The 144,179-nt window shown below is 39.2% G+C and overlaps 2 protein-coding genes and 1 long non-coding RNA gene across 4 annotated transcripts; 2 read left to right on the top strand and 1 right to left on the bottom strand.

Moving 5' to 3' along the window:
* Nucleotides 1–78,266: 78,266 nt before the first annotated feature.
* LOC135612555 (uncharacterized) lies at nucleotides 78,267–109,586 on the top strand. Its single transcript, XM_065108986.1, has 18 exons — nucleotides 78,267–78,548; nucleotides 79,329–79,432; nucleotides 79,912–79,998; nucleotides 80,151–80,226; nucleotides 80,320–80,394; nucleotides 80,507–80,560; nucleotides 81,016–81,075; nucleotides 81,521–81,637; nucleotides 83,156–83,250; nucleotides 83,359–83,564; nucleotides 96,616–96,713; nucleotides 97,024–97,127; nucleotides 97,198–97,363; nucleotides 97,448–97,570; nucleotides 106,806–106,888; nucleotides 107,140–107,281; nucleotides 108,448–108,518; nucleotides 108,599–109,586. The coding sequence occupies exons 1-18, from the start codon at nucleotides 78,510–78,512 to the stop codon at nucleotides 109,344–109,346; spliced, it is 2,448 nt and encodes an 815-aa protein (XP_064965058.1). The 5' UTR covers nucleotides 78,267–78,509; the 3' UTR covers nucleotides 109,347–109,586.
* LOC135612556 (uncharacterized) lies at nucleotides 108,950–113,837 on the bottom strand. The gene is made up of 2 exons (XR_010486997.1): nucleotides 110,665–113,837; nucleotides 108,950–110,387 (listed from the first exon to the last, which is right to left on the bottom strand). It is a non-coding gene; the product is annotated as an uncharacterized LOC135612556 (long non-coding RNA).
* Nucleotides 109,787–140,298, top strand: LOC135581792 (GCN5-related N-acetyltransferase 4, chloroplastic-like). 2 transcript variants are annotated; one of them, XM_065108988.1, is made up of 4 exons: nucleotides 109,787–110,195; nucleotides 138,820–139,023; nucleotides 139,120–139,210; nucleotides 139,787–140,298. In XM_065108988.1, exons 1-4 carry the CDS (start codon nucleotides 110,039–110,041, stop codon nucleotides 140,073–140,075), a joined length of 741 nt encoding a protein of 246 aa, XP_064965060.1. In that variant the 5' UTR covers nucleotides 109,787–110,038; the 3' UTR covers nucleotides 140,076–140,298. The 2 variants fall into 2 exon arrangements, with proteins under 2 accessions (XP_064965060.1, XP_064965059.1); XM_065108987.1 differs by having other exon boundaries at nucleotides 109,788–110,195; nucleotides 138,820–139,210.
* Nucleotides 140,299–144,179: the final 3,881 nt, after the last annotated feature.

Here is a 144,179-nt window from a genome sequence, read left to right as displayed (position 1 = left end):
GGCAAAGGCCAACCACCCTTTTACAGTTTCACTCCTTTTGATGGGCTTAGGAGACAACCCTTACAGAATTTTCTCTCCTCTCTTTAAAGATCAAAACTTGGAAGAAAAGAGGGAGAAGAACTTTTGGCCTTTATAATAATTTTGAGCTCTAAAAATCACAGAATAAGATCAGGATTTCGGTGTCTTTTTGGTGCTCTTTCAGTGCTGAAAGGGTGGGGTATTTATAGGCCTCAACCCAGTTTGAATTTTGAGCTCAAAACTGTCAATTCCCGGAATTCTTGGATCTGGCGGTTGCACTTCCTGACTGAGGCCATTGCACTGCCTGGCAGAGCTCGAAGACTAAGCCTCTAGGCGGTGCCACCTCCTGTCAGGGGCGTTTGCACCTCCTGCCAGAGCTCGAAGACCGAGCTCAAGCAGTGGCAAATCAGGGTCCAAATGGGTTGATCCATTCGGCCCAATTTGGGTTTTTCAAGGGCCCAATTGCCCCAAGATTAAGTTAATGGGATCACCTCCCATTTCCAACTTAATCATTGTGCTAACTATGATATTTCCTAAGACATTTACTGCAACTTGCTCTGGTGCGTCAATCGCATCTTCCGGCGAGCTTCTAGCGAATTTCCGTCGATCATCCGATGAACCCTCGGTGATGCTCCTGCGGACTTCCGGCAAACTCCTGGACTTGCGACGATCCACTTGGCGAGTTCCGACGAGGTTCTTTGGCAAGCTCATGGACTTCTCGGATTTGTTCCCGTAGAACCTCCGACAACTGTCCGAACTTCCGTCGAACTCTCGAACTCCCAACGTGATCATTGTCTTGATTCCGGCGCAACTCCTGCTGCATATCTTACTTTCATCATAGTTAATCCTGCACACTTATCTCAACATATACATTAGATAACAAATGACAATTGACTTCATCATCAAAATCCGAGATTCAATAGGAGGAACTCTCCTAATAACTTATCCTAGACCCTCTGCTCTCACCTATTGATAGATAGGACCTCTAGGGGCTAATGGGGTATTTGATAGACAGGACCTCTAGGGGTTAAGTGTGCATCTGAGTAGTGCATCAGAGTGCGTCTGAGTAGTATCTTAGCAATTGAGATATTAAGGTTTTTCTCTCAATCTCCCTCTCCCCTAATCCCCTAATCCATCAATTTAGGTGGTCCTGTGAAAAGATAGGAAGAGAGGAGAAGGATCTAGTTTTCCTTGCAGATCCTTGCAGATTGATATTTCAGATCCGAAGATGAAGCGCTTGAAGATCAGATAATATTGATTTTTCTGAACAACAAGAAAAGGTACGCATCGTAATATTGTTAGATCTAATTTATTTGATTTCCATCTTGGCATAAAAGTTTTTCCGCATTACAGACAGCATGATTACAGATTTTTTAAGCTAACATTTGTAAGATGAAGCTAGATTTTCATCACAACATATAAGCACAAAAGCATAGTAAGATTCTTAAGTTCAATTATGGTAATTCAACACTTGCTTCTTGTGCAAGATTGCACTTTGCTTTTCTTTGCATGTTCTAACTAGCAAAAGCTTTCTCCACTTTGTTTTTGTCGAAAAGAAGGGAAAGAGTACAAGCTAGCCAGCATTTGCCTTGAGCTAGCAATCTTTCTCCCCCTATGTCATTGTCGAAAAGAAGGAGAGGAACCAATGATTTATACTTTTACATAAATTATGAATTTGCATCAATCAATATTTCAATCATCACATGATACATACAAGACAAAAATGCGAAAAAATCATGTCATGAAAGACATCAATTGTCATTAAAAAATTTAATGCAATGCTTTTTGCTTTTAAGGATATCAACCTATTTTTGATACAAAGCATGGCAAGAGCAATTATATTGCAAGTTTTCTAAGTTTTGCATTTTTTGCTTCTTTCGAGATAGCAATTCTTTGCTTCTCTACAAGCTAGCAACTTTTACGGTATGCAAGTTTTGCTACATATAAGCTAGCAAATTTAAAGATGTGCAAGTTGGCATATTTGCTTTTCTTTGCAATGTGCATGATAGTATTTCTTTGTAATGTTCAAGATAGCAAATTGTACATCATGCTAGCTAGCAAATTAAAGATGTTCAAGAAAGCAAGCTCTTTCTTCTCTTTTGAGAAGTGTCATTTTTGCTTCCTTAGCAAAATACCAAACTAGCAAGGGACCATGTTTTACATGAGGCAAGCAAACAATTTGGCAAGTGTTACATTTGTATCTTTTCTTTAGATGTGCAAGAAAGTAAGCAAGTTTCTGCATTTTCTTGACTTGTGCAAGGTAGCTAATTTCTCTTTGAGATGACCCTTTATATCAATTCAAGATACCACATTAGCAACTCTTTCTCTCCCTTTGTCATTGGCAAAAAGAAAGGAAGATTCAAGTCATGAATATCAAAATAATAATTTTATCATGAATATTTCATCATTGTCTGCATCATTATTGCATGCATAATACCAAATCATCATATATATTTTCAAAAACATATTAACTCATCATTATATACATGATTCCAAATCATCATTCTTATCATTTCAATCATTGTTTCAATCATCACTATAACACATCATGTACAAAATGTAAAATCATCTAACATGATATATGTTAGGATCAAGAGCACTAAGAGGGGGGGGGGGGGGGGGGGTGAATTAGTGCAGCGGAAAACCTTCTACGATTAAAAAAAATGTTCGTTCGATAAAAGTGATTTCAGTAAGAAAGTCGATTCGTAAATCACTTTAACTTTTGATTACGCGAGATGCAGCAAAGATATAAATGCAGTTTGCGGTTATGGTTCAAATCAGATAGTAGGCGCAAACTGAAATATGATATTCGTACGAAAAAATTGATTTACGTCTAAATGCTGATTCGATTTAGCGAGATGCAGTTAAAGCAAGGATATAAAGGTAGTTTGCAGTTATGATAGAAATCAAAACGTAAGGGCGAACTAAAATATGATGATCATATGATAAAACTGATTTACGTCTAAACGCCGATTTGGAAAGTGCAAAGCTTGAAACCCAATCGTATATGAGCAGAAAGCAGTAAGCTTTTGAGGAGGTTTGCAGTAAAGATAATATGCTCAAAGTAAATGCAAACCGAGATTTAGAGTGGTTCGGTCAATCTTGACCTACTCCACTTTTGGCTTCCTCCACCGACGAGGTCACCGACGTCAACTAGAGGCCTTCCTTCAATAGGTGAAGGCCAACCACCCTTTTACAGTTTCACTCCTTTTGACGGGCTTAGGAGACAACCCTTACAGAATTTTCTTTCCTCTCTTAACAGATTAGAACTTGGAAGAAAAGAGGAAGAAGAACTTTCAACTCATACAACACTTTTGAGCTCTAAAAATCACAAAGTAAATCAGAATTTCGGTGGTTTCTGGGTGCCCTTTCAGTGCTAAAAGGGTGGGGTATTTATAGGCCCCAACCCAGTTTGAATTTGGAGCTAAAAACTGTCAATTCCCGGAATTCTGAGATCTAGCGGTTGCACCGCCTGACTGAGGCGGTTGCACCGCCCAGCCAGAGCTCGGAGACCGAGCCCAAGCGGTGCCACCTCCTGTCAGGGGAGGTTGCAATGCCCAGGCGGTGCCATCGCCTGGCTTGGGTGGTTCAACCGCCTGGCAGAAATCAGGGTCCGAATGGGTTGATCCATTCGGCCCAATTTGGGTTTTTCAAGGGCCCAATTGCCCCAAAATTAAGTTAATGGGATCACCTCCCATTTCCAACTTAATCATTGTTCTAACTACGATATTTCCTTAGACATTTACTACAACTTGCTCCGGTGCGTCAATCGCTTCTTCATGCGAGCTTCCGGCAAACTTCCGTCGATCATCCGATGAACCCTCGGTGATGATCCTACGGACTTCCAGCAAACTCCTGGACTTGCGACGATCCACTTGGAGAGTTCCGACGAGCTTCTTTGGCAAGCTCATGGACTTCTCGGATTTGTTCCCGTAGAACCTCCGACAATTGTCCGAACTGCCGTCGAACTCTCGAACTCCCAACGTGATCATTGTCTTGACTCTGGCGCAACTCTTGTTGCCTATCTTATTTTCATCGTATTTAATCCTGCACACTTATCTCAACATATAGATTAGATAACAAATGACAATTGACTTCATCATCAAAATCCGAGATTCAACAATCTCCCCCTTTTTGATGATGATAATCAATTGATAATGGAGTTAACCTTAACTCCCCCTATCTATATGCCATACTTGAGATAAGTCATTCTTGAATTCAAAACCTTTGAAATTAAGAGACATATTGATAAGTTAAAATCTTTTAAACTTATCAATACTCCCATCATGATGTATCTCTCTGAAGATGATGTCAAGGCTTGACATTCATTTTCAAATTTTACATTACATGTTTGAATGATGGTAATAGTAGTAATTCATCATATTGTAAGATATCAACATGTAAAACTACGAAGTAAGATTTTGATATCATACAAACAAGGCATAATGCAAATTATAGCAATCATAGCATCAATTCATATATCTCTTGGTGATGCAAGCATGGCATTAATACTCATATATTTCTCCCCCTTTGTCATCAACAAAAAGCATGGTAATTGTGATACCAGGAGAACAATATAAGCGAATTTTGAGCATAAGTGTGATGCCTTTACTAGGTTCTTGTCATTTTCAATAGTGAGTCAATTATGCAACCATGACATGGAGATATCAATTCTGTTTTTATCCCACATCTCCACCATCTATTTGTGAGTTTACTTTAAATGAAGTTAAAATTGATGAGAGATTAAATCTTGCTTCATTTTCACAAGGATGAAGATATGTATTAGAAACGAATCCTTGTTAGTAAAAACACTATCATTCATATAATCAGGAATCATTTTATTAACTCCATTTCTTTAAAGAATATTCTTCACATAGGTGTATGAGAGATGTATGTCAACAATGATGAGAATTAAACTCGTTATGACGTATGCTTTATTAAGTCCGGACGAGGATAATGTATCGAGAAACTCCGATTTCATGCATTCGGACGAGACTGTGCTATTGATTTTCAAATATGATCAGACAAAACATGCTTATCATCATGGAAATTTTTTTACACATAATTTCTAACATGTAATTGTGTAAAATCATCATAGCAATTAAGTGAAATTGATCAATCAATCAATAAAGTCCAAAAAATAATTTCAACAAGTTTATGTATTTGGACACATCAACATTCCTAATTCTCTTCGTATGAAATCAAATTGTTTTTCACTTAGAGGTTTTGTAAACATATCAGCTAGTTGATGTTTAGTGTTATGGCAATAATAATATCATGACAATGTCATGACTCATCAACTGTATTGGTATATCATTTTCTCAAATCATATTTATCATGGAAACCAAGGCACAAGATTTTCAAAGTAGTTATAAAAACATTTAGTTTCAATGTAAAATCTGATAGTGGATAATGAGATTAAACAATGAGAGATATTTATAACTCGGCATATGCTCACAAATAAATACATCAGGTAACCATATCAAGGGTCAAGGCAAAGGGCATCATGGTGACTAACATAAAGAGTTTACAATAACAATAGGTGATTGTGTTCACATACAAGCTCATTTAGGAGGTGGAAAATTATAGTGCCTAAATAAAGAGTCAAATTGTCGATGAATTTGCTGCAGCACAGATAGGATTAGATCTTGTTGATGTTCAAGCCGTTCTTGTCTTTGTTCAAATTGGTCCATCCGAATCCCAATATCTTCGACAGATGATGCGGTAGCTTGCTCAAATGAATGTGTTTCCTCAAAGAGACAGATCGGAGGAGATTGAGTACCCCTAAAGACTAGTGTTTCCGGTTCCGGTTCAGGTTGGGAGGGATCGGTTCTTCTAGGCATTCTAACCCAGTTACCGTTTCTATAAACACATCTTAATCGGTAAAGTAGATTTTTATTTATTATGCTAAACCTATCTACTTTTATTACTTCTTCTTCCGGTGGTATTGGAATATCGTATGCTTTCAGTATTCAAGTGATTATACCACCATATGGAAGCATCATGTCTTTCTTAGATAGTTTTAACATGTTTTGCTGGATAAGATAACCAAGACAGATGTCATGTCCTTTCATGATCCAATACATAGTTCCTAATTCTATTTGGCTTACTTCATCATGATGGTATTGTTTAGGGAGAATGATGCTAGTTAGGTTATGATGAAGTACCTTAGTGTTTAGTGGTAGTAGATGTTCACAACTTTTAGGAACAAATGCTAAGTTGGGATTGGCGAAAATTGTTCCTAAGGCTTCAACATATGTTGTCCCAATAGTTTCATTATCCCATGATCCTCTAAAATAAAGTCCTCTATTTTTTAGGGGAATGCATATCATGTCGCAAATGAATTTATCCGTAATGGAGATGTGTTGTCCTAAGAGATAAGTAGACATTCATTCTTCTTCATCTACTTGTATATTGTTGTAAAACAGTCTAACAAGTCTTCGATAGATGGGTTCACTAATTTGTAAAATAGGGAGTAGATCTAAGTTTGCAAACCATTGGATTGTCTCTAAGTCTCTTAGTTCATTTAAATCTATATGTTTTCCCTTATTGACACTCCTAAGTTTGAAAGAGGAAAACTTTTCAGCATGATATTTTGAATCGAAAAGGGTAAGATCAAAATCTTCCACTAATCTCCTCTTCCCTTTGTCCCTTGAGGATCTTCTAGACCCCATAACTACTGCTATTTAAGAGGGTAGTAATGAGCAAGAGTAAATGAATCAAAAACAGAATTTAAGGGGATCTTAGAGAATACCTTAGTGAGATCTTCAATAGAAGGAGAGATTGTTGAACTTTTGCTTCAAAATGAGGAGTATTTGGGATGCTATGAGGGCTGAAATGGAGGTGGCGAAGCTTTGGAAGAGTAAAGAGGGGAAGGGAGTGTGTTGGGGTCGGTTCCACCACCGGCCCTAGCTCGGGATAAAAAGAGGCAAAATTGCAGGTGGTTGCACCGCTGGCTGGGGCGGTGCAACCGCTTACAACACGTGACAGCCGGAGGTGCTACCTCCAGCTGGGGCGGTGCCACCACCTGCAGGCGGTGAGCACTTGTTCTGACTATAGTGTGATCTGATTTGAATGTTTTTGACTTAAGAAGAATTTTCATTTAGAGCAATCAACTATACTTACGTAATTACGTAAGAATTTTCATTGTAAGATAAGAAATTTTGCATAATTAAGATAGATCTTGTGACGTACAAACTCTAAATGTCGTGCAAATGTTTGTGATAGATTGTTCAAGTTGGTAAGCCTTGCAAGTTCATGACAAACTTAGTAAGTTCATGATATAGTTGGATTCGAAAGTAACTAACGGATGATATCAATGGGTTCGAAAATCCAGAGGATATGTGAATTGAGAATCATGGGTTTCCAATTCTGAGGGATCAGATAGCATTGTATCTATATCGCATTTGTAATTTCAATTTTCTAATCCTCTTCTGTTTTTTAGGCTAGAGAGCATCGCGAGTTTTTTTTGGATCCCGGGTCATGAATATCGAGAATCCAAAGAGCAGGATATTATTTCTTGCTCCCAGCTTATGATGTTTTATGTCTTTACAAGAAAGGATGATCATTAGGTACCCATTTGCTTTTGGGTGCCTCAAAAATAGATATATATTTTTTATCATGTTGCATAGAATTTATCATGGTTCCTTTAGGAACCCAAATTAATATGTTCGGACTAATTTTCATGAATGGACAATAATGTGTTTTGTGTCTAAGTTTGCAACAAAAGTTGCATTTGCTTTGGTGTCGAACATGTAAGATGGCCTTTTACGAAGGTGGTTGGATTTTGGTGAGGACTTCTCACAAATCCGATTCCACTTCTTTTGGGAACGTGACCCTTGTTTGCAAGGATCATGTTCAAAGACTTGCTACCAACCTCGAATTTCTTCAAAGTGTCCTTAAGTAGCAAGTTTTCCTTTTGAAGAGTTTCTAGATCATGGCATTTTATGCATGAATGTAAACTATCATGATATTCAGTTTTTAACTTATCGAAATTACAAGTAAGACTATCATGCTCCTTTTTTAGCAATTTATATTTTCTATTAATAATCTTGCATTCATGGAAGGCATTTAATAATTCATCAAATGATAAATCTGCATCTAATAAATTTGTTACCTCCTCTCCGATGGCCATTAAGGCATAGTGAGCAACTTGCTCGGTGTTGGACTCCTCTTCTTCGGACGCGCTCGAGTCATCCCATGTTGCTTTGAGCGCCTTCTTCTTTGATGTTCTCTTTTTGACTTGGGGACAATTAGTTTTGTAGTGTCCCGGCTTTTTGCACTCGTAGCAAATAATTTGGTCCTTCTTGGGTTCAAGTTTATTTTTTGTGTCATTCTTAAACTTGTTTCTTTTAATGAAATTTTTAAATTTTCTTGTTAGAAGTGCCACGTCATCATCATAGTCCTCATCACTTGAGTTTTCTCTCAAGTGGTCTTCTAAAGTTCTAAGTGCCATATCCTTCCTATTCTTTGGAAGGATGTCTTCTTGTTCTTCATGAGCTTTGCAAGTCATCTCGTAGGTCATTAATGACCCGATTAGTTCTTCAAAAGGGAAGTTGTTTAGATCTTTCGCCTCTTGAATAGCAGTGACTTTAGGATCCCAACTCTTAGGAAGGGATCTTAGAATCTTATTTACGAGCTTAAAATCCGAAAAACTTTTTCCGAGTCCTTTTAGACCGTTGACGACATCCGTGAAATGGGTAAACATGTCGCCAATAGTCTCACTTGGTTTCATCCGGAAAAGTTCGAAAAAATGTAACAAAAGATTGATTTTTGACTCTTTCACTCTACTTGTCCCTTCGTGAGTCACTTCGAGTGTGTGCCAAATATCAAATGCGGGTTCACAAACCGAAACACGGTTGTACTTGTTTTTATTAAGTGCACAAAATAAGGCATTCATAGCCTTTGCATTAAGAGCGAAAGCCTTCTTCTCCAATTCATTCCAATCGATCATTGGAAGAGAATACTTCGAAAATCCAATTTCGACAAGATTCCAAAGTTCAAAATCCATAGAAATAAGAAAGATCTTCATTCGGGTCTTCCAATAGGTGTAATCCGTCCCATTGAACATGGGTGGACATGTCATAGAATGGCCCTCTTGGTTTCCGGCGTATGCCATCTCTCTTGGGTTTTAATCCGTTTAAGAGTTAACCCCGCTCTGATACCAATTGTTAGGATCAAGAGCACTAAGAGGGGGGGGGGTGAATTAGTGCAGCGGAAAACCTTCTACGATTAAAAAAAACATTCGTTCGATTAAAGTGATTTCAGTAAGAAAGTTGTTTCATAAATCACTTTAACTTTTGATTAAGCGAGATGCAGCAAAGATATAAATGCAGTTTGCAGTTATGGTTCAAATCAGATAGTAGGCGCAAACTGAAATATGATATTCGTATGAAAAAACTGATTTACGTCTAAATGCTGATTCGTAAATCACTTGATCAAGCGAGATGCAGTTAAAGTAAGGATATAAGGGCAGTTTGCAGTTATGATAGAAATCAAAACGTAAGTGCAAACTGAAATATGATGATCGTACGATAAAACTGATTTACGTCTAAACGCCGATTTGGAAAGTGCAAAGCTTGAAACCCAATCGTATATGCGCAGAAAGCAGTAAGCTTTTGAGGAGGTTTGCAGTAAAGATAATATGCTTAAAGTAAATGCAAACCGAGATTTAGAGTGTTTCGGTCAATCTTGACCTACTCCACTTTTGGCTTCCTCCACCGACGAGGTCACCGACGTCAACTAGAGGCCTTCCTTCAATAGGCAAAGGCCAACCACCCTTTTATAGTTTTACTCCTTTTGACGGGCTTAGGAGACATCCCTTACAGAATTTCCTTTCGTCTCTTAACAGATTAGAACTTGGAAGAAAAGATGAAGAAGAACTTTCAACTCACACAACACTTTTGAGCTCTAAAAATCACAAAGTAAAATCAGAATTTTGGTGGTTTCTGGGTGCCCTTTCAGTGCTGAAAGGGTGGGGTATTTATAGGCCCCAACCCAATTTGAATTTGGAGCTCAAAACTGTCAATTCCCGGAATTCCAGGATCTGGCGGTTGCACCGCCTGACTGAGGCAGTTACACCGCCTGGCAGAGCTCGAAGACTGAGCCTTTGGGCTGTGCCACCTCCTGTCAAGGGCGGTTGCACCTCCTGCCAGAGCTCGAAGACTGAGCTCAGGCGGTGCCACCACCTGACTGAGGCGGTTGCACCGCTCAGCCAGAGCTCGGAGACCGAGCCCAAGCGGTGCCACCTCCTGTCAAGGGAGGTTGCACCACCCAGTCTTGCTCGGAGACTAAGCCCAGGCGGTGCCACCGCCTGGCTTGGGCGGTTCAATCGTCTGGCAGAAATCAGGGTCCGAATGGGTTGATCCATTCGGCCCAATTTGGGTTTTTCATTGGCCCAATTGTCCCAAGATTAAGTTAATGGGATCACCTCCCATTTCCAACTTAATCATTGTGCTAACTACGATATTTCCTAAGACATTTACTGCAACTTGCTCCGGTGCGTCAATCGCTTCTTCCGGCGAACTTCTATCGATCATCCGATGAACCCTCGGTGATGCTCCTATGGACTTCCGGCAAACTCCTGGACTTGCGATGATCCACTTGGCGAGTTCCGACGAGCTTCTTTGGCAAGCTCGTGGACTTCTCGGATTTGTTCCCGCAGAACCTCCGACGATTGTCCGAACTTCTGTCGAACTCTCAAACTCCCAACGTGATCATTGTCTTAACTCTGGCGCAACTCCTGCTGCATATCTTATTTTCATCGTAGTTAATCCTGCACACTTATCTGAACATATAGATTAGATAACAAATGACAATTGACTTCATCATCAAAATTCGAGATTCAACAATACAAACATTTATTTTCAAAATATTTATCACTATTTTCATGTATGATAATAAAGTATTCATGATACCGAACATTAAGGTAACAATGATTCATTTTATCAAATCTCTTCTTTTTATAAATAACAAAAATTATAGGTGTACAAAAAAGAGATTGTGATTAAAAAAAATCTCAAGTAGTAAATCCACGAAGTCAAGATCATAATTCGAATACAAACTCATTCAAATTCAAATCATCAAATTCATCAAAATCTCAACATTACTTTCAAGAGATTCAAAATGGTATACATAGATTTATCATAAAGCAAATTAATTTTCAATCATCACATAAGGCATTTAAAGAATTTTTGAAACATAGGAGAATGATTAATTTAAGTACGCAATGTTTCAATCAAAAGATATTATTTGTGATTCCAATTTTGCAAGATCAAGATTATGATTTAGATAAAACTCATTCAAATCAAATCGTTAACTTGAAATTCATAATCAAGTCATCAAAATCAATTTTAAGATTCACAAAATATCATGAAATCATTAATCTCGATCAGATGGGAAAAGCATTTTTTAAGTGATTATTTTTTATCTAAGCATGCCTTAGTCATTATATGCCAAATCAAGATAAGCATGAAAGTTCAAGACGTAAAGGCAAAATCTTATAAAACAACTCATCAAGCAAGATTTTAAACATATATTTTCAAGCCAGAGTAAGTCAAGGATTCAATTATCTCATGTCATGAATTCCAACAGGCATCTCAAATTATCAACATCACATTAAAAAGATATTTCAAAAGGACATATCGATAAGTGATTCGTTTGTATCATTTCATTTTTGGAAGATTCTCCTCTTTGGTAAATAAATCTAGGAGAACAAAATGAATTAAGAGAGATATAACATGATTGAAGCATTGAACATGATTCATATTTAAAATGTGTCTCATGTCATAAGTATGAATCAAGCATTTGTGAAATCTGAAATCATCCTCAAAGTCACATTCAATAAATTCATACATGACAAGCATAGATTTATTGAAAAGTCGATAAGATAGATGATCGCATTTTGTTTTTATAAATTTCTATTCATATGATTTGCTTCTTATAAGCATGCCTTTACCTTTAATAAAACAAGTGTCAACATTTAAGACAGAAAGGTAAATTTCATAAAACAAATCATCAAGCATGATTCCATGATAACATCCTTTTAATATTTTGATATTCATTATCAAGTATGATTTTAAAAAGTATGTTCAAGAGAAATCATTAAGACCAAATGCATGATATACTCATTTATTTTCAAAATATTCATCATGTTTATTTTCATGAGATTCACAAGATTGGTAAAATAAATTCATTAATTTCAATAGGATAGAAAATTCATTTCCATTTCATACAATTGATTTCATGTGAGGGTATTCAAGTCTTTTGTGAAAACATGTATCATCATTTAAAATCGAAACATAAGTTTCGTCATGAAGCCGTCAAGACCAAACACATCATGATATCACATCAATCATCAAAAGACTATCAAGAAATTCATACATAGATGTACATGCACTATGTCATCTTAATATGTCACGAGAATGTCATATTAATTCATCATAAAAACGATTAGACCAAGAACATGTTAATCTAAAATGAGAGTTTCAAATCAACATTTATTTCAAAAACTCATGCATGACATAAAATCATCAAGATACACATACATGAATTAATCCTAAGCATTATCACATATCATATAATTATCATCCCTAATGTTGCATACATCATTCAACATTTCAAAACATAACATACATGAAACCTTAGCAATATACTTTTCATGATCAAATTTTTTAATTTTTCAAAGATGCTAAAAAGAAAAACATGATATAATTTTTGAAAAATAATTTTTTATTTCCTATTTCTACTATCTAAATTAAGCACTCATGAAAAACTTCATGTAATTTCAAAATAATTCAAGAGAGTTGAGTTACTTACCTTGTAGTCGAAGCCCATCAAAGCCCAATTCGTCGTTTCACCTTTGGAAGTTCTTGATTCATCCTTGGTTACCTTTCTCTTCTTTGGCCTCTTCCTCCGTTCAAGTTCATTGTTTATTTTAGATTTTTGTTTAATGAACTTATTAAGATTTAGTGTTCGAAGTTCAAGTTCATCATTGTCCTCATCACTTGAGTCATCGCTCAAGTTGTATTCATTTGTCTGGAGTTCCAAATCCTTCTTATTCTTTGGAAGGTGGTTCAAGTGTTGATCGGGTTCAAAATGTTCTAAAAGTGTCATTTCATAGGTCATTAATGACCCAATTAATTCTTCTAATGGAAAATCATTTAAATTTTTTATCTCTTGTATTGCGGTTATTTTAGGATCCCACCTTTTTGGAAGGGATCTTAAGATCTTGCTTACGAGATCAAAATTCAAAAAATATTTACCAAGAACTCTTAGATTATTGATGACATCCTTGAAACGGGTGTATATGTCACCTATAGTCTCGCTTGGTTGCATTCGAAAAAGCTCAAAATCATGCAATAAAATGTTAACTTTCGAGTCTTTGACTCTACTAATTCCCTTGTGCGTGATTTCAAGTGTTCGCCAAATATCAAAAGTCGTTTCGCACGTAGAAATCCGATTGAACTCATTTTTGTCCAAAGCGTAAAATAAGGCATTCATAGCCTTTGCATTTAAAGAAAAATACTTCTTCTCCAAATCCGACCATTCGTTCATCGGTTTAGAGGGAAGCTGAAAACTATTTTCAATAATATTCCATAAATCTAAATTTATAAAAATCAAGAAAACTCTCATTCGAGTTTTCCAATAAGTGTAGTCCAATCCGTTAAACAACGGTGGACGAACAACCGAAAAGCCCTCTTGAAAGCCATAAAGAGCCATTTCTCTTGGATGTAAATACGAAATGAGAAATACCGGGCACTGATACCAATTGTTAGGATCAGAGCGACACTAAGAGGGGGGGGGGTGAATTAGTGTAGCGGATTAAAACTTGTAAGTTTGAAACCGAATTCATAAATATAAGGAGATTTCGTTTCGATAGTAACTTGAGTAGATGAAAACCGAAAACTAGCAGTAGTGTAAATAACAATTTCAGGAAAGTAAGAACTCACACATTCAAGGAACACACCAATTTAAAGTGGTTCGGTCAAAATGACCTACATCCACTTGCAAAGCCTTCTTCGAAGAGGCTCCCAACTTCCACTAGCAAATCACCTTGAAGGGGAAGGACAAATACCTCTCTTACAACCTTTTACAAGTGGTTCACACTCTTACAAATTTTCAAAGAGAAAGAGGGAGGTGAACACTCAAGCTATTGAAAACAAAAACTTGCTAAAGGCTTTGCTAAGACTTTTATCTCAATCTCTTGCTTCTCAAAGGTTGTATTCTCAATTGAGAATTTAGGGGTATTTATAGGCCTCAAGAGGATTCAAATTTGGGCTCCAAAATTTGAATTCTCTTTGGTTCCCGATGCTGGCGGTGCCACCGCCTGTCAGTGGTGGTGCCACCGCCTGTTAGTGTCTGACACTGACAGTGGACTGGCGGTGCCACCGCCCAACCAACCACCCTTTTATAATTTCACTCCTTTTGACGGGCTTAGGAGACAACCCTTATAGAATTTCCTTTCCTCTCTTAACAGATTAGAACTTGGAAGAAAAGAGGAAGAAGAACTTTCAACTCATACAACACTTTTGAGCTCTAAAAATCACAATGTAAAATCAGAATTTTGGTGGTTTCTGGGTGCCCTTTCAATGCTGAAAGGGTGGGGTATTTATAGGCCCCAACCCAGTTTGAATTTGGAGCTCAAAACTGTCAATTCCCGGAATTCCGGGATCTGGCGGTTGCACCGCCTGACTAGGGCGATTGCACCGCCTGGCAGAGCTCGAAGACTGAGCCTCTGGGCAGTGCCACCTCTTGTCAGGGGCAGATGCACCTCCTGCCAGAGCTCGAAGTCCGAGCTCAGGCGATGCCACTGCCTGACTGAGGCGGTTGCACCGCTCAACCAGAGCTCGGAGACCGAGCCCAGGCGGTGCCACCTCTGTCAGGGGCGGTTGCACCTCCTGCCAGAGCTCGAAGACTGAGCTCAGGCGGTGCCACCGCCTGACTGAGGCGGTTGAACCGCCTAGCAGAAATCAGGGTTCGAATGGGTTGATCCATTCGGCCCAATTTGGGTTTTTCAAGGGCCCAATTGCCCCAAGATTAAGTTAATGGGATCACCTCCCATTTCCAACATAATCATTGTGCTAACTACGATATTTACTAAGATATTTACTGCTACTTGCTCCGGTGCGTCAATCGCTTCTTCCGGCGAGCTTCCGGCGAACTTCCGTCGATCATCTGATGAACCCTCGATGATGCTCCTGCGGACTTCCGGCAAACTCCTGGACTTGCGATGATCCACTTGGTGAGTTCCGACAAACTTCTTTGGCAAGCTCATGGACTTCTCGGATTTGTTCCCGCAGAACCTCCGACGACTGTCCGAACTTCCGTCGAACTCTTGAACTCCCAACGTGATCATTGTCGTGACTCCGGCGCAACTCCTACTGCATATCTTATTTTCATCATAGTTAATCTTGCACACTTATCTCAACATATAGATTAGATAACAAATGACAATTGACTTCATCATCAAAATCCGTGATTCAACAGCACTAAGAGGGGGGGGGGGGGGGGTGAATTAGTGTAGCGGATTAAAACGTCGGTTTTGACAAATCTTTCGTACGATAAAAATTGAACTCGGAAGTACTTAACTTGAAAGTGTATTCGTAAAGTTGTGCAGCAAAGGTAATGAGGAAATAAAGCACGTAAGAAGGTTTACAGTAATGTAAATAGCAATAATGAAATGCAAACCAGAGATCACGCCAATTTTAAAGTGGTTCGGTCAAATGACCTACATCCACTTATGAGGCCCTCTTCGATGAGGCTCTGACCTTCCACTAGCAAATCTCTTGAAACGGAAGGGCAAATACCCCTCTTACAATTTTTTACAAGCGGTTCACTCTCTTACATATTTTCAGCAAGAACGAAGGAGGTGAACACTAGCAAATTGAAAACAAGACTTGCTAAGACTTTTCTAAGACCTTTCTCTCAATCAATTGCTTCTCAAAAATTTGTAATCTCAGCTAAGATTTGAGGGGTATTTATAGGCCTCAAGAGGATTCAAATTTGGGTTCCAAAATTTGAATTCTCTTTGGTTCCCGATGCTGGCGGTGCCACCGCCTGTTAGTGTCTGACACTAACAGTAGACTGGCGGTGCCACCGCCCAGCCAAGTGGTGCCGCCGCCTGGCTCTCGAGTGCTGGGCGGTGCCACTGCCTGGCTCTCGGGTGTTGGGCGGTGCCACCGCCAGACACTTCGGTTCACTGGTTGGGCTTTAAGTCCGGCCCAAACCAAGTCTAATTTTGGGCTCAGTTGGCCCCTACTTGGGTTATAGGATTAACACCTAATCCTAACCTTAATTAGCATGCTAATTACGAATTTAAAGACATTTCCTAAGCTATTACAAAGTCCGCAAGTCAAGACTTCTTCCGGCAAACTTTCGGTGGTCTTCCGAGAAACTCTCGGAAACCATTCTGCGGACTCCCGGCAAGCTCCTAGACTTCACGATTTGATCTTGGCGAGTTCCAACGATCTTCGTCGGCAAGCTTCGATCTTTCTTGGTGAGCTCCGCGAACTTCCAACGAACCTTCCGGCGAGCTTCCGAAAAACCCTTCGGCAAGCTCCCTACTCATTCTCGGCTAGTTCCGGCAGCATTCCCGACGAACCTTCGGACTTCCGTCGAACTCTCGAACTCCCAACAAATCCTTCGCGCTTGACTCCGGCACTTTGTTTCACTTTATGTCTTCATCGTTATCGTAGTTAATCCTGCACACACAAACCAAAACTCCACTCCGATCTAGACAATTATTACAACGCGAATTGACATTCTGTTGCCCGACACCTCATTGGTTGGCGCTTCGTCCGATTCTTCAGCGCATCGTCCTCTCGTGCAGCTTGTTGCCCAATCGGCGGTTGACCTCCGTAACCCCGATATCCTTGGCACAATTCCGCTCTCCTTGGCCCGATGCCCGATGTCCGAAGCGTTCTACCGTCCAATATCCTGACGTGATCTCCTCCGGCGCAATGTCAATTGCTCCTACTTTAATTGTCTCATCTTGATCGAAGCATCCTACGTCACTCAAAACGCAGATTAAATCATAAACACATATCAAGTAGTTACATCATCAAAATATGAGATTCAACAATCTCCCCCTTTTTGATGATGACAACCACTTGATGACGGAGTTATCCTTAACTCCTGGAGTTTAAACAAACTCCCCCTATCAATATGGCTTATTGATAGAAACTCTTGGATTCAAGAATCCAAGCAACATATCATCATAAACTTATGCATAACATGTCATGTCATCATACTTCTCTCCCTTTATCGTCAACAAAAAGGAGAAGTTCCTACTCTTATGTGTTTAGAGATAAAAAGTTCCATACATTGCATGAAAAACATAGTATCAAATTTTATCATCATGCAATCTAGCAATTAAAGATGTGTAAGTTTAGCATGTTGACTTTTCTTGAGATAACAACTAATTGCTTCTCTTTAGACTACAAGCTAGCAATTTTCATGATATGCAAGTTGCAAGCTAGCAAATTTTGCTTCCGTAATAAGTTAGCATGTTTTGTATTTTGAGATAGGCAAGATAGCGCATTTCCCTTTTTTGAGATAGCAACTCTTTTGAGATAGTGATCTTAGCAAATTTTACATCATGCAAGGTAGCAAATTTTTGTGATATTCAAGATAGTAAGTTCTTTCTTCTCTTTTGAGAAGTGCTATTTTTGCTTCCTTTACAAAGTGCAAGCTAGCAAAGTGTTTGAAAAGGTGAGCAAGTTTTGCAATATACAAGCTAGTAAAAATTTCGAAAGCAAATACAAGATAGCTTTCTTGTTGAAGTGTGTAAGCTATCGATTCTTGCTTCCTATTGTAATGTGCGGGTTGCAAGTCTTGCTTCTTGAGATAGACAAGATAGTGATGTTCAAGAAGACAACTTTTACTTCTTGAAATAAGCAAGTTAGCAATCTTTGTTACTTAAGATAGGCAAGCTAGCAATCAAGTTTTTGCATCTTCTTGACTTGTGCAAGCTAGCTATCTCCCCCTTTGTCATTGTCAAAAAGAAGGGAAGACCCTTTACATCAATTATGATAAAGATAAGTATCAATCTTATTTGTGCATCATCATATTTTCAAATTAGAATATGCACATTTTCAAAAACCTTATATTCATTCATGCACGATATTGAATAAATCGATCAACATTATGAGGATATCATACATGATACTAAAATTTTTATCTATTTGTCAACATTTTGATCATGATACTAAACATTCATCATTTAGAGTATTCATGATACAAAACATTAAATCAATATTTATAATACATCATTTTAGCAACAACTCATAGTATTTTAAATCATGATTTACATCATATGTAATACATCACATCATAATTAGAAAGCACAAGTATTGCATACATCATTGCAAATCATAAATGTTTCATATCATGATGGTATCAATTTGTCAAATTATATCCTACCATGCATGATCAAAAGTTCTCCCCATTTGTATTTCATGCATAATTTCACTTCTTCACATTAGGAGTATCAAGAGAAATTAATTGGGTGATGAGATAAATATTTCACGAATACATGGAATTGTATAAAAAATCATATCATAAGTGTTTCATGCATTCATATCATCACATGAAGGAATATAAACAAAAATTAATGATGAGATATTACTTCATGAATACAATAAAATTCATATAGCATATCATGGTTTATTAGAATTAATCTTCCTTTTGGTGAATAGCAAAAAGAATAGTAGGAGAGCAAGATCTCAATTCATGCATATCAAATATTCAATCATCAAAATCATGATTCATCTAGAAAATTTTCCTCTTTAAATATTCAAAGAGAGAATCATGATGAACATTCTTGGTTTACATAAAGTTTCAAAACATAATTATCAATATCATGAATACTAAAAGACTATGAAACATTTCGACAAATCTCCTTTTAAATAGAAAACAATCTTGATTCATAAAGGATTTCATATTATAAATTTCAAGAGATCAAGATCGTGATTTCGATAAAAATTTATTCAAATTTAAATCATCAAAATCATTATCAAAATCCAAGAGATTCACATAGATGATACAAATGGATTCATCAAAATCAATAAGATTGAGAAAAATAATTTTCAAGAATGTTTCCCTCTTTTCGATTGTTTCAAAACATATGATTTTGTTTCATTTATGCCAAATAAAAACATGTATCATGTTTAAAACCGAAAGAGTAAGATTTATTACAACAAAGATCAATAAGGTACTTTTATGATAGTAAAAATCAATAATCCATAAATCGTAAGATTCGTCATGCATAATTTCGAGATTTATTAAGCATGATCAATATACATGACACTAAAACATGGTTTCAAAATGTTTAATATTTTTATTACACAATTTCATCATTATGCATCATTATATATAACTTTACAATGTCATGCATAAAATCGTCAAATCATAGTATTAAAATATTAATATTTTCATTACAACTTTATGCATCATTAAGTATACAATTGTCAAGCATGACACTTCACTATAAGCATGCCTATTTCATTTATGTCAAATCAAAACATACATCATTTTTTAAAGTCACTTTTATGTCAAATCAAAAATGCATCATTAAGCATGATCATTATGCATTACTTCAAATCAAATATGATTTCATTTATTTTCAAAATATTTATCATGATAGGGCATATAAGCCAAAGAAACTATTAAACATAAAACATATTCATCAGATGGTTTCATTGAGTATAAAGTATTTTCAATCAAAATCATTTGTTATTTGTTGTAGTCATACATTATTCTTTTTAGGTGAATCTATTTTTTTTTTATGCTTAAACTTTTAATTTTTCAAAGATGCTAAAAAGAAAAACATGATATAATTTTTAAAAAATAATTTTTTTATTTCCTATTCCTACTATCTAAATTAAGCACTCATGAAAAACTTCAAGTAATTTCAAAATAATTCAAGAGAGTTGAGTTACTTACCTTGTAGTCGAAGCCCGTCAAAGCCCAATTCGCCGTTTCACCTTTAGAAGTTCTTGATTCATCCTTGGGTGCCTTCCTTTCCTTTAGCCTCTTCCTCCGTTCAAGTTCATTGTTTATTTTAGATTTTTGTTTAATGAACTTATTAAGAGTTAGTGTTCGAAGTTCAAGTTCATCATTGTCCTCATCACTTGAGTCATTGCTCAAGTGGTATTCATTTGTCCGGAGTTCCAAATCCTTCCTATTCTTTGGAAGGTGGTTCAAGTATTGATTGTGTTCATCATGTGCATTGCACACCATTTCATATGTTATCAATGAGCCGATAAGTTCTTCAAGTGGAAAAATATTTAAATCTTTTGTTTCTTGTATTGCCGTTACTTTTGATTCCCAAGCTTTAGAAAGTGATCGTAAAACTTTACTAACAAGTTCAAAATTCAAGAAACATTTGCCAAGAGCTTGTAAACCATTGACGACATCCGTAAAACAGGTGTACATGTCAACAATGGTTTCGCTCGGCTTCATTCGAAAAAGCTCGAAATCATGCACTAAAATGTTAACTTTTGAGTCTTTGACTCTACTAGTTCCCTCGTGCGTGATTTCAAGTGTTCGCCAAATATCAAAAGTCATTTCGAACGTAGAAATCCGATTGAACTCATTTTTGTCCAAAGCGCAAAATAAGGCATTCATAGCCTTTGCGTTTAAAGAAAAATACTTCTTCTCCAAATCCGACCATTCGTTCATCGGTTTAGCGGGAAGTTGAAAACTGTTTTCAACGATATTCCATAAATCGTAATTCATAGAAATCAAGAAAACTCTCATTCGAGTTTTCCAAAAGTGTAGTCCAATCCGTTAAATAACGGTGGACGAAAAACTGATAAGCCCTCTTGAAAGCCATGAAGAGCCATTTCTCTCGAGTGTAAATCCGAAATGAGAAATACCGGGCTCTGATACCAATTGTTAGGATCGGAGCGGCACTAAGAGGGGGGGGGGGTGAATTAGTGCAGCGGATTAAAACGTCGTTTTTGACAAATCTTTCGTACGATAAAAATCGAACTCGGAAGTGCTTAACTTGAAAGTGTATTCGTAAAGTTGTGCAGCAAAGGTAATGAGGAAATAAAGCACGTAAGAAGGTTTGCAGTAATGTAAATAGCAATAATAAAATACAAACTAGAGATCATGCCGATTTTAAAGTGGTTAGGTCAAATGACCTACATCCACTTGCGAGGCCCTCTTCGATGAGGCTCCCACCTTCCACTAGCAAATCTTTTGAAAGGGAAGGGCAAATACCCCTCTTACAACTTTTTACAAGCGGTTCACTCTATTATAGATTTTCAGCAAGAAAGAAGGAGGTGAACACTAGAAAATTGAAAACAAGACTTGCTAAGACTTTTCTAAGACCTTTCTCTCAATCAATTGCTTCTCAAAAAATTGTAATCTCAGTTGAGATTTGAGGGGTATTTATAGGCCTCAAGAGGATTCGAATTTGGGCTCCAAAATTTGAATTCTCTTTGGTTTCCGATGCTGGCGGTGCCACCGCCTGTCAGTGGCGGTGCCACCGCCTATTAGTGTCTGACACTGACAGTGGACTGGCGGTGCCACCGCCCAGCCAAGCGGTGCCATCGCCTGGCTCTCGGGTGCTGGGCGGTGCCACCGCCCAGTCTAGGCGGTGCCACCGCTTGGCTCTCGAGTGTTGGGCGGTGCCACTGCCCAGTCTGGCGATACCACCGCCAGACACTTCGGTTCACTGGTTGGGCTTTAAGTCCGGCCCAAACCAAGTCTAATTTTGGACCCATTTGACCCCTACATGGGTTATAGGATTAACACCTAATCCTAACCTTAATTAACGTGCTAACTATGAATTTAAAGATATTTCCTAAGCTATTACAAAGTCCACAAGTCAAGACTTCTTCCGGCGAGCTTCCGGCAAACTTTCGGCGGTCTTCTAATAAACTCTCGGAAACCATTCTGCGGACTCCCGGCAAGCTCCTAGACTTCACGATTTGATCTTGGCAAGTTCCAATGAGCTTCTTTGGCAAGCTCCGATCTTTCTTGGTGAGCTCCGCGAACTTCCAACGAACCTTCTGGCGAGCTTCCGAAAAACCCTTCGGCAAGCTCCCTACTCATTCTCGGCTAGTTCCGGCAGCATTCCCGACGAACCTTTGGACTTCTGTCGATCTCTCGAACTCCCAACGAATCCTTCGCACTTGACTCCAACACTTTGTTTCGCTTTATGTCTTCATCGTTATCGTAGTTAATCCTGCACACACAAACCAAAACTCCACTCCGATCTAGACAATTATTACAACGCGAATTGACATTCTGTTGCCCAACACGTCATTGGTTGGCGCCTCGTCCGATTCTTCAGCGTATCGTCCTCTCTTGCAACTTGTTGCCCAATCGGCGGTTGACCTCCACAACCCCGATATCCTTGGCACAATTCCGCTCTCCTTGGCCCGATGCCCGACGTCCGAAGCATTCTGCCGTCCAATATCCTGACGTGATCTCCTCCGACGCAACGTCAATTCCTCCTGCTTTAATTGTCTCATCTTGATCGAAGCATCCTACATCACTCAAAACATAGATTAAATCATAAACACATATCAAGTGGTTTCATCATCAAAATACGAGATTCAATATAGGCCACAAGAGAGGACGATTCACCGAAGAATCGGACGAGGCATTGAGAGACCAATGACATGTTGGACAACTTGATTAGATACTTAGGATTAATTGTCTAGATCAAAGTGTGTTTTACATATGTAGGATTAACTACGATAGTAAGACATGAAGCAAAATGAAGTCCCAAAGTCAAGATCTAGATCACATTGGGAGTTCGAGAGTTCGTCGGAAGTGCGGACGTTCGTCGGATGTTTTGTAGGAACCAGCCGAGAAGTCACGAAGCTTGCCATAGAAGCTCATTGGAACTCGCCAAGAAGATCGTCATGAAGTCCAGGAGCTTGCCGGGAGTCTGCCAGAACATTGCCGAGAGTTCGTTAGAGGTTCATAGGAAGATTGCCGGAAGCTCGCTGGAAGAATTGATAGAGGGATTTGTTTAGCTTAGAATATATCTTAGGAATCGTAGTTAGCACATAATTGGGATTGGATTTGGGCCAACCCAATTAGGGTCTAGCTATGCCCATGTAAGAACTATGTTGGGCCCAATAATAGGCCCAAACAGTGCCCCAAGAAGACTCATCATCGTGGCACAGTCTTCGAGACTATGTCAGGCGGTGGTACCGCCTAGCACTACCCTCCAAGCAATGGTACCGCCAGACCTGGGCGGTGGTACCACCCAATGCAAGCGGTGGTACCGCCCAGTGCAAGCGGTGGTACCACCCGTGCCCGAGGAACCCGAGATGAGTGGGGTATTTATAAGCATACCACACGATAATCTTCTTAGCGAGTTTCGACGAGCTTATCTAGCAAGCTCCGTGACTTCTCTACTGGTTCTCGCAAAACTTTCGACGAACGTTCGGACTTTCGACGAACTCTTGAACTTCCAACGTGATCTCGATCTTGACTTCGGGACTTCATTTTGCTTCATGTCTTGCTATCATAGTTAATCCTGCACATGTAAAACACACTTCGATCTAGATAATTAATCCTAAGCATCTAATCAAGTTGTCCGGCATGTCATTGGTCCCTCAACGCTTCATCCGATTCTTCGGTGCATCGTCCTCTCTTGCGACCTATTGCCTAATCAGCTAGTTGACTCCGCAACTCTGATATCCTTGGCACAATCTCCGCTCTTCTTGGCCCGATGCCCGAATTCACGGCCCAAAGCCTTCTGTCAATATGTCGACCGATCCACCGGCCTGACATCCAATATTCTGACATGTTCCTCCGGCCCAACATGATTTTTCTGCTTTAATTGTCTCATCCTGATCGAAGCATCCTACATCACTCAAAACATAGATTAAAACATAAACACATATTGATTGGTTTCATCATCAAAATCTGAGATTCAATAATCTCCCCCTTTTTGATGATGACAACCAATTGACGACAGAGTTAACCTTAACTCTCGGAGTTTAAACAAACTCCCCTTATCAATATGCCATATTAATAGAAACTCTTGGATTCAAAAATCTTAGTAACATGTCATGATAAAATCATGACATATAATCAACATACTTCTCCCCCTTTGTCATCAACAAGGAGAAGTACCACAATCAAGTGTTTGTGATATAAGTTCAACTCATTGCATGAAAAACATAGTATCAAATTTTATCATCATGCAATCTAACAATTAAAGATGTGCAAGTTTAGTATGTTTGCTTTTCTTGAGATAGCAATTGTTTGCTTCTTTTTAGACTACAAGCTAGCAATTTTTACGATATGCAAGTTTTACTACATACAAGCTAGCAGAAATTTCGAAAGTAAATGCAAGATAGCTTTTTTGTGTAAGTTCATGATTCTTGCTTCCTATTGCAATGTGCAAGTTGCAAGTTTTGCTTCTTGAGATAGGCAAGATAGTACTTTTGCAATTTTTGTTTCTTAAGATAGGCAAGCTTGTTATATTCAAGATAGCAAGCTCTTTCTTCTCTTTTGAGAAGTGTCATTTTTGCTTTCTTTGTAAAGTGCAAGCTAGCAAAATGCCAAACTAGCAAGAGACAATGTTTTACATAAGGCAAGCAAACAATTTTGCAAGTGTTACATTTGCATCTTCTCTTTAGATGTGCAAGAAAGTAAGCAAGTTTTTGCATTTTCTTGACTTGTGCAAGCTAGCTAATTTCTCTTTGAGATGACCCTTTACATCAATTCAAGATACCATATTAGCAACTCTTTCTCCCCCTTTATCAATTGCAAAAAGAAGGGAAGACCCTTTACATCAATTATGACAAAGGTATGTATCAATCTTATTTGTGCATCATTATATTTTCAAATTAAAACATGTACATTTTCAAAACCATACATTTCATTTTTCATGCATGATACAAATCAATCATCACTATGGGCATATCATACATGATATTCAAGCATTCATGATATATCATTTTGAAAACAAATTACAGCATTTCAAATCATGATGGTATCTAAATGTCAAATTATATCCTACCATGCATGATCAAAACTTCTCCCCATTTTATCATTGTATACATCAAAATAAATTCATGAATATTTCATGCATTCATATCATCACATAAGGAATATCAAGAAGAAAATAATTGGGTGATGAGATAAACATTTCATGAATACAAGGAATTACATAAAAATCATATCATGAAAGATTTGAACATGTGAATACCAAAAGGCATGATTTCTTTTTGAAAAACCTCCTCATCAATAATCAAAAAAAAATCTTAGGAGATCAATAAAAGAAAAATTCTTGATTCATAATAAAATTTCATGTATCGAATATCGAGAAATCAAGATGATGATTCAAAAAAAAAACATATCACAAGTTAAATTCAAGAGAAAATTCATTATTCATTTTCAATTCATTCATTTTGTCAAATCAACATTTCTTGGGTATGCATAATATTAAAATATGGTTTCAAATCTTCAACATATAATATGCATAAATTCAAAAATCGAAAGGAGAAGTGAAGAATTCAAAGGTACAAAGATTTCAACCATCTCATAAATAAACGAAGGGTCATGTCATGAATCCAAAATTTCATGAACCATTTCGACAAATCTCCTTTTAAATAATTGAAATGATCATCAAAGGAAATCTCATGTTATTCTAAGAAATCAAGATCATGATTTTGATAAAACTCATCTCAAATTCAAATCATCAAAATCAATTTTATGGTTCACAAAATTCATAACATAAGTAGATTCATGATTTCATTGATAATATATTTTTCCTTTTTTAAGTATTTCATTTTAAGTGATTGATTTCATGTTAGCATGCTTTTTCATTTATGTTAAATAAAAACATGCATCGACATTTAGGATTGAAAAATGAATTTCGTTATAAAACCATCAAGATCAATAAATCACAAAAATCATCAAGTATAACTTAAAATCTTATTCATAAAATTATCAATCATAGTATCAAAATATTTAATATTACATCATTATGCATTTCTTCAAATCAAACATGATTTTATTTAATCAAAATCGAGAAATAACAATGGAAATCAACATGATACACATTATTACTTCTTAACCACATATAGCATAATTTCATATTTTCAATCAAATCATTTTATTTATTTATCATAAAATATATATTTTTTATTATCATTTTCGAAATCACTAGCATAATCAAAATTTTTTGCATTTTTATTTTTTTAATATTTAATTTTTAAGAAAATTAATTAAAAAAAGCATCATGAAAAACATTATGTAATTTCAAAGTAAAATAGGGGGATTTCGATTACCTCATCATTGAAAATGGTTAGGGCATAGTTTGCCACCTCACCTTTCTTGATTTTCTCCTCGTCTTCGGAGGAGCTCGATTCATCCCAAATTTTGTTCTTCTTCTTGCGTTCAAAACAAGTAGTTCTATTCTTTTTGCTTTTTAATTTTTGTTTCATTTGTAGTTTAAGTTCACTATCACTTGAGCTTATGCTCGAGTGGTCTTCAAATGTTCTATGTCCCAAATCCTTCCTATTCTTTGGAAGGTTGTTCTCGAGTTCCCTTTTTGCCACATTGTTCATTTTGTAGGTCATTAAAGACCCAATTAATTCTTCGAGTGGAAGGTTGTTTAGGTTTTTAGCCTCTTTTATGATCGTTACTTTAGAGTCCCAAGTTTTATTAAGAGAGCGTAAAATCTTGTTTTAAGTTCAAAATCTGAAAAATATTTGCCAAGAGCTCTTAAACCATTGACAACATCCATAAAATAGGTGTACACGTCAACAATGGTTTCACTTGGCTTCATTCGAAAAAGCTCGAAATCATGCATTAAAAAGTTGATTTTCGAATCTTTAACTTTAGAAGTGCCTCCGTGTGTGATTTCAAGAGTGTGCCATATGTCAAAAGTCGTTTCACATAAAGAAACCCGATTGAATTCATTTTTATCTAAGGCGCAAAACAAGGCATTCATTGCCTTTGCATTTAGAGAAAACATTTTCTTCTCCAAATCATTCCAATGGCTCATTAGAAGAGAATACATTTCAAATCCGTTTTCGACTATGTGCCATAAATTTAAATCAATCGAAAGCAAGAAAACTCTCATTCGAGTTTTCCAATAAGTGTAGTCCGTCCCATTGAAAAAGGTAGGACGAATGAGAGAGTGACCCTCTTGAAGGCCGAAAAGAGTCATTTCAATTTGGGTATTAAACCAAATATAAAAAATGAGGCTCTGATACCAATTGTTAGGATAAGGGTCAGCACTAAGAGGGGGGGTGAATTAGTGCAGCGGATAAAAACGTCAACTTCGTTAAATCTCTCGTACATTGAAAACTGATTCCGATGTAAAAGCCATTTCATAAAGATAATAACTTTAAAAGTATATTCGTAAAGATAGCTTGAAGGCAGTAAGTACTTAAAGAGGTTTGCAGTAAGGAAATAGTAAGAATAAAATGCAAATCGAGATTTAGAGTGGTTCGGTCAATCTTGACCTACATCCACTTTCGGCTTCCTCCTCCGATAAGGTTACCGGCGTCCACTAGAAGCCTTCCTTCAATAGGCAAAGGCCAATCACCTTTTTACACCCCTCTTCTCCTTTTACTGGGTTTAGGAGATAACCCTTACAAGCACTCACACTCCTCTCTTACATAAATCTAACACTTAGAGTAGAGGAGGGAATTCTAAAGAGATAGCAGCAGTGTTTCTTTGCTTTTAGATTCTCTGTGCTTGTGTGCTTTAACCAGGGATGAGAGAAGTATTTATAGGCTTCAAGTTAATTCAAACTTGAAACATAAAAACATCTCATCCCGGGTTCCCACCGCCCAGGTCTGGCAGTACCACCGCTTGGAGGGTAGTGCTAGGTGGTACCACCGCTCAGGTCTAGTAGTACCATCACTTGGAGGGTAGTGCTGGGCGGTACCACCGCTTGACACAGTCTCGAAGACTATGCCATGACGGTGAGTCTTCTTGGGGCACTGTTTGGGTCTCTTATGGAGCCCAACATAATTCTTACATTGGCCTAGCTGGACCCTAATTTGGTTAGCCCAAATCAAATCTCAATTACGTGCTAACTACAATTCCTAAGACATATTCTAAGCTAAACAAATCCCTATGTCAATTCTTTCGACGAGCTTCCAGCGATTTTTCAGCGAACCTTCGACGAACTCTCGGCAATGTTCCAGCGAACTCCCGGCAAGCTCTTGGACTTCACGATGATCTTCTTGGTGAGTTCCAATGAGCTTCTTTGGCAAGCTCCGTGACTTCTCGGTTAGTTCCCGCAGAACTTCCGACGAACGTCTAGACTTCCGACGAACTCTCGAACTCCCAACGTGATCTCGATCTTGACTTCGGGACTTCATTTTGCTTCATGTCTTGCTATCGTAGTTAATCCTACACATGTTAAACAAACTTCGATCTAGACAATTAATCCTAAGCATCTAATCAAGTTGTCCGGTATATTATTGGTCCCTAAATGCTTCGTCCGATTCTTCGGCGCATCGTCCTCTCTTGTGGCCTATTGCCCAATCGGCCAGTTGACTCCGCAACTCCGATATCCTTGGCACAATCTCCGCTCTTCTTGGCCCAATATTCAAATTTACGGCTTGAAGCCTTTTGTCGATACGTCGACCGATCCACCGGTCTAACGTCCAATCTTCTGACATATTCCTTTGGCCAAACATGATTTTCCTACTTTAATTGTCTCATCTTGATCGAAACATCCTGCATTACTCAAAACGTAGATTAAGACATAAACACATATTGATTGGTTTCATCATTAAAATTCGAGATTCAACGGGAACAAACTAACTTTCATTTTCTTTCTTTTAGATCTCTTTAACTCTATCACGGTTTTAGCCTAAAACTTTGGGCTTGAGTACTGAGCAAAGGAAATTTGATTACTTCTTTTGTAACTAAATGAGATTTATATTTGTAATATATAAATGACTTAATCTCTAAGCAAGTATCTATATATTTTACAAATATAAATTATGATTTGGATAAGGAAAATATATAGATACTTACAAATATATTACAAATATAAATCTCATTTAGTTATTTATATATTATAAATCTCATTTATATTTTATTCCTTTATCATAAAACATGTAATTTTCATGATCATTACTAGAAGGATAAGCATGATTCCAATTTTTACATTTTCATTATATTATTAAACATATAATTTTTAAGAAAAATATTTTTTTTAACTAAATTAACAATAACTCATGAGAAGCATTATGTAATTTCAAAGTAAACTAAGGGCATTTTGATTACCTCATCGTCGAAAGCTGTTAAGACATAGTTTGCCACCTCGCTTTTGTTGATTTTCTCCTCGTCTTCGGAGGAGCTTGATTCGTCTTTTGGCAACTTCTTCTTGCATTCATAGCAAGTAGTTCCGTTCTTTTTGTTCTTTAATTTTTGTTTCATGAGCTTTTTAAATTTCATAGTGAGGAGTTCAAGTTCACCATCACTTGAGCTTATGCTCGAGTGGTCTTCAATTATTCTAAGTTTGAAATCCTTCCTGTTCTTTGGAAGGTTGTCCTAAAGTTTATTTTGTGCCACATTGGACATTTCGTAGGTCATTAAAGACATGATAAGTTCTTCGAGTGGAAATTTATTTTAGTGTTTTGCTTCTTCTGTGGCAGTTACTTTTGAATCCCAATTCTTATTAAGAGAACGTAAAATTTTGTTTATAAGTTCAAAATCCGAAAAACTTTTACCAAGTGCTTTTAAACTATTGATGACATCCGTAAAATGGGTGTACATGTCTCCATTGGTTTCGCTTGGTTTTATATGAAAATGTTTAAAATCATGCATTAAAAGATTGATCTTCGAATCTTATACTCTATTTCTGCCATCGTGTATAATTTTGAGAGTGTACCATATATCGAAAGTCATTTCGCAAGTAGAAACTCGATTAAACTCAGTTTTATCCAAAGTGCAAAACAAACCATTCATAGCTTTCGCATTTAAAGAAAAAAAAATTTTCTCCAAATCATTCCAATGGTTTATTGGAATAGAAGACCTTTGAAATTCATTTTTGACAATATTCCATAATTCGAAATCTATTGAAATTAGGAAGATCCTCATTCTAGTCTTCCAATATATGTAATTGAGTGACCCTCTTGTTGCTAGCAAATGTCATCTCTCTTAGGTTTTGAATCAAACGAGAGTGAACCTTGCTCTGATACCAATTGTTAGGATCAAGAGCGGCACTAAGAGTGGTGGGTGAATTAATGCAGTGGTAAAACCGTCAGTTTCATAAAATCTTCATACAATTAAAACTAATCTCGGAAGGTGTTTACTTGAAAGTGTATATAAGCGTAGGCATAGTAAAAGCACAGTAAGGAGGAGAGGCAGTTTGCTATAAAAATAAATTACTCAAAGTAAATGCAAACTGAGTTTATAGTGGTTCGGTCGTTGTGACCTACATCCACTCCCGATTCCTCCTCCGTCGAGGCCATCGGCATCTACTATCGGTCTTCCTTCAATAGGCAAAGACCAACCACCTTTTGCAACTCGATTCTCCTTTTACTGGGTTTAGGAGATAACCCTTACACCCCCACTTACTCCTCTCTCAAACTATTCTAACACTTAGAACTTTGAGAGGAGTTTCACACACAATTGTAATATAGTTTTCTTTCTTTTTCGCTCTCAGTTGTGTGTATGTTAACCAGAGATGAGAGGGGTATTTATAGGCCTCAAGTTGATTCAAACTTGGAGCCTAAAAATATCTCATCCCTGGTTTCCTGGGTACGGGCAGTACCACTACCTATGCTAGGTGATACCACCGCCAATGTCAATCTGACACTAGGTGGTACCCCCGCTTAACAGGGGTGGTGCCACCACCTGGCACCCTGCCATTGGGCGGTACCACTGCCCAAAATTCCTGTGGTGGTGTTCCCCAAGTGGTGCCACCGCTAGCCAGGCTTTCAGCATCCTGGTTGGGCCTTGAATCTAGCCTAAACCAGCCCAACTTTGGGCTCAGTTGGCCCTAACAGAGTTGATGGGATTACCTCCCAATCCCAACTTCAATTTTGTGCTAACTACGATTCCTAAGACATATTCTAAGCAAAATAAGTCTTGTTTCTTTCGGTGAGCTTCCGGCAATCTTCTAGCGAACTTCTGACGATCTCTCGATAATGTTCCGGCGGACACCCGGCAAGCTCCTGGACTTCACGACGATCTTCTTGGTGAGTTCCGATGATCTTTTTTGGCAAGCTCCAGGACTTCTTGGTCAATTTCGGTAGAACTTCTGATGAACGTTTGGATTTCCGACGAACTTTCGAACTCCCAATGAAATCACATTCTTGACTCTGGGACTTCAATTTGCTTTATGCCTTGCTATCATTGTTAATCCTGCACACGTAAAACACACTTTAATCTATACAATTATTACTAAGCATGAATCATGTTGTCCGGCATGTCATTGGTCCATTGACGCTTCGTCTGATTCTTCGACGCATCGTCCTTTCTTATGGCCTATTGCTCAATCGGCCAGTTGACCTCCGCAACTCTGATATTCTTGGTACAATATCCACTCTTCTTGGCCCGATGCCCGAAACCAGGCCCAAAGCCATCTGTCAATACGTCGACCGATCCTTCGGCGCGACGTCCAATCTTCTAACATGTTTCTCCGGCCCAACATGATTCTTCCTGCTTTAAATGTCTCTCCCTAATCGAAGCATCCTGCGTCACTCAAAACATATATCAAATCATAAACACTTATTAATTGGTTTCATCATCAAAATATGACATTCAACAATCGCAATGCATACCATATATGTGTGATCCTCTAGGCCCAATATCAAGCTAGTCATGAGTCATACCTGTTAGAACTCCTTTTGGATCAGTGAATTATTATCTCCATAATAATTCACTCGACTCATCGACTGCGAACGTACTAGGCCACTACGCCGCAGTCCCCATATGATACAGGGGAATCCAATCTATTAGACATGATTGTCCTCAATTACCATGTATCTATAGTCCCTCATCCATCTAATATCCTAAAGATCGTATACCGGGCATGGTGCTGTCAAACCCATACGGTTTCTTCTCGAGTCTTACTTTAATCGGATTCTCCCGGAGAACTCTTTCTCTCTTAATCCGAATGACCCTGGCTAGGGATTTGTCTAAGCAAGAATACATAGGATATTCCTCTCATGACACCAAGACTGGATGATTCTCTATCGACACTCAATAGCCCTCGTAAAGTTGACTACCACTCTCGATGACTAGCTATACTAGATCTGGACATCTAAACCTATAAGTTCGGTATCAAAGAATAAAGCACTCATACAGGACATCCTTGGTGTCTCTAGTCTAAGGACCAAATACACCATGAGGACTACAAAATTACTATCTGATAATAAGGTATCATCAACCATCTAGCATTCTGTAAGTGGATCAATCAGTAAACTCATTCATATATGAATTTCCCTAGTGTACTATATCCCTAGTGTCCCCACCCGAGCAGTTATGAGACCAATTGCATCCATCATATAGATGGGTATATAGCACACCAGTCTATCCAGTTATCTCGATGTCCCTCTCGAGTAACCGATGATCGGGATTATTTAGGATTTGTGTTTAAAGGCGAATCGATCTCATTATTGTGATCTCATCACAATCTGATTCCCATTACACAGATCTAAGGAAATCACAATATATACATGCATATATGCAATAGTCAATATAAAGTGATAAATGCCAAAATATAATAAGCAAAAAGACTGTGTTAAGTCACACGTGTCATCACTCACGTGATTGGTTTGTCAGGCACATATAACTAGCAATCTCCCACTTGACCTAAAGCCAATCACCTATGTGTCTGATCCCCATCAGATCCCTTTAACACTCAAACATAATCTAAGACATCGGCTTTGTTAGTGGATCTGCAATGTTATCTTTGGATGGAACTCTTTCCACTACTACATCTCTTCGAGTTATGATCTCTCTAATAAGCTAGAACCTCCTCAGAACACTTCTGACGAGATTCGGGTTCCTTTATTTGAATAATCACCCCGTAGTTATCGCAATATAAGGAAATCGGCTCCTCGTTACTCGGCATGACTCCTAGATCTGTGATGAACTTCTTCATCCAGACTTCCTCCTTTGCTGCCTCTGCTGCAGCAATGTACTCTGCCTCTGTGGTCGAGTCAATAGTAGTATCTTGCTTGGAACTTTACCAGCACATTGCTCCTCCATTCAAGGTGTATACATACCCTGAATTTGACTTTTTATCATCGATATCGGACTAAAAACTTGAGTCTGTGTAGCCTTTAACCCTGAGGCTACTACATCCATATACTAGTAAAAGATCCATAGTTCTTCTCAAGTACTTAAGAATACACTTTACTGCTTTCCAGTGTTCCAAGTTTGGATCCGCTTGATACCTACTCATGACACTCAGAGCATGCGCTATATCAGGCCTGATACATAGCATGGCATACATGATAGACCCTATTACTGATGCATAGGGTATCCTATCCATGTTCGCCCTTACTTCAAGAGTCTTTGGGGATATACTCCTAGAAAGTGATATCTCATGTCTCATCGGTATGATTGGAATTTTTCATGCCAAACCTTTTTGGTGTGATATGTGGATGACATCTGATATGTGGATGACATCTTGATCATTGGAAATGATATAGGAATGCAATCCACATTAAAGGCATGGTTATCTAGACACTACTCTATGAAGGACTTAGGGGAAGCATCCTATATCTCACTTACCTTCCTATACACACAAGACTCATCTTCGTTCTTAACGAAGTCATAACATCTGATTGCCTCATCAAATCTTATGTTCCAACTTCGGAAAACTTACTTTAGTCAATAAATGGATCTAAGCAACCTACACACCTTATCTGGGCAGCCCTTGGACACGAATCCCTCAGGTAATATCATATACACCTCCTCCTCGAGGTTCCCATTGAGGAATTCAGTTTTCACATCAATCTGCCAGATCTCATAATCATAGTATGCTATAATAGCCAATAGAATTTGGATGGATTTTAGCATTGCTACGGGTGAGAAGTTTTTGTCATAGTCAACACCTTACCTTTGACGATATCCCTTAGCCACTAGCCTTGCTTTATAAGTCTCTACATTTCCATCTACTCCGATCATTTTCTTAAAGATCCACTTGCAACCGATAGGTACAATACCCTCGGGCGCATCAACTAGGTTTCAAACCTTGTTGGAGTACAAAGAATCCATCTCAAAATTTATGGCTTCTTGCCAATTCCTAGAGTCTATACTCAAAATAGCCTCCTCGTAGGTCTGAGGATCAATGTTATCAACATCCTCTCCTCTAATATATCCAACATATCTCTCAGGAGGATGGGATACTCTGCCAGACCTACGTAAAGTTGGAACTTGTATATTAGGTAACTGAACAGACTCGAGCTATAGAGTGGTGCTTGAACTAGGTTCTCCAACCTCGCTCAACTTTATCATTCTCCCACTATCTCTATAAAGAATGTGTTCCTTCTCAAGAAATATCGCTCTCTTGGCTACAAAGACCTTTTGGTCCTCGAGATGATAGAAATAATACCCACAAGTTTCCCTAGGGTATCCCACGAACTTACACAGTTCCGTCCTTGATTCCAACTTGGGGTTATCTTTTAACATGGGCAGGACAGCCCCAAATCTTAACAACCTTAAGATCGGGCTTCTTCCCTTTTCATATCTCATATGGTGTAAACACTACCGACTTAGTTGTAACTCTATTCAGAAGGTAAGTTGCGGTCTCTAGGGCATATCCCTAGAATGAGATGGGTAGGTCAGCGAAACTCATCATGTACCGTACCATGTCTAACAGCATATGATTCCTCCTTTCAGACACACCATTAAGCTGAGGAGTATAAGGAAGTGTCCTTCGGGATAAAATCTCATGATCCTTGAGGAACTGGGTAAACTCTGTACTTAAGTACTCATCTCCTCGATCTGATCGAAGAGTCTTGATACTCTTTCCAATCAAGTTCTCCACTTCATTCTTATACTCTTTGAATTTCTCAAAGGCCTCGAACTTGTACTTTATTAAGTACACATATTCATACCTTGAGAAATCATCAGTGAAGGTAATAAAGTAGGAGTAACCACCAATGGCATGTGTTGACATGGGTCCACATATATCACTATGTATGAGTTCCAATAGCTCGGTGGCTCTCTCTCCAGTTCCACTAAAACGAGAGTTGGTTAGTTTTCCACGAAGGCAAAGCTTGAAAGTTGCATATGACTCGTAGTCGAATGGATCTAGATATCCATCCTTTAGCAAAGTTTGAATTATTCCATCATGGATGTGACGTAGCCTACAATGTCATAGGAATGCATTGTTCACCTCATCTCATTTCCTCTTGGACCCACTTACATTCATTATATATAGAGTAGTATCTAGCATAAATAAACCATTATGCAAAGATCCTTACGCCAATCTCCTAGGCTTTGCCAGAATTTGTAACAAATTACAGATATGATAAGCACTACCAGTATCCAATACCATGCACTATCATAAAAATCTGACAACTAGAGACTGATCATGAATGTACCTGAAGCTTCTCCAAGCTTCTGTTTCGCCCTCTCTGCAAGGTACTCTTTATAGTTCCTTTTCTAGTACCCATCATTGCTACAGTGGAAGCACTAGCCTTTGTCCTTTGCCGGGTCTTTCTTAGCAACATTTACTTTACTTGGTTTGCCCTTGCCCTTGTCCTTCTTAAGTGACTTTTCTGCTTTCCTTTTCTTTCTGGACTCACCAGTGTAGAGAACTAGCTTCTCCTTTTTTATAGTGCTCTCTGCCTGCCTCAACATATTAAGGAGCTCTGGGAGAGTCACCTCAAGCTTGTTCATATTAAAATTCATTATGAACAGTGAAAAGGATCTAGTAGAGACTAAAGCATAATATCCATACACAAGTTATCCTCTAAGACCATTCCTAGACCTATGAGTTTCTCTATCCACTCAATCATCTTTAGGACATGGTTTTGAATCGGTGTCTCCTCAGTCATCCTAGCGTAGAAGAGGCTCTTGGATATCTCATATCGCTGAGTCCTTCCTTGTTTCTCAAATAGTTTGCGGACATGTAAGAGAATGGATCTGGCATACATCTTTTCATGTTCTCTCTGTAACTCAAGAGTCATATAGCCCCTTCCTCAGGCGTCATCAATGTACTTCACATAGCGAGCGATCTCATCCTCGCTTGCCCCTTCCTCAGGCGTAAGCATCACTGTATTAAGGACGTACGTGATTTTCTCCGTCATGAGAACAATTCTTAAGTTACAGAACCAATCCATATAATTTGAACCAGTGAGGCGGTTGACATCAAGTATGCCACGTAAGGGATTTGAAAGCGACATTTTCTGAAAATAAAGATGCAGTAGAAATAAATAACATGCAGATTTTGTAGAAAATAAGTAATCAAGATATGGACTTCTATCTTAATATGCTTACACTATTTTACTAGCGACTCACGCGACACCCTCAGCACATAAAACGAAAGTCTCTGACAGATTTCTAGTGGGGATCAGGATCCAATCAGCGTCTTAGTGTAACCTCGAGAGACTCAACCAATCACACTGAGCCCAAAAGGTAGGCAACTCTTGCCGATCACAACTCCTTGTGATTCCCATCCTGTTCGGCCTCCGAATCACCATGGTCTCGAGGGACTCGATCAACCATGATGTTCAGTTAAGTCAACACTATCGTTATAAGATGAGTCTGATTCGATGATATACCCTCGATGGACTCGACCAAGCATACCATGTCCTTAAGTCACCGGTGACATCTCTATGTCGTAGGCAAGATTACAAATCGCGATATAGGTGAGCCTCGAGGGACTCAACCAACTCAACCTACACTAGGAATCAGTCCCCACTTATAACAATGGAAGGCCACGTGGGTCAATATAATTACCTCATATTTGCCGACTTAATATTATCGAGAGAGGGGTTTCTATGATTTGGTCTCGTAATATGACATGTCACACATATACATATTTTATATATATATATATATATATATATATATATATATATATATATATATATATATATATATATATACATATCTAGTATGTGTATAAGCAATCACACCAAATGATCATGGACCACAACGTAATATGATCAGGCCCGAGCCAATGGGCCTAATCAGTCACATTAAGATCTATGTGTGCAATGGTGCATCTCTATGCCTTGTGATCGTCCATCTCATCCTCGTTAGTTCTATAGGCATCTCGACGCATCTCCATGCATCACGATCGTCCATCTTATGGGTCTCGCTATGGCTTCCACACTCCCACTGTGCCTCCTTGTATGATTACAACTTAAACATAGGCACGTAGGCCCGACAATAAATGAGAAATATAATAGAGGCACGCAAGCTCCAATAATAATAATCACAAGTACACACATCACACGGTCAATGATCATCCGTCCACACATCATACTGTTGGGAAATCTTAGGGGATGACATCACATGTGCAGTGGAAGAACAAGAAAACAAAATCCCCGATTCTAAAGAGATGTTCGTCGTCGTGCGAAGATTGGTGTGCAAAATCTGTGAAACTGAAAAACTGCGTATAGAATAGATTGTGTTACCTAGGGAGATCGTATATCCTTGTTTCCTTGCAGATCCTTAGGAGAGGGTGAAGGAGGTCGAGCGTCCTCCTCTCTAGCGGTAATCCACATAGTAGGGCTACGACGATGCTCCTCAAAACACTAGGCCTGCTCTGAGGTGGAGAGGGGAAGGAGAATAGGAGAGGCAAGCAAAGGCTCTAACCTATGAGGCTCTGAATCCCTCCTATTTATAGAGGTCCCCTATCAAACCCTAATGGATCCTCCCCTAGTGGGTATTGGATATGTATCTAATAACCCAAGCCTTTTAGATTAGTGGATCTCTATCCAATAATCTCTCATGGGCTCTTATTGGATCTCGTCCATGGGATCCAATAATTCAGGGGGTTATTGGATATCCAATAAGACAAGGGCTCCGTCGGATATTTCATATCCGAACCTCTACTCATCGTAATACCTACCATATGTGTGTGACCCTCTAGGCCCAATATCAAACTGGCTGTTAGTCATACTTGTCAAAACTCCTTCTAACTCAGTGAATTATTATCTTTGTAATAATTCACTCGACTCATCGACTACGGACGTACTAGGCCACTACGTCGTAGTCCCTAGACGATACAAGGGAATCCAATCCATTGGACCTATCTATCCTCAGTTACCGTATACCTATAGTCCCTCATCCATCTAATATCCCAAAGACCGTATATCGAGCATGGTGCTGTCAGACCCATACGGTTTCTACTCGAGTCTCGCTCTAATCGGATTCTCCCGGAGAACTCTTTCTCTCTCAACCCGAATGACCCTAGCCAGGGATTTGTCTGAGCAAGAACACATGGGATATTCCTCTCATGACGCCGAGAGTGGATGATCCTCTATCGACACTCAATAGCCCTCGTAAGATCGACTACCACTCCCAATGACCAGTTGTACTAGATCTGGGATAGTCAAACCTATAAGTCTGGTATCAAAGAGTGGAGCACTCATACAGGACATCCTTGGTGTCTCAAGTCTAAAGACCAGATATACCACTAGGACTACAAAATCGCTATTTGACAATAAGGCATCATCAACCATCCAACATTCCGTAAGCGGATCAATTAGTGAACTCATTCTCCAATGAGTACCTATATTGTATCCCTAGTGTCCCTACACAAGAAGCTATGAGACCAGCTGCATCCATCATATGGATGGGTATACAACACAACAGTCTGTCCGGTTATCACGATGTCCCTCTCGAGTAACCTATGACCGGGATTATTTAGGATATATGTTTAAAGGTGAATTGATTTTATTATCGTGATCTCATCACGATCCGATTCCCATTGCACAAATCCAAGTACATCACAACATATATATACATATATGCAATAGTTATAAAGTGATATATGTCAAAATATAATAAGCAAAAAGATTCTGTATCAAGTCACACGTGCCATCACTCACGTGATTGACTTGTTGGGCACTTATGACTGGCAATCTCCCACTTGACCTAAAGCCAATCACCTATGTGTCTGATCCCCATCAGACCCCTGTGATGCTTAAAGACAATCTGAGACAACGGCTTTGTCAATGGATCTGCAATGTTATCTTCGGATGGAACTCTTTCCACTGCTACATCTCCTCGGGTTAGATCTCTCTAATAAGGTGGAACCTCCTCAGAACATGCTTAGATTTTTTATGAGACCTAGGTTCCTTCGCTTGAGCAATCGCCCCGTTGTTGTCGTAATATAAGGAGATCGGCTCTTCACTACCCGGTACGACTCCCAAATCTGTGATGAACTTCTTCACCCAGACTCCCTCCTTTGCTGCATCTGATGCAGTAATGTACTCCGCCTCTGTGGTCGAGTCAGCAATAGTATCTTGCTTGGAACTCTTCCATCACACTGCTCCTCCATTCAAGGTGTACACATACCCCGAATTTGACTTGCTATCATCGATATCAGATTGAAAACTTGAGTCTATGTAGCCTTCAACCTTAAGGTTACTACCTCCATATACTAGTAAAAGATCCTTAGTCCTCAAGAATTTAAGGATACACTTTACTGCTTTCCAGTGCTCCAAGCCTAGATCCGCCTGATACCTGCTCGTGACACTCAGAGCATACGCTATATCAGGCCTAGTACATAACATGACATACATGATAGACCCTATTGCTAAGGCATAAGGTATCATATCCATGTTCACCCTTTCATCTGGAGTCTTTGGGGACATACTTGTAGAAAGCGATATCCCATGTCTCATCGGTATGAGACTTCTCTTGGAATTTTCCATGACAAACCTTTTGATAATGGTTACTATGTACCTGGACTAGGACAAGCCAAGCATCCTCTTGGATCCATCTCTATAGATTCTAATCCCCAAGATATAGGATGTTTCCCCTAAGTCCTTCATGGAGAAGTGTCTAGATAACCAAGCCTTTATTGTGGATAGCATTCCTATGTCATTCCTAATGATCAGGATGTCATCCACATATAACAGCAAAAAGGTAATAGCGCTCCCACTTACCTTCCTGTACACACATGCCTCATCTTCGTTCTTAACGAAGTCATAAGATCTGATTGCCTCATCAAATCTTATGTTCCAACTTCGAGAAGCTTGCTTTAGTCCATAAATGGATCTAAGCAACCTATATACCTTATCTGGGAAGTTCTTGGACACGAATCCCTCATGTTGCATCATATACACCTCCTTCTCGAGGTTCCTATTGAGGAATGTGATTTTCACATCCATCTGCCAGATCTCATAATCATAGTGTGCTGCAATAGCCAATAGAATTCTGATGGATTTCAGCATTACTATGGGTAAGAAGGTTTCATCGTAGTCAACACATTACCTTTGATGATACCCCTTAGCCACTAGTCTTGCTTTATAGGTCTCTACCTTTCCATCTACTCCGATCTTTTTCTTAAAGATCCACTTGCAACCGATGGGTACAATACCTTTGGGCGCATCAACTAGGTTCTAAACCTTGTTGGAGTATATAGAATCCATCTCAGAATTCATGGCTTCTTACCACTTCCCGGAGTCTATACTCATAATAGCCTCCTCGTAGGTCTGAGGATCAATATCCTCAATATCCTCTCCTCTAATATGTCCCACATATCTCTCAGGAGGATGAGATACTCTATCAAACCTACGTAAAGTTGAAACTTGTGTATTAGGTACTTGAACAGACTCGAGCTGTAGAGTGGTGCTTGAGTTTGGTTCTCCAACCTCGCTCAACTCTATCATTCTCCCACTATCTCCGCCAAGAATGTGTTCCTTCTCAAGGAACACTGCTCTCTTAGCTACAAAGACCTTTTGGTCCTCGAGATGATAGAAATAATACCCACAAGTTTCCTTGGGGTATCCCACAAATTTGTATCGCTCTATCCTTGATTCTAACTTATCGGGGTTGTGTCTTTTAACGTGGGTAGGGCAGCCCTAAATCTTAACAACCTTAAGATCAGGCTTCTTCTCTTTCCATATCTCATATGGTGTAGACACTACCGACTTAGTTGGAACTCTGTTCAGAAGGTAAGCTACGATTTCTAGGGCATATCCCCAGAATGAGATGGGTAGGTCAGTGAAACTCATCATGGACCGTACCATGTCTAATAGCATAAGATTTCTCCTTTCAGAGACACCATTGAGCTGAGGTGTATAAGGAGGTGTCCATTGGGATAATATCTCATGGTCCTTGAGGAACTGAGTAAACTCTGTACTTAAGTACTCACCTCCTCGATCTGATCGAAGAGTTTTGATACTCTTTCCAGTCTGGTTCTCCACCTCATTCTTATACTCTATGAATTTCTCAAAGGCCTCAAACTTGTACTTCATTAAGTACACATATCCATACCTTGAGAAATCATCAGTAAAGGTAATGAAGTAGGAGCAACCACCAATGGCATGAGTTGACATGGGTCCACATACATCACTATGTATGAGTTCCAACAGCTCAGTGGCTCTCTCTCCAGTTCCACTAAATGGAGAGTTGGTCAACTTTCCACGAAGGCAAGGCTCACAAGTTGAATAAGACACATAGTTGAATGGATCTAGATATCCATCATTTAGCAACTTTTGAATCCTTCTTTCATGGATGTGACCTAGCCTACAATGCCACAGGTATACACTGTTCATCTCATCTCGTTTCCTCTTGGACACATTTACATTCATGATATGTTCCTGAAGCTTCATCAAGCTTTTGTTTCGCCCTTTCTGCAAGGTACTCTTTGCAGTTCCTCTTCTAGTGCCCATCTTTACCATAGTGGAAGCACTGGCCTTTGTCCTTTGCTGAGTTTTTCTTAGCAACCTTTGCTTTACCTGGTCTGCCCTTGCCCTTTCCCTTCTTAAGGGACCTTTCTGCTTTCCTTTTTCTTTCTGGTCTCACCAGTGTAGAGAACTGGCTTCTCTTTCTTAATAGTACTCTTTACCTCCCTTAACATATTGAGGAGCTCTGGGAGAGTCACCTCAAGCTTGTTCATATTAAAATTCATTATGAACTGTGAAAAGGAATTTGGTAGGGATTGAAGCACAATATCCACACACAAGTTATCCTCTATGACCATTCCTAGACTTGTGAGTTTCTCTATCCGCTCAATCATCTTTAGGACATTGTTCTGAACCAGTGTCCCCTCAGTCATCCTAGCACGGAAGAGGCTCTTAGATATCTCATATTGTTGAGTCCTTCCATGTTCCTCAAATAATTTATGGACATGTAGGAGAATGGATCTAGCATCCATCTTTTCATGTTGTCTTTGTAACTCAGGAGTTATAGAGCCTAACATATAGCACTGAGCAAGAGTGGCGTCATCAATGTACTTCACGTAGCGAGCGATCTCATCCTCGCTTGCCCCTTCTTCGGGCGTAGGCATCACTGTATCAAGGACGTACACGATTTTCTGCGCTGTGAGAATAATTCTCAAATATGCCATATAAGGGATTTGAAAGCGACATTTTCTGAAAATAAGATGCAGCAGAAATGAATAACATGCAGATTTTGCAAGAAATAAACTATCAAGATATGGACTTCTATCTTAATATGCTCCCACTATTTTACTAACGAGTCACGCGACACCCTCAGCACATGAAACGGAAGTCTTCGGTAAACTTCTAGTGGGGATCAGGATCCAATCAGCATCTTAGTGTAACCTCGAGGTACTCGACCAATCACACTAAGCCTAAAAGGTAGGTAACTCTTGCCCATCACAACTCCTTGTGATTCCCGTCCTGTTCGGCCTCCGAATCACCATGGTCTCGAGGGACTCGACCAACCATGATGCTCGGTTAAGTCAACACCATTGTTATAAGATGATTCTGATTTGATGATATACCCTCGAGGGACTCGACCAAGCATACTATGTCCTCAGGTCACCGGTGACATCTCTATGTCGTAAGCAAGATAGCGAATCGCGATATAGGTGAGTCTCGAGGGACTCGACCAACTCAACCTACACCGGGAATCGGTTCCCCCGTGGGCGGGAGCCCTTGTGGGCGATTCCCCCATGGGTAGCGCTGTCCCCGCGGGCGGACGCCCCTTCCGCAGGCGGTTCTGCCCATGAGGCAGCGCCCGCAGGCGGTGCTGCCTCACCGGGCGGCCGCCCCTACAGGGTTTTTGCCTGCGGGAGCAGCGACTACAAGCGCCGCTGCCCTACGGCGCGACACCCCGCGTGAGAAGCGGCACCTGCGGCACCTCTGCACGCTGGTCGCCAGCCCCGTCGGCCGCAAGCCTACTGTAGGCACAGCGCTTGTGCATGTGCCGACGCTGTGCTGCCTGGCTGCGGTTGCCGCTGTAGGTGTCTATAGGCACGCAGATCGAGGGAAGCAATTGTTGCTGCCATTTCTCGCTTTTGCGTCAACGATTTTGATGTCAAAAGTTTCTTCAAAACACAACACACGCAGTTCAAAACCAATCATTCGCACGAACAACTTGGCACTTATACCACTGTTGGGAAATCTTGGGCGGTGACATCACATGCGCAGCGGAAGAACAAGAAAACAAAATCCCCGATTCCCAAAGAGATGTTCGTCGTCGTACGAAGATTGGTGTGCAAAATCTGCGAAACTGAAAAACTACGTATAGAATAGATTGTGTTACCTAGGGAGATTGTATAACCCTGTTTCCTTGCAGATCCTTAGGAGAGGGTGAAGAAGGTCAAGCGTCCTCCTCTCTAGCGGTAATCGACACAGCAGGGCTGCGACGACGCTCCTCAAACCTCCAGGCCTGCTTTGAGGTGGAGAGGGGAAGGAGAATAGGAGAGGCAAGCAAAGGCTCTAGCCTATGAGGCTCTGAATCCCTCCTATTTATAGAGGTCCCCTATCAAACCCTAATGGATCCTCCCCTAGTGGGTATTGGATCTGCATCCAATAACACAAGCCTTTTAAATCAGTGGATCTCTATCCAATAATCTCTCATGGGCTCTTATTGGATCTCGTCCATGGGATCCAATAATTCAGGGGGTTATTGGATATCCAATAAGACAAGGGCTCCGTCGGATATCTCATATCTGAACCTCTACTCATCGCAATGCCTACCATATGTGTGTGACCCTCTAGGCCCAATATCGAGCTGGCCGTGAGTCATACTTGTTAGAACTCCTTCTAACTCAGTAAATTATTGTTTGTGTAATAATTCACTCGACTCATCGACTACGGACGTACTAGGCCACTACGCCGTCGTCCCTAGACGATATAGGGGAATCCAATCTATTGGACCTGTTTGTCCTCAGTTACCGTGTACCTATAGTCCCTCATCCATCTAATATCCCAGAGACCGTATATCGAGCATGGTGCTATCAGACCCATACGGTTTCTGCTCGAGTCTCGCTCTAATCAGATTCTCCCGGAGAACTCTTTCTCTCTCAGCCCGAATGACCCTAGCTAGGGATTTGTCTGAGCAAGAACACATGGGATATTCCTCTCATGATGCCGAGAGTGGATAATCCTCTATCGACACTCAATAGCCCTCGTAAGGTCGACTACCACTCCCAATGACCAACTGTACTAGATCTAGGACAGCCAAACCTATAAGTCTGGTATCAAAGAGTGGAGCACTCATACAAGACATCCTTGGTATCTCAAGTCTAAGGACCAGATATACCACTAGGACTATGAAATCGTTGTCTGACAATAAGGCATCATCAACCATCCAGCATTCCGTACGCGGATCAATAAGTGAACTCATTCTCCAATGAGTACATGTACTATATCCCTAGTGTCCCTACATGAGCAGCTATGAGACCAGCTGCATCCATCATATGGATGGGTATATAGCACAATAGTTTGTCCGGTTTGTTGAATCTTGGATTTTAATGATGAAGTCAATTGTCATTTGTTATATAATCTATATGTTGAGATAAGTGTGCAGGATTAACTACGATGAAAGTAAGATATGCAGCAGGAGTTACGCCAGAGTCAAGACAATAATCACGTTGGGAGTTTGAGAGTTCGACGGAAGTTCAGACAGTCATCGGAGGTTCTGCGGGAACAAATCCGAGAAGTCCATGAGCTTGCCAAAGATGCTCGTCGGAACTCGCCAAGTGGATCGTCGCAAGTCCAGGAATTTGCCGGAAGTCCGTAGGAGCATCACCAAGGGTTCATCGGATGATCGACGGAAGTTCGCCGGAAGCTCGTCGGAAGAAGCGATTGACGCACCGGAGAAAGTTGTAGTAAATGTGTTAGGAAATATCGTAGTTAGCACAATGATTAAGTTAGAAATGGGAGGTGATCCCATTAACTTAATCTTGGGGCAATTGGGCCCTTGAAAAACCCAAATTGGGCCGAATGGATCAACCCATTCGGTGTTAGGATCAAGAGCACTAAGAGGGGGGGGGGGTGAATTAGTGCAGCGGAAATTTTTTAGCAATTAAAACGAAAGCTGCGTTCGTTCGATAAAAATGATTTCGATGTGAAAGCCGATTCTAAGATTACTTTAACTTGAGATTAAGCGAGATGACGTTAAAGTAGATCTATGAAGGCAGTTTGCAGTTTATAATGGAAAGCAGAATACAAGCGCAAACTGAAATGCGACGTTCGTACGATAAAAGTCGATTTATGTCTAAACGCAGATTTAGAAAATTCTGAACTTAGAAACTTATTCGTAAGATCATAGAAGGCAGTAAACAATTATGATTGAAATCAAAACGTAAACGTAAACTGAAATATGATGATCGTACGAAAAAAGCCGATTTACGTCTAAACGCAGATTCGGAAAGTTCTGAACTTAGAAACTCGTTCGTAAAATCGCAGAAGGCAGTAAGCTATTGAGAAGTTTGCAGTGAAGGTAAAATGCTCAAAGGAAATGCAAACCAAGATTTAGAGTGGTTCGGTCAATCTTGACCTACTCCACTTTTGGCTTCCTCCACCGACGAGGTCACCGACGTCAACTAGAGGCCTTCCTTCAATAGGCGAAGGCCAACCACCCTTTTACAGATTCACTCATTTTGACGGGCTTAGGAGACAACCCTTACAGAAGTTTTCTCTCCTCTCTTTACAACTCAAACTTTGAAGAACAGAAGGAGGAGAACTTTTGGTCTTTACAACAGTTTTGAGCTCTAAGAATCACAGAAAGATATCAAGATTTCGAGTGTAAGTTGCTACCTTTCAGTGTTGAATGGGTGGGGTATTTATAGGCCCCAACCCAGTTCAAATTTGGATCTCAAAATTGTCAATTCCCAAAATTGGTACAAAAATTTTTAAGAGAAGATCGTGTTTGAACCCCCTTTGATGTGTCTCCTAAGATTAGCTCCTTAGGATGAGCATCTACATACTTCCAATCCTTGGGTAAGGAAATCTGGGAAGTGGATGCATCCAAGTTTCTAGTTGGAGATGGGGTTTCATTTAAATTCAAAGAATCAAAATTAACATCATCATCAAGATCATTTTTCCTAATTTCGGAAATCTCATTGAAAACAACATGAATGGATTCTTCAATAATTAAAGTTCTTTTATTGAAGATAAGAAAAGCTTTAGAAACCGAAGAATAACCAAGAAAGATTCCTTCATCGGATTTAGCATCAAATTTTCCTAAGTTATCCTTTTCATTCAAGATAAAACACTTACACCCAAAGACTTTAAAATATGAAACATTGGGTTTTTTGTTATTCCATAACTCATAAGGAGTTTTGGTGAGTAAGGGTCTTACTAGAACTCTATTCAAAATATAGCATGCAGTGTTTACGGCTTCGGCCCAAAAGTATTTGGGTAAGCTATGTTCATTCAACATGGTTCTTGTCATTTCTTGTAAATTTCAATTTTTTCTTTCTACTACCCCATTTTGTTGAGGATTTCTTGGAGTAGAGAAATTATGGTTGTATCCATTGAGTTCACAGAATTCTTGGAAATCATGGTTTTGAAATTCTCCACCATGATCACTTCTAATTGACGAAATCATAGAACCCTTCTTATTTTGAACAAGTTTACAAAACTTGGTAAAATATCTAAAGCATTCATTTTTCTGTTTTAAGAAATAGGTCCATGTATATCTGCTATAGTCATCAACAATGACAAAGGCGTATTTGCTACCTCCTAGACTCGATGTAGAGATTGGTCCGAACAAGTCCATATGGATCAATTGTAAGGGCCTAGAGGTGCTTATTTGATTCTTAGTTTTGAAACTACCCTTAATTTGTTTACCTAATTGGCAAGCATCACATACATTATCTTTGATGAACTTGATATGAGGAATTCCTCTTACAAGTTCTTTAGATGATATTTGAGTGATTAGTTTCATGCTAGCATGACCTAATCTTCTATGCCATAGCCAAGCATCCTCATTCAAAACCGAAAAACACATTTCATTACACAAATCATTGATGTCAATAGTGTATACGTTATTTTGTTTTAATGCAATCATAGACATGTTTTTATGTGGTTTTTCAATGATGCAAGCATTAGATTCGAATTTGACAGTGTATCCTTTATCACATAATTGACTAATGCTCAAGAGGTTATGTTTTAAACCATCAACTAACAAAACATCTTCAATAAAGAAGTTGGATTTGTTACCTATGGTTCCTTTACCAATGATTTTACCCTTGTTGTTGTCTCCGAAGGTGACATAACCTTCGTCTATGCTAGTGAGCTTAGAGAATTGAGATGGATCTCCGATCATATGCCTTGAGCATCCACTATCAAGGTACCATCTCTTGCTCCTAGCTTGCGATGGTGTGGGTTTCTACAAGAAAGGATGATTTTTAGGTACCCATTTGCTTTTGGGCGCCTCAAGGATAGATCTACATTGTCTATCATGTTGCATAGAATTTATCATGGTTCCTTTATGAACCCAAATCAATTTGTTTGGACTAATTTTCTTGAATGGACAATAGTGCGTATTGTGTCCAAGTTTGCAACAAAAGTTGCATTTGGTTTGGTGTTGAACATGTAAGATGGGGCCTTTTATGAAGGTGGTTGGATTTTGGTGAGAACTTCTCACAAATCCAATTCCACTCCTTTTTGGAACGTGACCCTTGTTTGCAAGGATCATGTTTAATGACTTGCTACCAACCTCAAATTTCTTCAATGTGTCTTTAAGTAGCAAGTTTTCTTTTTGGAGAGTTTCTAGATCATGGCATTTGATGCATGGATCTAAACTATCATGATATTCAGTTTTTAACTTATCAAAATCACAAGTAAGACTATCATGCTCCTTTTTTAGCAATTTGTATTTTCTATTGATAATCTTGCATTCATCAAATAAGTCATGGAAGGCATTTAATAATTCATCGAAAGATAAATCTGCATCTAATAAATTTGTTACCTCCTCTTCGATGGCCATTAAGGCATAATGAGCAACTTGCTCGGTGTTGGACTCCTCTTCTTCGGACGCGCTCGAATCATCCCATGTTGCTTTGAGCGCCTTCTTCTTTGTTGTTCTCTTTTTGGCTTGGGGACAATCACTCTTGTAGTGTCCTGGCTTTTTGCACTCATAGCAAATAACTTGGTCCTTCTTGGGTTCAAGTTTACTTTTAGTGTCATTCTTAATCTTGTTTCTTTTAATGAATTTTTTAAATTTTCTTGTTAGAAGTGCCAAGTCATCGTCACAGTCCTCATCACTTGAGTTTTCTTTCAAGTGGTCTTCCAAAGTTCTAAGTGCCATATCCTTCCTGTTCTTTGGAAGGATGTCTTCTTGCTCTTCATGAGCTTTGCAAGTCATCTCGTAGGTCATTAATGACACAATTAGTTCTTCAAGAGGGAAGTTGTTTAGATCTTTCGCCTCTTGAATAGCAGTGACTTTAGGATCTCAACTCTTAGGAAGGGATCTTAGAATCTTATTTACGAGTTCAAAATCCGAAAAACTTTTTCCGAGTCCTTTTAGACCGTTGACGACATCCGTGAAACGGGTAAACATGTCGCCAATAGTCTCACTCGGTTTCATCTGGAAAAGTTCGAAAGAGTGTAACAAAAGATTGATTTTTGACTCTTTCACTCTACTTGTGCCTTCATGAGTCACTTCGAGTGTGTGCCAAATATCAAATGCGGTTTCACAAATCGAAACACGATTAAACTCGTTTTTATCAAGTGCACAAAATAAGGCATTCATAGCCTTTGCATTAAGAGCGAAAGCCTTCTTCTCCAAATCATTCCAATCGATCATTGGAAGAGAAGACTTCGAAAAACCATTCTCGACAAGATTCCAAAGTTCAAAGTACATAGAAATAAGAAAGATCCTCATTCGGGTCTTCCAATAGGTGTAGTCCGTCCCATTAAACATGGGTGGACGTGTAATAGAATGGCCCTCTTGGTTTCTGGCGTAAGCCATCTCTCTTGGGTTTTAATCCGTTTGAGAGTTAACCGAGCTCTGATACCAATTGTTAGGATCAAGAGCACTAAGAGGGGGGGGGGTGAATTAGTGCAGCGGAAATTTTTCAGCGATTAAAACGAAAGCTACGTTCGTTCGATAAAAACGATTTCGATGTGAAAGCCGATTCTACGATTACTTTAACTTGAGATTAAGCGAGATGACGTTAAAGTAGATCTATGAAGGCAGTTTGTAGTTTATGATGGAAAGCAGAATACAAGCGCAAACTGAAATGCGACGTTCGTACGATAAAAGCCGATTTACGTCTAAACGTAGATTTAAAAAGTTCTGAACTTAGAAACTTATTCATAAGATCGCAGAAGGCAGTAAACAGTTATGATTGAAATCAAAACGTAAACGTAAACTGAAATATGATGATCATACAAAAAAAGCCGATTTACGTCTAAACGCAGATTCGGAAAGTTCTGAACTTAGAAACTCGTTCGTAAAATCGCAGAAGGCAGTAAGCTATTGAGAAGTTTGCAGTGAAGGTAAAATGCTCAAAGGAAATGCAAACCGAGATTTAGAGTGGTTCGGTCAATCTTGACCTACTCCACTTTTGGCTTCCTCCACCGACGAGGTCACCGACGTCAACTAGAGGCCTTCCTTCAATAGGCGAAGGCCAACCACCCTTTTACAGATTCACTCCTTTTGACGGGCTTAGGAGACAACCCTTACAGAAGTTTTCTCTCCTCTCTTTACAACTCAAACTTTGAAAAACAGGAGGAGAACTTTTGGCCTTTATAACAGTTTTGAGCTCTAAGAATCACAGAAAGATATCAAGATTTCGAGTGTAAGTTGCTACCTTTCAGTGCTGAATGGGTGGGGTATTTATAGGCCCCAACCCAGTTCAAATTTGGAGCTCAAAACTGTCAATTCCCGGAATTCTGGGATCAGGCGGTTGCACCTCCTGACTGGGGCGGTTACACCGCCTGGCAGAGCTCGAAGACTGAGCCTCTGGGCAGTGCCACCTTCTGGCAGAGCTCGAAGACCGAGCTCAGGCGGTTGCACCTCCTGACTGGGGCGGTTGCACCGCCTGGCAAAGCTCGAAACTTGAGCTCAGGCGGTGCCACCTCTTGTCAGGAGAGGTTGCACCGCCCAATCTCGCTCGGAGACTGAGCCCAGGCGGTTGCACCTCTTGGCTGGGGCGGTTGCACCGCCCCAGTCTCCCTGGGAGACTTAGCCCAAGTGGTTGCACCTCCTGGCTTGGGCGGTTGCACCTCCTAGAGTAATCAGGGTCCGAATGGGTAGATCCATTCGGCCCAAATTGGGTCTTTCAGGGGCCCAATTGCCCCAAGATTAAGCCAATGGGATCACCTCCCATTACCAACTTAATCATTGTGCTAACTACGATAAATCCTAAGACAATTTCTGTAGCTTGCTCCGGTGCGTCAATCGCATCTTCCGGCGAACTTCCGTCGATCATCCGATGAACCCTCGGTGATTCTTCTGCGGACTTCCGGCAAACTCCTGGACTTGCGACGATACACTTGGCAAGTTCCAACGAGCTTCTTTGGCAAGCTTATGGACTTCTCGGATTTGTTCCTACAGAACCTCCGACGATAGTCCGAACTTCCGTCGAGCTCTCGAACTCCCAACGTGATCATTGTCATGACTCTGGCACAACTCCTACTGCATGTCTTACTTTCATCGTAGTTAATCCTGCACACTTATCTCAACATATAGGTTAGACAACAAATGACAATTGACTTTATCATCAAAATCCGAGATTCAACATTCGGACCCTGATTTCTGCCAAGCGGTTGAACCGCCCCAGTCAGGCAGTGGCACCACCTGGGCTCAGTCTCCGAGCGAGACTGGGCTGTGCAACCGCCCCTGACAGGAGGTGGCACCGCTTGAGCTCGGTCTTCGAGCTCTAGTAGGAGGTGCAACCGCCTTAGTCAGGCGGTGGCACCGCCTGAGCTCGGTCTTCGAGTTCTGGCAGGAGGTGCAACCGCCCCTGACAGGAGGTGGCACCGCCTAGAGGCTCAGTCTTCGAGCTCTGCCAGGTGGTGCAACTGCCTCAGTCAGGCGGTGCAACCGCCAGATCCCGAAATTTCGGGAATTGATAGTTTTAAGCTCGGAATTCAAACTGGGTTGGGGCCTATAAATACCCCACCCTTTCAACACTGAAAGGGCACTCAAACACACCGAAATCCTAATCTTATTCTGTGATTTTTAGAGCTCAAAATTGTTGTAAAAGCCAAAAGTTCTTCTCCCTCTTTTCTTCCAAGTTCTGATCTTTAAAGAGATGAGAGAAAATTCTGTAAGGGCTATCTCCAAAGCCCGTCAAAAAGAGTGAAACTATAAAAGGGTGGTTGGCCATCGCCTATTGAAGGAATGCCTCTAGTGGACGTCGGTGACCTCGTCGGTGGAGGAAGCCAAAAGTGGATGTAGGTCAAGATTGACCAAACCACTCTAAATCTCGGTTTGCATTGACTTTGAGCATATTATCTTTACTGTAAACCTCCTCAAAAGCTTACTGCTTTCTGCGCATATACAATTGGGTTTCAAGCTTTGCACTTTCCGAATCGACGTTTAGACGTAAATTAGCTTTATCGTACGATCATCATATTTCAGTTTGCGTTTACGTTTTGATTTCTATCATAACTGCAAACTGCCTTTTTATCCTTACTTTAACTGTATCTCGCTTAATCAAGTGATTTACGAATCAGCATTTAGACGTAAATCAGTTTTTTCGTAAGAATATCATATTTCAGTTTGCGCCTACTATCTGATTTGAACCATAACTGCAAACTGCATTTATATCTTTGCTGCATCTCGCTTAATCAAAAGTTAAAGTGATTTACGAATCGGCTTTCTTACTTAAATCACTTTTATCGAACGAACGCAGTTTTTTTTTAACCGTAGAAGGTTTTCCACTGTACTAATTCACCCCCCCCCCCCCCCCTCTTAGTGCTCTTGATCCTAACAATTGGTATCAGAGCGGGGTTAACTCTCAAAAGGATTAAAACCCAAGAGAGATGGCATACGCCGAAAACCAAGAGGGCCATTCTATTACACGTCCACCCATGTTCAATGGGACGGACTACACCTATTGGAAGACCCGAATGAGGATCTTTCTTATTTCTATGGATTTTGAACTTTGGAATCTTGTCGAAAATGGATTTTCTAAGTCTTCTCTTCCAATGATCGATTGGAATGAATTGGAGAAGAAGGCTTTCGCCATTAATGCAAAGGCTATGAATGTCTTATTTTGTGCACTTGATAAAAACGAGTTCAACCGTGTTTCGGTTTGTGAAACCGCATTTGATATTTGGCATACACTCGAAATGACTCATGAAGGCACAAGTAGAGTAAAAGAGTCAAAAATCAATCTTTTAATACATTCATTCGAACTTTTCCAGATGAAACCGTGTGAGACTATTGCCGACATGTTTACCCGGAAAAAGTTTTTTGGATTTTGAGCTCGTAAATAAGATTCTAAGATCCTTTCGTAAAAGTTGGGATCCTAAAGTCACTGCTATTCAAGAGGCGAAAGATCTAAACAACTTCCCTCTTGAAGAACTAATCGGGTCATTAATGACCTACGAGATGACTTGCAAAGCTCATGAAGAGCAAGAAGACATCCTTCTAAAGAACAAGAAGGATATGGCACTCAGAACTTTAGAAGACCACTTGAGAGAAAACAAGTGATGAGGACTATGACGATGACGTGGCACTTCTAACAAGAAAATTTAAAAAATTCATTAAAAGAAACAAGTTTAAGAATGACACAAAAAATAAACTTGCACCCAAGAAGGACCAAGTTATTTGCTACAAGTGCAAAAAGCCGAGACACTACAAAAGTGATTGTTCCCAAATCAAAAAGAGAACATCAAAGAAGAAAACGCACAAAGCAACGTGGGATGACTCGAGCACGTCCGAAGATGAGGAGTCCAACACCGAGCAAGTTGCTCATTACGCCTTAATGGCCATCGGAGAGGAGGTAACGAATTTAATAGATGCAGATTTATCATTTGATGAATTATTAAATGCCTTCCATGACTTATTTGATGAATGCAAGATTATTAGCAGAAAATTTAAATTGCTAAAAAAGGAGCATGATAGTCTTACTTGTAATTTCGAGAAGTTAAAAACTGAATATCATGATAGTTTAGGTTTATGCATAAAATGCCATGATCTAGAAACTCTCCAAAAGGAAAACTTGCTACTTAAAGACACCTTGAAGAAATTCGAGGTTGGTAGCAAGTCTTTGAACATGATCCTTGCAAACAAGGGTCACGTTCCCAAAAGAAGTGGAATCGGATTTGTGAGAAGTCCTCACCAAAATCCAACCACCTTTATAAAAGGCCACATCTTACATGTTCGACACCAAAGCAAATGCAACTTTTGTTGCAAACTTGGACACAAAACTCATTATTATCCATTCAAGAAATTTAGTCCGAACAGATTAATTTGGGTTCCTAAAGGAACCATGATAAATTATATGCAACATGATAAAAAATATTGATCTATTTTTGAGGCACCCAAAAGCAAATGGGTACCTAAAGATCATCCTTTCTTGTAAAGACATAAAACATCATAAGTTGGGAGCAAGAAATAATATCCTGCTCTTTGGATTCTCGATATTCATGACCCGAGATTCAAAAAGAACTCGCGATGCTCTCTAGCCTAAATAACAGAAGAGGATTAGAAAATTAAAATTACAAATGCGATATAGATACAATCCTATTTGATCCCTCAGAATTGGAAACCCATAATTCTCACTTCACATATCCTCTGGATTTTCGAACCCATTGATGTCATCCGTTCGTTACTTTTGAATCCAACTATATCATGAAGTTACTAAGTTTGTCATGAACTTGCAACGCTTACCAACTTGAATAATCTCTCACAAACATGTGCACGACATTTAGAGTATGCACGTCACAAGGTCTATCTTGATCATGCAAAATTTCTTATCTTACAATGAAAATTCTTACGTAATTACGTAAGTAAAGTTGATTGCTCTAAATGAAAATTCTTCTTAAGTCAAAAACATTCAAATCAAATCACACTGCAATCAGAACAAGTGCTCACCGCCTGCAGGCGATGGCACCACCCCAGCTGGAGGTAGCACCTCCGGCTGTCACGTGTTGCAAGCGGTTGCACCGCCCCAGCCAGCGGTGCAACCGCCCGCAATTCTGCCTCTTTTTCACCCAAGCTAGGGCCGGCGGTGGAACCGACCCCAACTCACTCCCTTCCCCTCTTTACTCTTCCAAAGCTTCGCCACCTCCATTTCAACCCTCATAGCATCCCAAATACTCCTCATTTTGAAGCAAAAGATCAACAATCTCTCCTTCTATTGAAGATCTCACTAAGGTATTCTCTAATAATCCCTTAAATTCTGTTTTTGATTCATTTACTCTTGCTCATTACTATCCTCTTAAATAGCAGTAGTTATGGGGTCTACAAGATCCTCAAGGGACAAAGGGAAGAGGAGATTAGTGGAAGATTTTGATCTTACCCTTTTTGATTCAAAATATCATGTTGAAAAGTTTTCTTCTTTCGAACTTAGGAGTGTCAATAAGGGAAAACATGTAGATTTAAATGAACTAAGAGACTTAGAGACAATCCAATGGTTTGCAAACTTAGATCTACTCCCTATTTTACAAATTAGTGAACCCATCTATCCAAGACTTGTTAGACTGTTTTACAACAATATACAAGTAGATGAAGAAGAACGAATGTCTACCTATCTCTTAGGACAACACATCTCCATTACGGATAAATTCATTTGCGACATGATAGGCATTCCCCTAAAAAATAGAGGACTTTATTTTAGAGGATCATAGGATGATGAAACTGTTGGGACAACATATGTTGAAGCCTTAGGAACAATTTTCGCCAATCCCAACTTAGCATTTGTTCCTAAAAGTTGTGAACATCTACTACCACTAAACACTAAGGTACTTCATCATATCCTAACTAGCATCATTCTCCCTAAACAATACCATCATGATGAAGTAAGCCAAATAGAATTATGAACTATGTATTGGATCATGAAAGGACATGACATATGTCTTGGTTATCTTATCTAGCAAAACATGTTAGAACTATCTAAGAAAGACATGATGCTTCCATATGGTGGTATAATCACTAGAATACTGAAAGTATATGATATTCCAATACCATCGGAAGAAGAAGTAATAAAAGTAGATAGGTTTAGCATAATAAATAAAAATCTACTTCACCGATTAAGATGTGTTTATAGAAACGGTAACTGGGTTAGAATGCCTAGAAGAACTGATCCCCCCCAACCTGAACCGGAACCGGAAACACCAGTCTTTAGGGGTACTCAATCTCCTCCGATCTGTCCCTTTGAGGAAACACATTCATTTGAGCAAGCTACTGCATCATCTGTCGAAGATATTGGGATTCGGATGGACCGATTTGAACAAAGACAAGAACGGCTTGAACATCGACAAGATCAAATCCTATTAGAGCTGTAGTAAATTCATTGACAATTTGACTCTTTATTTAGGCACTTTAATTTTCCACCTCCTGAATGAGCTTGTATGTGAACACAATCACCTATAGTTATTGTAAACTCTTTATGTTACTAACCATGATGCTCTTTGCCTTGATCCTTGATATGGTTATCTGATGTATTTATTTGTGAGCATATGCAGAGTTACAAACATCTCTCATTGTTTAATCTCGTTATTCATTGTCGGATTTTACATTGAAACTAAATGTTTTTATAACTACTTTGAAAACCTTGTGCCTTGGTTTCCATGATAAATATGATTTGAGAAAATGATATACCAATGCAGTTGATGAGTCATGACATTGTCATGATATTATTATTGTCATAACACTAAACATCAACTAGCTAATATTTTTACAAAACCTCTAAGTGAAGAACAATTTGATTTCATAAGAAGAGAATTAGGAATGTTGATGTGTCCGAATACATAAACTTGTTGAAATTATTTTTCGGACTTTATTAATTGATTGATCAATTTCACTTAATTGCTATGATGATTTTACACAATTACATGTTAGAAATTATGTGTATGAATATAAAAATTTCCATTATGATAAGCATGTTTTGTCTTCATGATCATATTTGAAAATCAATAGCATAGTCTCGTCCGAATGCATGAAAGTCTTAGTTTCGTTTTCGGATTCTCTTAAAAATCGGAGTTTCTCGATACATTATCCTCTTCCGGACTTAATAAAGCATATGTCATAACGAGTTTAATTCTCATCATTGTTAACATATGAAATACATCTCTCATACACCTATGTGAAGAATATTCTTTAAAGAAATGGATTTAATAAAATCATTCCTGATTATATGAATGATAGTGTTTTTACTAACAAGGATTCGTTTCTAATATATATCTTGATCCTTGTGAAAATGAAGCAAGATTTAATCTCTCATCAATTTTAACTTCATTTAAAATAAACTCACAAATAGATGGTGGAGATGCGGGGTAAAAACAGAATTGATATCTCCATGTCATGGTTGCATAATTGACTCACTATTGAAAATGACATGAACCTAGTAAAGGCATCACACTTATGCTCAAAATTCGCTTATATTGTTCTCCTGGTATCACAATTACCATGCTTTTTATTGATGACAAAGGGGGAGAAATATATGAGTATTAATGTCATGCTTGCATCACCAAGAGATATATAAATTGCTATACTATGATTGCTATAATTTGCATTATGCCTTGTTTGTATCACGTCAAGATATCAAACAAAAAATCTTACTTCGTAGTTTTACATGTTGATATCTTACAATATGATGAATTTCTACTATTACCATCATTCAAACTTGTAATGTCAAATTTGAAAATGAATGTCAAGCCTTGACATCATCTTCAGAGAGATACATCATGATGGGAATCATGATGGGAGCATTGATAAGTTTAAATGATTTTAACTTATCAATATGTCTCTTGAATTCAAAGGTTTTGAATTCAAGAATGCCTTATCTCAAGTATGGCATATAGATAGGGGGAGTTAAGGTTAACTCCAATATCAATTGATTGTCATCATCAAAAAGGGGGAGATTGTTGAATCTCGGATTTTGATGATGAAGTCAATTGTCATTTGTTATCTAATCTATATGATGAGATAAGTGTGCAGGATTAACTACGATGAAAGTAAGATATGCAGCAGGAGTTACGCCGGAGTCAAGACAATGATCACGTTGGGAGTTCGAGAGTTCGACGGAAGTTCGGACAATCATCGGAGGTTCTACGAGAACAAATCCGAGAAGTCCATGAGCTTGCCAAAGAAGCTCGTCGGAACTCGCCAAGTGGATCGTCGCAAGTCCAGGAGTTTGCCGAAAGTTCGTAGGAGCATCACCGAGGGTTCATCGGATGATCGACGGAAGTTCGCCGGAAGAAGCGATTGACGCACCGAAGCAAGTTGCAGTAAATGTCTTAGGAAATATCGTAGTTAGCACAATGATTAAGTTGGAAATGGGAGGTGATCCCATTAACTTAATCTTGGGGCAATTGGGCCCCTAAAAAACCCAAATTGGGTCGAATGGATCAACCCATTCGGACCCTGATTTCTGCCAAGCGGTTGAACTGACCCAGCCAGGCGGTGGCACCGCCTAGGCTCAGTCTCCGAGCAAGACTGGGCAGTGCAACCGCCCCTGACAGGAGGTGGCACCACCTGAGCTCGGTCTTCGAGCTCTAGCAGGAGGTGCAACCGCCTCAGTCAAGCAGTGGCACCGCCTGAGCTCGGTCTTCGAGTTCTAGCAGGAGGTGCAACCGCCCCTGATAGGAGGTGGCACCGCCCAGAGGCTCAGTCTTCGAGCTCTGCCAAGCAGTGCAACCGCCTCAGCCAAGCGGTGCAACCGCCTCAGCCAGGCGGTGCAACCGTCAGATCCCGAAATTCCGGGAATTGATAGTTTTGAGCTCCAAATTCAAACTGGGTTGGGGCCTATAAATACCCCACCCTTTCAGCACTGAAAGGGCACTCAAACACACCGAAATCATGATCTTATTCTGTGATTTTTAGAGCTCAAAATTATTGTAAAAGCCAAAAGTTCTTCTCCCTCTTTTCTTCCAAGTTCTGATCTTTAAAGAGAGGAGAGAAAATTCTGTAAGGGTTGTCTCCTAAGCCCGTCAAAAGGAGTGAACTGTAAAAGGGTAGTTGGCCTTCGCCTATTGAAGGAAGGCCTCTAGTGGATGTCGGTGACCTCGTCGGTGGAGGAAGCCAAAAGTGGATGTAGGTCAAGATTGACCGAACCACTCTAAATCTTGGTTTGTATTTACTTTGAGCATATTATCTTTACTGCAAACCTCCTCAAAAGCTTACTTCTTTCTGCGCATATACGATTGGGTTTCAAGCTTTGCACTTTCCGAATCGGCATTTAGACGTAAATCAATTTTATCGTACGATCAGCATATTTCAGTTTGCGTTTACGTTTTGATTTCTATCATAACTGCAAACTACCTTTATATCCTTGCTTTAACTGCATCTCACTTAATCAAGTGATTTACGAATCAGCATTTAGACGTAAATCAGTTTTTTCGTACGAATATCATATTTCAGTTTGCGCCTACTATCTGATTTGAACCATAACTGCAAACTGCATTTATATCTTTGCTGCATCTCGCTTAATCAAAAGTTAAAGTTATTTACGAATCGGATTTCTTACTGAAATCACTTTTATCAAACGAACACAATTTTTTTTTAATTGTAGAAGGTTTTCCACTGCACTAATCTACCCCCCCCCCCTCTTAGTGCTCTTGATCCTAACACGGTTATCACGATGTCCCTCTCGAGTAACCCATGACTGGGATTATTTAGGATCTGTGTTTAAAGGTGAATCGATCTCATTATCGTGATCACATCACGATCCGATTCCCATTGCACAAATCCAAGGACATCACAATATATATATGCATATATATAATAATTATAAAGTGATATATGCTAAAATATAATAAGCAAAAATATTTTGTATCAAGTCACACGAGCCATCACTCACGTGATTGGCTTGTTGGGCACCTATGACTAGCACATACATCACATGTATAAATCATTATCATATAGGACTACTCGATAATAATAAAAATAATAATCAATTAAACTTTTTAATTAATTATTATTTATGAAATCAGGGACATGTAGGGAATTTTATGAATTCTAAGGGTCATTTTTATAATTTGGATGAAAAAGACAGAATTGGAATTTCCAAAATTCACAGGGGTAAAACTATCTTTTTGCCAAAAAACCCTAAGCCCCTCTCTTCTCCTTGCTTGCTGCGAGCACCGCCACCATGCCGGCGACAGCCCTGTACGGCGAGGGGTGGGTGCATCGCCCCTGCCTGCAAGCGGCATCGCCCGCGGGCTGTTGGGAAATCTTTGGGCCGACATCACATGCATAGCGGAAGAACATAAAACAAAATCTCCTATTCCCAAATACATGTTCGTTGTCGTGCGATGATTGGTGCACAAAATCTAGGAAATAGAAAACTATGTATAGTAAAGATTGTGTTACCTAGGGAGATCGTATATCCTTGAATCCTTGTAGATCTCTAGGAGAGGGTGAAGGAGGTCAAGCGCCCTCCTCTCTAGCGGTGATCCACACAGCAGGGCTACGACGACACTCCTCAAAACTTCAGGCCTACTTTGAGGTGGAGAGGGGGAGGAGAATAGGAAAGGTAAGCAAAGGCTCTAGCCTATGAACCAATGAATCCCTCCTCTTTATAGAGGTCCCCTATCAACTTAACCCTAATAGATCCTCCCCTATTGGGCATTGGATCTTCATCCAACTACCCAAGCCTATTATATTAGTGGATCTCTATCCAATAATCTCTCGTGGGCTTTTATTGGATCTCGTCCATGGGATCCAATAATTCAGGGGCTTATTTGATATCCAATAAGATAGGGGCTCCGGCGGATATCTCATATCCAAACCTATACTCATCACAACACTTACCATATGTGTGTGACCCTCTAGGCCCAATATCGAGCTAGTTGTGAGTCATACTTGTCAGAACTCCTTCTCGCTCAATGAATTATTATCTCCATAATAATTTACTTGACTTATCGACTACGGACATACTAGGCCACTATGCCGCAGTCCCTAGACGATACAGGGGACCAATCCATTGGACTTGTCTGTCCTCAATTACCATGTACTTATAGTCCCTCATCCATCTAATATCCTAGAGATTGTATACCGGGCATGGTGCTGTCAAACCCATATGTTTTTTTCTCGAGTTTTGCTTTAATCAGATTCTCCCGGAGAACTCTTTCTCTCTCAATCCGAATGACCCTAGCAAGGGATTTGTCTGACCAAAAACACATAGGATATTCCTCTCATGACACCGAGAGTGGATGACTACCACTCCCGATGACTGGTTATACTAGATCTGGGACATCCAAACCTATAAGTCCGATATCAAAAAATGGAGCACTCATACAGGGCATCCTTGGTGTCTCAAGTCTAAGGACCAGATACACCACTGGGACTACGGAATCGCTGTTTGACAATAAGGTATCATCAACCATCCAACATTCTGTAAGCGGATCAATCAGTGAACTCATTCTCTAATGAGCACCTGTAATGAATCCCTAGTGTCCCCACACGAGCAGCTATGAAACCAGTTGCATCCATCATATGGACGGGTATATAGCACACCAGTCTATCCATTATCTCGATGTCCCTTTCGAGTAACTTATGACCGGAATTATTTAGGATTTATGTTTAAAGGCGAATCGGTCTCATTATCATAATCTCATCACGATCTGATTCCCATTGCACAGATCCAAGAACATCATAATATATATATGCATATATGCAATAGTCAATATAAAGTGATAAATGTCAAAATATAATAAGCAAAAAGACTGTGTGTCAAGTCACATGTGCTATCACTCACGTGATTGGCTTGCTAGGCACATATAACTAGCACTAACATGATTCTTCATGCTTTTAATTATATTTTCTTGATCGAAGCTTTCTGCGTCACTCAAAACATAAATCAAATCATAAACACTATTAATTAGTTTCATCATCAAAATCTGAGATTCAATAGAGAGATGGCATTTGCCAACAACCAAGAGGGTCATTCAATCACATATCTACCCATGTTCAATGGGTCAGATTACATCTATTAGAAAACTAGAATGAGAATTTTTCTAATTTCTATAGATTTTAAGTTATGGAACATTATAGAAAACAGCTTTCAAAAGTCTTCTCTTCCAATGAATGATTGGAATGAGTTGGAGAAGAAGAATTTCTCTTTAAATGCCAAAGCTATGAATGGCTTGATTTGCACTTTAGATAAAAATGAGTTCAATCGAGTGTCTACTTGTGAAACGGCTTTTGATATTTGGCACACACTCGAAATCACTCACGAAAGTACTAGTAGAGTAAAGGAGTCCAAAATAAATCTTTTAGTCCATTCTTATGAATTGTTTTAGATAAAACTAAGTTAGACCATTGGAGACATATACACTCAGTTTTCGGATGTCGTCAATGGTCTAAAAGTGCTTGGTAAAAGTTTTTTTAACTTTAAACTTGTTAATAAAATATTGAGATCCCTTCCAAAGAATTGGGACCCTAAAGTAATAGTCTTTCAAGAGGCCAAGGATTTAAATAATTTTCCTCTCGAAGAACTTATCGGGTCATTAATGACCTATGAGGTTGAGAACAATCTTCCAAATAATAGGAAGGATATGACACTAAGAGCTCATAAAGACTACTTGAAAGGAAGCTCAAGTGATGAGGACTGTGATGATGACTTGGCACTCTTGATAAGAAAGTTTAAAAAATTCATAAAAAGAAATAAATCTAAAAATGATACTAAAAATAAAATTGAACCCAAGAAAGAACAAGTTATATGCTATGAATATAAGAAGCCGGGACATTTCAAAAGCGAATGTCTCCAAATGAAGAAGAAACAACCAAAGAAGAAGAATGCGCTCAAAGCAGCGTGGGATGATTCGAGCGATTCCGAAGACGAAGAATAAAGTAACAAGGAAATCACTAACTAAGTACTAATGGCTATCGGAGATAAGGTAAGTGGTTCATTATATGTAAATTTATCTTCCAATGAGCTTTTAAGTGTCTTTCATGATTTGTTCGATGAATGTAGAATAATGAGCAAAAAGTTTAATTGTTTGAAAAAGAAGCATGCCCTTTTAAATAATGAATTTGAAAAAATTAAGCATGATAATCCTTCGTTGCCTCCATGTACTAAGTGTGAACACTTAGAGACACTTGAGAAGGAAAACTTGCTACTCAAAGAAACTTTAGAAAAGTTTAAGATTGGTAGCAAGTCCTTGAACATGACCCTTATTGGGCCAATAAGGGTCATGTTCATAGAAGAGGCATAATCGGATTTGTGAGTAGCCCTCACCAAAATCCAACCACCCTTGTCAAAGGCCCTACCTTGCATGTATCACCCCACACCAAATGTAACTTTTATTGCAAACTCGGACATGTTGCTCATAAATGTCCATTTAAGAGGTATAATCTACATAAGTTAATTTGGGTCCCTAAAGGAACTTTAAATGACTCAATGCAAAATGATAAGTTAGGTAGATCTATTTAGAGGAACCCAAGGTAAAATGGGTACCTAAAAGAAAACATCCTTTCTTGTATGTGTCTATAATCACAAGTTAGGAGCAAGAATGATAGTTTGATAATGGATGCTTAAGGCTTATGACCGGAGATCCAAAATACCTCATAAAGCTCTCTAGCCAAAATAATAAAAGAAATATTATTAAATTTAGAACTATCAGTTACAAAATGATTTTAATTGAAGATGCTTTATATTCAATGAAGTCATGATTGATGATGATGCAATGATTACTTGAAATCTTATGTTTTGGAATTATATCAATGTTCCGGAGTATATCAAATGGAATGTTCCGGAGTATATCAATGGCATATGGAATATTTCGAAGCATATCAATAGTGAATGAAACTTTTCATAGCATATCAATAACAAATACCGTACAGAAGCTCAAACGTCGTCTTTGACGTTGCAATCATATCATTCTTATCCAAAGCATGTACCGAAACACATAACCAAAGCTCTGGATATCATATCAAACATATAGAAGGTGTAGTGGGACCTCAAACAGAACGTGATTCATCCATTTCTGAATGACCACCAGACAGAAGTCTCCCACGTCTAGGAGCTCCATCCACCCACGTCTAGGTGAAGCCAAAGGGGACCGGCAGAGCATCGCAGGCTCTAAACACATAACCTTTACCATTTCTGGCAAAGGTCCAGACAATCCCACAAACACCAGAGTACAAGAGGGCAGTTTTAACAATAAGTAGCATATATCGGAAGCACACGCGGAACAACAAAACGTACATGTGCCTTTTCGAGACAATACGATGCAAGGAACAAAACTCTCACAAATGTATTCAGATTTGGAATGAAATGAAAGCAAGGGTATACAGGGATTCCAAGCAATCATATTTAGCTCAATTCAAATACGAAGGTTAGATGAATTCAATATCCAAAGGAATGGAACAGAAATATGCGAAATCGACCAAAGCTCGATTTCTGACAGAATTCAAGTGGCACATAGAACAAATACTTCAGAATATCAATTATGCTCCAATACCCATAAGAAAACTACTGTTGAAAGATATATCAATCTGTTTTCTGATCAAATAAGTTTTGTCCAAATCAGAGGTCAATACATGAAGTAATAGCCATAACAAGGTAGAAAGGTCAGAATATCAGAAGTTGCACAGATTCGAATCGTTACGTCTAAACAAGAGATATATCAAAAGAAAGGCTAGAACAATTCAAAGTTTCTCATATTCAAAACAAATGTAGAGATAAAATTGCGGTAAGGAAAGATCAAGACACTTGCAATAGGAAAGATTAGAAAGCTTGCAATAGGAAGGATAGGAACACTTGCCTTTCAAAGATTTTGATCCGAAGATCCAAAGAAGGTGTCAGCCCAAATCCTTCTACTTTTCCTCTGTGTCCTCTCCCTATTTCGTTTTCTATATGTTTTCTCTTTTTCCTTCACAACTGCAGCTCATGCAGAACATAGAGGCATAGTCACCTACTCTCTCTTACTCTCATTCCTTCGTTTTCTTTTTCAAACACAGCTATCGCAGCCATCGCCGCTGCCACTACCACAGTCGTAGCCACGACCGCAGCTGCGGTCACAACCGCAGCCCATTCCTCTGCACTGCCTTCTTCCTCCCCATCTTTCGCAGACACAACTGCTGCATACATAGTCTCTGCCGCTGCGGCCGCAATCCCGTCCGCAGCCCCTTTTTCTCCCTTTCCTTTCCTTTCTTTCCCAGCTGCAACTGTCGCAGTCGCAGTCGCAGCCATGGCCGCAGCCACCACAACCGCAACCTCTTCTTCCTCCGCTGTTCTATTTCCTCTCCTTCTCTTCCAGCTGCAGCTGCAGCTGCCACTACCGCAGCTGCCACCCCTTCTCCTCTTCCTCTCTTCTTCCTCTCCTTCCCTTTCTCTTCTTCTTCCTTTCCTTCTCTTCTTTCCCAGCTGCACAGCTGCAGTCGTAGCCTTAGCCACGACCGCAGCCTCTTCTTCCTCCCCTGCTCATCTTCCTCTCCTTCTTCTCTTCCAACTGCTGCTGCCATCGCCGCAGCCGCAGCCCCTTCTTCCCCTTCTCTTCTTCCTCTCCTTCCCTTCTTCCTTCCTCTTCCTCTTTCCCTGCCACAGCTGCAACTGCCACAACTGCTTCTTTCCCTTCTCCTCTTCCTTCTCCTTCCTTTCTTCTTCTTCTCTTCTTCCTCACCTTCTTTTCTTCCTCTCCTTCTCTTCCGGCTGCAGCTGCCACCGCCGCAGCCGCAGCTCCTCCTTTCCCTTCTCTTCTTCTCCTCTTCTTCTTCCCTCCTCCTCCCCGGCGTCACATACACCCTCTCCTCTGTTTCCTCCTGCAGGAAACAGAGGTGCTGCAGCCCTAGCTGCTGCCACCTCTCGCTCCTCTCCCTCTTCCCTCTCTTTTCCCTCTTCTTCTCCTTCTCTTCTTCTCCTCTTCCCTTTTCCTCCCCAACGCCACACACCTCCTCGCTGCAGCCGTGCCGCAGCTATCCCCCTCTCTTCTTCTTCTTCTTCTTCCCTTCTCCTCCCCAACGCCCCACACATCCTCTCCTCTGTTTCCACCTGCGGGAAACAGAGGTACAGCAGCCCTAGCTGCTGCTGCTGCCTCTCTCTCTCCTCTCCATCTTCCCTCTCTTCTTCTTCTTCTTCTTTTATTCTCTTCTCCCTCTTCCTTCTCTCTTCTTTTCCCTCTTCTTCTTCTTTCCTTCTCTTCTCCTCATGCCCCACCGCTCCGCTCTCTGTTCGAGGAACAAAGAGCGTGGGAGGCGGTGGGATAAAACCGAGATTTTCGGTTTTCTTTATTTTTTTCTTTTTGCAACTTAACAATTTAGTCATTGAAATTTCTATATTTACATATAGGTCCTCCAATTTACATATAAATCCTTATTAATATATTTTTAAAAGTGAGGGATATTACAACTTGAGATTTCTTATAATCGAGATATTTTATTTGTTTTTCCTATGATTCTTTTTGCTTTTTTATAAAAAAGGAGTTTTATCTACATATTCTTATAAATCAAGAGTGTGTAATATGATTCTTCTTTTTGCTAACCTAGAGAATCATAATTTATTTCTTGATATTCACAACTTCAAATTTATTTTCATGAATTGTATATCTCATCACCAAATTAATTTTTCTTGATATATTTCATGTGATGATTTGAAAAATGATGCAATGAGAAAAGTTTTGCACTATTGTAACCATCCCTTCTTTTTGGCAATGACAAAGGGGGAGCAAAACTTGCTAGTTTGCTCATCTTAAAAGAGAAGTAAGAAGTGCTATCTTGTAAATCTCAAGAGAAGCAAAGTTTGCTAACTTACATATTTCAAGAAGATACAAAAACATGCTATCTTGTACATCTCAAAAAATATATATATTTTTGCTAATTTTCATATTTCTAAAACTTGCTAAGTTTGCACGTTCTATAGTGAAGTAGAAATTGCATGTTTTAAAAATATACTGGTTGCACTTTTCTCCTTTTTGTTGATGACAAAGGAGGAGAAAGGTATGGTGATGATTTGAATCATGCATGATATGATGCATGTTGATTATGTATGCAATACTCATGATAATGATGTACCTTTCGACGTAATGTGCTTTTCAATGATGCACTTCTTAATGATGGTATAATGCATGCAACACTCTAAGAATTAGGCATGATAAATCTTTTGAATGCATAAATTCCTTGATACATTTTTCTAACTTCTCGATTTTTCGTAACTTGAGTTTTCTTTTTAAATCGAGAAATCTTTTTCTTTCTCATGATATTTACAAAAGAAAAGATTCCACTTTTGGTATTTACAACTTGATGTCTTATTTTCTTGTGATGATCATGAGTCCTTCCTCCTTCTATTTGCAAAGGAAGAGACATGATTCATGGATTTTTGGATTAATAACTTAATCTTTTATCGATTCCTATGAATCCTTCTTCCTTCTATTTACAAGAAAAAGTATTTGATTTATTCATGGATTTTTTATCCTTCATTTGATGATCCTCTCCCATGAATTCTTCCTCACTCTTCTCATGAAAGAAGAATTTATATTCATGGACTTTTAGTATATGATGATCATTTGCAAGAATAGGGATTTGATTTTTTGGTATGGACATCTTGATCCTTTATGATGAATCATCTCTCTTTGCTATAGTAGAAGCTTGATTTAATGAAATTTAACTTTCATTAATTTGGTTCTTGATGGAGAATAGATTCCTCCCTTACTCTTCTTCTTCTTATTTTTATTTTTATAACAAAGGAAGAAAGAAACTTGCACATCTCAAGAAAAACCAAAAAAGCTTTTGCACATCTAAAGCAAAAATGCTAGCTTATCCATTTCAAAAACCAAAAGAAGTTATCATGCAAAGTTTTTGCTTAACTTCTCATTTTTTTACTAGCCTGAATAAATTGGTGTAGAACTTACTTAAATAATTTTTTAAAAAAACACTTGCATTATTGAATGGTTCTCCTTTTTGGTGATGACAAAGGGGGAAAAATGTGACAAATTGATGACAACTTGACATTATGGATGTTTGAAATAATATGTAAAATATATCATATCGTAAATTCTTGAATGTATTATGAATGCTTGAAATGTGATTGGTATCGTCAAATATATTGCAAATACTTGAAAAATATCAAAATGTATCGCATATGCATCATATGTATCATAGATACTTGAAATGTATTATGAATGCTTGAAACACATCGTAATGTGGCATGGATACTTGAAAATGTTTCATTCTTAAAAGCATGCTTGATTTCATATCGTTATGATGAGGTATCAAACTTATCATGCTTAATTTCCTATTTACAATTGGTATCATGCCTCGGATTGATGAATTGTCGTCTTTTATCAAACTTGAAATTTGAATCTTGTTAAATTTCATATTTGAAATTGGTATCATACTTGAAAATGATGATTATCTATCATCATTCGATATTGAACTTAAAAATAGATGTCATGCCTTGACATTATTTTTATTATGATAAATACGTGGTATCGTATTTTGAAATGGTAAATCATAATTAGTATCATGATGTGCATATCAATAAGTTTAAATGCATATAACTTATCGATTTGATGTTTGAATTCAAAAGGCTTTAAATTCAAAAGTGTCTTTTCTCAAGTATGGCATAACTCCATCATTAATTGATTGTCATTATCAAAAGGGGAGATCGTTGAATATCATATTTTGATGATGAAATCAATTGGTAAATTATTTGATCAAATCTATATGTTGAAAAAAGTGTGCAGGATTAACTATGATAGCGAACAAGGCATAAAGCAAAACGAAGTGCCAGAGTTGAGATCGAGATTTCGTTGGGAGTTCAAGAGTTCGTCGGGAGTCTGGAGGTTCGTCGGAAGTGCTACCGGAATTGGTCGAGAAGCTTATCGGAATTGCCAAGAAGATCATCGTAAAGTCCAGGAGCTTGCCGGGAGTCTACTAGAAGATTGCCGAGAGATCGTCGGAAGTCTGCTGGAAGCTCGCCGGAAGAAACTTAGACTTACCGGACTTGTTTTGTTTTGTGTATGCCTTAAAAATCGTAGTTAGCATATAATTAGGCTTAGGTTTGGGAGTAATCTCATTAAACCTGTTAAGGGCCATATGGGCTCGTAATTGGACTAATTTAGGTTGGATTCAAGACCCAACCAAGTTGTTGAACCTTGTCTAGGGCTGGCACCGCCAGATTGGGGCGGTGGAACCACCCAAGGCACAATTACCAAGAAGCCTGAGCGGTGGTACCGCCGGTAGTTATTGCTGCCGAGCAGTGGTATCGCCCTATCAAGGGCGGTACCGCTAGAGCCCAGTCTCCGAGGCTCTGTCAGGTAGTAGTACCGCTAGACTAGGCGGTGGTACCGCCCAATGTCAGTGCTGCAAGCAATGGTACCGCCCAACACAGGTGGTGGTACCACCAATACCCCAGAAACCCAAGATGAGACACGTTTTCGCTCCAATTTTGATGTCATTGGAGCCTATAAATACCCCACCCTTTTTTGCATGAAAGAAAAATCAAAGTGTGAAAAAAATCTTTAAGTATTGAGGTGTAAAAGTATTGTAAAAATACAAAGAGTCCTCTCTCTCTTTAGTTTTGCAATCATCCAAGAAGAGGTGTAAGGCTTGTAAGGGTTCTCTCCTAAACCCATAAAAAAGAGAAAGCGCTGTAAAGAGATGGTTAGTCTTCGCCTATTAAAGGAAGACCATTAGTGGATGCCGGTAACCTCGACGGAGGAGGAATCGGAAGTGGACGTAGGTTGGACGACCGAACCACTATAAATTTGGCATGTTCTGTTCTTGATGCGTACTTTACTTTTGCTGCATTCCACTTCACTTCATCGTAAACTATCCAATCCTTTCTTCTCTACTCACTTATAAACTTATTCAAGTCAAATGACATTTCAATACGGTTTTCATCAAACTAAGAGTTTCATCGTACGAAGTTTTCCGAAAGTAATTAAATTTGTCATTTTTATCCGCTGCGCTAATTCAACCCCCACCCCCCCCGCCCCGCCCCCCCCCTCCCCCCCCCCCTCTTAGTGTTGTTCTTGATCATAATATCTGGTCCTTAGATTTGATACACCAAGAATGCCTTATATTAGTACTCTATCCTTTGATACCGAACTTATATGTTTGAAAGTTCCAAATCTAGCACAATCGGTTATCAAGAGTGGTAGCCAACCTTACGAGGGTAATTGAGTGTCAATAGAGGATCATTTGTTCTTGATGTCATGAGAGAAATATCCTCTGTGTTTTTGCTCAGGTAAATCCCTAGCAATAGTCATTCAGATTAAGAGAGAAAGAAGTTCTTCGAGAAAATCTGATTAGAGCGAGACTCAAGTAGATTCCGTAGGGCTTGACAGCATCATACCTGGTATATAATCTCTAGGATATTAGATGAATGAGGGACAATAGATACATGGTAACTAAGGATAGACAGATCTAATGAATTGGATTCCCCTGTATTGTTTGGGGACTATAGTATAGTAGCATAGTACATCCGTAGTCGACAAGTCAAGTGAATTATTATGGAGATAATAATTCACTAAATTAAAAGACGTTCTGATAGGTACGACTCACGGTTAGCTTGGCATTGGACCTAGAGAGTCACACACAATTGGTAGGTGTTGCGACGAGTAAAGATTTAGATATGAGATATTTACTAACCCCCTTTCTTATTGGATATCCAATAAGACTATATTATTGGATCCTATATGGATGAAATCCAATAAGAGCTAATAAGATATTATTGGATAGAGATCCACTAATCCAGGAGGTTTGGGTAATTGGATAGAGATCCAATACCAAATAGGGCAGAATTCATTAAAGTTAAGTGGTAGAAACCTCTATAAACAGGAGGGACCAAAAGGTGGCATAGGATGGTCTCCTCTTAGCTGCCCCTCCTATTCTCCTCCCTCTCCTCTCCCCTTAGCCGACTACCCCTGTCTGGGGTATTTGGACAGCAAGAAGGGTCGACGCCTTCTTGATTACGGTACAGTCTTGTGATGCGCGTTGTCACGGACAAACTTCTAAACAAGATATTTGATGTAACGCTTATGTATGTCCGTGTCTTTTGGCATGTTCATACCTTGTACAACATGTAGAGGGGCGGCCGAAGGCTTAATAGTCCAATTTTAGTTGGGTTGGTGGCCTCTTTAGGCTTGTAAATAAAGGTTGTATCATGTGGACACATGCGAGAGATTCTCGGTTTGTAATGGACCATTTTACCCTTTGTTGTGCAACTGTTCAGAGCTTGTAAAGTTTGTTTGTAATTTGCATTGTCTATGAAGTATTTTTCGGAGATGTTTGCTTGTGGATCCCGATTGAGGTGTTCTCTCTAACCCGTTCTCTCTTTTGTTGGTCCTAAGGGACAATGGGAGGCTTCGGGGAGGCTGACCTTTGCGGACGGACATGCAAGGGTGCCGCACGACTTAGGCAAAACTAGCTAAGTCCGTGACAGATGGTATCAGAGTGGGACAAGCACTCATAAACACACTTAGCATGCAAACGTGGGGGACCTAGCGGGGCTGCGTTGAGGGCAGTCAGCACACGCGCGACTGTTTGGGGGAAAACGGGCATGGAGATGTAGGGAAAAGGAGTCGCTCGGAGGAGCGGGCATCTGACATTGGCATTCAGAGGAATGGTCAACCCTTCACGCAAGAGGCACCACGAGAACAGGCAAGCTTGGAAGAATGTGGAGCGCACAAAGGTTGGGATGGCTGAGTTTGAGCTACGGCTCAACGTTGACAACTATACTTGATGGTGCTCAAGGCAAGCGAGGCGCTTGGTAAAGGATGAGACCATCCAAGGTGGAATGAGTTGCTTAACGATCGAAAGAGTTGTGCAAAGCTCACAGAGATGAGGGGAATTGCTAACTCAAAGAATTTGGTACTCATGCATGGGCTTGTATGCGGACGATGGAATGTTCGCGGCCATCCCAAGGCGACCGAAACTAGGCGCCATGGAGTATTGGAACTTTCTCTTCGGCATGTGAAGGATACGTCCGTAGGAGGCTGGAGTGTGCAACGAGTTCAGCATGTTGCTAGGCCTTGAGTGGTGCAGCGGGGGCTGTATTGACGTGGAGTCACAATCTAGCAAGTGCGTTTGCAGGAGGTAGAACAATGCATAGTCTGTTCAGCAGATCGGAGTAGTCCAAGGGGATGGTGGTCTCCGAAACGAAGAGAGATATTGCTCCAATGGGATAGTTATCCAAGTGGGATAAGTCCCGACTCTCCAGAGGGAGAATCATGTGAGATGGACCTCACATGTTGAGGAGGTGTACCTCAACAAACAACGACTCCATGAAGCTCAATGGACTGAGCAAGCGGCAAGGAGTCATCGCATGATCTCGCTTGAGAGAATGCATTAGTGGATGCATTGCGAGATCAAGTGGGGGAGCGACCCAAAGCAACTTAAATGAAGGCACACTTGGAGTCGATATGGAGATCGGACTCAAGGGAGGGCTGACCCGTGGAATGGTGGGCGCGAGGGCCACCATCGACTCAATGCAAAAACGAGGAGCGGAGCAACTTGGGTGTAACTTGACGAAGTACCCAAGCTGCATGAAGAGAGCCAACATAGAAGTTGGAACATGGAGCGGAGGCACAGTGTTTTCCTTAGACAGAGGTCAAGGACATGAACTCTTGCAGAGGCAAGAGTAGAATCATGTTGTTCCATGGGTCATTCATTCTATCAGAGAGGACTCATCTTGCATGGTGCCAAAGATGAAGGGAGCTTCTGGGCACATGCACCTTATCTCGGAGGAGCATTTGATGGAGGAACTAAGGCGACTCAATTTGCGGAGGCGAAGTTGGGTTCAGAAGGCCTTAGCACGGGGCAAGAGGACGTAGAGGCGGGTACTCTTGAAGAATATGCCACAGTGTTGCCATTCAAGTTGCCATGAAGGAAGCAGTGCGCAGCGGAGATTGTGCTAGTAGGGGTACAGGCCCAGGATCCAGACAATGGTGCACAAATTACAGTGAAGTTGGTGGACTTCGGGAGCTACTAGGCGACGGACTGTCCTAGAGCGGTGCTTCATCTAGGTGTGACCCAAGAGTGGGTGGATGAAAGTCGATTGCCAAAGGAGTGAACAAAATCGAAGGTGGAAGAGACCCTGCGATGTATTAGCAGAGGCCACACATGGAGGGTTCACAATTCAAGTTTATTCCACAAGAATCAGAATGCAATGGAGATGTCACCAGGAGGCGACATGGTGCAGCGGATCGTGGTGGAACAGTTCGTGGCAATGCGATACACACGACATAGTCCTGTGAGGGACTAGATCATACGGAGGTATGATCGGGAGCTACTAGAAGCTCCACTTCGGTGAACAACACGATGATAAGAAGGGCTATGGATTCAAGGAGTGAAGGCCATGGTACCGCAGAGGCGGGTCTTCCGTGCGTGCATCAAATTTTGCATCGGATGAAAGCCCTGGTCATCAGCATATGGGGGCTGGGTTCTACCAAGGGAAAAGTTCGAATGCAAGTACCAGTGAGTTCTATGGGAGGGACTTGATCATTCAGAGGTATGATCGAAGTAGCTGGAGAGTTGGACTGCTCCAGAGCTCATATTCGCTTCAGGGAGCCCGGCAAGTCAGAGGACAAGGCCGAGTAAGCGAACGTTGCTACCAAGGAAGCTAAGGAGAACATAATCGGTGCAAACCCTACAACGTGATGGTAGAGGCCATGCATGGGAGTTGCAGTCTGTATTTCTATCGACCAAACGGACTGCTTGGAGAACACAGAGGTGTTGACGCAGGGGGTCGAAAGGGGCGAGGAAGCAACGACGAGTCCAGAGGGACTTAGCTACCCAAAATCAAGCATCAGTTAGAATGGAGGTGGACTCGGAGGAGTGCCACAGAGGCATATCTACTGATTGCGAAGAAAAGGGATGCAAATGCGAGGTGATGGATAGTAGGGCCATGGGCATGGCAGCGCCATGATACCGCAGAGGCAGGACTTCCGTGAAAGTCATTGATCCCTTGCTCTCATGGAGGGAGAGCGCTTGGTTGTGAAAGGGGCCAAGGAGGTGGAGAATGCAGAGGCAATCTCCAAGTACCGAGACAAGGCTAAAGGGCAGAGGCCGAAGAACTTCGTAAGACCGGTGTCAATGTGCTTCTCATCAAGATAGCCGAAAGTGAAGGACTTCGGGTCATGCAAGAGTGCATAACCAAGGAACGAAGCAGGCAGCACGCGGTGCTGTACCTTTGCTACTCAGTGGAGTAGGCGACAGGGTTGATGGAGAAGATGGTACAATCCCAGAGGCGACCAAACCTATGAGAGAATTACTCCAAGTTGGGGTGAAAACTTCCTGCATTCCAGAAGTTTGATGGCATTGAGAAGGTGAATCATAGTAACTAACTCAACGCAAGGAGTGCAAACACTTCAAGTGCTTCAGAAGTGTGAGCAAAGAGCAGGCGAATGCCAATAACCAGCTCGATGCATGAAGTACAACCTCGAGGAGGCGGGCGAAGTCAAGTAACCTTTGCCTTCTCAACTCTTAAGAGAATGGGCGAAACCGAGTACCCCAATTCTCTTATCTATCTAGCAGAAGAGCTCTGCACAAGTTCAAAGACCCTTCGAAGATAATGAAAGACAATAGTTGTCAAATCCTCACCAACGGTGATCAGTGCTACTGAGAGTAGATTGTCCGCTTCATTTCCCAACGAAATGCCAATCGAAAGCGGAAGTGATGCGAACCTACTTGGATGTGACAACTAAGTGAAAAAAGAGTCAATAAGCAAATTTTGTGGAGGAAGGACCCAAAACTTCAGAAGTTTGCGAGACGATGCTCGTTAAAGCTCCAACAAGCATCCACCCAGTTCAAGCAGCATGAGGAATTTGAGAGACTAGCGTAGTAAGGATGATCTTTTCCTTCATCTGGGGGATCCGCAGGAATCAACAATGATCAACACAACTCAGCCAACCCCACACCAGAGTCAGAGTCATTGGTGAGTTGAAGCAGCATGGTGGATCAAAGGTTCGACTACTCAAAAACAACAGCGGAGAGCAGCTAGGAGCTAAGAGGCGCATTGTAGCTGGAGCAAAAGATTAAAGACTCAGCAAAGGCGAGGAGTTGCAGTGTCGACAAAGGCTTCAACGAGAACGTCGAAGGAATAAGTGGGGGAGAATGTCACGGACAAACTTCTAAACAAGATGTTTGATGTAATGCTTATGTATGTCCATGTCTTTTGACATGTTCATACCTTGTACAACATGTAGAGGGGCGGCCGAAGGCTTAATAGTCCCATTTTAGTTGGGTTGGTGGCCTCTTTAGGCTTGTAAATAAAGGTTGTGTCATGTGGACACGTGCGAGAGATTCTCGGTCTGTAATGGACCATTTTACCCTTTGTTGTGCAACTGTTCAGAGCTTGTAAAGTCTGTTTGTAATTTGCATTGTCTATGAAGTATTTTACGGAGATGTTTGCTTGTGGATCCTGATTGAGGCGTTCTCTCTAACCCGTTCTCTCTTTTGTTGGTCCTAAGGGACAATGGGAGGCTTCGGGGAGGCTGACCTTTGCGGACGGACATGCAAGGGTGCCACACGACTTAGGCAAAACTAGCTAAGTCCGTGACAGCGTGGAGAGGAAGATCGTACTACGATTTGAGGAGTGTTATCGCCCAATCTATTGTGTGGATCACCGTTAGAGAGGAGGACATCTAACCTCCTTCATCCAAAGATTTAGATTTATGATTTCAGAGATATATGATCTCCCCTAGGTAAATCATCTCACACATGTTACACGATTTTCAATTTTACATTTTTTGCACACCATTCTTCGCACGACGATCCGATATTCGATTTTTAGGAATATATTTTTATTTTCTGTTCTTTCGCTATTCATGTGATGCTACCCAAGGTTTCCCAACATTATCAGCATCCGTCAATATTTTAGGTTAGTGGTGTTGAATCTCGAATTTTGATGATGAAACCAATTGATAGTGTTTATGATTTAATTTGTGTTTTGAGTGACACAGGGTACTTTGATCAAGGAGAGACAATTAAAGTAGGAAGAATCATGTTGGGCCAGAGATACATGTCAGAAGATTGGACGTCGAGCCGAAGGATCGGTCGACGTATCGATAGAAGGCTTTGGGCCATGGATTCGGGCATCGGGCCAAGAAGAGTGGATATTGCACTAAGGATATCGGAGTTGTGGAGGTCAACTGGCCGATTGGGCAATAGGCCGCAAGAGAGGACGATGCGCCGAAGAATCGGACGAAGCGTCGATGGACTAATGACATGCCAGACAATATGATTCATGCTTATTAATAATTGTCTAGATTGAAGTATATTTTTATGTGTGGAGGATTAACTACGATAGCAAGGCATAAAGCAAAATGAAGTCCCGGAGTCAAGAACGCGATTTCGTTGGGAGTTTGAGGGTTTGTCAGAAGTCTGAACGTTCGTTAGAAGTTCTGCCGGAATTGACCGAGAAGTCCTAGAGCTTGCTAAAGAAGCTCGTCGAAACTCGCAAAGAAGATCATCGTGAAGTCCAGGAGCTTGCTGGGAGTCCGCCGGAACATTGTCAAGAGATCGTCGGAAGTTCACCGAAAGACCGTCGGAAGCTCACCGGAAGAAACCAGACTTATCTTGCTTAGATTATGTCTTAGGAATCATAGTTAATACATAATTAGAGTTATGATTGAGAGATAATCTCATCAACTCTATTAGGGGCTAACTAGGCCCGAAGTTGGGCTGGTTTGGGCCAGATTCAAGGCCCAACTAGGGTGCTGAAACCCTGGCTGGTGGTGGGACCGCTAGGGCTAGCGGTGGCACCGCCTGCGGAACATCACCCCAGGAAATTTGGGCGGTGGTACCACCTAGTACCAGATCCTACGGCGGTAGTATCACCCAAGAATGGCGGTGGTATCGCCGGTACTTAGGAAACCTGGGATGAGATATTTTTAGGCTCCAAATTTAAATCAACTTGAAGCCTATAAATACCCCTCTCATCCCTAGTTAAAAAACACAAGCATAGAGAATTTAAAAAGGAAAAAATACTGTAGAAATCTCTTATGAGAATCCTCCTCTAGTCTAAGTATTAGAATTTTATTTAGAGAGGAGTGTGTGTACTTGTAAGGGTTGTCTCATAAACCCGGTAAAAGAAGAAGGGTATAAGAAGGAGGTTAATCTTCGCCTATTAAAGGAAGATTGATAGTAGATGCCGGTGGCCTCGATGGAAGAGGAATCGGCGAAGTGGATGTAGGTCATGACGATCGAACCACTTTAAAATCTAGTTTGCATTTTACTTTGAGCAATTTATCTTTACTACAAATCACTTTACCTCCTTACTTGCTTTATATTCAATACGCTCTTACTTTGCTTTCAAAGTTAAGCATTTTCGAAATTAGTTTTATCGTACGAAGAGATTTTTTGGAACCGATTTGAAGACATATTTTATCACTGCATTAATTCACCCCCCCCCCCCCCCCCCCTCCTCTTAGTACCGACTCGTTCCTAACAGATGGTTCATCTGTTTTGGGGTGACTGTTCTGATCTTGTGTTGTGCGGGGCTTTTTTCCCACTTACGGGTGTTGCTTCGTGCGATTTCAAGTGACGTGGATTATGTTTTGTATCCCTTTTGAGCCAGACGAAATCGCTTCGGGACGCAATCATTTCTAAGTCAAACTATATATGTGTGACTCTGAAGTGATACCACGTATGATCTAAGATGATGGCCCATTAGGTGATACTTAAATATCCTCTATCACTATGATATTTTATTCATACTACTATATATATATATATATGTCTCACGTTAGACATCATAATAATAAATATACTATTTTCAGAATTACAATTCCATATTAGGCATTGTTCCCACCCACGACGATGATATCACATGATTAGATGGCCCAAGCAGCAAGTGGTACAGTGCCTCGCAATACCTCCTTTACAATCACCACATCTCCGTTTGGACAGACAACTCGCACGTTTTTGTTTCCTGTGGACGTGGTTGTCCACAAGCTCATCAATCACGCTATTTTTCGAGAACGGTCGGTTTGCCTTCTTCCGTCTTTTCTATTCCACCACACAACGGAAGTGGAGCACAACATATATCAACATATATTATTACTTGTTACTATAAATATTGATAGAATTGCACATATATATATATATATATTATAATTAAGCTTAATATATATCATTATAAAATTCAAAAAATTGTAACATTATCATTATACTTAATATTTATTAGTTGATTTGACAGTGACGCCTCAATAAATGTTAGTACTCTTCGTGACTCCCTTGCGGACTCCCAACTTTATTTCATAATCTCATCCCTATTAGCTAAATCTTTTATATTTTGTTAAATATTTGATGTAAATCCTTATGATATTTATGAAAGGCACGAAATGAGTTTTAAAATAATAGATGAGAAAAAACAAAGGTACTTGGAACTTTTTAAAAATATTTTAAACATAATTTTCACAACTGATAACTAAATTTTTAACCGATGGGCTTTGTAGGGGCGATTATCATATTTCGAAACTGTGTAGTGGAGGATATGTAAACCGGAGGAAGTGGGGAGACGTGTGATGTCGCACAAGACCCTTTTTTTCGTCTTTTGAATTGAGAGTACCGGCTGGTTCTGGTCACCGGTCGAATTGAATCTTTGCTTAACCTGTAGCAGCAGGTCATCCGGAGAATGAAAAAAGAGAAAGAGCATCTCCGTAATTACGTCGACAATATACCCGTGGAGTGATTCAACCAATACCTGCAGGCAGGCCCTACATGACGGACACTGCCTGCGACTATATTGACGAGTGACGGTTCGGCCGGTTATAAAAGATTCTTTTGTGGTGTGGCCTTAACTTTTAGCGACACAAATTTGGACCCAACTCCTGACCCACCTCAACTTCCCCCGATTCTTCTTTATGCGTCTCTTTTATATTTTTCGCATTCTCCTCGTAACAAAGGAGACGCCTACCTCTTTCTCTCCACCCCCAAATCTAGGGCTTACTCTTCTCAGCCTTCTCTCTTCCTCTTGGGCCTCATCGCCGCCACTGCCCAAGCTGTTCTTTCAGTTGCTCGGCCACCATTCTGCGCTGGACGAACTCGCCCGCTTCCGTGGAATCTGTGGGTTTTCGGTCCTGTCGGAGCTATCCTCGTAGCTCGATCCGCTAGCTAAGTCGGAGATGTTCTGGCGAATTCCCAATCTCCCCGCCTCGTCTCCGGTAAGTTGCGCGCTCGCGCGTACATCCGCCGATTTTATATCTGTCGCTTCCGTGACGAATTGGGTGGCTTGTTTTCTTTTGTTTTCTTGTGTTGTTTGTTGATTCGCTGGCTTGGTCATGCTAACTTTAAGCATACTCAGTTTCTCTGTTGTCTTATCTAATCACCTTTGCTCGTCGTAGCGGCATCCATCTCAAACTTGGTCCAATTTTCCGCAACTTCGTTAGCATTCTGACTCATGATATTTTCTAAGCGCTTGCAGCGGTTCTGAATAGTATTAAATTCTGGATGGTATTATAATAGCTGCACAGATGCCATATTCTCTTGATTTTGGTGTTTGATTCTAAAACAAAAGAAATTTCTCCGTTAAAATTTATTATCTTGGAATGAATACAAGTGTTGCATCCTTTCCTGCTGATTCTTTTTTGTTTGTTTTTCTTTTAAACATAACAACGATTTTAAATTGAGCCAATATTTCGTACCAGAACCTTGCAAAAATGTTTGTGGGCCTACGCATTGAGGGCACCGTGTTCATAGATGGAAGTAGACCCTGCATTTATGATTCTTGAAAATCTTGGGTTGCTCATGAGGGCATGAGCTAATGGTAGCGTAGAAGACCACGCTGCATGTTTGGTGCCTAGCCTACTTAACATTCTTCTGTCGTTAGCTTTGTCAAGCAAATTTAAACATTCTGTTAGTTACTGTTTTGAAAGAATATATCATTTGATATCTTCTCTAATCAGGTCACAGACTTACTTTTGTTTCTGTTGCCAATTCTGCAGGTGGAATTTATCTTGGATAAGGATAGCTTCACCTTGGAAGAACTTCTGGATGAAGAAGAAATAATTCAAGAATGCAAAGCTTTAAACACACGACTTATTAATTTGTAATATTCATCGTTGCATACATATTACTAATGTGGTGTTGTAATTAAATTTTTTTGACAAAAAGTGGCTGTAATATCATGTAATGATGCTCATAAAACCAAATCAAGTTTCTATATTAACTGCATAATTAGGCGGGATTTGTAACTGGGATGTTTCTCCTCTCCATATGATGTTGGGTTGGGGTTGTGAATCATTGCATAATTATCTTTAATGCAATTGATCTAAGCACTTCCTTGAAACTCATGTTTCTTTCAAAGTTTTTTCCTTTTGGGAGGTCCATGTATAAAAAAAAGATAATAGTAGTGTTCACAAGGTGGTAACTTTGATCAAAAAATTCTTTTGAGTGTCCACACATAGTATTGAGTTCTCTGTATGATGGAATCATGAATTACTTTTACTAAACTTTTGTGAATCTCAGATTTAGAGTCCTTTAACATCTGCACTAGTTTCCTCATAAGTGCTCTTCATTTGCTTTCAGTCTTAGAGATCGTGCTCAGGTAGAACAGTTGGTCCAGTATATTATTGAAGATCCTCCTGAAGATGTGGATAGCAAGCACTCCTATAAGTATGTTCCATTGTCAAATAAAGTTGTTTTGCTTGTCACTTGTTAATTAAGAAATAATTTCAATTCCTTTTCTTTTTCTTGCTCAATTTTTGAGCTTATTAATTACAAGGGCTACTTTTTTTTCTTTGGCCTTTGTCTCCTGAATGATATAGGTTCCCATTGATCGCCTGTGAGATATTTACTTGTGAAATAGATGTCATTCTGAAAACCTTGGTGGAAGATGAAGATGTAAGTTACTGCACATTAATGATATTCATCTACCCTCCTTGGCACATGAAATTTTTAGTTTGTTTACTTTTACTATATTTTTTGTTACTGCAGCTGATGAACAGGCTTTTCTCATTTCTTGAACCAAATCATACACATAATTCAATGTTAGCTGGGTACTTTAGCAAGGTCTGTGACTATTGCTGCTTAGTATTTTATATTTTAATGGAACAGTCAGGGCCAGAATTTGTTGGACTTGATTTGATTAAATAGCTGATTGCAATCTCGTGTTATTTGCTAGGTTGTGGTGTGCCTGATGTTTAGGAAGACCACTTCTCTTATGATGTATGTTCAAGTAAGTTTCACTTTCATTGCTTTGTCTGGAAATGTTATTCACAAAAATGGCTCATTATTTTGGTTCCTGGTTTTTGTTGTTATCTATTTTTTTTGGTTTTGCTTTAAAATGTTAGCTTCAATCTGTGGAAGGCTTGACAACTTTAGTCATTAGGGATTCATCTAGATGACTTTTTACCTTTATTTTTTTTATTTGTGCAGAATATTAGTTGTTATATGAAATGTAGGTCAGTAAGTTTGTTGTCTGTAGGTTGAGATTAGCAAGTCACAGTCTTTAGAATTCTGATTCTCACAGTTGAAACTATAATTGTTGTCAACATTTTGAATTAGAATTGCACAGGTCATTAAGAATACATTCTCTTTTGCTTTACACAAGTTTTATGCTTGCTGTAGTGAGGTTTTATGCAATCTTTGTGCTATCTGTGCTGATTTATTCTCTGGATTCTTTTGCATCAGACCCATGAAGCTGTCTTCCACCATTTGGTTGATTTAATAGGTATAACATCGATTATGGAGGTTAGTGCTTAATGCTAAGTCTTAACTGTCTCTGTACCTTTTATCTTAGTCTTCAACATCCAATATATCTGCATTATATTGGTCAGCTTCTGTTTTTCAAGGCAATTAATTCATAATAAAGTTGGTCTGTAGTAAATACATGTCTGGCTTTTTTAATCATCATTATTATTGTCTTTAATATCTTGATGAGTGAATGCCTTCTTAATTCCTATTATATCCTTTAGATCTTGATTATTGATGTCTTGTATAGCTTACTGAGTAAATGATTTCCAATTTGATGTTCTTATTAGTTACTATGCAGTATACTGCCACAGTTTTAAACCAAATCAGTTCTTGCTGTCTGATATTCTTTCATCTTTGTGATTGTGCTTCCATTTTTTCGTTTCTGCTTTTACCCGGGTTGAAGATGATAATCCAATTTGTGTCTTTGTTTGTCTTTTTTCAGATCTTGATTCATCTTGTTGGTGCTGACAATCATACATATCCAAACTACATGGATATCATGCAGTGGTTGGCAGATACCAATCTTCCTGAGATGATCGTCGATAAATTGAGTCCATCAGTAAGTGCTTTGCTGCACACCATCTTTCCTTCATGTCGAAGCATTTTAATAATACAATAGGTCACTAAGTCATATGCATATACTTTTGACCAAATTCTCCATTTGTTCGGGTTATGATCATGTAGCTTATTTGCTATTCTGTGAACTATAGTTTCAGATTTGGACTGAGTGGCATCCTGGCCAAGTCTTAGGACATTAGATCACTGGTCAGGGTCAGATAGCATTTTTAACTGAACATATAAAAAATGAAATATTAATATATAGGGATACAATAATATCAATTAGGATAGGAAAAACTACATGTCAAGAGTTATGGCTCTACCAAGGTATAGGACAGCAACTTAGGGCTTGATTCTAAAGTCGTCTGTTTTTTACTTTTTTCCTACTCTTTTTATTAAAAATATCCTAAAGGACAAAGTGCCCACAACCAATGACAGTTACAAACAGGACAAAGGTGGACCTTTTAATTATTTTTGGGGGCATTGCAAAGGCAGCTTTGTCTTGTTTGGATTGGTCAGTTTTTCTGGATTGTAAAAGGTTGGTTTGTTGAACCTGATTCAGTCCTTTTTAAAAAAAAATTACATTATGGATCTTGTAGCCAAACTATATCAAACTGGGGTCTAGTTCTCCATTATCCTGGTTGGACCTGCATGTTTGGTCTTATTTAAACTGCTGTGGTGTTGTCAATCACGTTGTGTCCAAAATTCCTAGATTGTCCTTAAAACTAGAACAAGGGTCTAGTTCTGGTTATCCTGTTTGAACCCATGTGTTTGATCTTATATAAACTGCTGTGGTGTTGTCAGTCATGTTGTGTCCAAAATTCCTAGAGTGTCCTTAAAACTCCCATTAGGTTTTAACTGTCAGCGTGTAGCTGGAAGTATGTTGCTGAAAGAGATACTGTTAATTTTCAAGTATTTTCTTTCTGTTTATCATCAAATTCCATCTCATACTTTCTTTTATTTTTTTGTAGTTATACTTGCAAACAGATGCTTGAACTCCTTTTACAATTATGTTATGTTCATAGAACTGAATAGCTATACCTGTCTTGTATTTGAGATTGACTACATATCTTTTTCACATTTATTTAAGCAAAGGTTACTTCTTGTAAATGCTTGTTATACCTTGCATGGTCCTCATATCATGTTGTGATGATGCTTAACAAGGTCATCAACATTGATTTTGTAGTTCTATAATTTTCTTAGTTTGGCTATAAACTTTAGTTACTCCTAGTTGGATTACAGAAGCTCGTTTCAATAACCATAGGTCTTATCTGAATAGCATTGTTATTGCATTTGTTATTGCAATGTCTTTTGGCCACACATTGTTATTGCATTTGGAGTTTGCTACATCTTGACATAAATAATGTTCTATTATTGTATTTCGAGTTTACGACATCTTGACATAAATATTTGTTCTCTAGATTTTGGTGAATAGGTTGTTCTTTATGCGTAAAAAATATGTTTATTTTTATAGTGTATCAATCATTTTTCATGAATTCACATCTTACAAATTGAGCAGTACCCTGCTGAAGTTAATGCTAATGCGGCTGAGGTTTTGATGGCCATTATTCGAAATACTCCTTCAGCTTTAGCAGCCAAACTTTCCAGTCAAAGGTTTCTGTCTTGTTATTTTATCCTCGACAGATGTGGTTGCTTTAACAGTGTTGTCCAAACTACTTTATCCATCTTGATCATGTTTTTCTTCACTCTGTTTGTATGCAGCTTTGTTGCAAGGATATTTGGCCATGCATTGGAAAATTCACCATCCAAATCTGCTCTTGTCCATACTCTATCTGTTTGCATCTCGTTGCTGGATCCCAAAAGATCTGCCTCGGCTGTTTCAGTTCATTACTTAAGAAGTCAGCATTTGCATGCACCACTTAGCCATGTAGATTCTGAAACTCTACAGGCCATGTTGACACAATTAGGTATGTAATTAAAGTTGTATTGTATCCTTTAGTTTCTGCAACTTATTTGAAAAGGATGAACTGGGCTTTTGCTTAATGACAATGAAGGTTGCAAGAGTACCACCTAGAAAGTCTGGCGTAGGCTTTGGGTCAAATTGGGAAGGAGTTCGTTGGATTTCCTATTTAAGGTCTTTTTTAGAATGAAATATGCCTCTAACAAGAAACTACCACAAGTGCAAACCACCCCCATTTTGAGTGCTTTGGTCTAACCCATATGGGTCAAATTGGGAAGATGTTGGTTGCAGGAGGAAGGGGGGAGGTAGGTAGGGGGAATTGTCGATAGTTGTGGCAAAGAAGGGAGAGAGAGGGGGGGGGGGTTGGGTTTGGCCATGATAGAGGACGAGTCAATCGAGTATTGAGAAAGCTCAGGCAATAAGGTGATGGAGGTAGTGTTGAATCTCGGATTTTGATGATGAAATCAATTGTCATTTGTTGTCTAATCTATATATTGAGATAAGTGTGCAGGATTAACTACGATGAAAGTAAGATATGCAGCAGGAGTTGCACCGGAGTCAAGACAATGATCACGTTGGGAGTTCGAGAGTTCGACGGAAGTTCGGACAGTCGTCGGAGGTTCTGCGGGAACAAATCCGAGAAGTCCATGAGCTTGCCAAAGAAGCTCGTCGGAACTCGCCAAGTGGATCGTCGCAAGTCCAGGAGTTTGCCGGAAGTCCGCAGGAGCATCACCGAGGGTTCATCGGATGATCGACGGAAGTTCGCCGAAAGCTCGCCGGAAGAAGAGATTGACGCACCGGGGCAAGTTGCAGTAAATGTCTTAGGAAATATCGTAGTTAGCACAATGATTAAGTTGGAAATGAGAGGTGATCCCATTAACTTAATCTCGGGGCAATTGGGCCCCTGAAAAACCCAAATTGGGCCGAATGGATCAATCCATTCGGACCCTGATTTCTGCCACGCGGTTGAACCCCCCAAGCCAGGAGGTGGCACCGCCTGGGCTAAGTCTCCGAGCGAGACTGGGCGGTGCAACCGCCCTAGCCAGGAGGTGGCACCGCCTGGGCTCAGTCTCCGAGCGAGACTGGGCGGTGCAACCTCCCCTGACAGGAGGTGGCACCGCTTGAGCTCGGTCTTCGAGCTCTGGCAAGAGGTGCAACCGCCTCAATCAGGCGGTGGCACCGCCTGAGCTCAGTCTTCAAGCTCTGGCAGGAGGTGTAACCGCCCCTGACAGGAGGTGGCACCGCCCAGAGGCTCAGTCTTCGAGCTCGGCCAGGCGGTGCAACCGCCCCAGTCAGGAGGTGCAATTGCTAGATCCCGGAATTCCGGGAATTGACAGTTTTGAGCTCCAAATTCAAACTGGGTTAGGGCCTATAAATACCCCACCCATTCAACATTGAAAGGGCACTGAACACACACCGAAATCCTGATTTTGTTCTGTGATTTTTAGAGCTCAAAATTGTTGTAAAGGCCAAAAGTTCTTCTCCCTCTTTTCTTCCAAGTTCTGAGCTTTAAAGAGAGGAGAGAAAATTCTGTAAGGGTTGTCTCCTAAGCCCGTCAAAAAGGAGTGAAACTGTAAAAGGGTGGTTGGCCTTCGCCTATTGACGGAAGGCCTCTAGTTGACGTCGGTGGAGGAAGCCAAAAGTGGAGTAGGTCAAGATTGACCGAACCACTCTAAATCTCGATTTGCATTTACTTTGAGCATCTTATCTTTACTGCAAACCTCCTCAATAGCTTACTGCCTTCTGTGCTTTTACGAACGTGTTTCAAAGTTCAGTGCTTTCCGAATCGGCGTTTAGACGCAAATCAGTTTTATCGTACGAACATCATATTTCAGTTTGCGCTTACGTTCTGATTTCCATCATAACTGCAAACTGCCTTTATATCTTTGCTTTAACTGCATCTCGCTTCATCTCAAGTTAAAGTGGTTTACGAATCGGCTTTCATACCGAAATCGCTTTTATCGTACGAACGTCGTATTTCAGTTTGCGCTTATATTTTGATTTTCATCATAACTGCAAACTGCCTTCATAGATTGACTTTAACGTCATCTCGCTTGATCTTAAGTTAAAGTAATCTTAGAATCGGCTTGCACACTGAAATCACTTTTATCGTTCGAACGTTTTTTATCGTTGAAAGATTTCCGCTGCACTAATTCACCCCCCCTCTTAGTGCTCTTGATCCTAACAATTGGTATCAGAGCAAGGTTAACTCTCAAACGGATTAAAACCCAAGAGAGATGACATACGTCGGAAACCAAGAGGGCCATTCTATTACACGTCCACCCATGTTCAATGGGACGGACTACACCTATTGGAAGACCCGAATGAGGATCTTTCTTATTTCTATGGATTTTGAACTTTAGAATCTTGTCGAAAATGGATTTTCGAAGTCTTCTCTTCCAATGATCGATTGGAATGAATTGGAGAAGAAGGCTTTCGCTCTTAATGCAAAGGTTATGAATGCCTTATTTTGTGCGCTTGATAAAAACGAGTTCAACCGTGTTTCGGTTTGTGAAACCGCATTTGATATTTGGCACACACTCGAAGTGACTCACGAAGGCACAAGTAGAGTGAAAGAGTCAAAAATCAATCTTTTGTTACATTCTTTCGAACTTTTCCGGATGAAACCGAGTGAGACTATTGGCGACATGTTTACCCGTTTCACGGATGTCGTCAACGGTTTAAAAGGACTCGGAAAAAGTTTTTCAGATTTTGAGCTCGTAAATAAGATTCTAAGATCCCTTCCTAAGAGTTGGGATCCTAAAGTCACTGCTATTCAAGAGGCGAAAGATCTAAACAACTTTCCTCTTGAAGAACTAATCGTGTCATTAATGACTTACGAGATGACTTGCAAAGCTCATGAAGAGCAAGAAGACATCCTTCCAAAGAACAGGAAGGATATGACACTTAGAACTTCAGAAGACCACTTGAGAGAAAACTCAAGTGATGAGGACTGTGACGATGACTTGGCACTTCTAACAAGAAAATTTAAAAAATTCATTAAAAGAAACAAGTTTAAGAATGACACAAAAAATAAACTTGAACCCAAGAAGGACCAAGTTATTTGCTATGAGTGCAAAAAGACGGGACACTACAAGAGTGATTGTCCCCAAGTCAAAAAGAGAACATCAAAGAAGAAGGCGCTCAAAGCAATATGGGATTACTCGAGCGCGTCCGAAGAAGAGGAGTCCAACACCGAGCAAGTTGCTCATTACGCCTTAATGGCCATCGGAGAGGAGGTAACGAATTTAATAGATGTAGATTTATCATTTGATGAATTATTAAATGCCTTCCATGACTTATTTGATGAATGCAAGATTATTAGTAGAAAATATAAATTGCTAAAAAAGGAGCATGATAGTCTTACTTGTAATTTCGATAAGTTAAAAGCTGAATATCATGATAGTTTAGGTTCATGCATAAAATGCCATGATCTAGAAACTCTTCAAAAGGAAAACTTGCTACTTAAGGACACCTAGAAGAAATTCGAGGTTGGTAGCAAGTCCTTGAACATGATCCTTGCAAATAAGGGTCACGTTCCCAAAAGAAGTGGAATCGGATTTGTGAGAAGTCTTCACCAAAATCCAACCACCTTCATAAAAGGCCCCATCTTACATGTTCGACACCAAAGCAAATGAAACTTTTGTTGCAAACTTGGACATTAAACGAATTATTGTCCATTCAAGAAAATTAGTCTGAACAAATTAATTTGGGTTCCTAAAGGAACCATGATAAATTCTATGCAACATGATAAACAATGTAGATCTATTTTTGAGGCACCCAAAAGCAAATGGGTACCTAAAGATCATCTTTTCTTGTAAAGACATAAAACATCATAAGCTGGGAGCAAGAAATAATATCCTGCTCTTTGGATTCTCGATATTCATGACCCGAGATCCAAAAAGAAGTCGCGATGCTCTCTAGCCTAAATAACAGAAGAGGATTAGAAAATTAAAATTACAAATGCGATATAGATACAATCCTATTGGAAACCCATGATTCTCACTTCACATATCCTCTGGATTTTTGAACCCATTGATGTCATTCGTTCGAATCCAACTATATCATGAACTTATTAAGTTTGTCATAAACTTGCAAGGCTTACCGACTTGAACAATCTGTCACAAACATATGCACGACATTTAGAGTATGCATGTCACAAGATCTATCTTGATCATGCAAAATTTCTTGTCTTACAATGAAAATTCTTACGTAATTACGCAAGTAAAGTTGATTGCTCTAAATGAAAATTCTTCTTAAGTCAAAAACATTCAAATCAGATCACACTGCAGTCAGAACAAGTGCTCACCGCCCCAGCTGGAGGTAGCACCTCCGGCTGTCACGTGTTGCAAGTGGTTGCACCGCCCCAGCCAGCGGTGCAACCGCCCACAACTCTGCCTCTTTTTAACCCGAGCTAGGGCCGGCGGTGGAACCGACCCCAACTCACTCCCTTCCCCTCTTTACTCTTCCAAAGCTTCGCCACCTCCATTTCACCCCTCATAGCATCCCAAATACTCCTCATTTTGAAGTAAAAGATCAACAATCTCTCCTTCTATTGAAGATCTCACTAAGGTATTCTCTAAGAACCCATTAAATTCTGTTTTTGATTCATTTACTCTTGCTCATTACTATCCTCTTAAATAGCAGTAGTTATGGGGTCTAGAAGATCCTCAAGGGACAAAGGGAAGCGGAGATTAGTGGAAGATTTTGATCTTACCCTTTTCGATTCAAAATATCATGCTGAAAAGTTTTACTCTTTCGAACTTAGAGTGTCAATAAAGGAAAACATGTAGATTTAAATGAACTAAGAGACTTAGAGACAATCCAATGGTTTGCAAACTTAGATCTACTCCCTATTTTACAAATTAGTGAACCCATCTATCCAAGACTTGTTAGATTGTTTTACAACAATATACAAGTAGATGAAGAAGAAAGAATGTCTACCTATCTCTTAGGACAACACATCTCCATTACGGATAAATTCATTTACGATATGATAGGCATTCCCATAAAAAATAGAGGACTCTACTTTAGAGGATCATGAGATGATGAAACTGTTGGGACAACATATGTTGAAGCCTTAGGAATAATTTTCGCCAATCCCAACTTAGCATTTGTTCCTAAAAGTTGTGAACATCTACTGCCACTAAACACTAAGGTACTTCATCATATCCTAATTAGCATCATTCTCCCTAAACAATACCATCATGATGAAGTAATAGAATTAGGAACTATGTATTGGATCATGAAAGGACATGACATCTGTCTTGGTTATCTTATCCAGCAAAACATGTTAGAACTATCTAAGAAAGACATGATGCTTCCATATGGTGGTATAATCACTAGAATACTGAAAGCCTACGATATTCCAAGACCACCGGAAGAAGAAGTAATAAAAGTAGATAGGTTTAGCATAATAAATAAAAATCTACTTCACCGATTAAGATGTGTTTATAGAAATGGTAACTGGGTTAGAATGCTTAGAAGAACCGATCCCCCTCAACCTAAACCAGAATCGGAAACACCAGTCTTTAGGGGTACTCAATCTCCTCCGATCTGTCCCTTTGAGGAAACACATTCATTTGAGCAAGCTCCTGCATCATCTGTCGAAGATATTGGGATTCGGATGGACCGATTTGAACAAAGACAAGAACAGCTTGAACATCGACAAGATAAAATCCTATCTGAGCTGCAGCAAATTCATCGACAATTTAACTCTTTATTTAGGCATTTTAATTTTCCACCTCCTGAATGAGCTTATATGTGTATTGTAAACTCTTTATGTTACTCACTATGATCACAATGCCTTGTGCCTTGATCTTTGATACGGTTACCTGATGTATTTATTTGTGAGTAGAGTTACAAACATCACTCATTGTTTAATCTCGTTACTCACTGTCGGATTTTACATCGAAACTAAAAGTTTTTGAAAACCTTGTGTCTTGGTTTCCATGATTTGTGAAAATGATATACCAATGCAGTTGATGCGTCATGTTATTATATTGCCATAATATTAAACATCAACCAGTTGATATTTTTACAAAATCTCTAAGTGAAGAACAATTTGATTTCATAAGAAGAGAATTAGGAATGTTGATGTGTCCGAACACATAAACTAGTTAAAATTATTTTTCGGACTTTATTGAATGATTAAATCACTTGACCGCCATTACATGCCTAAATAACATGTTGGAAATTATGTGTTGAATACAAAAATTTCCATAACAATAAGCATGTTTTGTCTTCATGATTGTATAGCATAGTCTTGTCCGAATGCATGAAAGGATTCGCTTAACAATTGGTATCCTAAAAATCGGATTTTCTCATACACTTATTATATGAAAAATATTTTTCTGAAATGGATTTGATGAAATGATTTCTGCTTATGAATTACATCTTGAAATATGAATGATAGTGTTTTTACTTGCAAAGATTTGTTTCACATACATATCTTGATACCTGTAAAAATGAAGCATGATTCAATCTCTCATCGACTTTAACTTCATGATTTAATCTCTCATCGGTTTTAACTTCACTCAAGTAAACTCACAAATAGCTGGTATCACAAATGACCTTCCTTCTTCATGCAAAAAGATTATAACAAATAAAAAGGAAGAAGTATTCAAAGCGATCTACAATTGATTTCCTATCACTTACTATTGGAAAATAACTTGAACCTAGTAAAAGCATGAACGACTATCACACTTATGCTCAAAATTTGCTTATATTGTTCTCCTGGTATCACAACTATCATGCTTTTTGTTGATGACAAAAGGGGAGAAATATATGAGTATTAATGCCATGCTTGCATCACCAAGAGATATATGAATAGATGCTATGATTGTTATAATTTGCATTATGCCTTGTTTGTATCGTGACAAGATATCAAAAAACTTGCATCGTAATTTTACGTATTGATATCTTACCATGTGATGAAATGTTATAATTGCTAAAACATTTAAAATGTGTGCATCATGTAATGATATCAAAATCTTACTTCGCAGTTTTACATGTTGATATCTTACAATATGATGAATTGCTACTATTACCATCATTCAAACTTGTAATGTAAAATTTGAAAATGAATGTCAAGCTTTGACATCATCTTCAGAGAGATACATCATGATGGGAATCATGATGGGAGTATTGATAAGTTTAAATGATTTTAACTTATCAATATGTCTCTTGAATTCAAAGGGTTTGAATTCAAGAATGACTTATCTCAAGTATGGCATATAGACAGGGGGAGTTAAGGTTAACTCCATTATCAATTGATTGTCATCATAAAAAAGGGGGAGATTGTTGAATCTCGGATTTTGATGATGAAGTCAATTGTCATTTGTTGTCTATTCTATATGTTGAGATAAGTGTGCAGGATTAACTACGATGAAAGTAAGATATGCAGCAGGAGTTGCGCCGGAGTCAAGACAATGATCACATTGGGAGTTTGAGAGTTCGACGGAAGTTCGGACAGTCGTCGGAGGTTCTGCGGGAACAAATCCGAGAAGTCCATGAGCTTGCCAAAGAAGCTCGTCAGAACTCGCCAAGTGGATCGTCGCAAGTCCAGGAGTTTGTCGGAAGTCCGCAGGAGCATCACCGAGGGTTCATCGGATGATCGACGGAAGTTCGCCGGAAGCTTGCCGGAAGAAGCGATTGACGCACCGGGGCAAGTTGCAGTAAATGTCTTAGGAAATATCGTAGTTAGCATAATGATTAAGTAGGAAATGGGAGGTGATCCCATTAACTTAATCTTGGGGCAATTGGGCCCCTGAAAAACCCAAATTGGGCCGAATGGATCAATCCATTCGGACCCTGATTTCTGCCAGGCGGTTGAACCGCCCAAGCCAGGAGGTGGCACCGCCTAGGCTAAGTCTCCGAGCGAGACTGGGCGGTGCAACCGCCCTAGCTAGGAGGTGGCACCGCTTGGGCTCAGTCTCCGAGCGAGACTGGGCGGTGCAACCTCCTCTGACAGGAGGTGGCACCGCCTGAGCTCGGTCTTCGAGCTCTGGCAGGACGTGCAACCGCCTCAGTCAGGCGGTGGCACCGCCTGAGCTCAGTCTTCGAGCTCCGGCAGGAGGTGCAACTGCCCCTGACAGGAGGTGGCACCGCCCAGAGGCTTAGTCTTCGAGCTCTGCCAAGCGGTGCAACCGCCCCAGTCAGGAGGTGCAACCGCCAAATCCCGGAATTCCGGGAATTGACAGTTTTGAGCTCCAAATTCAAACTCGGTTGGGGCCTATAAATACCCCACCCATTCAGCACTGAAAGGGCACTGAACACACACCGAAATCCTGATCTTGTTCTGTGATTTTTAGAGCTCAAAATTGTTGTAAAGGCCAAAAGTTCTTCTCCCTCTTTTCTTCCAATTTCTGAGCTTTAAAGAGAGGAGAGAAAATTCTGTAAGGGTTGTCTCCTAAGCCCGTCAAAAGGAGTGAAACTGTAAAAGGGTGGTTGGCCTTCGCCTATTGACGGAAGGCCTCTAGTTGACGTCGGTGACCTCGTCGGTGGAGGAAGCCAAAAGTGGAGTAGGTCAAGATTGACCGAACCGCTCTAAATCTCGGTTTGCATTTACTTTGAGCATCTTATCTTTACTGCAAACCTCCTTAATAGCTTACTGCCTTTTGTGCTTTTACGAACGTGTTTCAAAGTTCAGTGCTTTCCGAATCGGCGTTTAGACGCAAATAAGTTTTATCGTACGAACATCATATTTCAGTTTGCGCTTACGTTCTGATTTCCATCATAACTGCAAACTGCCTTTATATCTTTGCTTTAACTGCATCTCTTTTCATCTCAAGTTAAAGTGGTTTACGAATCGGCTTTCATACCGAAATCGCTTTTATCGTACGAACATCGTATTTCAGTTTGCGTTTATATTCTGATTTTCATCATAACTGCAAACTGCCTTCATAGATTGACTTTAACGTCATCTCGCTTGATCTTAAGTTAAAGCAATCTTAGAATCGGCTTTCACACCGAAATCGCTTTTATCGTTCGAACGTTTTTTATCATCGAAAGATTTCCGTTGCACTAATTCACCCCCCCCCCACTCCCTTTAGTGCTCTTGATCCTAACAGGTAGTTGCGTCAGAGGGAAAGGGGTGCTATTGGGGTTTGGGGAGGATGTAACGATGAAGGGGGAGGAGGAGAGAGAGATACCTAGGAAGAGCTCGTCGAAGGAAGACGTCGCTACCATTCGTCGATGGAGAGGAAGATGTCGATCCCACTCTTTTGTTCCTTGATTAGGTTTCTGAAGGGGGTAGGGGCTCGTGTGTGTGCGCAAGGGAGAGGTTGCGGTGAAGAGGGTTTGATTTGGTTCGATTGAACTAGAATCAACTAATATGCTTGACCTGGACTTGATTTCAGTCAGGCGAGTGCCTGGCCAACTCGACTCTTGGGCTACACCCAATTGATGGTGCTCACTTGGACTAGTTATCATGTTGTCACAGATTTAGCTAAAATTGCCTAAATTGTGAGGCACTCTTGTGATATTCATCTGTAAAAGATTAGTCGAGAAGCAACCTCGTACAAGTCCCGAAGGACCTGCAACCTCGTATAGGTCTCGAAGGACTTGCAAAAGAGAAAGTTGATTACATTTCAGAAAATAAGTGGCAGACAAGTCTCGACGTCTCACAGTTGTTGCCTAGCAAACAAGCAATCTAGTAAACACTTAGAGAAAGAGAGCAAATACGGACTTTGGTAGGGAAAATGACAATCGAAAGTCCACAAATGGCAACTCAACAGGGAGCCGGGGTGTAAGGCAGGTCTACGCACATTTTGCATACAAACTTATGAATCCAATTATGAACCAACACTACCAAAAGCCCTATCTCGCCTTGTGCCACTTGTGGGTTATTGGGGTCTAATATGGACCACACCATAGGCTTGAGAAATCGGACCACGACACGTGAAAGCGAGGTAGTTTTGGGCCTGTTTTGCCTAGTTCGGTGAACGGGCGTTGTGCAGCCTTGCAAACTACCTAGGCTTATAAAAACCAAGAAAAATGACAAAAATTAGGCAAAACATAGTGCCAAACTATACAAGAAAATATTAGTGATGAACGGTTTTTTGACGAAGGTGTTGCAAGTGCACAATGGCCGTCTGTGACAAGGTGCCTAGGTGAACGCATGAGCGCTCCTTGACTTCATTGGGTACTATAGGTGGTACAGTTTTTAGGTTCATAGTTTATTATGATATCAAAAGGAGAAAGAAAAAAAGAAGGAAAAAGAAAAAGTACAGAAGATACAACACCACACTAGACATACACCAAATGTTGAAGCATATTGTATCAACCCTTGCCCAAGAAAATCAATGGCCTTGCACTATAAATGATGGGGAACTTGCTTACTATTTCTTTCATGGACCTAACACTAATCTTCTCTAATGTTAATGACTTAAATCAAGAGTGCTATAATCAATCTTTTTATAGGCTTACAGTATTCCAGTAGTAATATAACTCGTAATTCTCCAGACCCTATGAAAAATCTATATCTTTTAAAACATAATTCCTAGTGCTTTAGGCATCTTTTCAATTCATTATGTACCTAAAATGAAACTGGAACTTGGAACCTAGCTCAAAATATGCATCTACAAAAAATTTAAAATAGCACCCGAAAATAAGGACAATGAAATTTGAAGGTATATAAGAAACAAAAACTGAACTGTCATTCAACCAAAGTTTAGCTATTGTTTGGATTTCTGGTGAAGTAGGGGTTGTCATACTTAATATACCAAGTGTTATTGTCAAGTGATATTAGGATGGAAAAGGATATATGTTGAATTGCTAAAGTTAATGAAAGAAAGAGTTAGGATTTAGGTGACATTAGATGGATTAAGGATGTCGATAAAAAAATACGTATTGATAATAATAAAATTAAGGAAAATTAGAGAAATTATATTAATAAATTATCTGGTGAATGTTTGACAAATAACTTAGTTCTAAGATAGACTATAGTGGTAGATTTAATAATCATCGATTTGTTCATAAAATTAGAGCAAGTGAGGTTAAATAAGCCTTAATAAAATGAAAATAAATAGGAGTGTGGGACTTAATGATTTTCCTTTGTGGTTTGGTAGAGCTTAATAGTTCGAGGCAAAGTTTGGTTGATTAGCTTATTTAACAAAATTTTGTGTTTTAAAAATGTATAATGAATGGAGAAAGAATTTTTTAGTATTAATTTATAAGAATAATGATATCCAGAACGGTTCTAAATTCTAATTATAGAGGAATTAAGATTATGAGTCCATATTACGGAACTTTGGGAAAGAGTGAAAGTTGAGTAAGATATGAAAGGTATAGAGAGGAAGAAAGATTTGCATATGGTTTTTATTAGGTTAAAGAAGTCTTATAATAGAAGTTGAGTTTTAGAAAAGAAAAGGTGTATTGGAAACCATATGCCTTACAAATGCTAGGGGTGCGAGAAGAGGTGGAGGGCAATTTTAAAAGAATTTATTAGAAATTTATAAATAAAGATTTGAATACTCTTAATTTGACTAAGAATATGATCTTTTACGTGGTGCAAGGGCAGCAAAAGAGCCATGTAATTGACCCAAATAGTTGGGACATTACCATCTTATTGTTATCATACCAACATATTTGTACTGAGGGACGAAGTATCTCAAATCATCTTGTCTGCTCCAATGGAGCTATGAATTCACTCTCGGCTATGTTTATTAATTTTCATAATTCTATACATCATAGTAAAATATGAGGATAAAAGGAAGGAACTAGATATATGTTCATACATAAATGGAAGCAAACCGATACTAGTTTCATAAATGGTATGGTACTGGTGTATTTACCCCTAACGATTGGTATCACCAAAAAAATACTAGGTGATCTGTTTCATTTATCATTTTATGAAGTATTTAGTCCATACAATAGGGATAAATTTCTTTTATGTTTCCTTTTACATAGAGACAATCTCCCTATTGTATGTTTTCTTAATGCAGTTTTCCTACCTAACTAGGTTATGAAATATCCAATCCATATAAATACGGATAAGTTCCTTTTTTTGATGAGACATGGTTTCCTATTGTATAGTTTTTAATGCAGTTTTCTTACCCAACTTGGTTGATTCACTTGGCTACTCAATTTCCATTTATCAACTATAGCTCTTTTGATGAAATCCTATCAAATTGCATTACTGTGTTGATACTTCTGCGGCATCCAGATATGTTGCAGTCAATTTCTTTTCAAGCTCTCTCAAATTAGCCTTTATTACTGTTTAACACCGACGTTGAGAACTGCATGACATAACTTAATGTGCAGGCAAAAGCATGGCAAGTTCAAGGTTTAAGAAATTGTACCAGGGTAGGTGTTGAGAACATCAGGGGATCAGAGTTTCAAGTAACAATGAGGAAAAAAATATAATGCCAGAAATAAAAAACATTATAATTAACCCAAAAGCAATCCAAATTCTTCTTATTATTGGTATGTGCATAGTGATTTCATGATTGGTCAGCTCTAAAATTTTAAATTACTGGCCATTTGAATATTAAAATACATTTAATGATATGTTCCTCTTTTAATTGAGGATAGAACATTTTGGATATATTAATTCAAGTAGGGTATGCTTGCCAACTGATTGAAAACTCTGCTATAGTAGGGAACTGACACCCTCTGACAGAATGATTATCTTCCTGCATCTTCTATATGATTGATTGCTCTCCTTGAGTTTTGATTTGGGCAATCGTAGATGGAAGTGTCAAATTATTATGAGCTGTGTTTTCTTTGTTGTCTCTTGTTGAAGGATATATAATCATATCTGTCACAGGTGTTTTACAAACTTTTAATATATCCTTGATAATGATCATGGTGGTTTTCTTGATCACCTTAACATCCTCTGGATATCTAGTCTTGCAACGGCATAAGACTACTAAAATTTAGTCAGCTTGAGAACTACTTGTGACGCTGCTATTTTTTTTCTAGTGTTTATGTAATTGTAAGTTATATTATTTTGTTTTATTACATGCACTTGCTATAATGACTTGTTTTACTATATTAAGAGCTTGTTTAAGTTACTTGATAATGGGTAAAGTTTTTTAACCAATTTTGTTCTGCAGATGACTTGCTCAAAGTGTTGAATGTATCATCTGATGTTACTACTCTTCCTACCACTTATGGTGGACTACATCCTCCACTTGGGAAGCATCGTCTTAAAGTATGCATAACTTTGCAGATTTATTTATTGATTTAAAGAAATGGGTAAAACTTGGAGCATGCTTGTGCTCTATTTATTGATTGATTGTGGGGTTATGAGTTTGTCCGAATTCCACCCCACTACCCATTAAAAAAAAATGAAACAGTTTTAGTTTAAGTTATACTATAGTTGACTTATGTGCATCTCATGTATCGGTATAAGAAATATACTTCTCTTGTATGTTCTTATACTTAGGTTTTAAAAGTTTAGAGACTTCTGGATTTCGTTGGTTTCTTCCTTTCCCGATGAAAGTTTGATGTTGGATTTTCAGGTAGTGGAGTTCATTTCGGTATTGCTAGAAGTTGGCTGTGAAGCTGCTGAGAGGGAATTGATTCGATCTGGTGCCATCCAGATAATCCTCGATCTCTTTTTTAAGTAAGCTGTACCTTCTGCAGTTTGGTAATGTCTGCATATTGCTTGTGCATTAATAATGTGGAAAATGCAGGTATCCCTTCAATAACTCACTACATCATCATGTAGAGAACTTGTTGATATCATGCCTTGAGAGCAAGAATATTGCAATTGTTGATCATTGCTTTTGCGAATGTGATATCATTGCTAAGTTTCTACAAGCAGACAAGAATCCTTTCTTTTCCATTGATTCTAATGCGGTAAAAATTATATTTAATGTGATTCATGTTGCTTTATCTTTTAATAAACAGATTAAATTTCTTTCCTCTTTTTCTGCTCTGTAGGTAACTGTTCCAGCCCCTGGAAGACAGCCAGTTCGGCCAGGAAATATTGGACATATTACAAGAATCTGTAACAAACTTGTGCAACTTGGAAGCAACAATGATCATATCCGGTCTTACCTACAGGTTGGTTGCTTTGTTGTATTGGTGTATAAGATAACTCAATTCTGATCATTTATCTTCTAGGCCAAGGATTAAAATCTCAATTTGGTACCTATTTTGATCCGACTGATACTGCTAGTGAGTGTGGTATGAATCGAATCATTACAATATTACAAGCATAGAGGAGAGATATGAATGTTGAAAGGCGGAGGAGTGAAGAATGGTGTCGGGAAGGGGTGCCTGTGGGTGGGGGAGCAGAGTGGAAAGGCATAGTGGTGAAGACAGTTGGCTAGGGTGGGGAAATGACAGTGGAGGGGGGTTAGCAAGGGCGGGGGTGCTAAGGCAGCAGCGGGTGAGAAGAGCAGACCTGGGGCTCGGTCTTGGATGATAGGATTACTGAGCCTTACCATCTGGTATAGGTTTCCATTGTTCAGTTTACCGTCCAGTAAGCCAGTATGTAAAGCTTACTGAGCAGAAAGCTTGGCATTGGACCAAATTGGATGATGCCATCCAGTCCATATACAGATCAGCCATTCGACTGGTAAATTATGGGTCCCTACTGAATGATACAATTGGTTTTTAATTTGTTTAGGCATGCAACTATATTTTGTGCATTTTGTTATTTCAACTTGTGCAACATATGGTAACCATTTTGAGCAAACAAAACTTCTTTCTTTTTTTTATATTGGAAGATGGTTATGAATATTGGAATAATTTCTAGTGTTTTGGCATTACTCTGAAGCTTTGAACAGTACATTGAGATCTGTTGTCTCTGTCAAGAATTTGTGTCATGGCATGTGGTGTGGTGTGCTGACACTAAATGATGCTGCACCATGCTGGTTGACATGCCAGCATAGGTAACAAATCAGCTTGTAGCCACATGTGGGTACCTCTAGCATGGATGGACATGTTGCATTCTGGTACCTTTTTTGACATTTAATCATGTTGATCCATGGCCATCCATAAAGAGTTGGGACTAGTCCTGGTGTATTTATTTCATGTAATGGCAGACTGAAATCTGAAAAGCAACAAGTTCCCTTTATTAGGCAATTTAGGGAATATGGATGCTGCATGATTTAATTAAACCTAATCTTTCTTTGGCTACACCAATAGCCTGGGATCAAGTTGTGACCAGTCGGAGACCATTAAAATGCTGATTCTCTTTATTATTAGTATTTAGATATGCTAACACGTGCATTAAAATTAGAACACAGGCCAAGTTTTTGAGTAAGGGAATAGAGAAAAACTCTGAGGAAACATAAAAGAAAGGAAAATCCAATATTAAGAAGGTAAAAAGGAGAGAAGGGTTAGTGGTTTAGAATCTTTAGTCCACCAAGAAAAGTTCTCTTACACAACTGAACTTTAATCTAGATTTTAATGATTGTGTATCAGTATTAATGACTCCAGTCTGGTATGTATCTAGAGCAGAGCTGTACCTTCTACTAAAAAGAGTACTTACGATTATAAAAATTCTCTTACATAACTGGACTTCAATCTAGATCTTTCTGATCTTGTATCTCAGTATTAAATACTCCATCTAATCTGTACCTAAAATAACTTGTACATGCTACTCAAAAGAGGGCTTAGGATTATATATCTAAAGAACATATTGATGGTAGTTGTATCACCAATATGGTTCATATTGTCACCTAAACCTAATATTATCCAACCTGATTTCAATTAGTTTTAGCTTTCATATCACTTCCATTGCATTCATTTACACACTTGTGAATAGATGCCACTTGAACTAAGTCATGGTTTCATCTTGATCAAAACACCAGTCACGTCTTTCAATTCCTTGTAGATATGTGATAAACTACTTGTTCATTTTTATTTTCCAAATTTATGGAGAATGTTCAATGCTGTGGAGTCTGGGACTATGAATTTGAGTACGGGGCTTAGGACTGGATGTTTTTTATCAAGAAAGAAATTACTTTTTCTCGGTTATATCATAACATGGATTTTTTTTGGCAATTATAGCATTTATATGAAGCAATTCTTCTATGATTTTATCTTCTACAATTTTCTCACTAAAGTTTTGAACTTCAGAATCTTGATCTATTCCATATCCTAATAAATGACAATATCAATCTTTGGATTTTCTTTAGGTTCTTGATGCTTATTTTATTATCAAGATATCCAGTAGACTGAATCTATCATGCATACTTTCATCCTGGCCACACCTATCATTCAATGTTTCTTCATGACTATGAATCATAATATGGCATTGCTTGCCTAATTCACCTAAGCAATCTGACAATTGGAGGCCTCTAGTTGGATCTTTTGGTTTTGATAACAAAAGATTGATACAATTTCATTTTCTGGAGGATAAGATGGACCTCTAGGGTGAGAAAGATTGATTTGTGACATTCGATGAATTTTAGCAGTATTGAAGAGATTTACATGACCTGAAAATTTGATTTATATCAAAATGTTGCTAGAGAGCATACAGATAAAGACAATAGTAGGGAGGAGAAAAAGAAATAATACAAAAGGGAAGACTATAGTAAGAGAGGTGACAACCAGCAACTTTTAAAAAGGATGGCATCAGATACACATTTTAGAATAAACATGAAAATTTAATGAGCTAATATGGTCCAAATGACAATTCTATTATTGGCTGACTCAATTGCAAATATAACTTGGTCTCATTCTATGTGAACCTTTAGTTGTGATAAAATTCTGAAATTCCAATGAGGTGTCTCTCGGGAAATATGGCGGCCATGCTCAATTTCGAGGGAGTGAATTATGCCAATTAATATTTGAACATGACAAATGTCCATCTAAGATCCGGTTTGTCTCATATGGCCTCCTAGATATGAGAACACTAAGATTGATCTCGTGATCCAAATGACCCACCAGCCAAGTAACTTGTGTGGTGCATAGCTAGCCGCATATAAAAATTGGTTAAGCCAAAGTATTAGTGGATAGTCAAGGAAAACATCCTGATTGTGTTCCAATGCATTTGATTAAATTTGCTTAATGAGGGGTTAATGTGAGACCAGCTTAATGTATATAACATTTTAATAAATTTTATTAGTTTAGGGTATATTTCATAAATGTTACAACTTACAAGTTGCCACATGACAGCATGTACAATGATTTTACTTATTACTTTAGTTACCTAGATTGTTGAAAAGAAGAAAAAGGAAGCAAGGTGAATAGCTTTCAATAGAGCTTGCTAAAGGCTCAACTTCTATTCAAGATATTACAAACTTAGAAGGCTCAACTGACGTTCAAGGATCGCCTAAAATTGCAATCTTTTGTGAAGTTCCTATACAGTGGTGATGAGAACTTATATCATCAAGTGTATAAAGTAACTAGAATCTAATTTTCATTATATTGGATGTAGAGGGACCTATAAGTTAGATCTATATATTCTCAAATTTAGGTCTCAAATAATAGTGGTATAATGTTAGTAATCAAATAATAGTGGTATAATGTTAGTAATCAGTGATTTAAAAAGGCCTTTGGGTGCTCGCCTAGGCGCTCGGGCGAGGCGAGGCGAGGCGAGGCCCGAGTGCCTCGCTAAACTTCCAGGCGGCGCGCTTCAAAGAGGCGCCGCTTGGGCGCTCGCCCGAGCCCAGGCGCTGGGCGCTTCGGGCGAGCGCCTAGGTTAAACCAGGCGACCGAACCAGGATTTTAGGTCTGGTTCGGTCTTCGGTGGTTAGTTGGTTCAATCGAACCAACTAAAACCGATATCAGCTGTCGCTGCCCAACCCTAACCCTGCTCACTGCTGTTGTTGCTCGCAACCGTTGCCGCTATCGCCGCTCGCCGCTCCTGCTTCTGTTCTTGCTCCCGCTGCTCGCCGTTGCCACTACCGCTGTCGCTGCTCGCCGTTGCCACTGTCGTCGCTCGTCGCTCCCGCTCCCGCTCCCGCTGCCTCCTTACACTCCCGCTGCCGCTGCCTCCTTACACTCCCACTCTCGCTCCCGCTGCCGTTGCGTCCTTACACTCCCGCTGCCTCCTTACATTCCCGCTCCCGCTGTCGCTACCTCCTTACACTCTCGCTACCGTTGCCTCCTTACATTCTTGCTCCCGTTGTCACTGCCTCATTACACTCCTGTTGCCGCTGTCGCTTCCTCTTTTCTCAGTTAGCACCCCCTTACACTCTTCCTTCTTCTCCTTCTGTATACTGTTAACAGTATACTGTATACTGTTAATATTGTTAGGTTTATTTGAAATTATTAATTTTGATATTATAATTTTGTATCTTAGATTTTCTTAATTTAATAACATATTTTTATTTAAAATTTTAAATAATTATATTTATTAATTATATTATATATTTTTATATTTTAGCTCCTTGCTTCGCTTGGGCGAGCGCCTAGCGTCTCAGGCGTTTTTAGACCTTAGCGCTTTTTGGCGCCTAGCGCTTTTTAAATCACTGTTAGTAATTAAGGAGCTTGTTTACATGGTCAAATGTCACGTCCTTACTTGGGATCGCCTAGGGCGTGTGGTACCCAAGTCATATTCCTCGATCAACCTAGATGTGAACCTCGTGCAGTTCATAAAGGACCTGCATTGAAAAGAAAATGTTATAAAGGTGAACATGCAGGTAATATGTTGTCGTCGTGCATGAGAAGAGCAAGATAACTAAGATTGCAAGCAACATAAAGCAACCATCTTTTATCAGACAAAAGTTAGACTCTTGTAAATGGGTTGAATGGTCGCACACACACAGGATGTTTCGAAGTAGGTGCAAGTCTAATGTTTACTTGACACTTCTGTTGAATAGATAGCGAGAATACTAAAGACATTGTGCCACCTCTCAGACATATAATCAAGGCTCCATCTAACCCAGTGCCACCCAAGGGGGGTTCTAGGGTGCTAAGACAGCCAAAGTTTCACGTTGCAAGGCCATCAACCAAAAATATGCACGACACATGAGAATGGGGCTGTTTTGGTTATTTCCCCATTCGCATGACATTGCATGACCAAAAACATTTTTTAGTTTTACAAGATGAAATAAATAATAAAAACACTGATAACAAATCAAAATAAGGTTGATATTAGTATTTCTTGCCTATGAGCTAATTGAAAATATTGAAAATGACTTACATCTTGCAAAGTATTTCCCTATTCAAGCTTATGAGAAAACACTTGAAAATAATCGAAAAGCAACAAAAAATGACAATCGAAAAACATCATGGACTTTCATAACATTTTGACTACATCGCTCTAATATTCTCCCCCACTTATTCTTTCGATGCCTTGATTGAAGCCTTTGCAAATGTTGTAACTCGTGATTACCGTTGAGTTGTTGACCTTGATCTGCCTACTTTATTGCAACTCGCCACTAAACTGGTTCAACAGGTGAAGTTGGCTGAGTTGGAACACGGAATCTGTTTGAACCAATGATTCTACATATCCAATAAAATTCGATTTACTATCCTAACTCTAGTTCACTGTGTAGTGTACTTTGTATTAGAAGACCTAATTTTTCTCCATTTTACTAATGGATTATACCAAACATTATTCATATTATACCAAATTGAAAGAGTGAAATAATATCAAAATTAAAGATAAATTACATAGATCATCAATCCAATAATATATGAGAAAGCTAGAAGAAAATAAATCACACTCTTTGTATATATTCATGGAGAAAACAAAATTCTTCACCATGTGAGATCAATTATAATCACTCTTGTGTTAACCCCAACTCAAACACAAATCCTCTTGTACACTCTCTCATATAAACCCCAAAGAATTTTTTCCATTTTTTTTCCTCCACCTCTAGACTCATTGAAGAGAAACTTAAAAACACTTAAAGTATCTCCTCATGTCTTGCTCCTCGCCAAAACATGAGATATTTTAAAATAACCAAACCTTTAAGATTCTCCATGAATCCAAAAGTACTTATCAACCCCAACAATAAGGATATCCCATCGTTGAGTAAATGGGATCAATTCTTTAGTCTTTGTATCTATGTGCCTTTAGAATCTCCATACTTCTTATTCTATTATCTTTTATTATATTCTAATAAAAAGATTCATTAAACATAACACATTTTTAATGCTTTCTGTATTGCATATCTTATTTGCTTTTTTATTTTTTATTGGATGTAATTAGGCATCTATATTCATTATAATTGCCACTAAATGTTAATAAGTAATTACTGCCATCTCAATCTAAATCTTATTTTTTGATGTGATTAATGAGTTTCCTTTCAATACCCACTCATTTGGATCAATTTAGATCCTTTTGGACACATAAGAACACTCATGAATTTCATTTTATTCATTTTCGAATCTATTTAAAACGATATTAAAATCTGATTTAAATGAGTTGGATATGCATGAGTATTCCAAAATCTCTCTCTCTCTCTCTCTCTCTCTCTGTATACATATATTTATGTATATATATACATATATACACACACACATACGCACATATATACACACACACACATGTTATATAATGATAACAACTAACTAATTACCAAAGTACTCAAACTTGTTCATGTCTAACTTGTCTTAAATCCTATAATAAATTTAGCTTAGTCGGGTCGGATGAACATGATAACTATTAAAATGGAAAATAACTTTCAAAAGTTGGGATTAAGTTGGGCCTTTAGAGATCGTACTCAACCAAAATTCAAGTTGGGATTTTGGGTTATCGAGCCTAAATCAGGTTCAAATTTCAAACCCCACCATCATTTAATGAGATCCCATTTTCTTACAAAAACAAAGTAAGAAACCAAACTTTCTTTTATATTACTCGGAGGACAAGCCGTAGTCAGCCCCACCAGCACCCCACCCGCACACCCCCCCCCCCTCCCCCTCTCTCTTCTCTTCGTGAGCTCGCCAAAGTCTTAACCCGGTGCCATCGGATGTGTAACCAATGCCCCATCTGGCTTAGTGCCACCTAGTGGTTCCAGGATTCTGAGACAGAGACAGTTGATGTTTTGTCACAAGGTTGTCAGCCAGAGATCAGTTTGTGGCACATGAGAATGAGGTGGTTTTGGTTATTTTTCCCCTTTGAGCGATGCTGTATAGCCAAAAACGTTTTTAATGTTACAAGACAAACAAATATAAAAACATTGACAACAAATTAAAATAGGACTGCCTACCAGAAAACACTCGAAAACACCAAAAAAATAATGGAAAACAACAATCGAGAAATGTCATGGACATACTTCAAACACCTTAACTGCATCGCTCAATATTAGTCATCGAGGAGCTTGTTTACATGGTTCCAAGTGTCCTCAATCTATTGTAAGTCTTACAAGATCACAGGGCAGTTTATTTAGATTAATAAAAATATTGTGCACCACCTATTCTTTATTCTGTTCTCATGTGGGAGTTCATGTTGGAGCTGGAGATTTTATAGTTTCTTTTCTGGAAAGCAGAAAGGGTTGGGCCACCAGCCCTTTTGGTCTTTATTCTCTGGTTCTTTCTTCTACTTATTACTCTTTTGCTTTCGTTCATTGTTTCTCTGTTGTAACCTTTTCAATGGATTCTGTTGGATTGACATGTAAAACACCATAAGCTCATGTCTTGTTGATAATCCAGCACATTGAGGAAGAAGATAGCAGAAGTCATATTTTGGTAAAAAGAGAACAAAATGTTCCACTAGAATTTAATGATCATCTCCATGACCTCTATTTGTTATGTAAAATTTTATAGTATGAAATTGCAAGAATTTAAAATGGAGATGTAGACACTTCTAGTGACATTGCAGAATGGAGGAATACCCTAGGGCATTTTTTGGTTGGATTGTGAGTCTATAGCTTCTAGTTGCATTAGGTCACCCTAGGTAGAAGGGTGCAGTTAGCTATTGAGTAATTTGTGAGAGCTCCTATTTCTGAGGATGATGCAGGATACCAATGAGATTGTGGTATGTGGTAGAGATGGAAAACCTTATGGAGCAAAATTCTTTCCTTTGACTGCTAATCATATTTGATGTCTAGTTTGACTATGCACAACAAAATTTCTATGGATAAGTGCATTAAGATCTATTAACCTGTGAATTGTGATACAGCCCTGCTGAGATTATTGTTTGTAATGACGACTAAATTTAGGACACTGGGAAGTAGTCTTCTATAAAGATAGTCATGTCTATGAGATAAAGATTTGGCAGTTCTTTTGTTGAGAAAATATAAATTGTAAGCCTCAGGCTGCAAGCCTTTCTTGCTTGACTGTTCTTCTGTTGTCTTACACTTGTCCCTTTCTGTTATGGTTACTTTATTATCAGACGCAAGGTTCGTTGTACTATAGTGTACCGCTCGATATGGGTGGTATATGTCAGTCCGATAGGGGACCAGTATGGGTGGTACATACATGTGTTGGTATATCGGTATGGTTTGGGACATTCTATATCAATGGTTGGTCGGCACACTGGTATGGACAGGTAAGGCAAACCATGACCAGAAGTATTGCTACAGGAGATCTGTTTTCTCATAGGTTATAAATGGTTTTATCAGCACTCTTTTCTGCTTGTATCTGATATCTTCTTGCTGAGATCCTTCTCAGTTGGATCCAAAAGTATCATATTTACTCTGCACATGTTGAGCATCATTAGATTATGAAGGATACACCATAGACCTAAGTTGACTCGAGAAAAAAACAAAAATGATACTTGAAGAGGTGACCTTTTCCACAACTGAAGACTTGTTTCAACCTATTAGTTACTGACCTGTTTGTGTCAGCAGCGGACTTCTTCCAGTTCAAATTCTTTTATATGCATCAATATTTATTCTTACAAACAAGCAGCTTATTTCTCATTAGTTCCAATGATTACTTGATAAGCCTTGTTCACTTCAGCATTCAAAGATCTCGTTATTATTGTTATTATTCTACAGAAAAATATTTTTTAGATATTTAACCTCTTTGGATCTTAAAATATAATGGAAGCTGCATGAATGAAAATGTTGAGATGATAGTATGTACTATCAAGAAAGATACAGCTAGATGAAATTTTCATATGAAAAATGCAATGGACTCAATAGTCCCAAATTTATGGAGGCTTCTCTAAGATGTTCAATTGAAAAATGCAAAGGCTTCTGTGAGGAGAGGTGTAGTATCATTGTGCCTAACTAGGATGTACCTAGTTAAGGCCTATAATCTGAGGTAGGACAGAGATATTGGCATCAAGAGAGGTGATAGGAACAAATCACGGGAAGGCTAAATGTGCTGGCTCCCAGATATTGCATAATTCATGATTTGATTGTCTTTACTGTAAATATTTTTTCATGTATAAGATTCACAACAGTTATTAACTGTTTGTCCGCTCTATTTTTGGTTTATTTAATAGGAATCCGAGGAATCGATTGATTGGCAAACAAATGTGCTGCGTGAACGGAATGCGGTGGAAAATGTTCATCATTGGGCCTGTGGGTGAGCATCATTCTGCAATGAAAAATGCTTTTCTGTTGGTTGATAAAGTGTTAAATTGATGATAATTGTGGTTAACTAACATATCAGAAGAGGACTTCGAACGTCTAAAGCTGAATTAGCCTCACAATTCAATGACACGTTAACCTTTTATCAATTTTACTTGTTAAAGAAAATTAAAGTTGCACGATATCTCCTGCTGAATCATGCTTTCATATGCCTGGATATTTTTTAAACATGTTCTATTTGTGTAGTCGGCCTACATCGCTACAGGAAAGACCAAGAGATAGTGACGAGGAAGAGCTTCATGATAGAGATTATGACATTGCTGCCTTAGCAAACAATCTAAGCCAAGCATTTCGATATCGAGTCTATGAGAATGATGACATGGATGAGGTAAATAGTAAGATTAGATGTAGCATACCTTTGAGTTAAGACTTAGAGCAGTCTTTGGTTTCTGGTTATCTCTATTTAAACAATGATAAAGTAGTTTTGTTTTCCAGCCCATGTTTCTCTTAATCGAGATAATGAGTTATATGTAATGTATGTTTCCTTCTGTCATACATCTAGTTTATATTGGTTTTCTTAACCCTTTCCTTTTCCAAAGGGAGAAAAAAGCACTATACTATATCTTGAAATGGTGCTGGTGATTTCTCATTATGTCAAACTAAAACATCACATAATATACTATAGCTGGAAGTCAGTTATGTAAATGGTGTTGTATATTGCATACTGAAAGTATACAAAACATTTTGACTAGGTTTTATTCTAAGAGGTCAAACAGATTTTTCCTTTGAAGAAGGATCTTACTGTAATTTAAGTTGTAGGTAGAGATTCTTTAAGGTTGAATATGAATGTTTTGCTGGTGGAAAATAACAGAAATGCATTTTTCTGGGCATAAATTAGTTGCAGTTATATACTTTTGCTACAAGACATTAGTTGTAGTTATGTTAGCATAATGTGGTATTGAACAGTTAGTGCCATAGATTGCTTATGTTAACACAATGTTTACTGTAAGCAAAATGCCTAGAATCATTGCAAAAAAAATGGCCCAGAATAATCAAATGGCTTTGAACATTTAAGTGCATATTGCACAACATTTGTAAAAGGCTTTTTCTATGTTTTGTATCTTTTAAGGATCATTTGTCCAATATCATAAAATCATAGTAAAACTTGATCCTATTTTTGCTCTTTGGTGTAGGTGACGTCTAGTACACTTGATTGACAACTATAAGTAAATGACTCCTTTTTTAAATTCCCAACTAATTAAGCTCTTGTCAGATTTCCATCTTACAAGAACTCTTGGATTTTGTTTTGTTTTACTTGTCAAATTCTATTATTCTTTCATTTGCCGAGCTAAGATTTCATGCCTTACGAGTTTTAGTGCTATCTTGATGTAATCTACAACAGAAGAGTATTGTAATTTTGTTGTACCATGTTTTGTTGTACATTAAAGAAATAATAGCTTTGTTACTACAAGAATGTGTATCATAGAAAGTTATTGAGGGAGCATTTTTTTGTCACATTTATATAATCTTGATCTACTCAAACAATAATTGCAGGATGTATACTTAGATGAAGTATCTACTGGAGTCGTCATTTCTTCTTTGAGGCTTGGGGGTGATAATCAGAGGTGCACAATCATCTAAGCTGTGCTCTTTCTTTTGTACCATGATTTTTGGTTGACTTTTCTTCTCTTCTTTTATATCACAGTTGTCTTTTCACAAACTCCAACTGGTTTGCATTTGATGATGAAAGTGCCACAGAGCCTACGAATGTCACAACCCTTGAAAGGATGGATGATGTCAATCTAAATGATACATCCAATGGTGGTGACAGCAGTGATGATGAGGTGGTGGTCGGAGTTGAGGAGTTCACCAAAGCTGAGATGCCCGAAAATGAGTATTCTGGTTCTGGTTCAGGTTTTATGGCTCACGTTACATCTAGAGAGGATGCATCTCTCAGTGAGCTGTCAACGGATGTGACAAAACTAAATGTTGCAGATGATGTGAGCCTTTTCCGATTTGATACAGATGAGAATGAGGATCTCTTTGGTGATCAACAGCTGCCTGAATGGGTAGGTTGGCGTGAAGCTTCAGATATTCAGGTGGATGGATCTACTGATGTTTCAACTCAATCAAACTCCACAGAAACTGCTGTAAGCACAGCATCAGTTAGCACTGTTGGTGAGCTTGCACTTGAGGGCACTGTGAGTGCATCAGAATCTGTTGAGTTGGCAAAAGCAGAAGAGACTACACCTTGTTTGTTTGAAGAGGATGCCGAGTTTGTTGGTGTAGATATTGAGGTAAGGAGAGCCATGAATGGAGAGGTTGGTGCAATCAAGAGGAACCTTGTCAAAGTTCCAGAACTACCCAAGCCCCATGAAGATGAAACTGCGAGGTTGGAGTTCAGCAAGAGTCATTGGCGCATGGAACCTGAGGTAGGCGTTGTTCAGGAATAGCAAGTTAATTGTATACAGTAGTATTCTCAGAGCAGTGGTACGTGTACAGTAGCATTTATTCAGAGGTGCAACTGGCAACATATGTACATGTACTGGTATTATAATTGTCATACAGACCAGCCAGTCATGCCCTGTAACTTGTTCCCCCTATTATTTTCTCAACTGATATTACTGGTATTAGACACACCTTAAATTTGCCCATTTGTCAAATGAAGTAGACTGTCAATCAGTAGTTTTTGAGATGCCTGTTACAGTCAGTTTGCATAGTTCCTGTTTGCATATACTCGACCTAAGATTTAAGTTGGTTTGCTGTTATCGTTCACGAGCAGAAGGTGGCTATGGGTGCTTGTTGCTCGAGTGGTCGCGGTGTTTCCAAGACAGGATAAGTGATGCGGTTTGTGTCCTTGAAAACTATATATCCTCTGAAAAAAATAACCAATCAAATTTGGTTCAATCGGGGCGGATCAGGTCGATGCATCACCGATCGATTGCAACTTATTATCTAGTGCGCTTAATAAAGAGCGCAATCAACGATGTCGTTTTGGAAATTGTTCAGGCATCCATGATGGCTGGGGTGATTGACCGCGAAGCTGATCGACCGAGCCAGACAGCCAGGTCAGCGCGGAAGGCTACATAACTAAATCAACAATAACTAGTTCGCTCGCGCGCACGGTGGACGAGAGGAGAGTCTGATGGCCCTCACGCCGTCTTTGTCCTGCTCCTCATCGCCCTCTCTTCGGTTCTCCTTCCCATCGTCTCCTCTGCGCCAGAAAACGCTTCCTTTGTTCCTTCCTGGGGTTCGGAACAGCAACGGTTGCGGCACAGGAGGACTCTTCCAATGCTCGACAGGTATATAACTTACCGGTAATGCGTTCATCTTCCGCAATTCGGACTCAAAATTCTGCTTTTGTAGAAGATTGATCGGATTTTGACTTTCAGCTGTCTTGTATCTGTTGCAATTGGGTTTATTCCTATTGTCGGTTACGTTGCACATCTTTTTTTTTGCTTTTTGGTTCGTCATTATGATTTGAAACACAAACCCTAGGAGTAAGACAAAGTACAAGCAGCCAGACCTTCAGTTGGCATGCCGGCAAGCAATATCAAGCTTAAACAATAAAGCCAAAGATCAAAACCAACTAAAATAATAATATCAAGATATAACGTAGCACAACTCTCAATGGTTGAAGGAACCATCCATGGCCAAGCAAGCTAGAAGGTATTCACTATAAAAGATGAGATTACAACCTTCTCCCTAATATACGGATAAACAAGACACATTCTCTCTTGTAATAGAAAAAGCTAAAGAAGAGAAACTCACAAAAGGGAGGAACCAAATGAAGTAGAAGACTCTCTCGTCACTTCTCTCTTTTTTCTCTTTCCTTCTCTATTTCTCACTGCACTCTCCACTGGTTTGGATGGTTTTGAACGCTGCATCTTAGTGCCTTATATAGGCATAAGAGGAGGTCCTTCACGCCAACCGTGTGCGATGAAATGAGATTGCGTGGGTTGCAACCACCCTACACGTAGGTTTGGATGGGTTGTTGCAACCGCACGCAACCTCTCATCTCATCTTATGACCCCTTTTTATTTGTTTTATCTTATCACAAGGGTAAATGTTAATGCTCCTACTAGTAACATTGTAACAAGCCCATATGATGCTAGATCAAAAGAAATATTGAGCTGGAGAAAAACATGCACAAATAGTAGACAAGAAGAAGATTAAGACTCAGTATAATGACAAAATGGTAATTGAGTATTTTTGTCTCCCTCCTTTATCAAATTCTAAACATTGTTAAAGTTGGAATATAGTATTTTTCAACCAAGAAATAAATAGAAAATTCTCGTAAACAAACAGAACTGTTACTTGCTACTATTGTCAGAAAATTAGATTCCCAATCCATGAATTGTTCCTTCATGGACTCCATTTATCGTCAATACAATGGATTTTGATGCTGAAAACTGGGGTCAGTCTTATTGTCAAATATATTGGACTTGAATTTAGCTTTCCAGATCATGGTCACCATCTAAGAATGGCAAAATTTTGTTATCTAAGCAAGTTAGGTGAATATCAACAAATTAGACTTGAATGGCCTGATCTCTTGACCTTTTGGGTGGCCATTTCCAGTCTATACGTATGTTCTGAATCAACTTTTCTCTTCTGGGGATAATCATAACAGAATAAGAAGAATATTCTTTATTGCATTGACAGACACATCATTATACTTCACATGTTTCAACTGTTGTGAAACAATCATTAGGCTTGTTTGGGTGCTCATGATCTCTTCATAGGCTATCCAAAAGTTACCCAGAAAGGTCAGATATAAGTCAATTGTGTTGGTGACTAGAAAAATCCTAGCCATTAAGTTGTCGAACCTTATGATGCATCAATATATTCCAGATCGATGCACGTCGTCTTTGAATTCCAAAGAGGTTTTAAGTTTCTGAAAAATATGGGATTGCAGTTTGGGGCATTAATTTTTTTTAAAAAAGATGCCAAATGCTTATAGTTAACATTCTTTACCAAAAACTGATAGTTTTCCAGGCATGTTACAAGTCTACTTTCACTGATGTGAAGCAATTCTATATTTCATTTGCAATTTAAATTATTGTGACCAAAACATGGGTGATTGCAAATTAAAAGAAGTTTCTTTTTGAACGTTTGTTTTTCATTAAGATATGTTATGTATCTTATGACTATTATGTCAATATGGTACACTGTCTTTGGAAAAACTATTGGTTTGTTGAGGATGAGTTTAGGTGAACTGTAGCAACTAAAAGTGATTAAAGACTGGTACCATATGTGGATTGATGTGATGGCTTTTCCTGGGGGTGAGGAGATAAAGGCAGTGGAAGATGGGGAATAATTTTCCAACAATTGGTTATAAGATGATATTGTTATCAAGATTTTATTTCCTTTCTTTAAAACAGTCTCCATGAACACGACCTTGAATTCATCACATAAGTGGAAGATTGTCTCTGTTTCGAAGAGATTTGACTGATATTACTCTCTGATTATATTAGCAACTGTAGTTTGTTGTTTTGTTTATTTATTTATTTTTTATAAAGAATGAGAAAAGGGAAGAAATTGTAGTTCTTTATCAGGAAATTATAATGTGTACACAAAGCTTGATGGAAGAGAAATTTACATACTGCTCTCAATCCAGCATTCTAAATGGGTGATAATAAATGCAGAAATTTCCAAGAAATTACCTAATTGTAAGTATATTACAGTCAACTGCTAAAATGGGTGATCACTTTTCTTTTAATTTTTTGTTCTTTATTTTCTCCCCTCTTCCTCTCCCATTGTATTTTTAAAAAATAAGTTGGTTGTACAACTAGGGTTAGCTTGATATGGATGAGTAGCAGATTAAATTGAAGTTTGATAGATTTTCACCAAAGGCAACTGACTATAAGTATGACTTCATTTTGGAGAGTGGATGATGTAGGAAAGGATTTATTTTGTGGATCAAATTAGGATAGATTATAGGTTATTGAGTTTGCATGCGTTGCTCATCCCCCTCGAAGATGCCACCTATTGAATGTGGGTACTTAAAAATCTCTTGCCATATGTATTCTAAATACTAGCTGGATATGGTACTTGTTAGATTCACCTAAGTGTGCATTAGTTCCTCATACTATCTGATTTAGATAAAATATTAGAATCACCAAATACTTTTAGGATTTTGAGCAGAATTATGTTTTCCTTGAATGCGCTCATTTGACAAGATGGATATACTACTTAGATATATGTGTTTTTTCTATATTTATTTTTATAAAAATATTCAACTTTACTAGGGCAACTTTATAAAAATATTTTTATAAAAATATTCAATGGCATCAAAAGGTGATATTTAGTTGGAATTGCCTGAGTCGTGATGTATCATTGCAATATCTATCCACAAGGGGTCTGTCTAAAGGCGACCTTCTAGAGGTCTTGAAGGACCTATAAAAGGAAAAGTTGATTAGATTTTGAAAATGAGTGATGGATAAATCCCACTCGGGGGTTCGAGGGTGCTAAGATGACTGATATTGATCCAGTACGATCTACTCGAGTTTGAGTGAACTCAAATTTAGCTCAACCAGAGTTCGAGTCGAACTCCAAATCAATCCCAATCCAACTATACCAAACTCAAGCTCGAATGTGAGCTCAATGATCAGATTCAAGTCAGCTCAAGTCTCATTCAAGTTCAACTCAAATTGGATACCGGTCAAAGATCAGTTCAACTCAACTAGAGTTTGAATCGAACTTTGGTTTGACATAAAGTGTGCGTAGACGTGCCTTACACCCTGTCACCCGGTTGAGTGGTCATTTGTGGACTTGTGACTATCTTTTTCCCTTCCAAAGTCCTTGGTTTCCCTTGCTCTCTCTCTAAGTGTTTGTTGAATTGCTTGTTGCACCTTTCTGTGAGACGTCAGGACTTGTATGTGTTAAATCTCGGATTTTGATGATGAAACAATCGATAGAGTTTATGATCTAATTTATGTTTTGAGTGATGCAGGACTAGCTTCGATCATGAAGAGACAATTAAAGCAGGAATAATCAATGTTTAACCGGAGTGAAATATGTCAGAAGATTGGATGTCGAGCCGGAGGATCAGTCGATATGTTGGCAGAAGGCTTCGTTCCATGAGTTCGGGCATCGGGCCTAGAAGAGCGGACATTGCGCCAAGGAGATCGAAGTTGCGGAAGTCAACATGTCGATTGGGAAAAAGCCGCAAAAGAGGACGATGCGGCAATGAACCAATGACATGTTGGAAAACATGTGATTAATGCTATGTAATAATTGTCTAGATCGAAGTAGTTTTAAGTTGTAATTGGGTTGGAATTAGGCCAACTTAATTAGGGGGCCATTGTGTCACGGACAAACTTCTAAACAAGATGTTCGATGTAATGCTTATGTGTGTTCGTGTCTTTTGGCATGTTCATGCCTTGTACAGCATGTAGAGGGGCGGCCGAAGGCTTGATAGTCCCATTTTAGTTGGGTTGGTGGTCTCTTTAGGCTTATAAATAAAGGTTGTGTCATGTGGACACGTGCGAGAGATTTTCGGTCTGTAATGGACCATTTTACCCTTGTTGTGCCACTGTTCAGAGCTTGTAAAGTCTGTTTGTAATTTGCATTGTCTATGAAGTGTTTTTCGGAGATGTTTGCTTGTGGATCCCGATTGAGGCGTTCTCTCTAGCCCATTCTCTCTTTTGTTGGTCCTAAGGGACAAGGGGAGGCTTCGGGGAGGCTGACCTTTGCGGACGGACACGCAAGGGTGCCGCACGACTTAGGCAAAACCAGCTAAGTCTGTGACAGATGGTATCAGAGCGGGACAAGCACTCATAGAAACACTTAGTATGCAAACGTGGGGGACCTAGCGGGGCTGCGTTGAGGGCAGTCAGCACACGCGTGACCGTTTGGGGGAAAACGGGCATGGAGATGTAGGGAAAAGGAGTCGCTCAGAGGAGCGGGCATCCGAGATTGGCATTCAGAGGAAAGAGATCGTAAAACTTTATTAACAAGTTCAAGATTCGAAAAACATTTGCCAAGAGCTTTTAAACCATTGACGATATCTGTAAAACGGGTGTACATGTTTCCGATGGTTTCGCTTGGTTTCATATGAAACAATTCAAAATCATGCAGCAAAAGATTAATCTTCGAATCTTTAACTTTGCTAGTGCCTTTGTGTGTGATTTCAAGAGTGTGTTAAATCTCATAAGTCGTTTCACAAATAGAAACTCGATTGAATTTATTTTTATCTAAGGCGCAAAATAAAGCATTCATAGTTTTTGTATTTAAAGTAAAAAATTTCTTTTCCAAATCATTCTACTCGTTCATTGGATTAAAAGACTTTTGAAAACCATTTCAATGATATTTCATAAATCGTGGTTCAATGAAAGCAAAAAAACTCTCATCCGAGTTTTCTAATAAGTGTAGTCCGTCCCATTGAATATAGGAGGACGAATGATGGAGTAACTCTCTTGAAAGCTGAAAAGAGCCAGTTCTCATGGGTGTAAAACCAAACGAGAAAAAAACGTGCCTCTTATACTAATTGTTAGGATCGAGTCAGCACTAAGAGGGGAGGGGGGGGTGAACTAGTGCTTTCGTTAAAATCACGATTTTGAAAAACTTTCGTTCGATGTAAAAATCGTATCGGAAAGATGTTAACTTGAAAGCATACGGAAGCGTAGTGAATAAGTAAATAAAGCAGTTTTCAATGAAAGTAAAGAGCTTAAAGTAAATGCAAACCGGATTTTATAGTTGTTCGGTCGTTGTGACCTACATCCACTCCCGATTCCTCTTCACTCGAGGCCATCGGCTTCCATTATCAATCTTCCTTCAATGGGTGAAGATCAACTACCCTTTTACACTCTTTCTCCTTTTGATAGGTTCAGGAGAGAACCGTTACAACATCTCTTTCTTAGACCTCACTTCTCCCTTTAGAAGAACTTTCTAAATATTAGGAAGAAGGGACTCTATAGTCGTAAGAGAGAGTACACAATTTTTCTTAAGTATTCTTTCCCCAATTTCAACTCAATTTTTGTGCTTAATTCTTGCATCTCCATGCAGGAATAGCTAGGGTTTTTATAGACCTAAAATGGCTTCAAAATTTGAGCAAAAAAAGGTTTCATCTCGGGTTTCCTGGGTCCTGATGGTACCATCGCCTATAGCACTAACACTAGGCCCACCACCCAATCTAGCGGTACCACGGCCTGACACAGTCTGGGAGACTGTGTTTGGGCCGTACCACAGCCTAGACTGACGCTACCACCACCTGACATTGGGCGGTACCACCGCCCAATCTGGTGGTATTACCGCCTGACATATTCTTAGAGACTGTCTCGGAGACTGAGCCACTAGCGGTGCCACCGCCTGACCCAACTTTTAGGTCACTAAATGTGCCATTCTCTTGGCCCAAAACAACCCTACTTTGGCCTTAGTTGGTGTTGGAAAATCTTGGGGGCAACATCACATCCATAGCGGAAGAATAGAAAACAAAATCCCCATTTCCCAAGAATTAGCGCTTTCGTTAAAATCACGGTTTTGAAAAACTTTCGTTAGATGAAAAACCATATCAGAAAGATGTTAACTTGAAAGCGTACGGAAGCGTAATGAATAGGTAAATAGAGCAGTTTTCAATGAAAGTAAAGAGCTTAAAGTAAATGTAAACTGGGTTTTATAGTTATTCGGTTGTCGTTTTCTACATCCACTCCCGATTTCTCTTCACTCGAGGCCATCGGCTTTCATTATCAATCTTCCTTCAATTGGTGAAGATCAACTACCCTTTTACACACTTTCTCCTTTTGATAGGTGCAGGAGAGAACCGTTATAATATCTCTTTCTTAGACCTCACTTCTCCCTTTAGAAGAACTTTCTAAATATTAGGAAGAAGGGACTCTAGAATCCTGAGAGAGATTACACAATTTTTCTTAAGTATTCTTTCCCCCCTTTCAACTCAATTTTTGTTCTTAATTCTTACATCTCCATGCAGGAATAGCTAGGGTTTTTTAGACCTAAAATGACTTCAAAATTGGAGCAAAAAGATTTCATCTCGCCTGCAGCACTAACACTAGGCCCACCACCCAATCTAGCGGTACCACCGCTTGACATAGTCTGGGAGACTGTGTTTGGGCGGTACCACCACTTAGACTAGCGGTACCACCGCCTGACACTGGGCGGTACCACCGCCCAATCTGGTGGTATTACTGCTTGATATATTCTTAGAGACTGTCTCGAAGACTGAGCCACTAGCGGTGCCACCGCCTGACCCACCTTTTAGGTCACTAAATGGGCCTTTCTCTTGGCCCAAAACAACCCTACTTTAGCCTCAGTTGGTGTTGGGAAATCTTGGGGGCGACATCATATCCGCAGCGGAAGAACAAAAAACAAAATCCCCATTTCCCAAAGATATGTTCATCGTCGTGCGAAGATTGGTGTTAAAAAATCCACGAAACTTAAAACTACGTGTATAATTGATTGTGTTGCCTAGGGAGATCCTTGAATCCTTGTAGATCTCTAGGAGAGGGTGAATGAAGTCAAGCGCCCTCCTCAAAACTCCAGGCCTGCTTTGAGGTTGAGAGGGGGAGGAGAATAGGAGAGGCAAGCAAAGACTCTAACCTATGAACCATTGAATCCCTCCTATTTATAGAGGTTCCCTATTAACTTAACCCTAATGAATTCTCCCCTATTGGGTATTGGATTTTCGTCCAACTACTCAAGTCTCTTAGATTAGTGGATCACTATCCAATAATCTCTCATGGGCTCTTATTTGATCTCGTTAATAGGATCTAATAATTCAGGGGCTTATTGGATATCCAATAAGATAGGGGCTCCGGTGGATATCTCATATACGAACCTCTACTCATCGCAACGCCTACCATATGTGTGTAACCCTCTAGGCCCAATATCGAGCTGGCCGTGAGTCATACTTGTCAGAGCTCCTTCTGGCCAAGTGAATTATTATCTCCATAATAATTCACTCGACTCATCGACTGCGGACGTACTAGGCCACTACGCCACAGTCCTCAAATGATACAAGGGAATCCAATCCATTGGACCTGTCTGTTCTCAGTTATCAAGTACCTATAGTCCCTCATCTATTTAATATCCTAGAGACCATATACCGGGCATAGTGCTGTCAGACCTATACGGTTTCTACTCGAGTCTCGCTCTAATCGGATTCTCCTAGAGAACTTTTTCTCTCTCAATCCGAATGACCCTGGCAAGAGATTTGTCTAAGCAAGAACACATGGGACATTCTTCTCATGACACTAAGAGTGGATGAACCTCTATCGACACTCAATAGCCCTCGTAAGGTTGACTACCCCTCCCGAAGACCGGTTATGCTAGATCTGGGATATCCAAACCTATAAGTCTAGTATCAAAGAGTGGAGCACTCATACAGGACATCCTTAGTGCTTTAAGTCTAAGGACCCGATACACCACTGGGATCATGGAATCGCTGTCTGACAATAAGGCATCATCAACCATCTAGCATTCCGTAAACGGATCAATCAATGAACTCATTCTCCAGTGAGCACTTGTACTGTATCTCTAGTGTCCCCACACGAGCAGCTATGAGACCAGCTGCATCCATCATATGGACGAGTATACAACACACCAGTCTGTCCGATTATCTCGATGTCCCTCTCGAGTAACCTATGACCAGGATTATTTATGATCTGTGTTTAAAGGCGGATCGGTCTTATTATCATGATCTCATCACGATTCGATTCCGATTACACAGATCAAATGACATCACAATATATATATATATATATATATATATATATATATATATATATATATATATATACAATAGTCAATATAAAGTGATAAAATGTCAAAATATAATAAGCAAAAAGATTGCGTGTCAAGTCACACATGTCATCACTCACGTGATTAGTTTGTAGGGCACATATGACTAACAATCTCCCAATTGACCTAAAGCCAATCACCCATGTGTCTGATCCTCATTAGACCCCTGTGGCGCTTAAAGACAATATGAGATAACGACTTTGTCAGTGGATCTGCAATGTAATCTTCGGATAAAACTCTTTCTATTCCTACATCTCCTTGGGTCATGATCTCTCTGATTAGAAGGAAGTTCCTCAGAACACTTCTGATGAGACTTGGGTTTCTTCACTTGAGTAATCGCCCCGTTGTTGTCGCAATATAAGGAAATCGTCTCCTTGCTACCCAACACGACTCTCAGATTTATGATGAACTTCTTCATTCAGACTCCCTCATTTGTTGCCTCTACTACAGCAATATACTCCGCCTCTATGGTCGAGTCAGTAGTCGTATTTAGCTTGGAACTCTTTCAGTACACTACTCTATTCAGAGTGTACATATACCCCGAATTCGACTTGCTATCATCGACATCAGATTGAAAACTCGAGTTCGTGTAGCCTTTATCCCTGAGGCTACTACCTCCATATACTAGTAAAAGATCCTTAGTCATTCTCAAGTACTTAAGGATACACTTTATTGTTTTACAGTGCTCTAAGCCTGGATCCGCTTGATACCTACTCGTGACACTCAGAGCATGCGCTATATTAGGCCTGGTACATAGCATGACATACATGATAGACCCTATTGTTGATGCATATGGTATCCTATCCATCTTTGCCCTTTTTTTAGGAGTCTTTGAGGATATACTCCTAGAAAGCGATATCCCATGTCTCATCGGTATGAGATCTCTCTTGGAATTTTCCATGCCAAACCTTTTGACAATGGTGTTTATGTACCTAGACTGGGACAAGCCAAGCATCCTCTTGGATCTATCTCTATAGATCTAAATCCCTAAGATATAGGATGCTTCCCCTAAGTCCTTCGTGGAGAAGTGTCTAGATAACCAAGCATTTACTGTGGATAGCATTCCTACATCATTCCCAATGATTAGGATGTTATCATCCACATATAACACAAAGAAGGTGATAGTGCTCTCACTTACCTACCTGTACACACAAGGCTCATATTCGTTCTTAACGAAGTCATAAGATCTGATTGCCTCATCAAATATTATGTTCTAACTTTGGGAAGCTTGCTTTAGTCCATAAATGGATCTAAGCAACCTGCACACTTTATTTAGGCAGTCCTTGGACATGAATCCCTCGGGTTGTATCATATACACCTCCTTCTCGACGTTTCCATTGAGGAATATGATTTTCACATCAATCTGCCAGATCTCATAATCAAAGTGTACTGCAATAGCCAATAAAATTTAGATGGATTTTAGCATTGCTACGGGTGAGAAGGTTTCGTCATAGTCAACACCTTGCCTTTGACGATACCCCTTCGCCACTAGCCTTGCTTTATATGTCTCTACCTTTCCATCTACTCCAATCTTTTTCTTAAAGATCCACTTGCAACCGATGGGTACAATACCCTCGGGCGCATCAACTAAGTTCCAAACCTTGTTGGAGTATATGAAATCCATCTCAGAATTCATGGCTTCTTGCCACTTCTCGGAGTCTATACTCATAATAGCCTTCTCGTAGGTCTGAGGATCAATATCCTCAACATTCTCTCCTCTAATATGTTCCACATATCTCTCAGGAGGATGAGATACTCTGCCGGACCTACGTAAAATTGGAACTTGTGTTTTAGGTACCTGAACAGACTCGGGCTGTAGAGTGGTGCTCCTCGCTCAGTTCTCCAACCTCGCTCAACTCTATCATGCTCCCACTGTCTCCGCCAAGAATGTGTTCCTTCTCAAGGAACATCGCTCTCTTGGCTACAAAGACCTTTTGGTCTTCGAGATAATAGAAATAATACGCACAAGTTTCCTTGGGGTATCCTACGAACTTGCATCGCTCCGTCCTTGATTCCAACTTATTGGGGTTGTGTCTTTTAACGTGGGCATGGCAGTCCCAAATCTTAACAACCTTAAGATTGGGCTCCTTCCCTTTTCATATCTCATATGGTATAGACACTATCGACTTAGTTGGAACTCTGTTCAGAAGGTAAGCTGCAGTCTCTAGGGCATATCCCTAGAATGAGATGGGTAGGTCAACGAAACCTATCATGGACCATATCATGTCTAATAGCGTATGATTCCTCCTTTCAAATATACCATTGAGCTGAGGTGTATAAGGAGGTGTCCATTGGATAAAATCCCATAGTCCTTGAGGAACTGGGTAAACTCTGTACTTAAGTACTCACCTCGATCTGATCGAAGAGTCTTGATACACTTTCTAGTCTGGTTCTCCACTTTATTCTTATACTCTCTGAATTTCTCAAAAGCCTCGGACTTGTACTTCATTAAGTACACATATCCATACCTTGAGAAATCATCAGTAAAGGTCAAGGTCTGCCGTACCGAAGCGTACCGCCCATATCGGGCGGTACGTACTGGTCTGACAGGTTACCTATACGCAGACCGCCCGGTACCGCTACAGTGCTACAGTACTATACTGTAGCACTGCTACAGTATGAAAAAATAAAAAAATATTCGGTACACCAGGGCGTATTGCTCGGTATGCCCTGATGTACCGCCCAGTACACCAGTACCGTACCGTATCGAGCCCGGTTCGAAACGCTGGTACGGTACGGTATAGCGAACCTTGGTAAAGGTTATGAAGTAGGAGTAACCATCAATGGCATGAGTTGACATGAGTGCACATACATCACTATGTATAAGTTCCAGTAGCTAAGTGACTCTCTCTCCAGTTCCACTAAATGAAAAGTTGGTCAGTTTTCCACGAAGGCAAGGCTCACAAGTTATATATGACTCATAGTCGAATGGATCTAGATATCCATCCTTTAGCAACTTTTAAATCCTTCCCTCATGTATGTGACCTAGCCTACAATGCCACAGGTATGCACTGTTCACCTCATCTCATTTCCTCTTAGACACACTTACATTCATGATATGTGGAGTAGTGTATAGCATAAATAAACTATTATACAATGTTCTTTTCGTGATGATCTCATCATATAATAATATTGAACAATTATTATTCTCAAAAACTAATTTATATCCACTAATTGTGAAACATGAAATGGAGATAATGTTTTTGATAATAGAAGGAACAAAATAACATGCATCTAATGCAATAATAGCTCTACCAGGCAGATGTAGAGCGACCTCGCCAACAGCTACTACAGCAACTTTTGCTTTATTACCCATCTTCAGGTCCATCTCGCCTTTCGCCAATCTCCTAGGCCTTGCTAGAACCTACAACGAATTATAAATATGATAAGCACTACTCGTATTCAATACCCATGTGTTATTATAAGAGTCTGACAAATGGAGACTGATCATGAATGTACCTGAAGCTTCTCTAAGCTTCTATTTCGCCCTCTTTGCAAGGTACTCTTTGTAGTTCCTCTTCCAGTGCCCATCTTTGCCACAGTGGAAGCACTGACCTTTGTCATTTGCCGGGTCTTTCTTAGCAACTTTTGCTTTACCTGGTCTGCCCTTGCCGTTGCCCTTCTTAAGGGACTTTTCTGCTTTCCTTTTCTTTCTGGTCTCACTAGTGTAGAGAACTGGCTTCTCCTTTATGATAGTGCTTTCTGCCTCTCTCAACATATTGAGGAGCTCTGGGAGAGTCACCTCAAGCTTGTTCATATTAAAATTCATTATGAACAGTGAAAATGAATATGGTAGGGACTGAAACACAATGTCCACGCACAAGTTATCCTCTAGGACCATTCCTAGACCTGTGAGTTTCTCTATCCACTCAGTCATCTTTAGGATATGGTTCTGAACCGGTGTCCCCTCAGTCATCCTAGCGCGGAAGAGGCTCTTGGATATCTCATATCGCTGAGTCCTTCCCTGTTCCTCAAACAGTTTATAGACATGTAGGAGAATGGATCTGGCATCTATCTTTTCATGTTGTCTCTATTACTCAAGAGTCATAGAGCCTAACATTAACACCGAACAAGAGTGGAGTCATCAATGTACTTCATGTAGCGAGTGATCTCATCCTCGCTTGCCCCTTCCTCGGGCGTAGGCATCACTGTATGAAGGACGTACGCAATTTTCTCTGCCATGAGAACAATTCTTAAGTTACGGAGCCAATCCGTATAATTTGGACCAGTGAGGCGGTTGACATAAAGTATGCCACGTAAGGGATTTGAAAGCGACATTTTCTGAAAATAAAGATGCAGCAGAAATAAATAACATACAGATTTTGCAAAATTAAACAATCAAGATATGAACTTCTATCTTAATATGCTCCCACTATTTTATTGGCGAGTCACGCGACACTCTCAGCATGTGAAACGCAAGTCTCCGACAGACTTCTAGTGGGGATCAAGATCCAATCAGCGTCTTAGTGTAACCTCGAGAGACTCGACCAATCATACTAAGCCCAAAAGGTAGGTAACTCTTGCCGATCATAACTCCTTGTGATTCCCGTCCTATTCGACCTTCGAATCACCATGGTCTCGAGGGATTCGACCAACTATGATGTTCGGTTAAGTCAACACCATCGTTACAAGATGAGTCTGATTCGATGATATACCCTCGACGGACTCGACCAAGCATATCATGTCCTCAGGTCACTGGTGACATCTCTATGTCGTAGGTGTTGAATCTTGGATTTTGGTGATGAAACCAATTGAGAGTGTTTATGATTTAATCTGCGTTTTGAGCGACGCAGGAAGTTTCGATAAGGGAGAGACAATTAAAGCAGGAAGAATTATGTTGGGCCGGAGTGGAACATGTCAGAAGATTGGACGTCGAGCTGGAGGATCAGTCGACGTATCGGTAGAAGGCTTCGGGCCATGAGTTCGGGCAACGAGCCAAAAAGAGTTGAAATTACGCTAAGGAAATCGGAGTTGTGGAGATCAATTAGCCGATTGGGCAATAGGCTGCAAGAGAGAATGATGCGCCGAAGAATTGGACGAAGCGTCGATGAAACAATGACATGCCGGACAACATGATTCAAGCTTTGTAATAATTGTCTAGATCAAAGTAGATTTTATTTGTGCAGGATTAACTACGATAGCGATCAAGGCATAAAGCAAAATAATGTCCTAGAGTCAAGAACGAGATTTCGTTGGGAGTTCGAGAGTTCATCGGAAGTCCGGACGTTCGTTGGAAGTTTTGTCGGAATTGACCGAGAAGTCCAGGAGCTTGCCGGGAGTCCGCTGGAACATTACTGAGAGATCATCGGAAGTTCGCCGGAAGAAACCTAGACTAACCAGATCGGATTTGCTTAGTGTATACCTTAGATTTTGTAGTTAGCACATAATTGAGATTGGAATTGGGCCAACCCAATTAGGGACCAGTTGGGCCCATGTATGGATTGTGTTGGGCCCAGTGAAAAGCCCAAACAGTGACCCAACAGGTGGCACCTTTGTGGCATAGTCTCCGAGACTGTGCCAGGCGGTGGTATCGCCCAGACATAGTCTCCGAGAGACTGTTAGGTGGTGGTACCGCCCAGACATAGTCTCCGAGAGATTGTCAGGTGGTGGTACCGAAACTATAGTGAAATAGCTTGTAAAAGTTGAGAGTTCACCTCCATAGTTTCTAAGTGTGAAAGTTTGTAAAAGGAGAGTGAGCCACTTGTGAAAGTTCTGTAAAGGGGTGATTGATCTTTGCCTTTCAAGAAAGATCAATAGTGGAAGCCGGTGACCTCAATGGAGGAGGTATTGAGAGTGGATGTAGGTCGGACGACCAAACCACTATAAAATTGACATGTTCTTCTCTGGTTTCCATTTCTATTATTGCCATTTACATACTGCAAACTGCTCTACTTACTTATTCATTACGCTTCCATACGCTTTCAAGTCAAGTACATTTTCGATACGGTTTTTCATCGTTCGAAGTTTTTCTGAGTTTTTCAAAACTGTTGTTTTTATCCACTGCGCTAATTCACCCCCCCCTAGTGCCGACTCGTTCCTAACAGTTGGTATCAAAGCCACGTTATTTCTCATTTGGTTTAACACCTAAGAGAAATGGTTCTTTTCGGATTTCAAGAGGGTTTTTCAATCGTTCATCCTCCTATGTTCAATGAGATGGACTACATTTATTGGAAAACTCGAATGAGAGTTTTCTTGCTTTCTATGGATTTGAATTTATGGAATATTAACGAAAATGATTTTAAAAAGTCTTCTACTCCAATAAAAGAATTGAATGATTTGAAGAAGAAAACTTTTTCTTTAAATGCTAGAGCTATGAATGCTCTATTTTCCGCCTTAGACAAAAATAAATTCAATCGAATTTGTATGTGCGAAACGACTTTCGATATTTGGTACACTCTTGAAATCACACACGAAGACACTAGTAGAGTAAAAGATTCTAAGATAAATCTTTTGATACATAATTTTGAACTATTTCGAATGAAGTAATGCGAAACCATTATTGACATGTACACCCGTTTTACGGATGTCGTCAATGACTTAAAAGCTCTTGGCAAATGTTTTTCGAAACTTGAACTTATCGATAAAGTTTTACGATCTCTTTCTAAAACTTGGGATTCTAAAGTAACGGCCATTCAAGAGGCCAAGGATTTGAATACTTTTTCAATTGAAGAACTTATCGGGTCTTTGATGACCTCCGAAATGACCAATGTGGCACATGAGGAACTTAAGAATAACTTTCCAAAGAACATGAAGGATTTTGCACTTAGAACAAAAGAAGACCACTCGAGTGAAAGCTCAAGTGACGGTGAACTTGAACTTCTCACAATAAAAATTAAAAAGTTTTTAAAACAAGAATCAAAAAATAAAAGTAAACTTAAAAAGAATACAACTACTTGCTATGAACGCAAGAAGAATGAAGCACTTTAGGATGAATCGAGCTCATCCGATGACGAGGAGCAAACCGATGAAGACGAAACGACGAACTTCGCCTTAACGACTCTCAACGTTGAGGTAAATGACTCACCCGAAACCCCCTTAATTTATTTTGAAATTACTTGATGCATTTCATATGTTGTTTTTAAATTAGTATATAAAATGTAAAAAATAAATAAATAAAAGGGGATCATGCTTTTCTTTTTTTAGCTAATTTTAAAAATAAAAATGACAATTGCATTTTTATAAAAATACAACAAAATGTTAGATTTAAATCTAATGATAATCCAATGTATGTTTTTGAGAAGAAATAATATGTATCTCGATGATTTTCGATTTTTATTGAAAATACTTTATGTTCAAAGAAATCATGTTTTGATATCATGCCAAAAGTAATGATGCATAATTTGATATCATGCTTAATGAGTTTATCTTTCGAAATTATGCATGATGATTTTTGTGATTTATGGATTATCATTCTTTACCGTAATGAAAGTTCTTTTTCGGTTTTAAACGTTGATGCATGTTTTTATTTGGCATAAATGAAAAAGACTTGCTTTTATAAAATAAATCACATGAATTGAAACAACTAAAAAGAGGAAAGCTTTCTCCTTAGAAAAAAATTTCTCTACTTTATCGATTTTTTCAAAAAAGCAGAGATTAATGAATCTATTTATGTTTCTTTTTTAATCTATTGAAAACAATTTTGATGAGTTGACGATTTGAATTTGAATGAGCTTTATCTTGATTTTTCGAGATTTATAACATGAAATCTTTTATGAATCAAGATCTCTTATTTGATCTCTTATGTTTCTCTTTGTCATTTAGTAAAGAGAAAAACAATTCAATTCATGATCTTGATTTTTCGATATTTGATACTTGAAATCTTTCTATTAATTAAGATTATTTTCTCTTTGTTTCTTTTTGCTATTCACCAAAAAAGGAGACTTATCCTCGATGTTTCTTTTTGCTATCTACTATTTAAATGAATCATGAATTTTCAGAATTATAATTTTTATGATTCATAATGAATTAAGAGATTTTATATGCATGAAATACTCATGATATTATGTTGATGCATATAAATGAGAAATTATGATCATGCATGGTAGGATGCAATGTAATTTGACATTTTGATACCATCATGATTTGAATTATTTATGATTTGGAATGATGCATGCAACACTATGATTTGTTGCTAAAATGATGTATCATGAATGCTTGAGTATCATGTATGATATGCCCATAGTGATAATTTACTTTTGGTATCATGCATTAAGTAAGGATGAAATGTAAGATTTTGAAATTGTGTATGTTTTAATTTGAAACTATAATGTTGCATAAATATCTTAAAATAAGATTGATACTTTACCATTACCATGATTTGAAAATTATTGTAAAGGGAAAAGAATTACAAAATCATATTCTTTCCTTCTTTTTGATAATGACAAAGGGGGAGAAAAGTTACTAGTTTGCACAAGTCAAGAAAATACAAAAATATGCTAGCTTGTTCATATCAAAAGAGAAACAAAGATTACTAACTTACATATTTCAAAAAGCAAAAGTTGCTTTATTGAACATCTCAAAATTGCTAGTTTGCATGTTCTAAAAAGTTATAAAATTCACTAGCTTGCATGATGTAGAACTTGTTATCTTGAACATCACCAAGAATTGCTATCTTGAAATCTCAAGAGAAGCAAAAGTGCTATCTTGCCTCTCAAGAAGCAAAGCATGCTAACTTGCACATATAGTAAAATTTATAAACTTGCAAAACTCAAAATTATTGCTAGCTTGCATGATGATAAAACTTGAGATTATGTCTATAATGCATATCTCAAACACTTATAGTTGCACTTCTCCATTTTGTTGATGACAAATGGGGAGAAGTATGATAATGTTATGCATAAGTTTATGATAACATGTTGCTTCGATTTTTGAATTTAAGAGTTCTATCAATATGGCACATTGATAGGGGGAGTTAAGGTTAACTCCATTATCAATTGGTTGTCATCATCAAAAAGGGGGAGATTGTTGAATCTCGGATTTTGATGATGAAACCAATTGAGAGTGTTTATGATTTAATCTGCGTTTTGAGTGACGTAGGAAGCTTCGATCTGAGAGGGACAATTAAAGCAGGAAGAATCATGTTGGGCCGAAGTGGAACATGTCAGAAGATTAGACGTCGAGCCGAAGGATCGGTTGATGTATCGGCAGAAGGCTTCGGGCCATGAGTTCGAGCATCGGGCCAAAAAGAGCGAAAATTGCACCAAGAAAATCGGAGTTACGGAGGTCAACTAGCCGATTGGGCAATAGGCCGCAAGAGAGGACGATGCATCGAAGAATCGGACGAAACGTCGATGAACCAATGACATGCCGGACAACATGATTCAAGCTTTGTAATAATTGTCTAGATCGAAGTAGATTTTATTTGTGCAGGATTAACTACTATAGCGATCAAGGCATAAAGTAAAATAAAGTCCCGGAGTCAAGAACGAGATTTCGTTAGGAGTTCGATAGTTCATCGGAAGTCCGGACGTTCGTCGGAAGTTTTGTCGGAATTAACCGAGAAGTCTAGGAGCTTGCCGAAGAAGCTCGTCGGAACTCGCCATGAAGATCGTCGTGAAGTCCAGGAGTTTACCGGGACTCCGCTGGAACATTACTGAGAGATCATCGGAAGTTCGCCGGAAGAAACCTAGACTAACCAGATCAGATTTGCTTAGTGTATGCCTTAGATTTTGTAGTTATCACATAATTGAGATTGGAATTGGGCCAACCCAATTAGGGACCAGTTGGGCCCACGTATGGACTGTGTTGGGCCAAGTGAAAGGCCCAAACAGTGACCCAACAAGTGGCATCATCGTGGCATAGTCTCCGAGACTACGTCAGGCCGTGGTACTGCCCAGACACAGTCTCCGAGAGACTGTCAGGCGGTGGTACCGCCAGACTGGGCGGTGGTATCGCCCAATGTCAGTGCTGTAGGCGGTGGTATCGCCAGGACTCGAGAAACCCGGGATGAGACCTTTTTTGGCTCTAATTTTGAAGCCAATTGAGGGCTATAAATACCCCTTACTTCTCAGCTGGTAAAAGAAGAGAAGTGATAGGAACTGATCCGAAATTATAGTGAAATAGCTTGCAAAAGTTGAGAGTTCACCTCCATAGTTTCTAAGGGTGAAAGTTTATAAAAGGAGAGTGAGCCATTGTGAAAGTTCTGTAAAGGGGTGATTGATCTTTGCCCTTCAAGAAAGATCAATAGTGGAAGCTGGTGACCTCATTGGAGGAGGTATCGGGAGTGGATGTAGGTCGGACGACCGAACCACTATAAAATTGGCGTGTTCTTCTTTGGTTTTCATTTCTATTGTTGCCATTTACATATTGCAAACTGCTCTACTTATTTATTACGCTTCCATACACTTTCAAGTCAAGTACATTTCCGATACGGTTTTTCATCGTACGAAGTTTTTCAGAGTTTTTCAAAACCGTTGTTTTTATCCGCTGCACTAATTCACCCCCCCCTCTCTTAGTGCCGACTCATTCCTAACAATAGGCAAGATAGCGAATCGCGATATAGGTGAGCCTCGAGAGACTCAACCAACTCAACCTACATCTGGAATCGGTCCCTACCTATAACGATAAAAGACCACGTGGGTCAATCTAATTGCCTCACGTTTACCGACTTAATATTATCGAGAGAGGGGTTTCTATGATTTGGTCTCCTAATATGACATGTCATATATATACATATTTAATATATATCTACATCGCATGTAAATATATATACATATCTAGTAGGTGTATAAGCAATCAGACCAGATGATCATGGACCACAGCCTAATGTGATCAGGCCCGAGCCAATGGGCCTAATCACTCACATCAAGATCTTTATGTGCAACGGTGCATCTCTATGTCTTGTGATTGTCCATCTCGTCCTCATCGGTTCCATCGGCATCTCAACGCATCTCTATGCATTGTGATCGTCTGTCTCGTGGGTTCCGCTATCGCTTCCACACTCCCGCTGCGCCTCATCCTGTGATTACAACTTAATTATAGGCACGCAGGCCCGACAATAAACAAGAAATAAAAATGGAGGCTCGCAGGCCCCAATAATAATAATAATCATAAGTACACACATCATACGGTCTATGATCATCCGTCCATATATCATAAATCACATGTATAAATCATCATAATGTAGGATTACTAGATAATAATAAAAAAATAATCAATTAAATCTTTTAATTAATTAATATTTTTTGAATTCAAGGACATGTAGGAATTTTTTGACTTATTAGGGGTATTTTTGTAATTCGGACAAAAGGACAGAACAGGAATTTCTCAAATTCACAGGGGCAAAACTATCTTTTTGCCCAAAACCCTAAAACTCCCTATGCCCTACTGGCTGCGACCACCGCCGACAGACTTATTAGGGGTATTTTCGTAATTCGGACAAAAGGACAGAACTAGATTTTCTCAAATTCACAGGGGCAAAACTGTCTTTTTGCCCAAAACCCTAAAACTCCCTATGCCCTGCTGGCTGCGGCCGTCGCCACCCTGTCGGCGGTAGCCCTGTGCGGAGGGGGGCGCGGGGGCGCCACCCCTGCGGTTGGCACTACTGCCGTGAGCGGCGCCCCTAATTGTAGGTGCCCCTACGGGTGGCGCTGCCCCACGCAGCACCCGCAGGCGGCTGTGCTCGAGGGCGTAGCGCCTGCAGGCACTACTGCCGCGCGGCACCTTTGCCCGTTGGCCGCCGTGCCTACGGCCCTGTATACGGGCGCCACTGTAGGGGGCCTGCCTGCATGTAGCCGGCCTTGCGGCAGCGTTGCCATCTGTGACGGCAGTTGCTGCCCTTTCTTGCTTTTGCGTCAACGATTTTGACGCCAAAAGCTTCTCCGAAACATAACGTGTAGTTCAAAGCCAATCTATCGCACGAAAATCCTGGCTCTGATACCACTATTGGGAAATCTTGGGGGCGACATCACATGCGCAACGGAAGAACATAAAACAAAATCCCCAATTCCCAAAGATATGTTCGTTGTCATGCGAAGATTAGTGCGTAAAAATCCGTGAAACTTAAAACTGCGTATAAAACAGATTGTATTACCTAGGGAGATCGTATATCCCTGAATCCCTACGGATCTCTAGGAGATGGTGAAGGAGGTCAAGCGCCCTCCTCTCTGGCGGTGATCCACACAGTAGGGCTGCAACGACGCTCCTCCAAACTCCAGGCTTGCTTTGAGGTGGAGAGGGGGAGGAGAATAGAAGAGGCAAGCAAAGGCTCTAGCCTATGAACCACTGAATCCCTCCTATTTATAGAGGTCCCCTATCAACTTAACCCTAATGGATCCTCCCCTATTGGGTATTGGATCTCCATCCAACTACCGAAGCCTCTTAGATTAGTGGATCTCTATCCAATAATCTCTCATGACCTCTTATTGGATCTCGTCCATGGGATCCAATAATTCAGGGGCTTATTGGATATCCAATAAGATAGGGGCTCCGACGGATATCTCATATATGATCCTCTACTCATCGTAACACCTATCATATGTGTGTGACCCTCTAGGCCAAATATCAAGCTGGCCGTGAGTCTTACCTGTCAGAACTCCTTCTGACTCAATAAATTATTATCTCGATAATAATTCACTCGACTCATCGATTGCGGACATACTAGGCCACTACGCCGTAGTCTCCAGATGGGAATCCAATCCATTGGACCTGTCTGTCCTCAGTTACCATGTACCTATAGTCCCTTATCCATTTAATATCCCAGAGACCGTATACCGAGCATGGTGCTGTCAGACCCATACGGTTTTTACTCGAGTCTCGCTCTAATCGGATTCTCTCGGAGAACTCTTTCTCTCTCAATCCGAATGACCTTGGCCAGGGATTTGTCTGAGCAAGAACACATAAGACATTCCTCTCATGACACCGAGAGTGGATGATCCTCTATTGACACTCAATAGCCCTCGTAAGGTTGACTACCACTCCCGAAGACCAGCTGTGCTAGATCTGGGACATCCAAACCTATAAGTCTGGTATCAAAGAGTGGAGCACTCATACAGGACATCCTTAGTGTCTCAAGTCTAAGGACCAGATACACAACTAGGACCACAGAATCGCTGTTTGACAATAAGGCATCATCAACCATCCTAATTTTCGTAAGCGGATCAATCAGTGAACTCATTCTCCAATAAGCACCTGTATTGTATCCCTAGTGTCTCCACACGAGCAGCTGTGAGACTAGCTGCATCCATCATATGGACGGGTATACAGCACACCAGTCTGTTTGGTTATCTCGATGTCCCTCTCGAGTAACCTATGATCGGGATTATTTAGGATCTGTGTTTAAAGACTGATCGGTCTCATTATCATGATCTCATCACGATCCGATTCCGATTACACAGACCTAAGGACATCACAATATATATATATATATATATATATATATATATATATATATATATATATATATATGCAATAATCAATATAAAGTGATAAAATGTCAAAATATAATAAGTAAAAAGACTGCTTGTCAAGTCACACGTATCATCACTCACATGATTAGCTTGCAGGGCATATATGATTAGTAGTTGGCCCTTAATTGAGTTGGCTTAATTGCATTCTAAACCAACCCAATTACGACCTAAACTAACTCGATCTAAACAAATTATTACAAAGCACGAATCATCTGTTGTCCGACATGTCATTGGTTCTTCCGACGCTTCGTCCGATCCTTCGGCGCATCGTCCTCTCCTTCGGCATATTGTTCAATCGGCATGTTGACACTTGCAACTTCCGATCTCTTTAGCATAATATCCGATCCTTCGGCCTGATGCTCGAATTCACGGCACGAAGCCTTCTGCTGACACGTCGATCAATCCTCCGGCCCGACGTCCAATCTTCTAACATGTTCAACTCCGGCCCAACAACCGATTCCTCTTGCTTTAATCAATTTGCCTCTCCTTTTCGAAACTAGTCCTGCATCACTCGAAACGTAGATTAGATCATAACATTATCAATTGATTTCATCATCAAAATTCGAGATTCAATAGGTACCACCAGACTAGGCGGTGGTACCACCTAGTGTTAGAGTGTCAGGCGGTAGTACCGCCCAGAACTGGCGGTGGTACCGTCAGTACCTCGAAAACCGGGGATGAGACACTTTTTGGCTCCAAACTTGAATCAATTTATGGTCTATAAATACCCTACTCTTTCTTGCTTGGAAAATACGAAATTGAGTAGAAAGGGGGAAAATGTTATTGAGAAAGAAAGGTTGTAATATCTCTTGAAAGGATCTAAAAGGAGAAGTGAGGTCTAAGAAAGAGAGGCTGTAAAGGTTCTCTCCTGAGCCTATCAAAAGGAAAAAGAGTTATAAGGGTAGTTGATCTTCGCCCGTTAAAAGATGATCGGTAGTGGAAGCCGGTAGCCTCGAGTAAAGAGGAATCGGGAATGGATGTAGATCACGACGACCGGACCACTATAAAATATGGTTTGCATTTACTTTATACTTTTCATTTATATTGCAAACTGATTTCTTACTTTCACTATGCTTACTACGCTTTCGTACATGTTTTCAAGTTAACATCTTTCCGATCGGTTTTCATCGAACTAGAATTTTCAAACCGACTTAGTTTTATCGAAAGCACTAATTCACCCCCCTCTTAGTGCCAACCTGGTCCTAATAGTATATTGCTCGTTTTATAAAATCTAATTAACTTTATCTTTTGCAGGTCCTTAGGGACTTGTACGAGGTTGCTTCGAACCTGACCCTTTACCAATGAATAACACAAGAGTGCCTCACAACTTAGACAATTCCGATTAAGTCCGTGGCATTTAGTATTAGAGCGAGTAAGTGATTTTAGCAAATGGTGAAAGTTTGCTTACTCACCATTGCATAGTTAAGGGGGGTCACACTAATGTTTTTAAAAGGCGCTCGGGAGCTTGCCTAGGCACTCAAGCAAGGCGAGGCCCGAGTGCCTCGCACAAGGTCTGGGCGACACGCTTCACTGAAGCACCATTTGGGCGCTTGCCTGAGCCTAGGCGTTGGACGCCTAAGGTGAGTGCCTGATTGAATCCCACAAGTCGAATCAGATTTTGGCCTTTGGTTCGATTCAACAAAAGCTTAGTTAGTTCAATTGAACTAACTATGTCCAATAGTAAAAACCCACCCCCTCGTATCCTTGACTCAGTAAACCCTAGGCTCCGCCGTTGACAGAAAGGTTTGAATCTTCCTCCTCTACCGCTGTTGCTTTTGTGCGCAGCTCCCTTTGTTACTACTGCTTTCGCATGTAGCTCCCTCCGTTATTGCTGCTTTCGCGTGCAGCTCCCTCCGTTGTTGCTGCTTTCATGTGCAGCTCCCTACTTCACTATTGCTTTTGTGTCCAGCTCCCTCTACTATCGAGGGATAGGTCTGCAGCTTCCTCCACCGCCGATGGACACATTAGAAGCTTCCTCCACCCTTGACACCACCGTCCGTAGCTTCTTTTGTCGCTGCTATTGTCGTTTGGAGGTTACTCTGCCACCGTTGCCCTCTTCTTTCCCCACCTCTAATCCAATTCGGTGACTCCTTTTCTCATACCATAGCTTAGGTTAAAATTGTTAATCTGCCATTAGTCCCTATTTACTATTTAGAATTGTTATTAGGGTTTTAGGAATAATGGCTAGTGTACAAAGTAATTTAGAAGATTCGTCAAAAATCTCAAGAAAGGATCTAAGTTGGAAATACAATTATCTAAAGGATCTTAAAGATCCTAATGTGGTGACCTGTATCTTTTGTGAGAAGACGATTAGAGGTGGCATTTTCCGTGCAAAGCAACATCAAGTAGGGAACTTCAAGAATGCATCAACATGCATTGTGTCCACTTGATGTAAAGAAGACTTGCTGGGTTATATGATTGAAAAAAAGACAAAGAAATGAGTCTTATGGAATTTTACTCGAGGATGATGTTCACTATATTGGAGATGATGAAGAGGAATATTATTTAGAAAGTGTCAATGCTAGTGGGAAAAGAGTATTTGATAGAAAAGGAAAAGTATTAATTGCTAGGAAGGCTAAAAAGGGATCAATGGACTTGTATATGTATCAAGGATCATAGAAACAACAAGGTCAAACAGGAGAAATATCAAGGCAAATAAATATAAGTGATACTTGTGATAAGGAAATAAGAGGGAGAACGATTCAACACATTGCTCGCTTCTTCTATCAGGCTAGAATTCTCCTTAATGCTTGTCATTTGGACATTAAAGAGATGATTGAATCTATTGGAAGATATTATAGGGGATTAAAACATTTAAGTTATCGTGAGTTATGAGTTCCATTACCTAAAAAAAAAAGTTAGATTACACAAATGACTTATTAAAAGGCCACAAAGAATCATGGGCATAACATGATTGCTCTACTACATCAGATGCTTGGGCCGATAGGAGACAAAGGAGTATAATTAATTTTATAGTCAACTGTTCTTTAAGAACCATGTTTATGAAGTCAATAGATGTATCTTCTTTTATGAAATCTGGAGCAAAGATATATGACTTGCTTGACAAGTTTGTAGAAAAAATTGGTGACAAAATATCATCCAAGTTATAATCGACAATGGAAACAACTATGTTTTAGCAGATAAGATTTATCTTTTGAATTTTTTTAAACTTTTAATTACTCTATATCTCCAATTTGAATGACTAGTGTATAATGTGACTCCCAAGTCTTATTAATTTTATTGTCCTTTATCTTATGCAAATTATTTTAAGCAAAAAGATAATACTTATATTGGAATCTATGTGAAACACTTTGCCTTGATATAATATTGGAGGATATCGGAAAGATTCCCAACATCAAAATAACTTTAGAAAGGATAATCTTTATCATTGACTTTCTCTATAATCATACCAAGACTGAATATAATAAGAGAATTAATAGGAAGCAAGGAATTAGTGAGATATGGTGTCACCCAATTTGCTACTTCTTGACATTACAAAGCGTGCATCGTCAAAAATATAACCTGAGAAACATGTTTACCTCAAAGAAATGGACAAACAAATAGTGAAAGAAGCCATTAGACATAGCCCAATTCTCCTACAACGTACAGTAGATATTGTCTGTATCTTACTAGAGCCCCTTTAAGATTCTTACCATTATCAAACAACAACTATCAACTCCTCAGACTTTGACGATAGCCCGTCAGTATATCACTTTGTAAAGGAATGACATCGAAATGTAGATATTGCACTGGCATAGAAGGTGGCCAGAAAGATAAAGTGGGTAGATTTGGAAATGCAACCAAAAGAGTTTAAAGTCAGCGACTTGGTGTTAGTGAAGCTCCAACTAGCATCTCTTCAAGTTTTCAAATAGAAAGTGCATAAGGGACTAGTGCATAAATACGAAGAGCCTTTCCTAATTATCAGGGTGGACAACTTTTCCTACAAGTTACAGCTTTCGATATGGCTCAAAATCCGTGATGTATTCCACGCGGGCAACTTAAAAGCCTATCACTTAGACTCACAAGATGCTTCCAAAAATGTTTCAATTCGATTGCTCCCTACTTGAGTGTCTTATGAAAAGTGAGTTGAAGCCATACTAGCGGATCGTAATACAAATCTACCCAACAGAGTGGAGAGAATGAGTCCATGGTGAAGTGACAAAAGCTTTCCCGAACATAAGCTAGTCGGGAGCCAAAACACACCCTGTGACATGAAGAAGTAAAGATTAAGGGGGGGCAATGTCTCCGACGATTGTCACACGCTCATAACATCTTCATTAATGGACCGTTTGTTGCTTATGTTTGCTTATATAGTAGTTTGGCATTGTGTTTTGCATGATTATTATGTTTTTGCTTAGTTTTTATAAGCCTAGGAAGTTTGCATGGTTGCACAGCAGTTGCCCGTGGAACTAGGGAAAACTAGCTTGAAACAGCCCCATTTTCACATTGCAGCCTGATTTCTCAAGCTTGTAATGCAGTGCGAAACACTAGCCATCTCAGACCCCTAGAACCCCTGGGTGGTATAGGGCTAGATGGGGCTTTGGAGTAGTGTTGGGCTCTATTTAGATTCACACGTTTGTATGCAAAATGTGCGTAGATGTGTCTTACACTCAAACACCTAGTTGAGCGGTCATTTGTGGACTTGCGACTTTTTCCTTTCCAAAATCCTTGTTTTCAATTGCTCTCTCTTTCTATAAGTGTTTTCTTAATTACTTGTTTACTGTGCCCTTCCGCAAGATGTTGGGATTTGTTCACTGCTCATTTTCTTTTTATTTTGCATGTCTTTTGAGACCTATACGAGGTTGCTTTTAGGCTGATCCTTTGTGGACGAATATCACAAGGGTGCCTCACGAATTAGGCAATTATAGCTAAGTTCATGATAGTGTTCGGTTATTTATATTCATTAACAGTTGCAATTGCTATTCGTCAATGCTGCTCGTCAACTTTAGTTGTTCTTCTTTTACTTTTCGGAAAGAGTTCTTGGTGAACTTTCTAGCACTTTTCCCTTATATGTCTTGTAACTTTATAGTGATCATAGAAGATGTCACTTTTCTTTAAAGATTCTTGCTGTTCAATTTTTCTTGGCCTTCAAGGAGCACTCTCTATCCTTCTCTATAGTCCTTACACTGCAGGTTCGGTTATTCCTTTTGATTGCCATGGCTGTCCCACTAGCACTCAAGATGTTGTGAACCTTGAAGAGGCTCAATTCGGTGCTGATTTGGACATGCAAACCAGTAGTAAAATTCATCATCATTGTGTTGATGTCGAGAGAGATTTTGAGTGCCACTGCTTGTTGAAACTCGGTGTATTCTTCCACTGATTGGAATCGTCCTTGATGCAAGTTGTGCTATATTTTCCACTAATATTCGAAGTAGTCCATCAGATAAAAGTCTTTTAAATTGTTCATTGCTGTAGGCACGTAGGTAGGTGTTCCACCATGTTAGAGCATGGCTGGTCAACTTGTGTCGTACGAGCATGACTGTCTTTGTTCCCGTATGGGGTAAAGCAGGTGTTTGGTTGATTTAGCCATGCTATTTAACACCATTACATTGATGCAGCCATTGTAGGTGGGGATACCAATCCAAGCCTCGACTCGAAAAGGTGGAAACATTGTCTTCTCCATCGGTTCCATGTCTTCATTGTTGTTTTTTACAGTTGTGTTGGCTTGGGATCGGATCCAATCTAGCATGCCCTCCATCTTTTGCGAGACTGCTCTAACTTGGGCAGAAAGGTACAATACTATTGGAGTACTTTCTGCCATTGTCATCTTTTTCGTTAGCGATCAGTGTTCAAACGCCAACTCCTAACCTTCTTCTCCTGAATCTTTATATCCTTGCTTGGTGGTAACCATTGGCAAGTGAGGATCGTTGCTATGACATTATTCATTTGGAAAAGGATTCGATGATCGTAATCCTTCCTCTAACAGATTTACATTTTGGGAGGACTCAGAGAGAAATGTAATAGGAAGATGAATACCAAAAGGGACAACAATCTAAATTGCTTTTGTAAAGTAATACCTAAACATGCAACTAAGAAGAGAATCTCTGAGCAACAAGATGGTACTTCTTGAGTGATAGCTTGGACTTCGTGAGTGATAGCTCGGACTTCTTGAGGCTGCTGCCTCTCCTTTTCTCCTCTTCTTTTAGCTACCAACTCCTCTTTCTTATGCTGCTGCTGATCTTCTCTTTAGGGCTGTTGCACCCCTCGTTTTTTAGTTGTAGAAGGGAGGACTCCTAACTAAAGTAGGAACTTTCTTCCAATTCAAATCCAACTCCGATTGAGCTGGGTTGAGTTTTTGAGCTGGCTGAACCTGAGCTTTGAGCTTGGGTTTGAGTTGGAGTATGACTAGAATTGAGTTTAGGCTGAATTGGAGTAGGCCTTGAACTGATTTGGATTGTCCTTGATCAGTAAAAAAGAGACTAGCACAAGTATATTGATGGAGATCACATCAGCTTTATTCTAAAGTAGCTTAGGAGAGTGTAAAATGAGGATGCCCATTATATGAATGATATGTGACGTGAGTATATCTCTCAGAGTGTTCTTATTTTTCAACAATCTACTGGTGATATATTATGGAGTGAATTAAATTGATTTTGGCTGGTCAGCATCCAGTTGCTGAGGACCATCAGGGAATATTAATGCACCTAATAGAGTTATAATGAACCTTTTTGTCCTTGTATTATAAATCTTCACTGCTGCTATATGAATTATGGGGCATATGTGATGTTTATTTCTTGAATAATTTCAAATCTGGTCTCTGGTGCAGGAACTTTCAGGGCTGGTCAAGCTGTTGAATTGTTCCCATCCCTATGGCCCGAAGTCACTGTTCGAGATGTGCAGCTGGAGGACTACTGGGAAGTGGCAGATACTCACTGCAGTTGTTTCTTTCCAAATCATAAATTCCCAATAAATTTTATGCTGAGGATCAACCGGTTTGTGGGATTGTTTTCTAGGTCCTCAGTTCCTCCAGGTAGTATGAAGGCATGTCTTGTTGCGGTCTTTGATAGTCCAGTCAATGATAACATATATGTTGAATGTGAGGATTTAAAAACTGGAGGCTTTGAAGGAAAATTTGGCAGAGGATCTGTAGCTGGAATTCTTACAGTTGATACAGTAGCTGATTTCCTTCCTAGAAAAGGTCCACTCCGACAAAGAAGGTAAATTCAAAGTCCTCATGATCAGTTGGTTGTCAAGAATTCAGCATGGTGAATCTACATATACCTTCTGCACTAGTGCATTAGTTCCACTTCATCTAAATCTGTTGTATCACATTATGTCTAACCAAGTAGTAGAAACTCAAAAGTTTTTCTAAGTGGTAGCATCAGAGGAAGGATTAGGATTCTAGGCAAGATAGGAATAGAATGGATAGTGCATTCATGTCTTAGGAATAGATTGGATAGTCCTACTGCTTCTGGTTCAATAACTAGTATATGACTATTGACTACTACTTTATTCATTATTGTCGTCCCATTAGTAAGTCTTAAGCAGTAATAATGCTCAAAAAGTAATCCTTGGTAAAGCTGATGCTACCATGAGTAGATGCTTGTTGTGTCAAATGATTCATATAGTCCTCGTTGCTTGCTTTCCAGCGGCAATCTTTTTGTACATCAGAAGGAAATTAATGGATGACTTGTTAACTTGATGCAGTTATCAGCTTATAAAAGCTTTTAATAGGAACTAATAAGATCTCTTGTGGGAGGTCATTCTGACATGCTTATTTTTTGTCTTTGTAGAACTGGAGTAGCATATATATCAAATGTTGCAGTCCGCAAAGCTGAGAGGCGAAAAGGGATCGCCAAAATGCTCATTGCCAAGGCAGAGGCCCGAGCCAGGAGTTGGGGATGCCGATCTATGGCATTGCATTGTGACTCGAACAACTTGTCTGCGATCAGATTATACAAGGGCCAGGGGTATAAATGCATCAAAGTGCCAGAGAATGCAAACTGGCCTGAACCGAGGACCTCTTCAAGTACCTATTTAACCTTCATGATGAAACTTCTAAACCCTAATTCAACTCCTTGATCAAGGTGAGGGGTTGTCTGACACTTCTTAATTCAAATCCATTTGGCTGATAGATGAGCCGTCTATATGCCAGGTGCTTAAATGTTGGCACAAATTATCATATGAATCAACTAAATCTTTAGTTGTTCAAAAGGGCAGTACCCTTGCAACATGATAGGAGGGAGTTGTATACATACAATATCATGTAGGTAATTGTTACATAGTGAAGGTTTTTATGTTTCAATTCATCTGACCATTTTTTAAAATTCTTTTATGGTTGTTTAACTTATTGTGTTTTGGATAGGATATGGCATCAATTCAACTGACTTTAGTTGTTTATTTGTTTCAGAGCTTTAAATAAAGTTAGAACCAATGTCAATGAATCACATCATTTATGGCCTTAAGTTTACTTTGAACCTAAATCATTTTAATTGTCATCAGAAGAAGACTTTCTTTGTTCTGGTTTGGCCCAGTTCCGGATTCATGTCGAACCAGTAATCGAGCTGGACTTGGCCGGTCGTGGTTGGATCCAACCGAGTTGTAGAGCGAGACTTGGGGTTTTTATATAAGCGAGTTGGCCTCGTAGAAGCATGTTCTACAATTGAAGCTTTATCCGGTCTTCTGAGCACTATCACAATAGGTAGCTGTAGAGGATAAAAAATCCCTCATCACTCCACAGTTTCTTAATAATTGACATGTCTTACTGCACACTCCCTCGTATACAAATAACCAGATTAGTCTACAGCCCTCATTAGTCTACAGCTTCTTAATAATTGGCATATACTAATTACCAGATTAGTGCATAGAGAGCATAGTTTTTCTGTTCACTCATCTTGATGTCAATCAAATGGTCACCCTATGATGACGTCGACACCACTTCAGCACGGAGGTCCGCTCATCGTTGCATGGCAATTGGCAGTTTCTGATGTCAGCATAAATAGTTACACTGCAACTTCAGCGTCCAATGGTTGCATGTCTTCAGGGCTCATAAAAAAATATTCCTTCCATCCAACACTAACCCCGTTGCACTATAAAAGATGTCTGTAGGGCTCATTGAAAAATTAATTCCTTTTATTCAACACTCACCGCGATGCACTATAAAAAACCTCTTAGATGCGTCATTTGCTCCATAAGAAAAAAATACTCTTTACCGTTCTCAAATTTTTAAAATTCTTATTGTCTTAAACATCAACATCAGATGAATTTTTGTCGGGTATACTTTCAATATAATTCTTGTAATATCATTCACTGAATTGCTCGGCTCCTCGATACTAAACTTAAGAGAAGCTAAAAAATTAGACTCATGTTTGATTTGAGTCCCTAATATATTGAATAATTAAAATTTGACTTATCATTATTAGTGTTAGAAGAAAGGCTATCTATTAGTATAAATTAAATAATTTGGATCTAACAATATTACGATGCATATCTGTTGTTCAGAAGAATAAACCTTACCTGATATACAAGTGCCCCCATCGTCGGATTTGAGATATCAATCTGCAAGAAGAACTAGATCCTTCTCCTCTTTTCCTATCTATTTATAGGTGAGAGTAGAGGGTCTAGAATAAGATATTAGGAGAGTTCCTTTCATCAAGGTTATCTCGTAAGGAATTATACTTTAACATAAACTTCTTTTCTATTGGCCAATAATCATCATCAAAATCCAATCATATCTATAATATATCTTACCTAATTAAATAGAGTCACATAATCTAACATTCTCCCACTTGATCATTAATTAATAAGATACAAAAAGATTTAAAATAAAAAATAAATAAAAAAAATTTATTTAAAAATAATTTGACTTAATTGGATTCTGAAATTTTTTTTTTAGAAAAGCTATAACATGCACGCGAATTTTAAAAATAAGCCAATAAGTCCAATAAATATAATAATACTACAGTAAGTTTGACTAACAATATGAGTCATAGCGGTTGTATGTCATCAGTGTCACGCTTCTTTCTATGTACCATAATACTGTTAGCCTTTTCTAATGCAGTCCAAAATGACCCCTATAATTTGCCTTGTCAAGACAATCTTGTCATCATATTCAACCATAATATGTACATACATAATTGTGAACAGGATAGTAGAAACTAATAACTTTAAATATGTAGGTAAGAATGTCAATTATAGTATCCACTCAAACATGCATTACCATATCCTTTATGGGTTGCTCACAAACCCAATCATTAGAACATGTTCTTTCAAAATATTTTAGCATGTAAGTCCTAAGTGAATGGATCAGCAATCAATATAGTAGAACTCAAGTAATTAATTAACATTAGATGTTTCTGGACTCATTTTCTCTAACCATCAAGTACTTTATACCATAATACATAGAGATGCAATAGTACTTGTTATTCTTAGAGAAGAAAACTACTATAATGCCACAAAATATCTTCAACAACTTGGTAATTGAGTCTGACTATACAAATCTTGAGATAAAATTTCGTAGTCTAAAAGTTTGATCAGTGGCCTCAAAGAATGCCACAAAATCAACTTCTATTATTAATAGTAATAAATTGTCTCTCTAATTGATATAGATATTAATCGTAAGGTGGACTTCCTATTATCGAGGTAATTTATACAATCAATATCTAAAAAATACCATTATTTCAAGCTGATATAATTTCATACATGTGAGCATATAATCCTTTGTCCATTCCAGATATCTTATTACTTTCTTTGTAGTTCTTTAGTATTTTTACTTCTAGGTAACTCCAATATATACCAAACATTTTAATTGTAAAACTGATATCTATTTCGACACAGGCTTGAGCATAGACTTCCAACTACGCATATACAAAGAATATCTTCTTTATCTGATTCTTTTTAAGTCATTTAAAAATATTTACTATTGACTAAAATTTTGTTTTTATAATTTATTGAACAAAGCTATATATTAAAATCTTTTCAAGACTCGATTGATATATCCACTTTATAAGATAATCTTTATAATCATTGAGGTTTATCTTTGAATTACTCAATGTTAATAATATAAGATGTCTTATTTATATCAACCATCTTAAAATTTTTAGTGATAAATTTCTTGATTTAGTATAATAAACCAAAATCACTATTGGTAAGGCAAAACATTATTCATATATAAGATCAATATAATAAACTTTCTTCCACTAATATAAATACTGATCAATAGTATTTTCCTTAAATCTGAAATAATGATATTAAGAACCTTTATATATCATTATCTTGAAGCTTGTTTAAGGTCATAAATGGATTCTTGAATTTGCATACCAAATTTTATATTTCTTTTATTTTCTTTGTAAATCATTTAAAGTAACCCATGTAAAGCTAAATCTTAAAAAAAATTTTCATATCATTATGAAATAACTCAAACTCATGATAAATCACTAATGTCATGATGATTCTTAACGAGTTCTTTAAAAATCTCGTTATGGTCGATATATTTTTTATGAGTAAGATTTTTAACCACAAGCCTGACCATTATATCATTCGATATTGTCCTTTGAGTCATATTTATATAATAGACTCTTTTACAATTATTGGACAATTCAATAAATTTATCAGACACTATTCTGGTTATTAATTTTAACTCTTCTTTTATTGCATCATATTACTTTTCAAAATCATCAATTTTTATGACATCTGAAAATAATAAGGGATCTATTCTGATTCCTATCTGATAATATAATTCTTGTAGATATGCCATATAATAACCATAAATGATAAGATTCATTTTCCTTTGAGGTATTCCCAAGGTTGTTAATTATGGTTCTACAAAACCATTAACAACGATATCAATATAATGTGGGACTTTAGTAATGTTATTTTGTTGTTCACTTTCATCAAATCATTTAATTATTTGAGTAACAACAATCTCTCTAATAATAAAAGAGTATTAACTTATATCTCCTCTATATCAAAATTAAATTTCGAGATTTTCACTCCCACTAATTTGCTATTTTATAGGAATCTTATATTACTAGATTTAATTATCCTCGTACTATGATTAGAGCAATAAGATATGTACCCCTTTAAACTTTTCTGAATAGATTATAAAATATTCAGAAATAGTTATTAAATCTAATTTTCTTTTATATGAGTTGAAGATCCTTATCTCTATAGGACAATCTCAAATAT

The sequence above is a fragment of the Musa acuminata genome, chromosome BXJ2-5, assembly GCF_036884655.1.
Source record: "Musa acuminata AAA Group cultivar baxijiao chromosome BXJ2-5, Cavendish_Baxijiao_AAA, whole genome shotgun sequence".
NCBI classification, from domain to species: Eukaryota; Viridiplantae; Streptophyta; class Magnoliopsida; order Zingiberales; family Musaceae; genus Musa; species Musa acuminata.
Note: the sequence above shows the minus strand (reverse complement) of the source record. Positions and strands in the feature narration are given on the sequence as shown.

Excerpts from the sequence above, each read along its gene's own strand:
- LOC135581792 (XM_065108987.1), top strand. The coding sequence starts at position 110,039 with ATGGCCCTCACGCCGTCTTTGTCCTGCTCCTCATCGCCCTCTCTTCGG. Across the intron at positions 110,196-138,819 it reads ACTCTTCCAATGCTCGACAG|GAACTTTCAGGGCTGGTCAA; the intron begins GTATATAACTTA and ends TCTCTGGTGCAG. Across the intron at positions 139,211-139,786 it reads GGTCCACTCCGACAAAGAAG|AACTGGAGTAGCATATATAT; the intron begins GTAAATTCAAAG and ends TTGTCTTTGTAG.
- LOC135612555 (XM_065108986.1), top strand. The coding sequence starts at position 78,510 with ATGTTCTGGCGAATTCCCAATCTCCCCGCCTCGTCTCCG. Across the intron at positions 79,433-79,911 it reads AACACACGACTTATTAATTT|TCTTAGAGATCGTGCTCAGG; the intron begins GTAATATTCATC and ends ATTTGCTTTCAG. Across the intron at positions 106,889-107,139 it reads GTTCATCATTGGGCCTGTGG|TCGGCCTACATCGCTACAGG; the intron begins GTGAGCATCATT and ends CTATTTGTGTAG.